The sequence below is a fragment of the Hakea prostrata genome, chromosome 9, assembly GCF_041222555.1.
Source record: "Hakea prostrata isolate BN-2017 chromosome 9, UWA_Hpros_2, whole genome shotgun sequence".
Taxonomy (NCBI): Eukaryota; Viridiplantae; Streptophyta; class Magnoliopsida; order Proteales; family Proteaceae; genus Hakea; species Hakea prostrata.
The window spans coordinates 26,564,664-26,708,842 of NC_142608.1; the positions used below are offsets into that span (position 1 = coordinate 26,564,664).

At 39.0% G+C, this 144,179-nt stretch overlaps 1 protein-coding gene and 1 non-coding gene across 5 annotated transcripts; both read right to left on the reverse strand.

Moving 5' to 3' along the window:
- Window positions 1-55,301: 55,301 nt before the first annotated feature.
- LOC149005069 (lipid droplet phospholipase 1-like) lies at window positions 55,302-118,924 on the reverse strand. 4 transcript variants are annotated; one of them, XM_089168100.1, is made up of 13 exons: window positions 118,741-118,924; window positions 118,013-118,483; window positions 106,410-106,554; window positions 95,066-95,133; window positions 93,546-93,616; window positions 93,173-93,430; window positions 58,905-58,937; window positions 58,626-58,789; window positions 57,696-57,751; window positions 57,470-57,522; window positions 56,649-56,817; window positions 56,459-56,556; window positions 55,303-56,368 (listed from the first exon to the last, which is right to left on the reverse strand). In XM_089168100.1, exons 2-13 carry the CDS (start codon window positions 118,203-118,205, stop codon window positions 56,264-56,266), a joined length of 1,413 nt encoding a protein of 470 aa, XP_089024226.1. In that variant the 5' UTR covers window positions 118,206-118,483; window positions 118,741-118,924; the 3' UTR covers window positions 55,303-56,263. The 4 variants fall into 4 exon arrangements, with proteins under 4 accessions (XP_089024228.1, XP_089024229.1, XP_089024226.1 ...); XM_089168102.1 differs by lacking the exon at window positions 118,013-118,483 and having other exon boundaries at window positions 55,302-56,368; window positions 118,741-118,923; XM_089168103.1 differs by lacking the exons at window positions 118,013-118,483; window positions 118,741-118,924 and adding an exon at window positions 106,971-107,185 and having other exon boundaries at window positions 55,302-56,368.
- On the reverse strand, window positions 88,795-88,901 carry LOC149005070 (small nucleolar RNA R71). Its single transcript, XR_016169985.1, has one exon. It is a non-coding gene; the product is annotated as a small nucleolar RNA R71 (small nucleolar RNA).
- Window positions 118,925-144,179: the final 25,255 nt, after the last annotated feature.

A 144,179-nucleotide genomic window follows, 5' to 3' on the forward strand; every position in this document is an offset into this window, starting at 1 on the left:
CTTGGATTCTCTCACGGATCATTTCACCGGTCTTGAGCAGCCGATTGGTAATGGGTCCTTCATCCCTCGGGACAAACCTTGGTAGGGGGTTAAGTCAACACACTCTCTCACAACCATTTGGTATAAGTACTGGCGCATGTCGGGGTAAAACCTAGCCAAATGCAAGTCTTCTACTTAGTTACATCAAGTCGGATCCGGATACTTCCATTCCTCGTCCCCGACGATCCTTTCCGGTATCCTTCACACTAGAGTCGGCGTATCCTATGGCACCGACCAACTCGGACTACGGACTCATCAACCCTATTGATCATCCACATATGGTAAACGGGAAGCTCTCACGTCCTCTCACGGGTTGGTTACCGGTCTTAAGCGCCCGTGAGCCCAAGTCTAACCATATGCAACCCTACCAATAAATGGCCCCCACAATGTGATTCCTGTCCTCTCACCGGGTTGGTTACCGGTCTTGAGCGCCCATGAATCCCCATTGCTACCACGGGTCGTTCGGTCTCAATACCCCTCCGATTAGGGTCGACATAACAGGACATCCTAGCCAAACACTACTAGACAATCCTAGATATGTCATCCAACAGTTTAGGAAGGTGTCCAGAGGGCATCTCCGGGAAACATCCCATAATATTCCCGTAGTAGTCCAAGGACAGAAGTGTCAAAAGGACACCTCTCCTTTCCAAACCATACTTTAGCATACACATGCATCAATTCATATCATCACATATATGGTAACTTCATATATATGGAAAGAAATCAATAATTACAATCATTTGTAATACATTGGTAAGTAAATCATACATGAATCAATTCAATATGAATAAGTAATGCTACTGTAATCAAAGTTATGCAACAGTAGTATATCATTGTAAGAATCTAATTTAGGAAACATATTCATGATATTCAAATATAGAAACTAGATTCATGCTATCTATGTAATTAAGGAAATAACCATCCTTACCTTTTATAACTCGCAAAAGGATCCCAAGAAATCAAGTAAGATCTTGGCAAACTTGAGAAGAAGGTCCTAAACAAGTATATACAACATATTAGGAAAGATCCCTAACGGAAAATATATCAAAACATCCGAAACAGGACCAATTCTGGAGTTGCTTGTACTCATTGGTCGAGTGGTCGATCGACCAATCAGTCGACCAATGCGACAGAGTAGCCTATAAAATCAGAGTTTTAAGATATGAAATCCGAATTTGGTGGTTCAAAAGGGTACTAATCAAGGGGTAGACTACATCAGTAGTATTCTAGCATATAGGGGACCTCAAAACACTAATCAAATCAAGGTATCAAGATCCAAATTAGGAAACAAAAAGTTACCATAATTAACTCAAACATGGATCTTGATGAATTTGAAATAGAAAACAAGGACAAGAACTATAGGAGGATGGATCATTGCTTTCGGTAATGAAAACATGAAAACATGCATAGGTCTTCATGGAATAAGGCTTAGAAGCATAAATCTAAATAAGGAAATAAAACCTACCATATATGTAACTATCATGCATCATGAAGAACACATAGTAAGGTAGAAGAGAACAACTAGAATTCTATGGATTATGGATCATGGAAAGAAAACACAACCATTAACCACTAACATGATCAATGAAAGAAGATCCAAAGAGATCAGAATTCAGATTAGAAGATTAACAGAGATTAAATCATGGTTTGATCATGAATCCTTCAAAAGCTTGCAATGATCATGGTTAAGATCATTGTTCTAGCCTTAAATCCTTAGGATGATCATGAGAACATGTTCGAGAGATGTTTGCAACAGAGGATGCAGCATCTCTTCTACTGTCTCAACTCAAAAAGGAAAGAAAAACAAAGATGGAGGAGAAGAAGAGAGAGTAGACATACCTTTTGATGCAAAAAGAAGAGTTCCGACGAAGATCCGTCAAGAAAACACCAAGGATGCAAGAGAGATGACTTGCAGAGGTCTTTGGTTCGTTCCAGAGGGTTTGGAGGCAGCAAATACGAAGTGGACTCGAGGTTGGACTTAAATAGAGCAAGAATCAACCTAATTGCCAAAGACAGCACTCATTGGTCGAGTGGATTGGTCGAGTGGCCCAGTCGACCAATCGGTCGACCAATCCGACAAAGCAAGGCCAAAACGAGGGAATTGAAGGTCCGGATCAAATCCAAACCTAAAGGGGTTTTGCACACAAGTCAAGTGACTTACCTAATAGGTAGAAATGCCTTCAAACCAAGATAGAGAGCACTCCAAGTCCATCAACTAATTAGATCTTCATCAGGATTCAGTTTCCATAAATAGAACCTCATCATCAACTTTCATGGATTCAAAGCCAGACACCAAGTCCTCTACTGGGATGGCCCAAAGCTGACTTCTTACTTTACTTCGGGTCATCGGACCTACAAACAACAAGGTTTCCGGGTCAAGGTTAGGGCTGGGTTTCACAGTAACCAGGGTGGGAACAAAAACAAGAGTGACCCCAAGCGTTCAAGGGGGACTAGAGCTGGCAAGAAGAAATCATCTTTGATTTGCTTCATGTGCTGAAAGCCTGGTCATTTTTCTCGTGATTGCACTGAGCAGGAGGTATAACTGTGTGTTATACCTCATATTGTTATGTAACAAGTTCTACTATGCTTGATGAACTAAATCCTTTGTGGATTGTTAATTCAGGTGCGACAGAACACATAACAAGGGAACGCTCAAGCTTTGTGGAATACTATCGTATTCCAAGAGGAAGCAGGAGAATAGCGATGGGGAACAGCTCAAGTGTGGAGGTTCATGGCATAGGAACATGCAGATTAGTTTTGCAAGGTGGCCGGATGTTGTTACTCCATGATGTGTTGTATGCTCTAGACAGTCGGCAGAATCTTGTTTCTGTTATTTATCTTTTAAGACATGGTTTTAGAGTTTTATTTGAAAACAATTATTTGGTTTGTATCTAGGTGTAACAGTTTATGGTTATGGTTTTCTTCATAATGGTTTTATTGTATTGGATACAATTGATAATTTATCTAATCCTAGTAATGCTTTTGTTTGCCAAAATATGGTGTATTGATTCTAATTTGTGGCATGCTAGACTAGGATATATTGGCTTAGATAGGATGAACAAGTTGGCAAGATAAGGTCTCTTAGGCCAAGGTTCACTATCTGATTTGCCAACCTATGAGTCATGTCTAGTAGGAAAAGCAACTAGAAAACCATTTTGAAAGGCTTTGAGAGCCTCTCTTCCTTTAGAACTTATCCATTCAGATATGTGTGGACCCATCAATGTGCATACTAGAAAAGGACAGGCTTATTTCATCACATTCATAGATGACTATACACAGTATGGTCACATTTATCTAATTTCTCATAAGTCAGAATCTTTAGAATGTTTTAAGAAATTCATGAGCTTAGTTGAGAATCAGTTAGATAAAAAGATTAAAACTCTTAGAACAGATAGAGGTAGAGAGTATCTCTCCGATGTGTTCAAAGCGTTGCATGATGAAAAGGGGATATCTAGACAACTTACTATTCTAGGGACTCCACAACAAAATGGGGTTGCTGAGAGGAGGAATAGAACCTTGCTAGACATGGTGAGATCCATGATCGCGCAGGAGAATCTACCCATCTCTTATTGGGGAGATGCTTTGCTGACTGCGGCCTATATCCTCAACAGAGTTCCAACCAAATCAATTCCTTCCACACCATATGAGTTGTGGACCGGAAGGAAGCCATATTTGAGTTACTTGCACACATGGGGATGTGCAGCATATGTTCACTCTACTTCTCACCAATATGGAAAGCTTGGACCTAGAAGAAGAAAGTGTATATTTGTAAGATATTCTGAACCCTCAAAGGGGCATGTCTTCATTGGACTAGATGAGAGTGAGAGGAGAACGGAACTTGAATCTAGGGATGCAACATTCTTCGTGAATGATTTTCCATCTCTTTCAAGAGTTAACAAAGAATCATCGGAATTCTTTGAAATACAAGATAGTGTGGTCTTGTCACTCCAGGGATTCAGATTCTGGATAATGAACTTGGGGTTCATCCAGAAGATCCTAGTGGGAGTGGGAGTGCAAATGTCACATCCACCTAGCCGGTACCCTACCTGGCATACCCGAGTGTGTGATCCATAGCCCCGAAGATCAAGTATCGAGGTAATCAACCTCCCACATTGACAATAACATAATCATGAACATAAATAATCAATGTGCAAAAGATAAAGAAAAGATCCAAATAAGGAAAGAGTAAATCATATATAATCAGAGTACGAAAGACAATCAGAATGTCTAAATCAATAAGTAAAGTGAGGCGGAATCCCACTCTACAACCAGCGGAAAGTAGTACTAAAAGAAAGGGAAAAGGAATGAAAACTAATCCCAATAGCAGGTACAATAAGTAACTAAATTGTTCTCAATCTTATAGACAACATCTCTATAAGTATAAATCTCAAAAATGGCGCAAGGGCGCTTCCACTCTATGGTCGGACTAAGCATCGTACGCAGCATAACCACCTGCGAAATCTTCAGTGTAATTGTCGTAACCGCAATCACCTTCCTGGAGATATGCCTCTTCTCCTTGCGCTTCTTCATACGAGTAGTCATGATACTCAGAACCTGTAGAGAAATCTAACAATACATTGTACAAAAGGAATGAGTTTCAAAGAAACTCAGTAAGGCAGTTAATCCATAACAACATAAATGGCAGGATTTCAAAGCAAAGTAAAATGCTATATGATATGAAACACATGATGCAATATGATTCTAACTCTATGTATGTTGGTCTCTATTGGCAGACATGCTTTAAGTCATAGCACCGTACTTCTTTAGGAAGGTCTAATCACACAACGCCTTTTGGTAGTGGGTCCGGCATCCCTGGGGACATTCCATGGCTGGGGGTTAAGTCACCACTCTCTCACATCACCATTGATCTAAGTACTGGCACATGTCAAGGTCAAAGCCTAGTCAAATGCAAGTCTCCTACTTAGTTACATCAAGTCAGATCCAGATACGTCCATTCCTCGCCCCTGGCGATCCTTTCCGGCATCCTTCACACTAGAGTCCTCATAGTCCCTAACTACGGACTCATCAACCCTATAGGTCATCCACATATGGTAAACGGGAAGCTCTCACGTCCCCTCACGGGTTGGTTACCGGTCTTGAGCGCCTGTGAGCCCAAGTCTATCCATATGCAACCCTATTGATAAATGGTCCCCACAATGTGATTCCTGTCCTCTCACTGATTGGTTACCGGTCTTGAGCGCCCATGAATCCCCATTGCTACCACAGGTCGTTCGGTCTCAATACCCCTCCGATTAGGGTCTGACATAACAGGACATCCTAGCCAAACACTACTAGACAACCCTAAATATGTCATCTAACAGTTTAGGAAGGTGTCCAAAGGGCATCTCTGGAAACATCCCATAATATTCCCGTAGTTGTCCAAGGATAGAAGTGTCAAAAGGACACCTCCCCTTTCCAAACCATACTTAATCATTCACAAACATAATTCCATCATGTCACATATATGGTAACTTCTTATATAGAAAGAAATCAATAATAACATCCAACTTGCAGATATTTGGTAAGTAAATCATACATGAATCAATTTAGTATAAACAAGTAATGCTACTGTAATCAAGGTAGTTGCATTAGTAATATATCATTGTAAGAATCTAATTAAGGAAACAAATCAATGATATTCAAATATAGAAACTAGAACATGCAATCTATGTAGTTAAGGAAATAACCATCCTTACCTTATATAACTCACAAAGGATCTTAGGGAATCAAGTGAGACCTTGACTAAACTTGGGAAGAAAGTCCTAAACAAGTGTATATAACATATTAGGAAAATTACTAAAAAGGAAAGATATCAAAACATCCAAAACAGACCAAATATGAGGTTGCTGTACTCATTGGTCGATTGGATTGGTCTCTTGCCTCAGTCGACCAACAGAGACAGTGGCCTTCAAAAATTAGAGTTTTTAGAATATAAAATCGAATTTGGTGGTTCAAAAGGGTACTAAACAAGGGGGAAACTACAATGGTAGTGTACTAGTATATAGAGGACTCCAAAACACTAATCAAATCAAGTCTTCAAGTTACAAATTAGGAAACAAAAAGTTACGATAATTAGATCGATCATGGTTCTTGAAGATTTCATAGTAAAAATCATGGACAAGAACAATAGGATGATGGATTACTATTATGACAAAGGATTCATGAATAGCATGCATAGATTCTCAAAAGAAATAGAGCTAAGGCTGAAGAACATCAATCTAAATAAGGAAAGAGAATGAATACAAGCTTTCCTTCAAAAGCAAGTGATGATCTTGATGAAGATCATCCCCCAAGCTTTAGAATCCTTAGGAAAAGAGAGGGAAAGAGTATAGAGATGGTTGCAACAGAGATACAACATCACTACTACTGTCCTCAATCAGAAAAGGAAAGAAAAGTAATGAAGAATCAAAGATGAAACATAGAAGAGGATGATCACATACCTTTTTGTGTAAAAGCATGAGTTTTGACGAAGATCCGTCAAGATAATCACCAAGGATGCAAGGGAGATGACTTGCAGAGGGCTCTGGTACATTCCAAAGAGTTTGGAGGCAGAAAATACGAAGTAGACTCGAGATTGGACTTAAATAGAGCAAGCAAAGACCTAATTAGCAAAATCAAATCTCATTGGTCGATTGGATTGGTCGACTGGTCCAATCGACCAATCAGGACAGCAAGTCCAAAACAGGGAAATGAAGGCTCAGATCAAATCCAAACATAAAGGGGTTTTGCACACACATTAAGTGACTTACCTAGTAGGTAGAAATGCCTTCGAACCATGACAGAGAGCACTCCATGTCACATCCACCCAGCCGGTACCCTATCTGGCACACCCGGGATGTGATCCATAGCTGTGAAACCCGACCCTAACCTTAACCCGGATACTCTTTGATTGTAGGTCCGAAGACCCGAAGTAGAAGTGAAAGTCAACTATGGGCCATATTGGTAGAAGATATAGTGTTCGACTCCGAACCTATGGAAATTGAAGATGATGCCCCATACTTGAAGTCAGTGTTAGATATAGAGAAGAGACTGCACCTTGATGAATAGAAGATTAGTTGATGACCTTAGAGCTTGGTGGGATATGATTTAAAGCCATTTTCCCCATGCTAGGTATGTTATAGAATATGTGTTTAAGGTTTCGTTTGATTCCGAGTAGTGAAAGACCCTCAAATCCCTATTTTTGGCTTTGCTGTCAGCCTGAGTCGAGTGCTTGGGTCGACTGGGCCATGCTACCCAGCCAATTGACCCAGAGTTGCTAAACTCGAACAAAATCTTCTGTTTTGAGAATCTTGCTATATATACCCCATGACTTCGTGATTTTAGTATCCCTAGCCTCCATAACACATAGAGAACGAAGGGAAACCATCTCCAAGCCTCCAAGAGTGAAGAAGAAGACCTAATCTTGCAATCTTGCAAACTCTCTCTCTTGTTCTTCAATTAAAGGTTAGTAATCTATCTTTTATGTTAATGATTTATTCTTTCTATGATCACTCTCATCTCTGAACTGAGATTATGATGAAGATGCTACAACCTTGTAGTCATATCTTTACAATCTCTTTTCATTCTCTTGTACTATGATCATCTCATTCATTCTTGACACGATTCTTATGATTTCTTCTTAACTATGATAATATTTCCTATTTTGATTCATTCTAGCATTATAGATGCTTCTCTATGATTATTCATACCTCTGATCTACTGTGTTCTTGTACTAGAATGAGATCTAATCATCTCTAGTTCATCTCTAGTTCATCTCTTTCATTCATAGCATGTTTCCAATGAAAACTATGATTTTTACCAAAATAGAAACTATGGTTCTAAATTAGTAAGTAATGTTTTAATGGTGGTTTGATGTCTAAATTATACTTTTTAGTCTTAGACTAATGTGTTAGACAATCCCTCCAAGTTTCGTCGCATTCCGGTTTGCGTAGCATAGGTTTCGGACCAAGATTCTATTTTTATTTTCGGATTTGCTCTTGGGCAGATTGCCTGGGTCGACTGGAGCACTCAACCCAGCCAATCAACCCGCAACAGCAGAATTTGTTTTCTTCATCCGATTTGATTCGATTCATGCTTATTCTTTTAGGACTACTTCCTAATGATTGTGTGATGCTATTCTATGGTTTATTTGCTAACTTTGGATTCATCCTCTTGTCCGTCCGGAATACTTTCGAATCTATTTAAGGTAAGGAAAGTTGTTACCATATTAACATAAATTTGCATAGATTTAGTTTCTAATTTGGGAACTACTTAGATTTGCTACTGTTATGTTAGTTTCTATTATGATATGAATGTTGCAAGTACATTAGAATCTTATTTCCTTATTTACTTTATGTACTTGATTATGTATGAATACTTACTCATGTATATTTTCTTATTTATTTAACTTGTCTTATTATACTCTTTCATATGCTGAGATATTTGTCGTGGATGATATGACTGAATTATGATTCTGATTGCTTAGGTATGATTTGGGATTGGGGAATGTCCTTTCGACATTTATGTCCTTGGACCTCATTGGGAGTAGTATGGGATATTTCCAATGTTGCCCTTTGACGCTTTCTCGAATTATTGGCTTTCATACCTAGGACTTGTCTAGCAGTGTTTGGCTAGGTTACACCCTTGTTATATCAGACCCGATTCGGAAGGGTATTGAGACCGAACGACCTGTGGTAGCAATGGGGATTCATGGGTGCTCAAGACCGGTGAGTTATATCCGTGAGGGGACATGAATCACATTGTGGGGACCATTTGTGGGTAGAGTTGCATATGGATAGACTTGGGCTCATGGACGTTCAAGACCGGTAACCAACCCGTGAGAAGACATGAGAGCTTCCCGTTTACTATATGTGGATGACCTATAGGGTTGATGAGTCCGTATTTGAGAGAGTCGAATACGCTGACTCTAGTGTGAAGGATACCGGAAAGGATCGCCAGGGGCGAGGAATGGACGTATCTGGATCTGAGTTGATATGACTAAGTAGAAGACTTGCATTGGGCTAGGCTTTTCCTTAACATGCGCCAATACTTAGACCAAACGGTGATGTGAGAGAGAGGTGACTTAACCCCTAACCATGGATTGTCCAAGATGGATGAAGGACCCACTACCAACCGGCGTTGTGTGATGAGACCTACCCAGAGAAGTATGGTGCTATGACTTAAAGCATGTCTGCCTATAGAGACCAGCATACATAGAGTTAGACTCATACATGCATTGTTGTCTCATATCATATCACTTATTGTTTTGTTTGTGATACTATGTTATTTATGCTATTATGGAATAACTTGCCTTGCTGAGTTTCTTTTGAAACTCACTCCTTTTTGTACAATATCTTTTGTTAGACTATTCTACAAGTTTTGATGGTTATGAAGCGCAATATGAGGAAGCGTAAGATGAAGAAGTGTACCTTACGCAAAGTGTTGGCAATTACAAAGATTACTGTGGGGATCCCTCGAGTGGTCTCTCTTATTACCAGGATTAGCCCTACTATGGAGTGGGAGCGTCTGAGCATCATCGATGAAGTCTACATTTATGAGGACATCCTTTATAAAGTAGCAAAGACTCTAGTTTAGTTAGATTATATCTTTCTTTCCTGTCTTTAGAATCGGTTGTAATCCCATTTGATTTTCGAACTACATTCCGCTGTACTCGTGGAGTGAGATTCCGCCTCACTCTACTTTTGATTTATATATCTATTGGTATCTTTTCCGCACTCTGATGATTATCTCGTTACTTATCTATGATTCATTTGAATAATATTATTGATTTAGTCTTGTTCTTGATTATATTGTTGTGAATGTGGGAGGATGATTTCACTAACTACTGGATCTTGTGGACTGTGGATCACACACTTGGGTATGCCAGATAGGGTACCGGCTGGGTGGATGTGACAACAGCCCCGAAGATCCATAGTCCAGGGACCAAACCATCCACATCGACGATAACACAATCATGAACAATCAATATTAAACTAAACAATCGATAATAATAGAATTCGGAAATGAGATACCAAAGATAATCAGAGTGCTGAAAGATAAAACAAGAAGGCAGTGGGCGAAATCCACTACTTCAATTAAGCGGAAAGTGAGGTCAAAAATAGATAATTACAAATCTCAAGTTACGAAGATAAATTAAAAGTTATTACAATTCTTCCAAGTTTAACTGACACAAAAGAAGGGGGGGTGGGCAGCTACGCATAAGTCTCCTCCACAATAAATAAGTTCTCTTCAAAAGTGAAGACCATAGAGATCCAACATGGCTGCTCCCAAACTATCCAAGGCTAACCCTGATACGCCGAAGGATCTTCTTCAGTACCGTAACCAAAGTCTTCATTGTAGCTAGCCTCCGGATAGTGGTATGGGGTATCCGGGTCCGCCTCGGGGAACATGCCATCAGAGTAATCACCTGTAGAGTAGTCTAGCAACATATTGCAACAAAAATGAATGAGTTCAAAAGAACTCAACAAGGTAGTTATTCCACAACACATAAGCCACATGATAACAATAATGAAATAGTGCAGATGATATGAGACATATGATGCAATATGATTCTACTCTAAGTATCCTGGTCATCTATGGTAGACATGCTTTAAGCCGTAGCACCATACTTCTTTAGGTAGTCTCAGTCAATCATCACTAGGGTGAATTGGGTCCTGCATCCCTCTCAGACAATTCCATGGTTGGGGTTTCAGTCACTGCTCTCTCACATCACCATTTGGTCTAAGTATTGGCGCATGTCAAGGTATAGCCTAGCCCAATGCAAGTCATCTACTTAATCATATCATGTCAATTCCAGATACGTCCCTTCCTCCCCTCTCGGGATCCTTTCCGGTATCCTTCACACTAGAGTCACGGATATTACTCACTGGACTCATCAACCCTATTGGTCATCCACAAATGGTAGACGGGAAGCTCTCACGTCCCCTCATGGATCATTTCACCGGTCTTGAGTGACTGTGAGCCCAAGTCTAGCCATTTGCAACCCTACCAACAAATGGCCCCTTTGGGGTATCCCCAATGCAATTTATGTCCTCTCACGGAGTGGTTACCAGTCTTGAGCGCCCACAAATCCACACTACTACCATGGGTTGTTCGGTCTCAATGCCCTTCCGAATCGGGTCTGATATGAGAGGGACATCCTAGCCAAACACCACTAGGCGAGTCCTATGTATGTCATCCAATAACCCGGGAAAGCATCGGTGGACATCTTCGGAGAACATCCCATATTATTCCCTTCGATGTCCAAGGACAGAAGTACCAGTAGGGTACTCCTCATTCCCAAGTTATACTTAAGCAATCACATGCCCAAATTCATTATATCAATTCACAAGATACAACATCATAGTAAACATTCTATTCATGACATTGACATAATTTATCATATATTGAAATTGATAATCATAATAAGACATTGAAACAAAACTAATGTAAACACGAAGCTACTATTAAAAGACATATGTAACAAGTCTAACATGATAAGAATATGAGATAGAGACTATGTTCTTAGGTTAGGAACACCAAGTCAAAATTTCACATCCTATGTAATTATAGCGATAACTATCCTTGCCGTAAGTTGGAGAAGAAGATGGTCCAAGATCCCAAGCAAGTGGCCCAATTAGTCTTAAAACCCTAAATAAACATATATGAAGGATTAGAGAAGAAATTAGAATAATCGGAGATCAAACGAATCAAAACTAGGCAAAAGTTGCTGACAGCAACTCTGTTGGTCGATACATTGGGTTGATGGCATTGACCAACAAGCATCGATCCAAAGATTTTCGGACAGCAAGCTTGGTTTTTGGGTTTTGGCCCAGATCTGGTCTTTCGGGTCTCGGATCGATACGAAACTTGAGGAACAATTCAACTACAATATAGGGACACTAATAAGGAATTAATATAATCCAATGATCCATTTAGAAATCCCCAAATTGGCATAATCAAGTTCAAGAGTTGGAAATCATGGCACTGGTTATTGCTTAATGCAAATTGGGGGAAAACATAATGGATTAGGTAGGGAATCACTTAGGAGCAATATTGAGATCATATGCAAGGTATAGATTAGGTTAATCATAGGCTTTATCTCAGTTTTGGTAAATAAAGCAAGTTGGTGAGTAACAAATCATGGAAATGCATAGTTAATGATCAAGAGGTAAGTGAATCATAGCAAGATTGGGGAAAACATTAATGTAATAGGTAAAGAAGACTTATGGCAAGGTGTTTGCAAGGTTGCAACACCTTGGTCTTGGTCCCAATAGTAAAATAAGAGTAAAGATGAGTGAGAAAGTGACTAGGAGAGAGAGTTATAGCTTGAGAGTAGAGCAAGAGAGTGGAAGTGAGTAGTTGACAATGATTAATGGGGAAGATGCTTCACCATTACCAAGGAGGAGTTCTTGAGAGGCTATTCCACGTTCTCAGGAGTTGAAATCATTGGAATAGGGCTCCGGCCTCGAGGAATGATTAAATAGAATGAAGAATATTCCAGAGAATCTTTAAACCTAGGTTCAGCAACACTGTTGGTCGATACATTGGGTCGATGGTATCGACCAATAGTATCAACCAATACATGTTTCTGCAGAATTTTTCAGCATAGTTCAACAACTTTAGGTGTGGACTTGGAGGGCTATAAAAGGTCAAATTGCCTGGGTTTTTCTCCTATAGTTCACTCAAGAAGTCTAGTTTCGGGGACTACCTTCGGATTTTGCATAGGAGTCCGTTTGATATCTCAACTGTCTCACTCTTCATCAGTGCGCAGATTCTAACTTAACACTGATAATGTGCTCAAGGAAGGAGCAACATCATCAATGTCCATAGATTGGAGTTCTGACACCACATCATCAACTAGTAGGGTCCATAAGTCCCTCCTACCACCACTTCGGGTCTTTGGACCTACAAACACAACAATTTCCGGGTCGGATCAAGGTTAGGTAAAAGCTGGATTTTACATTCTCCCCCCCTTAAAAGAAATTTCGTCCTCGAAATTGAAAGCGTACCTGTGCTTCCAAAAAGATGAGGAAACTTCTCCTTTATTTTGTCTTCCTTCTCCCATGAAGCTTCTTCCGGGGTATGATTCTTCCACCGAATCTTCACCAAAGGGATGGTGCAATTCCGCAGTTGCTTGTCCTTTTTATCTAGGATTTCGGCTGGTCCTTCATTGTAAGAAAGATCGGCACTAAGTCCTTCGGGTGCTTGCTGTAATATGTGTTCCGGGTTCTCTATGTACTTTCGAAGCATCGAAACATGGAACACATTGTGAACTCCAGCAAGAGATGGGGGCAAGGCCAAGCAATAAGCAACAGGTTCAACTTTCTCCAAGATTTCATAAGGTCCAATGAAGCGAGGGCTAAGCTTTCCTTTCACATTGAATCTCGTCACCCTTTTCATAGGTGACACTTTAAGGAAAACTTTCTCTCCAATTGGAAACTCCAAATCGGTCCTTCTCTTGTCGGCATAAGATTTCTATCTTGACTGGGCAGACTTAATCCTTTCTCTAATCATGTCAACCATCGCACTTGTAGCTTCAATCATTTCAGGACCTAAGACTTTTCTTTCACCTATCTCAGTCCAATACAAAGGTGTCCTACCAGTGTTACTGTATAAAGCTTTAAATGGAGCCATGCCTATTGTTGATTGATAACTGTTATTATAGGCAAACTCAACCAAAGCTAGGTGTTCACACCCCGCCCGCCGGGCCCCGGTTACCGCCCGACAACCCGTGGGTGCGAACCGTCACAGGATCCATGGTTTTAGTCTATCAATAATAATAAATACAAATACATGTAATCAAGAGCAAGAATAGGGCAATAATTAATAAAAAGGTTACAGGAGTCCAAATACTCCAATAAATATCCAAGAACGAACGAAAGAGGGAAAATCAAGAATCAAAAGTAATATCGAGTTCAACGGAAACAAAATAAATAACTAAATAATCTTCTCTTTGGTTTTCTTTTATAAATCTAAAAACTAGTTTTCTAAATTAGCAAATAAAGATGTCCTCCAATCTTTCTCCATACGATCATCAAAATCCTGGTAATCTACCTTTGTCGGCCATCAATGGGTGCTAAAGGTGCACACAAGCATCTTCAGAAGTCCTCATGCTCTGCAAGTTCATGTATCACTGTCTGTATCAACATCAGCTTCATACAAGAAAGTTCTTTCATACGAATCATCTCCAACGTTCGACGTTGTGCAACTATCTGTACAGTTTATATAATATATACAATGAAAGGAATGAGTTCCAACTAACTCAGTAAGGAACAAGCAATTCTCATATATATGTCAATACAATCCATGAATGCACAGATGAAATGATATGGATGGTATGCAGAAATATGAATGCTACTAAGATCTAACTATGCAAGTCTCTAATAGCTGACATGCTTTAAGATATACATCAGCCCTCCTCTGGGTAAGTCTCATCACTCTGATCCGGCAAGGACTGGTTACCTCTGTAGGGATCCTGGGCAAAGGGGTAAGTCCACACCTGGCTCTCAAAACCGTGGCTGGGGGTTAAGTCAACACTCTCTCACCACGACCATTGGCAATGAGTACTGGCGCATGTCGGGGTTTCTAATCCAATGCAAGGTCATAATGGTAACATACTATATGGAGTCCAGATACTTCCCCTATGGCACCGACCAACTCTGTTTAGTATCCTTCGCAACCTAGGAGTGAGAACCCTCACGGACTGGCTACCGCTGTTGGACTCCACTCCTTAACCCTATGGTCATCCACATATTATTGGGGCGGATGCTCTCATGACTCCTCACGACACCCGGTCCGTTCCTTGGACGTCCATGAGCCCAACCCTAACATATGCAACCCTACCATTGCATGACCAACAGTGGACCATTGAGTCTCCGCACGGACTGGTTACCGCTATAGGATGAAACAGAGTCACGTCACCATTGTCACGGGTCACTCGGCTTCAATTCCCCTGCCGAAAGGGTAATAGTATGTGGGGTACCTAGCCATGCAATTCTAGACTCCCTAAGTATGTCATCCAGTAATCATGATAGTGCTAGAGGCATCAATGAGCATGTGTCCCATACCACAGCCCTCTGATATCTCCAGCCAATATATCCCAATGGAATACCCCTTCCATCACAACTACACTACAACAATCTTTATCATACCATGAACAGTTGTGCAATATCATAAAAGATGAAGTACATTAAGGAACACCACAAAACAACAAGTATACAATAAGATTCACATGCTTTATACAATTACAGCAAGTTACATGATCAAAGAATAGTAAATAGAACAGCTGAATCATCATGTATATGTAATTGCATATAAATAAGAATGCATGTCCTTACCTGTAATTATGTAAAACTCCTCTAACTTGAATTCCAGAAACTATTATAAGACTTCTACTTGAAATAGAGAACACCTATATAGAGGGTTACAAGAATATAAAAGAGTCAAGAGTCAAAACAAATCCAAAATCAAACTTACACAGACACTGGAAACCGGCCGGTCGCTTGGGCCGGTCGCTTAGGTTGAGCGACCGCCACTAGTGACCGCCCCAAAAATAGAGAGTTTCAGATCCGAAACTCAAGGCTTCGATCATCCGTTTTCAATCCGGATTTTGAGTGATCATGGCCAAAGTCTCGAATCTAACATTCCAAGAGACAATAGGTGATAAGAAGCCTAACAAATACCATAAATGGATTACCCAGAAACTTTCCCCTTGACTAGATCCATCCATTAACAAATGCAGAGATTCGTTTCTGGATAGGATCTCATCAAGAACAAGAACGAAGAAAGAATAATTAGAAATCCTAATTAGGTTAAACATGGATCATGAAGAAAATATAGTGATCAAGTTTAGGTTAACACAAATATCACCCAAGGGAAAGAGAAACAAAGAATCAAGATTCACCCAAGGGAAAGAGAAACAAAGAATGCACAATCTGAAAAAGTGTTGGGAAGTTTCCAACAGATAAAAGAACATTAGGGTTTCAGATATGGTTACCTCTCATGAGAGTTGGTTACCTCCCATGAGAGTTACCCATAATTAACTCCCACAAAAACAACCCAAGATAGATAAGGGAACATCTCATTAATATTTCAAAATAAAGAATGGAATTAGGAAGGGTCTACCAATGAGAGAAAATAAGGTTCTCAATTAAAGTGAAGGGAAAGAAATTCAAATCATACAATTAGGGATTACTAACAAGAATCCATGTATCCACGGAAAGACTAAGGAGAATAAAGATTCACCCTTAGGACAAAGAATTTACAATCAAGAAAGGTTTTGGGGAGAGTCCAAAGAATTAATAGAAAATATAAGGGTCCCCAATTGGTTACCCTCTCATGAGAGTTACCCAAGAATTTCCCTTCAAAATCTCACCCTTTTGGTTTCCAATGGTCCAAGGAATAACAAGGATCAACCCCTCAATCATGAGGACACAAGGGAAGGTCATGGTAATAATATGAGACCTTCCCCACAATCATAAAGATAGGTAGAAAATTAGGGAAAGTATCATTAAGAGCTTTGGTGGAATCAAATTCAAGAATCATCGCCATATGGCTTTCAAGAACATAGAGTGAATTGTGGAATTCACTCTAGGGCTAAAAGAATCAGAGAATAGGTCATTACAGCAGTGTAATACCCTTCTCAAAATCAGAATATCAGAAGTAGAGAAGAAAGAATGAATTAAAGAAGAAACAAATTGAATACCAACATTTTAGAAGAGAAACCGATGAAAAAATATGAAGAGATGCTTGAGGATCTTCCTTGGCTTCGAAGGAGAGGATCTAGGGCTTTTCCACGTTCTCCAAAGGCTTAGAACAGAATGAGAGTGAAAAATATGGAGTTCCCCCTTTTAAATAGCACAAAGAGTTCAAGAATTACTAGAATTTCACCCAACTGACCAAATTGACCCTGTTGGTTGATTGGTCGCCAAAGAGGAAGTTCAAAGGTCGATCACATGCCATCAAGAGGTTTAGAAACATGGTGGGAATAGTTTACCACGAAATTAAAAGAAATAAAGCTTTTAAAAACCATCAAAACAGAAAATTACCAAAATGCCACTGCCTGGACAACTTATTCAAAACAAAGGATTTAATGGGCCTAACTTCAATATTTTTGGATGGGCTTCTTTCAACACATCATACTACTTACCTAGTATGGAGGGAAGTCTTCAAACCAGGTCCAACTAAGCTTTAGGTCCATCAACCAAGTTCTTCATTAGTTCAACACCAAATCAAAAAAGGTTTCCATAAGGAAACACCATCATCAATATCCATGGGTTTTGGGTCAAACACCATATCTTCTACTGAGATGGCCCACTAGGACATCTACCTTCATTTTGGGACATTGGATCAACTCTAAGGGAAATGTCTGACATGGCTTCCTAAGATTTTCAAAGATAGTAAAACTGAAATCACGGTCAAACTTCGAAGTCAACATTAAACAAAACTTACTTCACCAAAATAGATAGAGTTTCCGGGCTAGATTTGGGATGGGTGTTACAATACTGACCTACATGAGTAGCACTAGGACTCGGCCCAACACTCCGTGGCTAGAAGGTGGGAGTGGGGTACGATGCAAGCCTCGCAAAGCGACGGTCAGTACAATCAACAAATCTAGGAGGTCTATACTGGCCAAGGTCTCGTGCTTGCATGTTCTCCTTCTCGGTTTCCTCAATTTTCTTCGCATTCTCAAGGGCCTGAGCATAGTTCCCAAGAGGCAAGGCAGTGAGGTGAACTTTGATCGAAGGTCGCAGCCCTTTGAAGAATTTCTTCGCTTTGGCAACATCGGAACCTAAGGAATCAGGAGCGAAGAAAAAGAGTTCTTCAAACTTCGTTGGTACTCCCAGCACAGAAAGGGAACCTTGTACTAATACCATGAACTCTGCTTCCTTGGCATCTTTCACTGACTTAGGGAAATAGTTCCTACAGAACGCTTCTTTAAACAACTCCCAAGAAATCACACCGACATGGAGGTTCTCGAGAATAGGCCTGGTGGAGGTCCACCATGCATCAGCTTCATGTTGAAGCTTTTGCTCTGCAAACAACACCTTTTGAATATCTGAACACTGCAGGTGTCTGAATGCCTTCTCCAGTTCTCTCAACCATCTATTAGGAAAGAGGGCGTCCTTGGTCATGCCAGTAAAAGATGGTACTTGAAGCTTAAGAAAACTCTCCATCAGCTTGGTATGCGGGATCTCTGTGAACCTCTCCACATACGGAGCTGCACAGCCAGGGTTCCTTGAACCACTTGCTCGATTCTCTTCTCGCAACGCCATAAATCCGATCATCATTTTATTGAACTGTGCTGCCTGTTGCTGCATCATGTTGGTCATAACGCTAGCAATGTCTCTAAAGCTTCCGATTTCAGGGGCATCGGGAACTCCATTAGGGGCAGGGTTCTCCCTTTGTTCTTGCTGGCCTGGGACCCCAGCAAGCACATCGTCAACTCCAGAATTATCTGAACCAATCAAACGATTTCTTAGAAGCACCATTCTGCAAAAATTGAGGATTACAACATCGGAATTCAACTTCGTCAATAATCACTTGATCAAAAGATTAGAATGCTCACATCATACTTAAAATCATCAACATAGCAAGATTATAATCCAACATTGAAAAAAAAATCAAATCACAATTCAGATTTCCACAAAAACCCAAAAGCAGAAATTTTCCCCTATTGGTCGATACTTTGGGTCGATGGCATCGACCAATAGTATTGACCAAAACAATATCCGCACGAAAACAGAATATATGGCCAACTTGTTTCATTTCAAAACACATCCATTTCATTTTTGGCTCTAGGAAAAATTTCTTCTTAAGGTTTCTAAGGGTTTTAGGGGTGATTTGAGGCTTCCAACACTCTTGCAAACTTGTATTGATCATCTACACAAGTAAGTCTTATGTTCTTTTCTCTTTTCTTGCATTTTCATTCACCATGGTATGATTTTTCTTCAAAACTGCATAATGTTTGTTGCTAATGGATAGAATCATGCCTAGGAATGTTTAGAAGCATGTTCCCATTAGTCTATAAACAAAACCAAGCATAGAACACAAGATTACACACACTTTGGTTCCAAAATCACTATTCATATCAAAATTTTCCAACTTTGCAAATACTTGTCCCATTTCCAAACCAAATTGAATTTTGACATGAAACCAAGTCCCACATGACTAATTTACCATGTGGAAGGTGTTCCCACACTCGGTTCACTGAAAATCCAATTTTTGAAAAATCACAAGTCTAGTCAAAAGAGGGATTTTCCTCCTTACTTCTTGTTGAATTTTCACTTCCACATGGCCAAAATGTTAGGTTTTCACCAAACAAAACATCCCAGCATGTTTATCCAAGTCTTATGCACATGCTAGTATGTTCGAATCGCAGTTTTGCAAAAATTTTAATTTTTCAAAAATTTCGAAAATGCCCTTCATCTAACCAATGCACACGGGGACTAATCAAAATGAAATCTCTTTCTTGTCTCCACAGATTCATCATGCCCTGAGGAGTACGGAGGGCTGATAGAGGTTGAGGGCACGCTCCACGGTAGGAGGTTACCGAGGAGGACCTCTTCATATCACCTTAGGCAGAGTTCCTGTTTAAGCGCTACTTCTACGACATACCGATCGAGTACGGGCGGTTGGTAGTCTTGGATGAGCTAGAGACTTTCCGCATCCGGGAGAGATTAGAGATGATGGGTTGGCTACCTTTGTACACCACGCCATTTCCGGTCTATCCAGAGCTCGTCAAGTACTTCTATAGTAACCTAACCTACCGATTCGAGGATGAACCATGAGACGGTTCTCGGATTGTCATCTACTCCGTGGTCAGAGGCATCGAGATCACATTCACCACTAGTGAGCTGGCTATGATCTTGGGGGTGCCGTCCGTACCGGATTTCCGTTGGTGGATTCCTCCTAGCACGGACATCTTAGAGGCTCTTCTTCCATACGAGATAAACGAGGTATGCATGACTCTATGGGATGACGAGGACTGCTATATGCCCAGGAGCGGCACTTCTATGCGGCCATCGGCTCAAGTTATCGCTCGCTTCTTCGGGCGAAACATCCTTCCAAAGGCAGGGCATCACAGCAGGGTTACGATTATGGAGGCATTAGTCATCTATAGCATTTACACTGGAATGCAGATAGACTTGGCTCACATCATGTAGCATGTCACGATAGACCGAGTTGAGTCCCCCGAGGTCAGGAACTTAGCTTTTGGTCGAGTCCTGACACGCATCTTCCAGTACGTCCAGGTGGACTTAGAGGACACACTGATGATTCCTGATATAGAGATAAGTGAGGACCTCTGTGCATGGTCGATCAGGAAGATGGGGCTTCATGATGTAGTTAGATCAGATGATGAGGCCGACATCGCTGAGGGTGCTGAGAATGATGCCCCAGAGGGATGAGATGATGATGAGGGTGATGACGACGGAGATGAGCATGGAGACGATGATGGTCACGGTGATGTTCCAGCTCAGGATGTTGATCAAGGGCATGAGGAGATTCCTACTCCACGATTATTCGAGGTTGGGGGTTCATCTCACCAAACTTCTGAGACTCCAAGTGTGGCTTCTCACCAGTCTTCGATTCATTCCATACTCGAGAGGATCGAGGCTCGACAGATGAGGATGTAGTCATACATGCACACTCTAGGTGAGAGGTTTACATGACTCGAGGATGAGTTCAGATCGACGAGAGATCAAACAGATCATCGGAGTAGATCACCTAGATAGATAGTACTAGGAATTTCCTTTTATGTTTTCCAAATATACTTTCTTTCAGACTTGTAAAAATTTCTTATGTGATTAATGAGATCCAGTTGTTTTGCTTATATTATTGTGTCTTATTCCATAATCAGTTAAGTTTCATTCATTTAGTTACTAATCCCGGTTATCTATTATTCACCTCTAAGAATACTTGAGTTACCTTTTGATCTGTAACTCGGAATGTTCCGTCATCGTTTCTATGGTTAAGGTCTTACTGCACCTGGGCTCTGATACCACTCTGTCACATCCACCTAGCCAGTACCCTATTTGGCATACCCGGGATGTGATCCACAGCCCCGAAGATCCATAGTCCAGGGACCAAACCATCCACATCGACAATAACACAATCATGAACAATTAAACTAAACAATCGATAATAATATAATTCGGAAATGAGATACCAAAGATAATCAGAGTGCTGAAATATAAAACAAGAAGGCAGAGGGCGGAATCCACTTCTTCAAACAAGCAAAAAGTGAGGTCAAAAATAGATAATTACAAATCTCAAGTTATGAAGATAAATTAAAAGTTATTACAATTCTTCAAAGTTTAACTGACACAAAAGAAGGGGGGTGGGAAGCTATGCATAAGTCTCCTCCACAATAAATAAGTTCTCTTCAAAAGTGAAGACCATAGAGATCCAACATGGCTACTCCCAAACTATCCAAGGGCTAACCCTGGTACGCCGAAAGATCTTCTTCAGTACCGTAACAGAAGTCTTCATTGTAGCTAGCCTCCGGATAGTGGTATGGGGTATCCGGGTCTACCTCGGGGAACATGCCATCATAGTAATCCCCTGTAGAGTAGTCTAGCAACATATTGCAACAAAAAGGAATGAGTTCAAAAGAACTCAGCAAGGTAGTTATTCCACAACACATAAGCCACATGATAACAATAATGAAATAGTGCAGATGATATGAGACATATGATGCAATATGATTCTACTCTAAGTATGCTGGTCATCTATGGTAGACATGCTTTAAGCCGTAGCACCATACTTCTTTAGGTAGTCTCAGTCACTCATCACCGGGGTGAATTGGGTCATGCATCCCTCTCGGACAATTCAATGGTTGGGGTTTCGGTCACCGCTCTCTCACATCACCATTTGGTCTAAGTATTGGCGCATGTCAAGATATAGCCTAGCCCAATGCAAGTCATCTACTTAATCATATCATGTCAATTCCAGATACGTCCATTCCTCCCCTCTCGGGATCCTTTCTAGTATCCTTCACACTAGAGTCACGGATATTACTCATTGGACTCATCAACCCTATTGGTCATCCACAAATGGTAGACGGGAAGCTCTCACGTCCCCTCACAGATCATTTCACCGGTCTTGAGTGCCCATGAGCCCAAGTCTAGCCATTTGCAACCCTACCGAAAAATGGCCCCTTTCGGGTATCCGCAATGCAATTTATGTCCTCTCACGGAGTGGTTATTGGTCTTGAGCGCCCACAAATCCACACTACTACCATGGGTCGTTCTGTCTCAATGCCCTTCCGAATCAGGTCTGATATGATAGGGACATCCTAGCCAAACAACTCTAGACGAGTCCTATGTATGTCATCCAATAACCCAGGAAAGCATCGGTGGACATCTTCGGAGAACATCCCATACTATTCCCTCCGATGTCCAAGGACAGAAGTTCCAGTAGGGTACTCCTCAATCCCAAGTTATACTTAAGCAATCACATGCCCAAGTTCATCATATCAATTAACAAGATACAACATCATAGTAAACATTCTATTCATGACATTGACATAATTTATCATATATTGAAATAGATAATCATAATAGACATTGAAACAAAACTAATTTAAACACAAAGCTACTGTTAAAAGACATATGTAACAAGTCTAACATGATAAGAATATGAAATAGAGACTATGTTCATTAGGTTAGGAACACCAAGTCAAAATTTCACATCCTATGTCATTATAGCGATAACTATCCTTACCTTAAGTTGGAGAAGAAGATGGTCCAAGATCCCAAGCAAGTGGCCCAATTAGTCTTAAAACCCTAAATAAACATATATGAAGGATTAGAGAAGAAATTAGAATAATCGGAGATCGAACGAATCAAAACTAGGCAAAAGTTACTGACAGCAACTCTGTTGGTCGATACATTGGGTCGATGGCATAGCCAAAAAGCATCGACCCAAAGAGTTTTGGACAGCAAGCTGGGTTTTTGGGTTTTGGCCCAGATCTGGTCTTTCGGGTCTCGGATCGATACGAAACTTGGGGAACAGTTCAACTACAATATAGGGACACTAATTATCAAGGAATTAACATAATCCAATGGTCCATTTAGAAATCCCAAAATTGGCATATCAGGTTCAAGAGTTGGAAATCATGACATTGGTTATTGCTTAATGCAAATTGGGGGAAAACATAATGGATTAGGTAGGGAATCACTTAGGAGCAATATTGAGATCATATGCAAGGTATAGATTAGGTTAATCATAGGCTTTATCTCAGTTTTGGTAAATAAAGCAAGTTGGTGAGTAACAAATCATGGAAATGGATAGTTAATGATCAAGAGGTAAGTGAATCATAGCAAGATTGGGGAAAACATTAATGTAATAGGTAAAGAAGACTTATGGCAAGGTGTTTGCAAGGTTGCAGCACCTTGGCCATGGTCCCAACAGTAAAATAAGAGTAAAGATGAGTGAGAAAGTGACTAGGAGAGAATCATACCTTGAGAGTAGAACAAGAGAGTGGAAGTGAGTAGTTGACAATGATTTAATGGGGAAGATGCTTCACCATTACCAAGGAGGAGTTCTTGAGAGGCTTTTCCACGTTCTCAGGAGTTGCAATCATTGGAATAGGGCTCCTGTAATATCCAGCCCTATTCTAACCCTGGCCCTAACCTGGATCCACTGTTGTATTTAGGCCCGAAGACCCGAAGCGGTGGTAGAAGAGACTTGTGGACCCTTCTGATTGATAACTATGATGCGGAGACCGAGCCCATGGACATTGATGATGATACCCCTTGCTTCAATGCATTGTCAGTGTTTAAGGAAAGTCTGCACATCGGAGAAGATTGATTTAGTTGAAGTACTTAATGACCTCCCGTGCACAATCCAAAGGTATTCCCTGAAACTAGACTTCTTGATTGAATTGTGGAAGAAAACGTCACTCAATTTGACCTTGTATAGCCTTTCAAAACCCCACTGAAGTTGCTGAACTAAACTTGTTTTTCTGCTGAGAAATATTTTGGTCGATCCTCTTTGGTCGATGCCATCGACCAAAGTTTCCCAGTCAGCCAAGTTAATGATTCCATGGAATATTCTCTTTTCTAATTATTATAACCTCGAGCCTTGAGCCCTATTGCAATCATTTTCACTCCTGAAAACGTGGGGGGAGCTTCCCAAAGCAACTCCTAGGCATATGTGAAGGATACTCCACCAAAAACACATTGTTTACCATTGATTCTTGCCTCCATCTTCAACAACAACGTATGAATCATCATTCCACTCTCTATTCTACCTTTTTCTATTCTTTTTTATTCCTCTCTTGCTGTTGAGACATTGGAGATGGTGCTGCAACCTTGCAACCATCACTCCAAGTGTCCACTCATGCTTAACCTATGATTTCCTTAGCCATCTATTATGTTATGCCCCCATCTCAAGCCTCGCATATGTATTCCTTGATTTTCCTCTTAACATCATGCCATTTTGTACAAAACTGAGTTGTATGGTATGCTATGTTCATGTTTATCACTATCATATGATTCCAATCGAATTTATATAAGTTTTCCTAGCTATTGCATGCCATTTCTATGCCAATGCAATCAATTCCAATTCATGCCATGATGCTTGTCTCTTGAACTTGATAGCTCAAATTGGGGCTTTCTATTTAGACCATTGGATTATGTTATTTTCTTGAATTATAGTGTCCTCATACTGTTCTTAAGCATTCCTCCAAGTTTCAGATTGATCCGAACCCCGGAAAACCAATTTCGGATGAAAACCCCCAAAATCCACTATTCTGTCCCGAAAAGAATTTTGGTCGATCCTCTTTGGTTGATGCCATCGACCAAAGACCATCGACCAAAGTTGTTGCTGACAGCAACTTTAGCAGGTTTAGACCCATTTCACATCCAATCTTCCCGATTTCTTCTCTAACTTATTATTGATTTTGTTTAGGGTTTTAACAATTCTTTTGGACCATTTCTTGGTATTCTCAATTCATCATCAACTCAACCTAAGGTATCTCCATAAACATATAGGCCATCAACTTATGAATTGTGTTCTTACTTAAAGAATAGAATCTCTTGATTACTTTTAATTATCATAAGACTGTTATACATGTGTTAGGACAGTAGTATCGAAATTCTTATACTCTTGTCATGTTAAATTATTATTCTTGATTACTTATGTCTATGATGATTCATTTCAATATCATGATTTAACTTTTATTATGAAGATGTATTGGATGCATGAGAAATCATGAACTTGAATATGTGATTGCCTACATATAACTTGGGATTTGAGGAGTGTCCTATCGACACTTCTGTCCTTCAGAATTGGAGGGAATGGTTTGGGATGTTCTTCGATGGTGCCTATCGACACTTTCCCGGGTTATTGGATGACATACATAGGATTGTCTAGTTGGGTGGCTAGGATTGTCCTTGTCGTGTTAGACCCGAATCGGAAGGGCATTGAGACCGAACGACCCGTGGTAGTGTATGGTTTGATGGGCGCTCTAGGCCGGTAATCTGAGTCATAGATCCAGAAGTGACTCAAAAGAATTAGAATGAATTGTCACATCCTCCCAGCCGGTACCCTATCTAGCATACCCGAGAGTGTGATCCACAGCCCTAAAGATCAAGTTTAGGAACGATCATATCCATTTCGCACAATAACATAATCAAAAGCAAGAACAAATCATAATGTTCAAGTAACTTATAATAAAAGTCAAGAAAGGATCTCAGAAGGATCACTATAGAATATCAGAGTGCGGAATAACAAGATACCAAATCAAAAGACAACTGTAGAGTATAGCGGAATTATACCCTACAAATACATGCGGAAGGTAGATCGAAATCTAAATAAGGCTCTAAGCTAATACAAGTAAAGTAAAAGATAAGTCTAGAAGAAACAAAAGAAATCTAATCCACATCTTCAGTCAGCTCTTCTTGTTCTTCAGTCTTCATCTTCTTCACCTTGTGCTTCCTCATTCGTACCGTCAAAGAAATTCGAACCTATAGAGAAGTCTAACACAGATTGTACAAAAAAAGGAATGAGTTTCGAAAGAAACTCAGTAAGGCAAGTTAATCCATAACATCATAGGTAACATGTGGCAAACCATAACAAGATGCAATGCAATATGAAACAGATAATGTATGAATGCATCTAACTCTATGTATGCTGGTCTCTATGGCAGACATGCTTTAAGTCATAGCACCGTACTTCTTTGGGTAGGTCCGCTCACATCCTCAACCATTTAAGATATCTTGGATTCCCTCAGACATTTAAGGTATTCTTGGGCAGCCGGTTGGTAATGGGTCCGGCATCCCTCGGGACATTCCATGGCTGGGGGTTAAGTCACCTCTCTCTCACATCACCATTGGTCTAAGTACTGGCGCATGTCAGGGTAAAGCCTAGTCCAATGCAAGTCATCTAGTCAGTTATATCAACTCAGTTCCAGATACGTCCATTCCTCGTCCCTGACGATCCTTTCCGGTATCCTTCGCACTAGAGTCAGCGTATCCTATGGCACCGACCAACTTGGACTACGGGCTCATCAACCCTATTGGTTATCCACATATGGTAAACGGGAAGCTCTCATGTCCTCTCACGGGTTGGTTACCGGTCTTGAGCGCCCATGAGCCCAAGTCTAGCCATATGCAACCCTCCAATAAATGGCCCCCACAATGTGATTCCCTTCCTCTCACGGATATAACTCACCGGTCTTGAGTGCCCGTGAATCCCCATTGCTACCACGGGTCGTTCGGTCTCAATACCCTTCCGAATCGGGTCTGATATAACAGGGGTATATCCTAGCCAAACACTGCTAGACATCCCTAGGTATGACAATCATTGATTCGGGAAAGTGTCGATGGGCAACCCCGGAAACATCCCATACTATTTCCGATAATGTCCAAGGACAAAAGTGTCAAAAGGACACTTCCCAATCCCAAACCAAACTTAAGCAAACACATTCTCAGATCAGTCATGACATACACAACCAGTAGTTCATCATATAAAAGAGAATGTAAAAGCAACATCAGATTAAGCAGTAATAAGTAATTCATATAACATAAACAATGAAAAGATGATATAAATAAGTGCTACTGTTCCCACAGTAGGAGATCAGAATTAAAATACAATAACAGTAGGTAATCTCATAGTTTCATAAAGTAGAAACCAGAGAACAAGCAATCTATGTAGTTAAGGAATCAACTGTCCTTACCTGATTATCGCCGAAGATAATCCAAAGATCAAAGAGAGAGACACCAAACATGGCAAATAAACCCCTAACAAGCATAGATACAACATTAGGAAAGATACCTAAAAGATCGGAGAGCAAACGAATCAAACTGAGAGAAAATTGAAGCTACTGACTTCATTGGTCGATTGCCTTGGTCTACTGACCCAGTCGACCAATGAGTCGACCAATTGAGTCAGTACGGAATAGTGAAAACTGTTTTGGCCATAACTTCTTCGTTTGAAGTCGGATTGATCCGAAATTCGAAGGGGAACTTCTTAGGATGTATTAGAATCATATGGGAAGATAAAATCATCAAGTCATGGTAAAAATATGGGTTCTTGATTTAACCCAAGAAATTAGGGTTTCAACCTTTATGGCTCTCATGAAAAGGTTATGATCACAGGAAGAAAGGGAATGGTTGCAATCAAGAACATAATAAGAAAATCTTGTTTAGGTTAATAGAAACATTATGGGAAGATAATCATGGTCAAAAGATGGGTTCTTGATCTAACCCAAGAAATTAGGGTTTCACCCTTATGGCTCCCATAAAAAGGTTAATATCACAGGAGGGAGGGAATTGATGATTGGCCAATTACAACAAGAAGAATTAAAGAATATTGAATTTAGATCAACCTCCACATTACCCATGAGGTTTCCCTCACATGGGAGGTTACCAAAAAGGTTCTCGAGATAATCACCCGAGGTTAGGGTTTCAAAGGATTAGGGTTAGGGTTTTCAAAGATTCCATTGGTGGGGTTGAGATCATGATGATGATCATAGATCTCAAGGAACAAGATGAGATCATGGAGTGGATGGTTGCAAGAGTGCATCATCTTCTTCCTGATCTCAGCCAAGAACAGATTAAAGAAAGAAAATCAGAGATGGAGAAGAAAGAAAAGAGAGTAGACATACCTTTGATGCGAGAGGAAGAAGATTACTTCAAGTCTTGTGAGAGATCACCAAGGAATGCAAGGGAATTGATTAGATTAGGGTTCTAACTCATTCCAGAGGCTTAGGAGGCATAGGAGGCGAAGTAATCCCGAGATTTGACTTAAATAGAGGAGACAGGACCAAATTGGTAAATTTAGACACCATTGGTCGATTGGATTGGTCTACTGGTCCAGTCGACCAATGAGTCGACCAATCAGGACAGCAAGGTTCAAACAGGGATTCGGAGGGCTATACAAGGTCAAATTTAGTGAGGTTTTCTTCTACAAGTCCATCAAGAAGTCTAGTTTTGGAAAATATATTTAGATTGGGCACAGGAGTTCATTAGGTATTTCAACTAATTCACCCCTCTTCGGTGCGCAGATTCAAAACTAACACTGACAATGCTCTCAAGTGAGGGGCATCATCGACAATGTCCATGGGCTTGGGTTCCGACACCAAATCGTCAACCAAAAGGGTCTACAAGCAACAAGCTAAGATCAAATCAAGGTCCAACTTTAAGGTCAAACATTTAAACTAACCCTTCTTTACCCAAAACAGATAGGGTACCCTGGCTAGGTTTGGGCTGAATTTCACATTCTCCCCCCCCTTAAAATAATTTCGTCCTCAAAATTGGGAGAGTGCTTGGTTTCAAAAAGGCAGGGGTACTTTCCTATTATCTTTGCTTCCTTTTCCCAAAGTCCACGGAAAACAAATAACAATAAGTCTTTTTGTAAGAAAACAAGGAGTAAATCTGACATGCTTTGAAATCAATTGGAAAGTATGATCATGGCTTCATGAAGATTTCACAAGGATCATGGCGAAGATTAATATGAAGATCATAAAACTTTAAGAATGAAAGGAGATTGTAGAAGAGATGGTTGCAAGGATCAATATGTTGCAAGGATGCAACATCTACTTCATAATCTCAATCTCAAAGAATAAATCATAGCAAGAGTAGATCAATACAACACAAGAGAGATTACAATTCTTTGATTGAAGAATAGGGGATGAAAAGCTTGAAGTCTTGAAACAATTAGAAGGAATAACAAATCATGAAGATCACACTTGATTTCTCTTCGAAATCATCATGTGGAGAATTCACAAGGTTATAGAGTGTATGGAGATCCACTCTAGAACAGCAGGGATAGAATGATCAGTCATGGGAATGATTTACAATCATCCTCCTATCAAAGGGAATGTAAGGCACAAGAAGAAATCATGGAGAGAATAGATCAGCTTTGGGGTAAACTTCTACCAAACGAAACTAGGCAATTCATACAGCAGAGAATAAATTGAACAATGCATATGGTATATATGTATTTGGTACAACAGCATGGTTAGGAATAGGTGGGATCTCACAATTAGAATGAATAATAGAACATGAAGTGACTCAAAAGAATTAGAATGAATAATAGAACATCTTTCGTTAGAAACAAACTGAGAAAGTAAGTGAATTATCTTTTGCATAACTTACTATAAGTCAAGTGAAATACATTCTCACATTGTAATTATCAAGAAAATGCATAAGAGACAATAATACAAATGCAACAAACATAACTGTATTTCATTAATAAGATAAAGCTTTACATAATTTGGAGCGTACTCTACGCTTTACAAAATGGTAGGAAATGAACATGTGCTGAATAAAAACTACAATAAACATATCTAAACTCTAAGTCAGTACTGAATCAAAATGGATCAAAACCTAAGTCTATCTACTGATGTGGTGGTGGTGGTGGTGGAGCTAGTCTCATCTGGCGGAGTATGTCAAGGCACTCTGCTATTTGGCCCCTCACCTCTACCTGCCCCTGCTCGAACTGGTCTATTCGAGTGAACAGACCACTAGCCCAAGGTGGTGCGACCTCCAAAGTATCCTGAGTCCCGGATGTGCCTCCTGTCTCAAACTGGGAAGGTGGTGGCGAGTTTGCATGATCCTCATCATCAGCCTCTACATCCATGTCCTCCGGCTCGGCTGGCATCTCTGGTGAGTTTGGTCCGCCCAATAAGTGCATCTGAGCGACCAATCTATGACCTATAGTGCAGCCATGCCCAACCGGGACAGCCTCCTCTCCCTCTAGGTCGACCCCGAAGTACTCGAAGATCCGTGTCAGAAGTCGCCCGTATCCAAGGTTTGCTCCCCTCGGATAAGCCACTCGATAGATCATGGCATTTTGGATTATGTAAGCCAAGTCTATCTGGTAGTGGGTGTAGATAGAGAAGGTCATCATAGCCTGCATGAGTGAAATCTCACTCTGATGACCTACCTTTGGCAGCAAGTTTCTTGCTATGATCCGGGAGATGATCCTGCAAGAAGGAAGCAGCTCGGTCATTGACTCTACCCCGCTGCACTCCCGTGGGAAAATGCTCGAGAAGATGAGAGCTCTCTCCTCCCAGTGAATGACATCATCTGACTCAGCCCCCGACTCGAACCATCTCCTGTCGCTGTGGATGTATGGCACGTCGAGGATGTGAGCCAGCTCCTCTATGGTGAAGCGTATGTCTGTAGTCTTCACCCGGCTCTCTATCACCAGCCTAGTGTCGTGCTCTCCATCCATCTCTCTGTGGAAGGTCAGGTTGCTATAGAATAACCTGACTAGCTTTGGATAGGCATTCTCGTTCAAAAACAAGGTACCTCTCCAGCCACAGCCACAAATCTACTCTCGATCTGGAACTGTTCTACCCCTGCAGTCACTACTGGTCGACCATGCTTGATCGGACGCTGACTAAAATGGCCAAAGTACAGCTCTTATGCCTCCAGTGATCTAAAGTAGTCTGGATGGACTGGGTCATGTGCGTCACCTCTACCTCGACCATGACCTCGGCCGTGAATGGGTACTCTCCTACCTCCGCGGGCAGCCATCTAGTGAGAAAATCTATTTTTAGGCAAAAAAAGTTGCAAAGTGTGAGCCAGTGAGAACCATGAGATGTCCAGTAATTACCTATTAGTGTAAAAATGCATAGTGAACAGTAGATCTATGCCTAGACATGTTATGGGAAGTAAAAGAAACATTTTTGCACAAAAGAAAAACCTAAAAATAGTTGCACATTGTAGTTCTTACATGCAAACCATGGAAATGAAGGGTTTTGTGAGAAGAATACCTGTGTAGTGTGTAAGCGTCGCGTGGGAAGTAGATCCGAAGCCAACGGAGTCTCCAAAATACTTTCCTAACCCTTAGCACGAAATCCCCAGAGCCCAAAATGTGTTTGGAGCAAAGTAGAAGTGAAATGAGACCCAAAAACCGTATTTGAAAAATTGTTGTCGCGCATATTTTGGGGTGGTCGCTACTGGCGGACGATTGATTTGAGCGACCGGCTCAAGCGACCGGTCCAGTTACTGTTGCACAGATTTTTGGATTTTGGCTCTGTTTTGTTGATTTTTGGAATTTGTGCTTGTTGCTGCTTCTGTTTGTGAATGTTGGCCATGTTGTGGAGTTATTTTGACTTGTGGAATCTTTTCCGGACTGGATCATTTAGTGTTGCTAATTTCTGGAATTCTTTCGCAAAATGGTTCAATTAAGGAATCGTGTTGTTAATGATCAAGTTGGAGAAGAAGGTGGTGAGAATCAGAACCATGTTGAGATACCTGTAGTAAACACTGGAACTGAGCCTCCCCGAGTTGAAATTCCTTCTACTGGCGAAAATCCTCCGCGTGCACCGCAAGTAGTCTCTATTCAGGATGTGATGAACATTCTGGGAAACATGATGCATCAGCAGCAGAATCAATTTACTACTATGATGCAAGGTTTCGCGACTACTCAGTAGAATGCCCAGACAGCTCTTAATCCTAATGGAGCTGGTACTTCTGCAGCTGGTCCTTTTGTGGACGATTTTGCCCCTGGTCTGCATGCAAGGTTGATGGAGCATTTCTTGAAGCTTCAGATCCCTGCTTTTATTGGTATTTCGTCGGATACATTGTTCCCTAACAAGTGGATCTGAGAGATGGAAAAAGCTTTTCGCAACCTCTGTTGCAATGAAGCTCAGAAGATTCTATGTGCAGGACAGAGACTACAGCATGAAGCTGATGTGTGGTGGAATGCTACCAAACCCATTTTGGAAGCTTCGCAACTGGTTCTTACTTGGGAAATTTTCAAGGAAGCATTTTGCAAGAATTACTTTCCTGAGTCTATGACAGATGCTAAAGAACTGAGTTTATGGCACTCACGCAAGGACCTAGTACTATTCTGGAGTACTAGAAGAAGTTTGAAGAATTGTTCTACTTTGCCCCTGCTACTTTTAGAGGTGATCGTGAGAAGGCAAAGAAGTTCTTCAAAGGTTTGAGGCCGTCATTGAAGACTTACCTGGCAATTCATCCGATTGTGGATTATGCTGAGATGGTACAGAATGCGAAGAAGGTAGAAGATAATGAGAGAGAGAATTATCTGCTCCAGCATTCTGTTGCGAACAGGAATCATTTGGGTGATTGTAACTGGAGATTCTCTAGGCCTGCTCCTTATACTGCCCCTTCGTTTCAGCCTAGAGGAGCTAGTTCCAGTTTTAGCTCTGCTTCGAGCTATGGTTCTAGTGGTGCACCGGTGCGTCCTATTGCAGGTAGTCAGGGTACTGGACTGATCTATGCTAACCCTCGTCCAGTGGTTAATAACCAGAGACCTGCATATCCATCTTTAGTAGCTCCTGTGAGTGGTAGGGATTTGATCTGCTTTAACTGTGGAAAGCCGGGTCATTATTCTAGTAACTGCACTCAGAAGCCGAGTTCTCAGGTGTCAGCTTTGAAGCCTGCTTCGAGTGTTCCCACTGGAAAAGTATTCAGTGTTGTTGGTTCAGATTCGGAGACAGATCATGATGTTGTGACAGGTACCATTTCAGTATCATTTACCTCTGCTTTCGTATTATTTGATACTGGTGCATCGCATTCATTCATAGCATCTTCTTTTGTGAGTCGTATTCCTGTTACACATGCAAAGTTGGAAAGAGGACTAGTTATTAGTACTCCTACCAGATCTGTTGTTAGATTAGATGAAGTGGTTGAATCTTGCTTGGTTGTTATTGCTGGTAGAACCCTTGAAGCCCGTTTGATCAAGTTGGACATGTCTGATTTTGATGTGATACTTCGAATGGATTGGTTATCTAAGTATGGCGCAGTTATCCTTTGCTCGGAAAGGAAGGTACTATTTCATCCTAAGGATGATAGTCCGTTGAGTATCAAAGTATTCAAGAGAAGTTGAGCAAGAAGATAGTGGCTGCGACTGTGAAAATCAGGCAGTGGACTAAAGATGTCGGACTTCTTTCCTCTTATGTGGATGTCTCGGAAGGTGTGAAACAGTTGTCTGATATTGAAGTTGTTAGGGACTTTCCTGATGTTTTCCCTGATGATTTGTTTGGTTTGCCTCCAGAGAGGGAGTTAGAGTTTTCAATTGATCTAATTCCTTGACCAACTCCTGTGTCGAAAGCTCCGTATCGGATGGCTCCTACTGAGTTGAAGGAACTTCAGACTCAATTAAATGGTTTGTCAAGCAAGGGGTTTATTTAACCCAGTGTTTCGCCTTGGGGAGCCTCGGTGTTGTTTGTGAAGAAGGATGGTAGTATGCGAATGTGCATAGACTATCGGGAATTGAACAAGTTGACGATTAAAAATAAATATCCTCTCCCTAGGATCGACGACTTGTTTGATCGGTTGAAAGGTGCCTCTGTGTTCTCGAAGATCGACCTGAGATCTGGGTATCATCAATTAAGAGTGAAGTCCAGTGATGTCTGCAGGACTGCATTTAGGACTAGATATGGGCATTATGAATTCCGAGTTATGCCTTTTGGTCTTACTAATGCACCGGCAGCATTCATGGATCTGATGAACCGAGTATTTTAGGATGTCTTAGATAAGTTTATCATTGTATTTATTGATGACATTCTGATTTATTCAAAGAGCGAAGAAGAACATGTTGTGCATTTGAGTTTTGCTCTACAACGTTTGAGAGAGAATAAGTTGTTTGCCAAGTTCAGCAAATGTGACTTTTGGTTACCTAAAGTTATGTTCATAGGTCACATTGTTTCTGCTGACGGTATTAAGGTTGACCTGCAAAGGTTCAAGCTGTTGCTGATTGGGACCGAACTAAGTCAGTCACTGAGATTCGAAGTTTTCTTGGTATGGCGGGATATTATAGGCGCTTCATTGAGAATTTCTCTAGACTCTCAGCACCTATGACGAAGCTTACCAGAAAAGGAGTCAAGTTTGAGTGGAAGGAAGCTTGTGAAAAGAGTTTCCAAGAACTCAAGAAAAGGTTAACTAACGCTCTTGTGTTGACGAGACCAGAAGACTCGGAGGTTTGAACAGTCTATACCGATGCCTCTAAAGTTGGTTTGGGTTGCATTTTGATGCAGCATGGGAAGGTGGTAGCTTATGCTTCTAGGCAATTGAAGAACTACGAGCATAACTATCCTACTCATGATTTGGAATTGGCAGCTGTGGTTTTTGCTCTGAAGATCTTGTGTCACTATCTTTATGGTGAAAAGATATCGATTTTCACTAACCACAAGAGTCTCAAGTATTTCTTTACTCAGAAGGAGTTGAATATGAGAACAAGAAGATGGCTAGAACTGGTGAAGGACTATGATTGTGATATTCAGTATCATCCAGGAAAAGCTAATGTTGTTGCTGATGCCTTGAGTAGAAAGAATAATCGAGGAAGTGTGGTTCTGACGTGTCTCAATAAGCCCTTATTGTTCTCCGTTGTTAGATTTGGACTTGAGATTTTGTCAGAAGGTTCCGGTGCTATTTTAGCAGCTGTGTCAGTCCAACCGAGTTTGAGGGACCGAATTGTTGCTCTACAATCGACTGATCCGGAATTGAAGAAGAAGATTGACCTGATCACTTCAAAGACTAAGGATGTGGAAGATTTCTCCCTAGCCTTTGATGGTGCTCTTGTTTTTAAAGAAAGAGTTTGTGTTCCTGCGGTTGAAGACCTCAGAAACGAAATCTTGACTGATGCTCATCAGTCCATCTTTACTATTCATCCCGGAAGTGTGAAGATGTACCATGATATGAAAGGATATTTTTGGTGGTCTGGCATGAAGAATGATGTGGAAGATTTCATTGCTAAGTGTGGAACTTGTCAACGTGTGAAAGCTGTCCGGCAGCCTTCGTCTGGCCTTTTGCAACCTCTTCCAGTACCTAGTTGGAAGTGGGAAGACATTGCTATGGACTTTGTCACAGGTCTGCCCCGAACTGGAAAAGAGAATGACTCGGTATGGGTGGTAGTGGACCGATTAACCAAATCGGCACACTTCATTTCAATGAAGATCACCTATTCTATTGATAAGTTGGCCCGACTTTATGTTGATAATGTGGTGAGACTGTATGGTGTTCTTGTTAGCATTGTGTCAGATAGAGACCCGAGGTTTACGTCGCGTTTCTGGAATAGTTTGCAGAAAGCTCTAGGTACTCAGCTGAATTTGAGTACTGCTCATCATCCTCAGACCGATGGCCAATCGGAAAGGACCATACAGATTTTGGAAGATATGCTTAGAGCATGTGTCATAGATATGAGTGGTAACTGGGATGACCACCTAGCCTTGGTGGAGTTTGCTTATAATAACAGTTATCAGTCTACTATTTGAATGGCCCCGTTTAAAGCTCTGTATGGAAAGACTTGTAGAACTCCTCTGTATTGGGATGAAGTTGGGGAAAGGCATGTTCTTGGCCTTGATCTAATCGAAACCACCGGCACCATGGTGGATATGATTAGAGAAAGGATCAAAACTGCTCAGTCTCGACAGAAGTCTTATGCGGATAAAAGAAGGTCTAACCTTGAGTTTCAAGTTGGTGAGCGTGCGTTTTTGAAAGTTTCGCCGATGAAAGGAGTCATGCATTTTAATGTTAAAGGAACTCAGCCCTAGGTGTATTGGTCCCTTTGACATTATTGAAAAGGTTGGACCAGTAGCTTATCGGTTGGCTCTGCCTTCGTCTCTTGCTGGTGTGCATGATGTTTTCCATGTATCTATGCTAAGGCAATGCTTGGCAAGCGCAGAGCAGTTGCTCCAGCATGAACCAGAAGGTTTGAGTGCGGATTTGAAGTATGATGAAGAACCGGCTGAGATTTTGGATCGGAAGGACAAGCAGTTGAGAAATCAGACTATACCTTTGGTGAAGATCAGATGGAAGAATCACTCTTTTGAGGAAGCATCTTGGGAGAAAGAAGATGAGATGCGGTCCAAGTATCCTCACCTTTTTTGACCTCCGGGTACGTTGTAATTTCGGGGACGAAATTTCTTTTAAGGAGGGAGGAATGTAACAACCCCCATGTTTCTAACCCGAGATCCGTATTTTAGGTCTGAGAACCCGAAGGTCTAGTCAAGTGAATTTGTGGAGTGTCCAGATAGAAGTCCATGATCCATACCCTGAACCCATGGATCTGGATCCTTTGTCAGAAGAGCCTGCCTTGCTTGGTATTTGGAATTCTGGAAGTCAAGTGTTGTTCGGAGATGTCCGGAATGAAGGTAAGATCTCCCCCATCTCTTCTTTAGGGCTAGGTTGGCCTTGGGTATCAACCCTCTAGCAAAAGCACCCTTGTATGGAAAATTACATGGGGGCGTTTGCTAGTGGCGGTCGATTAAACCAAGCGACTGCCTGGAGCGACCTCCCGGTCTGTTTTCTGGGATTTTACCCTATTTTGCCCCCTGACTTCTATAAAAGGCAACCCTCATCTAAGTAATGAATATTTTATTCGTGGTTGCTAAATTTGGAGGTTAGAGGGCTGCGGGGAAGTTCCGAAAGAGACTCTGGAGTACTGGCAATGACTTGGAGATCAGTCCTTTCCTTTTTCTGGCTTTCTGATGTGAGGTAATGAATTAATCCTTTGTTCTTTACTCTCTTTGTCTGTTAATTTAGTGTTAACCAATCCCCTCGTCTTTGTGGTTACCCCCTTTGATCATTGTGACTCTCTTTCCAATCTACTTGAGATGAATTACCCGTAAACGAAACCCTGTTTTCGTGAGAAGGATAATCCAGTCAAGGGGAGAGTTCTGGGTAACCCAATGATGGTAATTACTAGGATTTCCTTCACCCTTTGGCTTAGGGAGTATTAGATTTGAGACTTAGGTCATGATTACTCGAAATCCGGATTGAAAACGAGTAATCAGAAGCCTAAGTTTTGGATTGAAACTCTCTGTTTTTGGGGCGGTCACTAGTGGCGGTCGCTCAACCTAAGCGACCGGCTGGTAAACAGAGACCAAATGACTTCTGGTTCTGATTCTCTTTGATTCATTTAACTTATATAATATTGTAACACTGTGTTTAGGTATACTCTGTTTGAAAAGAAAGACTTGTAATAGTTAACAGATATCTTTTTACGGACAGTCTTACTTATATGCAATTAAGGACAATTCATCCTATCTCTTGAATAGACTTGTAATATGTTAATCTAGTGTCTATTTGAAATTGTATTTCTTTATATATGCTGCTATATTCATGTCTTAAATATAAATCATGTTACTACTGTTTGTCTTACTTACATACATATTGTGTTGATTATGAATGTTATGTATTGATGATAGTTGGTATATGGTTCTGATGGATGAGGTATCTATTTTTGGGATATCTTAGCTAGGGATATCAGAAGGCTGTGGAATGGGACACATGCCTGCTGATGTCTCCAGCACTGTCTTTACTATTTGATGGCATTATTAGGTAGAGTCTAGAATTGCATGGCTAGGTACCCCACATGCTACTACCCTTTCGGTAGGGGGATTGAAACCGAGTGACCCGTGATGACAGTGAGGTGACATTGGTCCACTGTTAGTCATGTAAATGGTAGGGTTGCATATGTTAGGGTTGGGCTCATGGATGTCCAAGGATCGGACCGGGTGTCGTGAGGAATCATGAGAGCATTCGCCCCGATAATATGTGGATGACCATAGGGTTAAGGAGTGGAGTCCAACAGCGGTAGCCAGTCCGTGAGGATTCTCTCTCCTAGGTTGTGAAGGATACTAAACCAAGTTGGTTGGTGCCATAGGTGATGTATCTGGACTTCATGTAGACATGTAACCAGTATGACCTTGCATTGGATTAGAAACCCCGACATGCGCCAGTACTCATTACCAATGGTCGTGGTAAGAGAGTGTTGACTTAACCCCAGCCATGGAAATGAGAGCCAGGTGTGGACTTTCCCTTTTTCCCAGGATCCTTACAGAGGTAGCCAGTCCTTGCCGGATCAGAGTGATGAGACTTACCCAGAGGAGGGCTGGTGTGTAACTTAAAGCATGTCAACTATTAGAGACCTGCATAGTTAGAAATCATAGTATCATTCTTATTTTTTGTACATCTTGACATTTGTTGGATAATTTATGGGATTTGTGATTGTTTCTTACTGAGTTCTTTAGAACTCACGTCTTTATTTTGTATATGTTTATTAGCCTGCACAGAAGAAGGAATTATACAGCAAGATGGATTGGTTTCCTATGAAGGAACCATCTCGTATGAAGAAGATGTGGCACCGTCAGTGGGAGATGGAAATAGCATGTGCGGGAGCTCCTGCAGCTGCATGGAGTGCGCTTATCGCACCTATTGATGGTCAGAGACGGAAGGTGTCACATCCTCCCAGCCGGTACCCTAACTGGCATACCCGAGAGTGTGATCCACAGCCCTAAAGATCAAGTTTAGGAACGATCATATCCATTTCGCACAATAACATAATCAAAAGCAATAACAAATCATAATGTTCAAGTAATTTATAATAAAAGTCAAGAAAGGATCTCAGAAGGATCACTATAGAATATCAAAGTGCGGAATAACAAGATACCAAATCAAAAGACAACTGTAGAGTATAGCGGAAATATACCCTACAAACACATGCGGAAGGTAGATCGAAATCTAAATAAAGCTCTAAGCTAATACAAGTATAGTAAAAGATAAGTCTAGAATAAACAAAAGAAATCTAATCCACATCTTCAGTCAGCTCTTCTTCTCCTTCAATCTTATCTTCTTCACCTTGCGCTTCCTCATACAGACCGTCAAAGAAATCCGAACCTGTAGAGAAGTCTAACAACAGATTGTACAAAAAGGAATGAGTTTCGAAAGAAACTCAGTAAGGCAAGTTAATCCATAACAACATAAATAACATGGAAGCAAACCATAACAAGATGCAATGCAATATGAAACAAGTAATGTATGTATGCATCTAAACTCTATGTATGCTGGTCTCTATGGCAGACATGCTTTAAGTCATAGCATCGTACTTCTTTGGGTAGGTCACGCATACAGCTCCTGTTGGTAGTGGGTCCGGGCATCCCTCATGGACAAACCATGGTAGGGGGTTAAGTCAACACACTCTCTCACAACCATTTGGCATAAGTACCGGCGCATGTCAGGGAAAAGCCTAGCCCAATGCAAGTCATCTAGTCAGTTACATCAAGTCAATTCCAGATACTTCCATTCCTCCCCTCTCGGGATCCTTTCCGGTATCCTTCACACTAGAGTCACGGATATTACTCACCGGACTCATCAACCCTATTGGTTATCCACATATGGTAAACGGGAAGCTCTCATGTCCTCTCACGAATATAACTCACCGGTCTCGAGCGCCCATGAGCCCAAGTCTAGCCATATGCAACCCTCCAATAAATGGCCCCCACAATGTGATTCCCGTCCTCTCACGGATATAACTCACCGGTCTTGAGTGCCCGTGAATCCCCATTGCTACCACTGGTCGTTCGGTCTCAATACCCTTCCAAATCGGGTCTAATATAACGGGGACATCCTAGCCCAACACTGCTAGACAGTCCTAGTATGACATCCAATGATTCTAGAAAGCGTCGATGGGCATCTTCGGAGAACATCCCATACTATTCCCTCCGATGTCCAAGGACAGAAGCGTCAAAAGGACACTTCCCAATCCCAAACCAAACTTAAACAAACACAATCAGATCAGTCATGGCATACGTAGTCAACACTTCATCATATAAAAGAGAATATAAGATCATGCTCTAATCATTAAACAATATAGTAATAAGCAATTCATATAAGCTTGAATAATGGAAAAGAAAACATATGAGAAGTGCTACTGTACTTACAGTAGTACATCAGAAGTATAAAATACAATAATAGTAGGCAAACTCATAGTTTCATAAAGTAGAAACCAGAGAACAAGCAATCTTTGTAGTTAAGGAATTAACTGTCCTTACCTTGATTATCGCCGAAGATAATCAAAAGATCAAAGAGAGAGACACCAAACATGGCAAATAAACGCCTAACAAGCATGATACAACATTAGGAAAGATACCTAAAAGATCAGAGAGCAAATGAATCAAACTGAGCGAAAATTGAAGCCACTGTCTTCATTGGTCGATTGCCTTGGTCTACTGACCCAATCGACCAAGCAATCGACCAATCGAGTCAGTACGGAATAGTGAAAACTGTTTTGGCCATAACTTCTTCGTTTGAAGTCGGATTGATCCGAAATTCGAAGGGGAACTTCCTAGGATGTATTAAAATCATATGAGATAAAATCATCAAGTCATGGTAAAAATATGGGTTCATGATTTGACCCAAGAAATTAGGGTTTCAACCTTATGGTTCCCATAAAAAGGTTATGATCACGGAAAGAGAGGGAATGATTGCAATCAAGAACATAATAAGAAAATCATAGAAAATCTTGTTTAGGTTAATAAAAACATTGCCCATGAGGTTGATGACCAAGTACAACCTAACCCTAATGAAGACATGGGTGAGATCTTAGTCCGAAAATCAAACTCAAAAGGTCTATAACAAAGGGGTTAGGGTTTCATCATACATAACCGATGGCTCTCATGGAAAGGCTAGGGGTAATCAAGATTCACCCTAGGGAAAGAGAAACAAAGAATGCACAATCAGAAAAGGTGTTGGGAAGTTTCCAACAGATAAAAGAACATTAGGGTCTCAGATGTGGTTACTTCTCATAAGAGTTGGTTACCTCCCATGAGAGTTACCCATAATTAACTTTCACAAAAACAACCCAAGATAGATAAAGGAACATCTCATTAGTATTTCAAAATCAAGAATGGAATTAGGAAGGGTCTACCAATGAGAGAAAATAAGGTTCTCAATTAAAGTGAAAGGAAACAAATTCTAATCATACGATTAGGGATTTACTAACAAGGATCCGTGTATCCCACGGAAAGACTAGGGAGGATAAAAAAAGACTAGGGAGAATAAAGATTCACCCTAGGGCAAAGAATTTTCAATCAAGAAAAGTTTTGGGGAGGGTCCAATGAATTAACAGAAATAAAAGGGTTCCCAAATTGGTTAACCTCTCATGAGGGTTACCCAAGAATTTCCCCTCAAAATCTCTCCCTTTTGGCTAGGGTTGAGATCATGACGATGATCATAGATCTCAAAGGATGGAATGAGATCATTGAATGGATGGTTGCAAGATTGCAGCATCTTCTTCATGATCTCAATCAAGAACAAGAACGAAGAAAGAATAATTAGAAATCCTAATTAGGTTAAACATGGATCATGAAGAAAATATAGTATGGTTAAGGATAAATAACTAGGATATGAAAGGTTACAGATCTAGTAAGGAAAACACATTGATTGGAGGTTAACAAGATCAAACTAAGGGTTCTTGGTTTGATCCAAGAAGTTAGGGTTTCACCTTTTTTGGCTCGCAGGAAAAAGGTTGAGATCACAGGAGGGATGGAATTGATGATTGGCCAATTACAACAAGAAGAATTAAAGAATATTGAATTTAGACCAACCTCCACATTACCCATGAGGTTTCCCTTATATGGGGGTTACCAAAAAGGTTCTCATGATGACCACACAAAGTTAGGGTTTCAAGAATTCAACTGGCTGGGGTTGAGATCATGATGATGAATATAGATCTCAAGGAACAAGATGAGATCATGGAGTGGATGGTTGCAAGAGTGCATCATCTTCTTCCTGATCTCAACTAAGAACAGAATTAAAGAAAGAAAATCAGAGGTAGAAGAAAGAGTGAGTATACACATACCTTTGTTGCAGGAGGATGAAGATTTATTCAAGTCTTGTGAGAGATCACTAAGGAATGCAAGGGAATTGATTAGATTAGGGTTCTAACTCATTCCAGAGGCTTAGGAGGCATAGGAGGTGAAGTAATCCCGAGATTTTGACTTAAATAGAGGAGACAAGACCAAATTGGTAAATTCAGAACCAATTGGTCGATTGGATTGGTCTACTAGTCCAGTCGACCAATGAGTCGACCAATCAGGGAAGCAAGGTTCAAACAGGGATTCCGAGGTCTATACAGGGTCAAATTGAGTGAGGTTTTCTTCTACGAGTCAATCAAGAAGTATAATTTCCAGAAATACTTTAAGATCAAGAATTGGAGTTCATTAGATCCACCAACTAGGCTCACCTTCTTCGATGCGCAAGCAGGATTTTCCAGACATTGTTGAGGAACTTCGGACAGGGATTTGGAAGGTTATACGGGGTCAAATTGAGTGGGATTTTCTCCTAAAATTCCATAAAGAAGTCTAGTTTCTAGAAATACTTTCAGATCAATAATTGGAGTTCATTAGGTCCACGAACTAGGCTCACCTTCTTAGATGCGCAAGCAGGATTTGCCAGACATAGCTCAGCAACTTCGGACAGGGATTTGGAAGGTTATATGGGGTCAAATTGAGTGGGGTTTTCTCCTACAAGTCCATCAAGAAGTATAGTTTTTGTAAATACCTCTGGATTGGGCACAGGATTTCATTAGGTATTTCAACTAATTCACCCCTCTTCGGTGCGCAGATTCAAAACTGACACTGACAATGCTCTCAAGTGAGGGGCATCATCGACAATGTCCATGGGCTTGGGTTCTGACACCAATCATCAACCAAAAGGGTCTACAAGCAACAAGCTAAGATCAAATCAAGGTCCAACTTTAAGGTGTAACATTTAAACTAACCCTGCTTTACCCAAAACAGATAGGGTGTCCTGGCTAGGTTTGGGCTGGATTTCACATTCTCCCCCCCCCCCCCAATTAAAATAATTTTGTCCTCGAAATTGGGAGAGAACTTGGTTTCAAAAAGGCAGGGGTACTTTCCTATAATCTTGGCTTCCTTCACCCAAAGTCCACGGAAAAGAAATAACAATAAGTCTTATGTAAGTAAACAAGGAATATATCTGACATGCTTTGAAATCAAATCAAAAGTATGATCATGGCTTCATGAAGATTTCACAAGGATCATAGCGAAGATTAATATGAAGATCATAAAACTTTAAGAATGAAAGGAGATTGTAGAAGAGATGGTTGCAAGGATCAAAATGTTGCAAGGATGTAACATCTAATTCATAATCTCAATCTCAAAGAATAAATCATAGCAAGAGTAGATCAATACAACACAAGAGAGATTATTAATCTTTGATTGAAGAATAGGAGATGAAAAGCTTGAAGTCTTGAAGCAATTAGAATGAATAACAAATCATGAAGATCACACTTGATTTCTCTTCGAAATCATCATGTGGAGAATTCACAAGGTTGTATGGAGATCCACTCTAGAACAGCAGGGATAGAAGGATCAGTCATGGGAATGATTTAAGATCACCCTCCTATCAAAGGGAATGTAAGGCACAAGAAGAAATCGTGGAGAGAATAGATCATCTTTGGGATAAACTTCTACCAAACGAAACTAGGCAATTCGTACAGCAGAGAATAAATCGAACAATGCATATGGTATGTATGCATTAGGTACAATAGCAAGGTTAGGAATAGGTGGGATCTCACAGAAGGTGGTCAGAAAGTTCGCTCAGCGAATAGAGAAGAACTGGAGGACACCCTACCTTGAGATTCATGAAAAACACTTTTAAAACTTAGAAAAGAAAACTGGGAAGAAATTGATATAACTCTTTTGTTTACTTCCGCTGAACCCTTATTCATTTTATTCATTATTTCTTTCCTTTATTATTGTTATTGGAGTAATTGGACTCCTGTAATTCATTTAATTCAGTTATTGAATAGTCTTTGCTCTTAATTATCTTGATTTGTGTCTTAAATATTGTTGATAGACTAAAACCTTGGATCTTGTGACGGATCGCAACCATGGGTTGTCGGGCGGGTAACCGAGACCAACGGGTGGGGTGTGACAGACACTGTACGTAGATGATATACTTATGGCTAGCAATAGCAAGGAGCTATTGGAAACCATTAAGAAATGGTTGTCCTCCGTATTTGATATGTAGGACATGGGTGAAGCAAACTATGTGCTTGGTGTCAAGATTGTCAGAAATAGGCAAAAGAGATTACTGAGTTTATCTCAAGAGACCTATATTGACAATGTCTTGACGAGATACCAGATGCAAAACTGCAAACCAATTGATACTCCAGTGGAGAAGGGTTTGCATTTGAGCCTTGATATGGGTCCTAAGACTCTAGAGGAGAAAACCAAGATGGAAAGAGTTCCATATTCCAATGCAGTGGGAAGCCTTATGTACGCTATGATGTGTACTAGGCTAGATATTTGTTATGCAGTGGGTTTGGTTAGTCGGTACCAATCAAACTCAGGCATAGAGTGTGAAACCCAGCCCTAACCTTGACCCGGAAACCCTGTTGTTTGTAGGTCCGACAACCCGAAGTAAAGCAAGAAGTCAACTATGGGCCATCCCAGTGGAGGACTTGGTGTTTGGCTTAGAATCCATGAGTGTTGATGACAACGTTCCATTTATGAAAACTGCACCCTGATGAAGAAGGAATTAGTTGATGGACTTGGAGTAGTCTCTGACTTGGTTCGAAGGCATTTCTACCTACTAGGTAAGTCACTTGGTGTGTGTGCAAAACCCCTTCATGTTTGGATTTTATCTGAGCCTTCATTTCCCTGTTTTGGACTTGCTGTCCTGATTGGTCAACTCATTGGTCGACTAGGCCAGTCTACCAATCAATCGACCAATGAGATCTGATTTGCTGATTAGGTCTTTGCTTGCTCTATTTAAGTCCAATCTCGAGTTTACTTCGTATTTTCTGCCTCCAAACTCCTTGGAACAAACCAGAAGCCTCTGCAAGTCATCTCCTCTGCATCCTTGGTGATTTTCTTGACCGATCTTCATCAAATCTCTTGCATTTACACAAAAAGGTATGTGATCATCCTCTTCTATGTTTCGTCTTTGATTCTCCATTGTTTTTCTTTTCTTTTCTGATTGAGGACAGTAGAGATGATGTTGCATCTCTGTTGCAACCATCACTCTACTCATTCCCTCTCTTTTCCTAAGGATCTAAAGCTTGGTGGATGATCTTCATCAAGATCATCACTCGCTTTTGAAGGAAAACCATGTATTCAGTTTCTTTCCTTTGTTAGATTGATGTTCTTCAGTCTTAGATCTATTTTTCTAGAAGATCTATGCATGCTTTTCATGAATTCTTTATTGGATTAGTGATCCATCATCCTATAGTTTCTCGTCCATGATTTTGATATGAATTCTTCAAGAACCATGATTGATCTAATTATGGTAAGTTTTTGTTTCCAAATTTGTAACTTGAAGACTTGATATTATTAGGGTTTTGAAGTCCTCTATATACCAATACGCTACCCTTGCATATTCCCTCTTGTTTGGTACCCTTTTGAACCACCAAATTCAGATTGGTAATCATAAATCTCTGATTTTGTAAGTCATTGTCTCTGTTGGTCGACTGCTTGGTCGATTGAGGCAATGGACCAATCAATCGACCAATGAGGACAGCAACCTCATATTTGGTCTATTTTGGATGATTTGATTTCTTTCCTTCTAGGTATCTTTCCTAATATGTTATATATACTTGTTTAGGATTTTCTTTCCAAGTTTAGACAAGGTCTTACTTGATCCCCAAGATCCTTTGCGAGTTATATAAGGTAAGGATGGTTATTTCCTTAATTACATAGGTTGCATGATCTAGTTTCTATATTTGAATCTCTTTGATTTATTTTCTTAAGGGATAATTACTGTTGCCCCCTTGTACTATGATTTTATTACTACTTTATCCCCTGTACTTTTTAAAATTGCTAATCCAACCTTTAACTTTGTCTACAATTACTAATGCCCCCCTACCGTTAAACTCCGTTAGTTTACTGATGATGTGGCATCTATATATTTATTCAAAATCCCAAAAATAACCCTGCAATTATCTTTTTATTTATTTACTCTTTTGTCAAGTTATAATACTACCCTTAATTAACTATGGGAAAAAAATTAATTTTAAATTCACTTTTCTTTTTAAAAATAAACCACTGAATAAAGGAAATATGTGATTTTTCTTCTCTAAAAAGAAATCACCAAATAAAAGAATGTAATTAAATAGGAAACTAAAATATTAAGAAATATCAAATTTAATTCAAAGTTGGTAATTGAAAATCACCTAATATATGATGACCATAATATATATTACCTAATTTTCTATCAATTAGCATCTTATATGCTAATTTGTTTGTAAAATTTCCATCATGGTGATAATGAAAAATTTAAGTGGAATGTGAAAGTTTCAACAACCATAAGTATGTAGTCCCACCAAATCCAAAACTAATTCTAAAATATAAGATTTTAAGGATATAATTGACATTCAATATAGTTTTTATAAATGAGGGTAATGCAATATTTTTGACTTCTTAATTTTAAGGGCAAAATAGACATTTCATATTTGATGTTAACAGCCACTTAACACCGTTAGAAATGAGGGGGGCAATAGTAATTTCACAAAGAAGAGGGTTTGATTAGTAATAAAACCAAAGTATAAGGGGGCAATAGTAATTATCCCTTTTCTTAAATATATTCTTACACTGATATACTACTGATGCAACTACCTTGATTACAGTAGCATTACTTTTTTATGCTAATTAATTCATGTATGATTTACTTACCAATTATATACAAGTTGGATGTTGTTATTGATTTCTTTCCATATAAGAAGTTACCATATATGTGATATGATGGATTTATGTTTGTGAATGATTAAGTATGGTTTGGAAAGGGGAGGTGTCCTTTTGACACTTCTGTCCTTGGACAACTACGGGAATATTATGGGATGTTTCTGGAGATGCTCTTTGGACACCTTCCTAAACTGTTGGATGACATATTTAGAGTTGTCTAGTAGTGTTTGGCTAAGATGTCCTGTTATGTCAGACCCTAATCGGAGGGGTATTGAGACCGAACGACCCATGGTAGCAATGGGGATTCATGGGCGCTCAAGACAAGTAATCAACCCGTGAGAGGACATGAATCACATTGTGGATACTCGAAAGATGCCATTCATGGGTAGGGTTGCATATGGATAGACTTGGGCTCACGGGCGCTCAAGACCGGTAACCAACCCGTGAGGGGACGTGAGAGCTTCCTGTTTACCATATGTAGATAAACAATAGGGTTGATGAGTCCGTAGTCAGGGACTATGAGGACTCTGGTGTGAAGGATACCAGAAAGGATTGCCAGGGGCGAGGAATGGACGTATCTGGATCTGACTTGATGTAACTAAGTAGGAGACTTGCAATTGGCTAGGCTTTGACCCTGACATGCGCCAGTACTTAGACCAGGTGATGTGAGAGAGCGGTGACCTAAACCCCAGCCATGGAATGTCCCGAGGGATGCCGAACCCACTACCAAAAGGCGTTGTGTGATGAGACCTTCCTAAAGGAGTACGGTGCTATGACTTAAAGCATGTCTGCCAATAGAGACCAGCATACATAGAGTTAGAATCATAATGCATCATATGTTTCATATCATATTGCATCTTACTCTGCTTTGAAATCCTGCTATTTAATGTTATTATGGATTAACCGCCTTACTGGGTTTCTTTGAAACTAATTCCTTTTGTGCTATATATTGTTAGATTTCTCTACAGGTTCTGAGTATCATGACTGCTCGTATGAAGAAGCACAAGGAGAAGAGACATATCTCCAGGAAGGTGATTGTGGTTAGGACAATTACACTAAAGATTCCGCGGGTGGTTATGCTGCGTACGATGCTTAGTCCGACCATAGAGTGGAAGCGCCCTTACGCCATTTTTGAGATTTATACTTATAGAGATGTTGTCTATAAGATTGAGAACAATTTAGTTACTTATTGTACCTACTACTGGGATTAGTTTTCATTCCTTTTCTTTTTAGAACTACTTTTTCGCTAATTAGTAGAGTGAGATTTCCGCCTTACTTTACTTATGATTTTGACATTTTGATTGTCTTTCGTACTCTGATGATATATGATTTATTCTTCCCTTACTTGGATCTTTTGTTTATACTTTGTACACTGATTATTATGTTCATGATTATGTTATTGTCTATGTGAGAGGTTGATTACCTAAATACTTGATCTTCGGGGCTGTGGATCACACACTCGGGTATGCAGCATGTAGGGTACCGGCTGGGTGGATGTGACATAGAGCACTGGAAAGTAGTCAAGAGGATATTGAGATATCTCAGAGGAACGGGTAACTACATGCTGTGTTACCAAGGATCGGATTTGCGATTAGTTGGCTATAGCGATGCCGACTGAGGCTGGAAACATTGATGAGCGCAAATCAACCTCTGGGTATGCTTTTTTGCTGAATGGCGGGGCCATTTCGTGGTGTAGCAAGAAGCAAACTTATATATCCCTCTCGACCATGGAAGCAGAGTATGTGACATACTTAGCTACGGTTCAAGAGGCTATTTGGTTGAGGAGATTCCTTCGACATACTGGAATTGTGATGATATCCAAAGAGGCTGCCCTTGTCTACTGTGATAGTATGGCAGCTCTTAGCTATGTCAAGGACCCCAAGTATAATGGGAAGACCAAACATATATAGTTGAGATATCACTTTATTAAAGACATTATATCAAGGAAGAAAGTTGTACTTAAGCACATATCTACTAGTCAAATGGTAGCTGACCCTCTTACCAAACCTATAGCCAAGGATGTTCTTATTTCTCATGTAAAATCATTGAGCTTGCGTAGATTGTGACTTACTTTTGTATTGAAACTTTCTTATTATTGAGTAATATGAGTTCATTCCTGCATTAATTTTATTCACTTTCTGTGTGATTGTGTTCTTCTAGCATAAAACGAGATATGTCGATAGGCAAGAGAATGGCTCACTCACACGAGCATTCGCCTCTGGTGCCTTGGAGGCGAGCAGAGATGAGACGGATTGTGAATGACTTTGTGTAGGTCAATTCATAATCATGATGTCGCCTTGATTTGGAATCAAGATGAGTTTCTCTATTGTGAAGAGAATCGACATGAATGTTCCCACTATTCATGTTGCCTATAGGAGCCAAGTGTGAGTACTTTATGTGGCACTAAGGTGGCGACAATAAAGAAACTCGGGTTAGGCGCAAGAGGGTTGGGACTAGACTAAGACCTGTATGGTGTTGAGATGGACATACGTTTTATTGTATATAGAATGCTCCACCATAGCACGATATCATACTATGTGTGCTTAGCGATCATTAGAAATGAGAGGATGGATCCCTACTCCTCTCATTATGTGAGTCCTGGACTTTATGGTCTGTTAGTGTTCTTGGTGACTTTAGACGACATCGTTGATGTGGCTACTTTGGGGTGTTACCTATGGTCATGATTGATTTGACCTAAAGGGGCATTACTGGGAAAGGAGTCAATCCTAAGTGTAGTGATGGTCTAGGGAAAAAGGAAAGATTTGATTCAACTACACCCAAAAGGGGTTGCTGGCACCAATTGTATGTGTTACAGTAGTGAACATTTTAAGGACAAGAAGGTGATCTCTTAGAGGGATCGAGATACCTTTAGTCTGGTGAGTTTGAATAAACATAGGACATTGTGGTATACTAATGCTTATTTGATTTGTTTCTTTGAGTGATGTGCCATTCTGGCCTTCTAGGAAGGTTTCTAGTTTGGGGTTCACGCGTGCAAGTATATCACCGGTCGCACAACCCATTTTGCCAATATGACTTGTGGATGTGTCTGGGACACAAGTGCTATATATCTAGGATACATAGTGAAGAGATCAATATATATATGTATATCTGGGATATACATGTGTGTCTCAGACACAAGAGGTCTATGTATCTATGATATATAGTAGAGATTGAATGTGTATATTTGGGATATACATTTGTGTCTAGGACACACTGTGAAAGAGAGATTAATACTTGCCCTTGTGCAAGTGGGAGATGTTGGGATTTTATAATTATTAATTTAATTATATGCCCAAGGGCAATATTGAAAACTCACTATTAGGGCGGTTACAAAATATAGGGTTATATATTTTGGTAACCACAGCATAAGTGAGTGTGATTGCATTACGTAAGTTTTCCAGAAAAGAGGAGGCTCCCATCTCTCTCTCTCCCTCTGTCCTAGAAACGTAGGAAAGGAGTTCCTTGCTTTAGATCTCCTGACCATTCTTTCCACACGGCATTTGGGCTGTGGAACTTGTTTCCTTTCCTAGTGATTGTGGAATCACCCCGGTGGAGCTTTGGTGGAGGAACAAGGACTAGGATCCAATTTACTTCCGCTGCAGATACTCCATAATTTAGGAAAGCGAATCCATGTAAGGATCTTTCCCATCAATTAATCGAATTGAGATATATGGAGTTATTACCTTCATTATGTTTTCCGTTTATCACACCACCTCTCTCTCTTATTTCCCTCTTTGTTTCCTCTCCATTTCTTCACAATTTTCTCTATATTCCTCTCTTTTGCAAGTTCTATTTCTCTTTGCTTCTTTGTTTTCTATTTTTCCTTAACCAGTGGAAGTTTTCGGTTATCAGAAGAAAAAGAGAAGAAAAAAACGTAGGTAGATCCGAGTCGTGCATCCCACAAGTCTGAATGTTTTACGCCGGAGCTGGAAGTGCCTCCCGCAGATCTAGAAGCATTGCTACTACGAATGTCTCTTGTTGCTGGTCACTGTCAGTGTTTCTTCGCAGTGGTGGCTTTTGTCTCCTCCCTTGTGGCGTGTAATTCCGTCCTTGTGGAGTGTCTATCTCTGCCTTTGTGGCGTGTCGCCTCTTTGGGTGTCTATGATGGAGGATACGTATATCGTATCCCTGCGCTAAATTGTGGTTGTGGTTGTTACAGCCTTTATTCTAAGAGTTTATTGAGCTTGACCCATTCCTTAGCCTAGATGACCTTGTCTATTGCATGTACGACATTTGGTCAATTTTCACTCCTTGGTTCGGATCGAATCTTGTGTTTTCATGCATCTATCTTTTGTATTTCTTTCTTTTCTTTGGTGTGTTGTATTTCCTATCGAGTTCATGAATGAAGATTTTCAACTTCTTACCAAAAAAAAATGTTGTTCAAAGAAAAAATTGTTGCTATGGCAGGTGGATGTCATGAAAAGAACATATTCATGATGGTGCTACGTGCGATCCTTTTTGGTCTAACCGAGGCCGAAAAGCATTGTATCACAAAGGTGCACTTGTGATCTCACTCAAAATTGGCTTCCCAGATTTTCACTAGAACACTACAAATCCCTAGGCCTCTTAGAGCATTGTGGATGAAATCCTTATTATAAGGCAGAGATTTTCTAGGTGCGTGTTTGTCTATCATGTTCGTGAATCCAACTTTTGTGCAGACTTCCTGACTGGCTTTGCTAGATCCGTTAGGGAGATCCATTTGAGTTCGAGTAGCCTTCCCCATGGCCTTGCCGAACTCATACGCAAATAATGCATAGCATTGAGCTGTCTACGGTCAGGATTTAAAGTTGTGATCGAGATCACCCGTTTTGTATTTTTTTTGTTACAATTGATGTAGTTCAAAAAGTAAAAAAGAAAAACAAAACAAAATGAGGGGTCAAGATTGAAACTCAGCCACAAGCTTTGATCCTCACCATTCACAACTCAATGATGTGCATTAATTGTGCAACACTGAATCCAAACACTATATATGGTAGTTCCCACACACTAATATAAAGCAACGAGGTCCAAAAAATTAGCAAAAAAAAAAAAAAAATCGCATCAGGTCTTCTTTAGGTGAAAGTATTCCATGTAACACTCTACCGAAACGACTACATGAAATTCTCTTCCTTTTGGGCATCGATTCTTTTATTTTACAAATCACCTTTACCATGCAGCGTATAACCCAATGCTTAGCCATTTTCAAGTCTTAGAGGTCTTTATTTTTCTCTAAAGGTGTGAACAAGCCCATCAACATGTCTAGCCCAGGAAACATAAATCTCGTGAGTACATGGTTTTGAATCCAAGTCCATAAAGTTGGAGACTATGTTTCACACCTTCGGAGAAAAATAAAGACCTCTAAGACTTGAAAATGGCTAAGCATTGGGTTATAGGATGCATAGTAAAGGTGATTTGTAAAATAAAAGAATCGATGCCCAAAAGGAAGAGAATTGCATGTAATCGTTTCGGTAGTGTTACATGGAATACTTTCACCTAAAGAAGACCTGATGCGTTTCTTTGTTTTTTTTGCTAATTTTTTGGACCTCGTTGCTTTATATTAGTGTGTGGGAACTACCATATATAGTGTTTGGATTCAGTGCTGCACAATTAATGCACATCATTGAGTTGTAAATGGTGAGGATCAAAGCTTGTGGCTGAGTTTCAATCTTGACCCCTCATTTTGTTTTGTTTTGTTTTTCTTTTTTACTTTTTGAACTACATCGATTGTAACAAAAAAAAATACAAAACGGGTGATCTCGATCACAACTTTAAATCCTGACCGTAGACAGCTCAATGCTATGCATTATTTGTCAAGTTAATTTACACGTATTTTGACGAATCTAGACCATTTCTCTATTGGAGATAGTTGATTATTTTCCTATTTGAAGACTACATGTTTTTTCACACTTCTTTGCCTTACAATAAGAATAAACCTATATCACATAATGGATAAAATAGTTTTAAAATGGGACCTACAATAAATTTTACATAGACCCCACGACCTCTACTATGATGGAGAAATATATATGTTCTCCTAAGGATAATGTGAAATGGAGATCTTGAGTACATCTTTAAGAGATAGTTATTACATACACACTCGCATATAATTCAAGTATAGGGTGAGGCTTTGTTCTCTGGTTTTGATGGAACTCAAAACTCATCTCATTCTATAAGGCGCTGTTTTTTCTGGAGTAAGCAACCCCTTGAGGTTCAAGTGGGTTTTCGCTTATTTTAAATGTTAATTACCAATCATATCTAATTAAGTTTTCGCTTCAAGAAGCAAGAAAGTCAGCCATAAATCATTTTATTTTGTATATTTTTTGCATCATAAATTCAAATTTATGAATATTTTTATTTCAAAAAACATTTATAATTGTTGCGTTTGCTTCTTAAAAGCAAAAAATGGGTTTTTTGAGTGCATAATGATTTGTCATTTAATCATGTACACTATTAACTGATGCTTTAATTTTTTTTAATTTTTTTACTATCTATATCTGGATGTTATCTCTTATTTCTTTGGGATGAATAACTTATATTTATCTTTGGCAGTCTATGTTTTGAATTCTTGGGATTTGGGTTATGAATTTTTCAGTGTGGATTTTTAATATCTTAGGTTTCGGTAGAAAAAGTACCTGACAGAAAACTAGAATGGTGGTGCATGTTTTTAGTGTTATTTGGATGTTGTCGTATTTCGGTATAGAACCTTTCAACATGACTTTGATCTTCTCAATTTGAATGATTTGAATAAGCATTTAAATTAGAATCCGCTTGACTCTTGAAGCCCTAAATAGATTGAGTTGCAACCAATTTTGTACAGCAACAATTGAAAATTTGGAAGATTAAATAAATTAAAATGTTGTCCAACAAAATAGTTTCAGCATTCAAGGGAGCATAGTTTATAATAGCGCAACGATGTTTACTAATGGCTTAGAGCATGTTTAAAAACCCCATAGGTGATGTGACCTTGTTCTCTCTCCCCGTGTCATTGAGAGAGGATCAGTAAGTTTAATAGCCATTATCAACTTCACTACAACAGGAAAATATAGTTGTTGGTTCTAAAGTTTTCAACCAAGTATCTGTTGCTTTTAACCGATGTGGCACCTTAGAACTAGTAGATTACTTGGTAAGATTTACTAACCCATCAAATAGGGATCCATGGGATGAGTCCTTTGAGATAATTCATATTAGAGATAATTACTATTGCCCCCCTCACTTCTAAAGGTGTTAAGTGGCTGTTAACATCAAATATAAAATGTCTATTTTGCCTTTAAAATTAAGAAGTAAAAAATATAGCATTATTCTCATTTATAGAAATTATATTGTATGTCAATTATATCCTTAAAATCTTATATTTTAGAATTAATTTTGGATTTGATGGGCCCACATACTTATGATTGTTGAAACTTTAACATTCCACTTAAATTTTTCATAATCACCATGATAGAAGTTTAACAAACAAATTAGCATATAAGATCTAATTGATAGAAAATTTGGTAATATACATAATGATCAGCATATATTAGGTGATTTTTAATTTTCAGCTTTGAATTAAATTTGATATTTCTTAATATGTTAGTTTCTATTTAATTACATCTTTCCTTTATTTGGTAATTTATTTTTAGAGGAAAAAAAAATCACATCTTTCCTTTATTTGGTGATTTCTTTTTAAAAAAGAAATGTGAAATTAAAGTTAATTTTTTCCTATTAAGTGTAGTATTATAACTTGAAAAAAGAGAAAATAAGTAAAAAGATAATTGCAGGGTTATTTTTGAGATTTTGAAAAATATATAGATGCCACAGAGATCAGTAAACGACGGAGCTTAACGGTAGGGGGGCATTAGTAATTGTTGATAAAGTTAAAGGTTGGAATAGTAATTTTAAAAAGTACAGGGGATAAAATAGTAATAAAATCAAAGTACAAGGGGGCAACAGTAATTATCCCTTCATATTATTTCCATAGCGTCTCAATGATGTCTAATATAGGGGAGGGGGAACATCCAATTATCCAAATGAGCAATAGAAGTAGATTCATTCGGATCCCTTTCATTAGTTAATTCAAAATATGAAACATGCATTAATTTTATCCAACAGGAATATGCATAATCAGCGAGAGCCTTAGTGTTCCTGCTTCTCAAGATAGTGGTTCTTCCTATTGGGTTTGACGACCCCACTGGCGTCCTAATGCATAACTGGAAAAACAAATGGATTGAAATAGAATACTTTTCATGGAAGATGAAGACCTAATGAGCTTCAAGTGTTGCTCCTTCAGTTAATGGTACCAAGTCATACTAGGCTTCTTAAAGTTCCATGTATACAATTCCACCTTCTCAAACCAAAAACCTTAGGTTCACCACAAGAGGTGTTTCTAAGAAAATCACTGGAGAGAGGGGGGAAGCCACAAATCATAGGGTCGGGGTAAATTGCTTGGACAGTGAGTGAGCTTCTTCCTGACAGTATATCGCTGTTGACAAGACCTTACTAACAGAATTGTAGTCAACTTCCAAATACAGTGATTGTGTTTATTGTCAGCCTGGATGCAGAGCTTGAGAATATGGAAAATGCTCTGGAAGTTAGTTTTATGAAGAGTCTGAATGGGGTATCAGCTACAGATCCTTACTGCCTTCTTGCAAATGTGAAGATGAAACTTTGTGGCAACCGTTTCTCTCCTTTTCTGTTTATAAATATGTCTGGTTTGCTAGACCATAATGTCACTTTCTAGGCACCTCTCACTGCCGTTTTTTTATCAAGCTATTATAACCTTTAATGGTACTGTCACTGTATTAGCACCGAAAGCCAGAGGATCTTAAGAAGCTTGCAGTAGGCATTGATCAAAGGCTTCCACTGAGTGGAAGTTTGGACTCACGGTTTGGAGCTTGTGATTTGAACTTAAATAAATCTCAAGAGGGTTGGCATAGGATCAATCTCTTTTTGTTGAAACTAACGTTTTATCTAATGCATTGGATGTTTCCTGCAAACATCAAGGTGTTAATTGTAGATCTGTAGAAAGTTGGCTTGGAAATAAATCATGTGAGATAATTTATCCATATTAGCTCAGCTGTTGTATTGAATAGGATAATAAAATTAAGACAAATTTCCTATCACATAGATCTTAGAGAATCCTGGAATTCAGAAATGTCAAATACTGTCGATGCCATTAAAGTGGATGTGAATATAAACTCCCAGCTTCAATTGGGAGGAGGGAAAATGAACAACTTTCCAAGGGACAAAAAACCAACACTTGGAAGAGGAAGAAATTTTGAGACCAAATCAATAATAACATGTAAATATGTCACATAATTTGTGTTAATAATTGAAGCAAGAGCTGAAATGTAATAAAAATCAAATTCACTGCTATAAGCTAGCAGTGCTAAGTGTAGAAGACTCTTGTTGCTTTAAGGTGTCAGTAACATGAGCTACCACTCCAGCACCAGCATTATGAAGCCATTCATTTTTCACCTGAATCGACAATCACAATTTGATCAATAATTCAAGAAAACATCTGAGACAAAGAGCAGAACACAAATACCAAACAGAGTGGAGCAATACATGAATGTTGTTGTGGGCAAAGAAGGGCAAAAATGCTGAATGAAAGCTGACATCAACTTTCTTCCACCCTACTCTCTGTAGTCCATGGATCATTTCCTCTGTCAAAATATATCATCCTCAATACCACTGAAATAGGATCCAAAGATACAGAAATTTTCAATATAAAATTTCTACTAAGACAAGCGCTTACCTTCAATGATATCAAAGTATTCTTCTGTGCTTTGACTGTTCAGTCCACTTTGTGCTGCATCTTTGGCTTTCGCCGCTTCCCGTGGAAATTGGGCACCATCATATGATACAGGTGGACAGTATTCCACATCTACAACATGCTTGTAACCATCCAGTGAACGTTGAGGGGGCTGCCTTGTGGGGAAAGAAATGAAGTGGAGAGGGAAAATTAGACGTTTGTATGCTAGAGAGGAAGAAAAAAAAAAAAAATTTGTATTTAATTATTTTGGTTGGAACGTCATTCTTCCTAGCTCAAAGTTTGAAGAAGCATTACAACTCTTAGTACTCCAAAACTATCAGCAAAACATAACAGTTTCTGAAATTCTTGTATTCTTATATGTTCATGATAAAAAATTCTACAAGTCGAGGAAGACACTAATTCATTTTCAAAACAAGAACCAGAGAACTGGTCCTCGTTCTCAAGAGGGTAATATGCTACCTGATGCATCCAATCTAATAGGGAAAACCAATAAGCAATCAATCTTCTAACTCCATCATTAAGATGCTTTAATTTTGCTGGATATGCCCTCATTAACAAAAGTCATGCTTGACATATCTTACAACAGTTCCCAAGTGAGACACATCTGAGGGTAGAATAAGAGTTAGCAAAGTTCACATATGAAGCTCAAATTAAGAGATTCCCCAAAAAATTTCCCCACCCACACCACTGAAGAGATATCAAAGAGAGGAGAGTTATTTCACCCGCCGCATATGGTCAATGCATATGATTTCATCACTTCTGAAATTCCAAATCAAGCAATTCAAAAGCAAATCTATAATCACCTTAACAAGCTCTGCCTCCCTTCTGATAGAGGATGTGCGCCAACCAACCATATCTGAAGATATTTAAAGGAACAAATTTACAAATGATTGGAAGAAAGAACAACTCTACATTTGAACCAGGAGCTTTTTTCCCTCCTCTTTTTTGGTGTCTTGAAAGTAAACATTCAGTATTAACTCCCAAATATTATGTTGTAAATTAATTACAAACACATTCTGCAAAGGATACGGTCATAAGAGACATTGGCATAAACAATACGACATCTGAATGCAGCAAGAGAAGATCTGAAAAGCAACAAAAACAAATAATGAGCTCTTCAAATGTGAAACAAAACACACAGATGTTAAAGCATCAATTAGGAGACAAATTGGTTTTTTGAGGTACAAAGTGGTCGTACAGTTTTTATTTAGCCAAAAAATGTCCTCTTTTGTTAGTAAAGTGTTGTTCGAGTCCTAAGCAACACCTTGGTACACCCTAAACCAAAGGAGAACATTTTTTTCCAGTGGAAACTAATTTCTTAATTTATACATTCTTTTAATTATTTTCTTTTATTTCTATGTGTATTTCTATTTACTCACTTTTTATTGGTAAACTCATATGAACTTTGTACACTATGGAATAAGGGAACAAACCTATTATTCATTAAACACTTCAAAAATAATTGAATAAATTTGAGTTAAATGGATTGAATCAATAAAAAAAAAACAAGATTTGTTTTAAGTCTTTAACAGCATTTTCCTCTATATTTAACTCTGTTTTATATGTCATCATGTTGTCAATTGTAAATCAGTAATTCAAGTCTTTAAGAGCCCCTTTTCCTTTTATGTTTATAATTCTGTTTTATATGCCGTCATGTTGTGGATTGTAAATCAATGATTCAAGTCTTCAACATCCCATTTCTTCTTTATGTTTATATCTTATATGCCATCATGTTGTGAATTGTAAATCTGTGAATTAAGTCTTTAACAGCTTAGATTCATAATCTGTTTTATATATCTTTATATTGGATAATTACTAATGAATAAAATTCACTTGTACACCTTAAGCACCAATCAGGTGATCCTTAAGTGCTTAAGCAGGAGCTTGAATGCCTTGGACACCTAGCACCTTGACAACTATTCCAACAAGTATAAAATCAACTGGAATGCCTGGACTTACATAAACTTCCCATCCTCGCAGTCAGATGCCATTCTTAGAAGAAGAGGTTGTCTGCTGGGAACACCATCTGTAAGGAACAGCTGACAACCAGTTTGACCAACAAAAAAGTTGGCCAAGGACGGAGCAAGTTTCTCCAAGATGGGTACTCCCAAGAGAAATGGAAGCTGGAATATAAAGTATAAGTGTTAGAGCCCTGATGTATAGGCATTTCATGATGATTACAGTCATGAAATGCATATAGAGGTAATGTTCAACCATGACATTTCATTAACTACTGACTTGTGTGCCTTCAGTTCTACCTGAATAATCTCTCTGAAATGCAAGAAGCAAGAACAAATGCAAGGATATCAGTGGTAATAAGTTGCAGGACTTTGGCAAGCATGTAATACACAATCCTAAGTACAAAATATTGTCTATTTTAAAGAAAGAAAAAAAAACACAAACTCAAATTATATGCGAACATGCAATAGATCTAACCAAGTTTAACAAGATAAATGATTCCAAAAAACATAAAACATGCAAGAAATCCATAGCTTCTCTTTGGAAGGACTTTGTCCTAAGTATACTCATTCCTGTAGTACATTAATTCATTGACACAGAATACAATGTCACTGTGTTATACTGAATTTTGTGACAACTGCTCCTCCTTCCATCTCCCATGGTGAGAGATCTCGCTCTTGAGCGAGATCTCGTCACTCTAAAATAGCGAGATCTTGACCAAGATGGCGAGATCTCGGTCGAGATCTACCAAAATTCTGGCGAAATCTCAGTGGCCCATCTCGATGGGTTTTAGGTCCCCGGTTGGGCTGAAACTTGGTATTTAACCTATTTAAAGCTTTTTGAACACATTGGTGACCTTAGATTTGGGAGAAAATAACCCTAAGTATGTCTTCTAAGTCAACCCTATGCGTAAAACCAAAATGCTGTGAAACACAAGGTTAGACAACATGTAATGTAGAGATATCAAGTAATTCAAGTTATCAACTATCAAATATCAAGTATCAAATACATTAACATTACACATCAAACTATCAAATAACTTAAATGCCTTCAAAATTTTACAACCATAAGAAGTTTTAGACTTTTAGTAAGTTATAAATCATAATCCATAAGTTCACAATCACAAGAGTACAAGAGTAACAAGATTACAATTTACAACTTACAAAGTTACAACTTACAAGACTACAAGATAGCAAGAGTATCACTCAACATTCTGCATCAATTGATTCTGAACGGTGGCCACATATGACTCCCAAGTCAACTCATCACTTTAGTATGTCACATATCGGTTTATATGGAACCGATATGTCTCCACGTCAGAATACTAAAGGAATAGCACTCTGGGATAACCGTCAATCATGGGTGGGTGAAAGAGCCATTGCTATTGTTGTTGTTTATGTTGCTATTGAATATATGGGTACGGGTTAACAACCCACCTTCACTCCCATATGTGTACTCTCCAAGTGCAGGGTCTTAAGGAATAGCATGATCCTATAAGAATACCTAGTGTAATCTGACCCAGTTCTGGGATCCCCGTATAGGTACCCCGATGACTGTCAACTATCCAAACTTTGTTGTTATGAACCATTGTGACCATGATCTAGGTTCATGCTTCCCATGTTCAATTCAAGATCCTACATGCTCGCATCATCATTTGTTTGCCCCTGGTTTGATCTGCTCTTCCTACTCCTAGTATAAGTTCGAGGGATAAGGGAATTGTGGCTCGCATATGTCAGATGACTCGGACCTGGTGGAGGTGACTCCCTTTGTTGACCCTGACTTCCACCGTAACACCATCAGGCCTAACTGCCTCCATGACTTAATGGATAACTTGGGCCACTTGGCTCTCTGGTATCATCGGCATCATTTGAACTCCCATGACTAGACGTCACCGCAGTTGTTTCAAGTCGACCAGGTAGCTCCACAAATGGTACACTTCGTCCTACTGATGCTACTACAATAGCTTAACCCTCATCAGAAGACACGTGGTCAACCACAACATCTGGGCCCATAGCAACAACAATGGTAGGATCCAGCTACCCTCCTAGCCCATCCAACACTGGGCCACCTCAATCCCTAACCCACTGATATATGACATCATCTTCCTCATCCTCTACGGGGGGACTCATGGAATATATCAGTCAACTCAATCGGTTCTTGATTTTCGTCATCTGTATCATCTTGTATGTGCCCTACTCTCAATCTCTTGTTGTAATGCACATACACTAAGTCCTCGAGCCTCTTACTCCCTAATCTGTTCCATACCTTACTATGGATGAGCGAGAAGGTGCTCTAGTTCCTCTCGTAACCAAAGGATGAGCAAATCTGTGAGAGTACTTTAATTGCTATGTCCCTGAGATTTGGCGAACTAGTTCTATATGGCACCCACTAGCCAACTGCATAACCAAATATAAGAATGCATTAGGCAAGTAAATCTTAATACTTATATAACTTATCAGTTATCACTTATCACTTATAGAGTTATAGACTTATAGTAATGGACTATTTACCAGGATTTTATTTTATTTTTTTTTTTTTTTGCCTAGTTGCAACTGCAGAAGGCTTTCCAAAACTCCTAGAGGCATCCCTAAACTCCCTGATCTATACACCAATTCTTCAATTATTGTATTTTTACTACTGTATATGCACTAATGCAAGAAGTTAAAGAAACAATTGAATAAGTTCTCACCTTTCCATTAATTGTCCCTTACATGACGGGATTTGACACATGCTTCTCCACCACGTCTTGCACCGCATTCATCAACCTTACATTAAGCCTCAGATTATTCTTGTAATGGTACTTTGGGTTGAGATAGTAAGCTTGTATTGTGGAAATAAAAAATTTGGTTAGTCATTTGGTTGTTTACTCGTTTATAATTATAAGTTATAACTTATAACAAATTAACAATGTAAATTAAAGTATACAACAAAAACTTAAAGATTTAAAAGTGACTCGTCAGCCAAGTGCAAAGGATGCATTAAGTGCGTCTCCCATCTATCATCGATGATCCTCTCGTAGGATTAGAAGGAGCCAGGGGCAGCAGCTCTAACCAACTCTTTCATTTGTTGGAGGGTAGTATATATGTGGGACATTGTAGGCTTCTTCTCCAAGTCCACCATCCTTAAAACAAACACAATAGACTCTAAAATGCCCATTGTCCTATTCAACTGCCTCCAAAAAGAATCATCACCAATGGTTTGTTGGACTACTACTACATCAGGATGGCTAGATCCACGCCAATTAAACAACTCCTCACTTGCAAACATGTGCCGTAGACCCACCACTTTCTTTTAGAAGCTTTTCAGAGCTATATAGTTGGTGGCAAATCTAGTCAATCCAGGTCTGACTAGATCACCCTTACAGTGGTTCCTCATCATCTTCAACACATAACCATGGTTATAAATAAAATTACTTACCCTTCTAGCCCTGTCAACCACAACACTGATTGATTTTCTTTTCCCCAAGTCCTTCAACATAGATCAATTGAGTGTGCTGCACATGGTGTCCAAAAGAGACGGATCCTGTTGTTCTTCTTCATCAACCTTTCACCAACTTTTTTGAAGTTAGCACCGTTATCTGTGACAATTTGGACAATATTGTTTGGCCCTACCTCAAGGACCACCTACCTAAGAAGCTTGTAAAGGTAGTCAGCATCTTTGATTTTATCTAAGGTATCCACTAACTTAAGGAAGGATGTCTTTCCATTACAGCTCAACATAAAATTAATGAACGACTGTCTAGTAGGACCAGTACATCCATCAGCCATCACGGTAACACCATATGTAGTCCATCTTTCCTTCAATAAACCAATCTATTCCTCCACCTCCTGCTTCACCTTTGGTAAATATTTATTCATTACTTCTCAAGGTGTTGGGACTTGAACCCTTACACCTGCCCTAGCAACTGCATTGATCATCCCCTGATAGTATGGTGTTTTGGCTACATTGGCTGCAACGTTGTTGTAGAGCATGAATTTGCTAATTGCCAACCTAGTTTCCTCCTCCCAACTGCCTTCTTTACCTCCAGCAAACATATATGGAATGCTTCTTTAATAGGTGTCTTGATGCTTGAAGAGGGAGGGGTCTTGGTCAAATGTGGCATCATAATGTCTAGTCTTCCTCCTCCTTTCGGTCCTCTCATTTCCATGAAAACTATATCTAAGTGGCATGGATGCCCTTGACCCCGAACCACCTGCTCCTCTTGTCTGTTCATATTGCCTCACATTCTCAAAATTTAAGGACTGTCTGCTAGCTTCCATTGCAGCCTTTATCTGTCTCCACTCGGCCTGTGACTCAATACCCATAACCCTCCTCTCCTCATCGTCGTCTGACTCCTCATCAACATCAACAAAAGGTCAAGCCAGCACTGTATCCTCAAATTTCCTTTGCTTTTGTGCCATTTCCTCCTTTCTTTGTCTCCCTCCCTTTAAAGTTGTTGCAATTGCTTTTTGCACTTCACAAGGAACCTTGAGACACTTGGAAACATCTTTGTAGCCACCAGCCAAATGTTGCTTTAATCTGGTTGAATCACCAGAATTCAAGGTCTTGAGGTAATACTTGCATCGGGATTTTTTCTTGTCGACAGTTAGTGGTTCCCCATGTTGCCAAGCAATGTCCTGAGTCCCATTGCCAATGCCAATGCCACTACTCCCACTAGTTTCCATTTAAGATACAAGTCTACAACACTGAAATACATACATGAATGTTCCCAAATAATCATTAGAATAATTTTTAGATAAATAAAAACATTTAAAAACAATTTATAAAACAACAAAACACACACTTTGTTCTAAGATAACATATATACAATGCTCAAACAAACATGTTTGTATTTTTAAAATAAACTACATAATATAAGCATCATTTAAAAAAAATAATAAGAATTTTTTTTTAATAAAAATAAATACAGCAAGCATGATAATCAAAATATGAATACACGGGATTGTAGCCCTCTCAACATAAGTGATAATCACATTCATATCATAAGTATTATTTTATAATTTTTTTATTTTAATTTTTTAGATAATATATTTTTTAAATACAAAAATTCAAAAAATAAATTAATAACAGAAAATTAAATTTGTTTTCATGAAAGTATAGATCAAAGCTAGTAAACCAACATATATTTATACTACACTCACACACCCATTGTAGAGCATTCTATTTGAAAGATTTCAAATTTGGGAGAAAATCTTACCTTTGTTGATGATCTAGTTGAAATAGACTTGAATGATAATAATCTGCTATTGCAAATTAGAAGTTGAATCCCTAATAAATTCCGGCAAAAAATCACTTTTTCTGCCAATTTGAAGGTTGCAGCAAGAGAGAGGCGATATATGCCTCTCTTGAGCTAGATAAGGGGTTTTAAAACCCCCTAAACTGGTGGTTGGACCACCTCTTGGCGAGATCTCGCAAGATGGCTAGATTTCGTGTCGACATCTCTCTCCTCTCGACTCTCATCTCGTGTCACTATCTCTCCCACCATGCCATCTCCTACCAACCCTTGCCCCCCCCCCCTCCGCAAAAAAAAAAAAGAATCCCACACGAGAAAAAGAAAAATCCTAGCCCAAACACAGATAAAGAGAAAGGTAAGGTCTTCAATATGAGTCTACAATCAGGTAGGGATCAGTAAGAAGCTAACATATGATATTGAGCCAACATAAAGTATCTGGGAGAAAACACTTCATTTGAAGGCAAAATCCAAATGCATGAATCATATTTAGAGATTGATACAACCTCAAGCTATTTATTTAGCCATATCTCATTCCTTCAAGTTCAAACCTCTGAAGCACGTCCCGAGCCCAAAGTACCACCATCTCTCTCACTCTCTCCGAGCTGAGGTGAGAGATGCAATGTTTTAGTGAGTTGGCTCCTTTTCTTTATAAGCTAAGACTGGTTTAATCTTTGTGCTGAATTTACCAACGCCAACTAAATTAGGTAGAGAGAAGCAAGTTCTGAATTTGTTCATATTGGAGAATCGCTATTTGATGGTAATTGTGCTGATATGCCATGTCACATGACAATTGGCAACAGACTCCTGACCACTATAATACCTCTTAAAAGCAAGGTTTAAAGTATCTGTATCAGGTATCGTATTGATCAGCTGATATTAAGAGACTTGGTATTGAGTGTATTGTATTGTATTGTACCATAATGTACCAAAGATACATATCATTCTGTATAGAATTCCAAGATACACAGAAATGGTCAATAGCAACAACTAATATATAGTCACTCTACCATGCATAAACACCAAAAGAAATAGTATATAAGAATGAATGTCATTGATCAGATGTAGATGTGGTGCACACTTTTTCCCACAAGTACTGGAGTTGATTTTGGGAAGACAAAAGGGGGGACATAGCTTGACAAATGAATTTTTCTTTTATTTTTTTCTTCTCTTTATTTTTTGTGTGGGGGAAAAAGGGGAGGGGAAGAAGCGTGGGGTTGAACTCAATATCTTGCAAAAGTTCAACATCGATGCATCTACATGCTTAGTGTCACCTAAATGCACGAAGTAATAGCAAAAACCTGGACTAAAACAAGATTTCAAGGAAAAAAAAGGTTTTTAATCTTCTTCCCAAAAGCCACTTAGAAGATTAGGTGACTTGAATGATACAAATGATGAAGCTTCACCACTATTTCAACCATTTTTAAATTTAACATCAAAGTCCTAACAAGATTTGTGGAAAAGACTAGCTAGAAGCGGACATTTGATGCTTTTCCTAGGGTGAGCAGTCTGCTTTTTGTTCCTACAAAGGCTAGTTGCTTCATTTTCCATGGAAAAGAAGGGCTCAATATGCTTAAATGTATTGAGCATATTGAGGTACATTGGCACATAATGTATTGAGTTGTATTGGCCAACACATCTCAATACGTAACAAGTGTATTGTTTCGGAAAGTATTAGCGTTACATACCAACTGAATCGAATTTTGTATTAGCAATATTAAAGCATAAAAAAAATGCTTGTAATTGTTTGTTTGACTATTGTATATCGTACCATATTGGATGTCGGTATTGTATTGGTATTATACAATAGAGACTGATACTTTACTGCCCCCACTTACAAAGCCATGGAGCTGCGAAACTAAAACAATGAACATTTCTTGAAATGCGAGAGAAACCTACAAGAAGTCAGGGCTATTCCCAAGTCCCAACCAGCACTAATATGATCAGTCTTTTACACTTCATGGTTTTGTCCATCTCATATCCTCATCTCCAATTCACTTAGCTTATCTATATAGCACTTCTTAGCTGCCCAACACTGTGTACCATACACAGTAGCTGGACTTACAACTGTCGTGTAAAATTTTCCTATAAGCTTTAAAAGAATCTATCTATCACAAAACACTCCGAGTGGACCTCCATACTTCATCCGTCCTAATTTAAATATCTATGAAACATCATTTCTATATCACCTTTTTTTTTTTTTATAATAAATTGATCATTGATGTTAGACATACTTAAAAGAATCAATGTTAAGATATGCATGATTGACCACTTCAGTAGTAACCACATTATGTGGGGTCCACCATAGATTGGATTAGATTTTACTTTATTTCCTTACCTATTTATTAGATTAGGATATTATTTTCTAATTTTGCACTTTCTATTTTTATGTAGCTTAGTTAGCAAACAATACTTAGTGAAATTTGTTTCCTTTCCTTCTCGTTACTTGGGTATCAAGTCTATTTTGGGATGGAAATATTTGAAGATCTTGTAACCAGATTTAGGGATATATTGAAGATCTCTCTAATTTGGAATATTTTCAATAATAAATAAACTGTTGAGGGGGAGAGCTGCATATTGCACAATTCTCCATTCCCTCCATCTCTTCTTCTCCTCTAACACTTCCTCTCTCTTACTTTAGCTCTCTATTATTATATGTTTTAATTTAATTCTATTACATTATATCAGAGCGATATCAGCAGATCCTATTTTGAAATTATAAACAATGCCGGTTTGAGAGTTGTTTCAAGGTTTTCTTGTTGGTGGGGAAACCCTAGCTCATATAGAAGAACTAGGGTTTTGATTTAGATTGATGAATTTAAGTGATGAATCGCAACTGATGAATTCTGATCTGCAATGCCGAAGACCCCTGCACAGTTGTTTTTCCTGGTAACCTTATGTGAATTTTCTGCAATCACTAATACACTATCGTTGAGGTATTCTAGAGTTTCTGATTATTTTGTGAGTACCATTTCTGCCATTGCCTAGATTGCTGCTGCCACTGCTTCATTGAGTCTATATGGTCTAAAAAAAATTCTGCTGGTGTCGTATCAGATTCTGCTGCAAGATAATACTACTGACCTGTTTTATTGAATTTTTCTGCTCTGAAAAATTCTGTTGATGCAGTATTCCTTCCTATTGCTTCAAATTCTAGTCTCTAGTACTACAAATGTTTGGAAAAAATTCTTAATGGTACAGTTACTTTGTCTACAAGAATCAACTTCAATTGTGTGATTCTTCTGGTAAATAGGGTTGCTTTGTGATTGTCATTACTTAGAGCTGATTCTGAACAATAAGCGCTACTACTGTGTAGGTTACTTGCTGTCCTATATCAACAAAATAAGACCTTCTCTTACTGCTACTACAACATTGTTGTTGCTGGTTCAATAAGTTTCTCTGATTTAATTTGCCGTTCTTTGGATCTTCGGGATATGCTACTGGCTATTGACTCTCTGTCTGATGCATTTGCTAACTTAAAATTGGTTGGTGGTCCCTTACTGCTACATGTTTTACTGTTGTTATGTTATCAGTACTACTTTTTCTATTGCCCAGTTTGAGTTGATGCTGGAGGTTCAAACTTTTCTACTATAATAACTGGGAGGCTCTTGGATTTGGTTTCAAGTAACATGGTTCCTTCAAGTACCCAACCAATTCCTTGGTAGACTTTGGGATGTTGGTAATTGGTTGTTATTATTTCTTCATGTGTAATGAATGCTACACATGAGGGAGAGATTGAAAGACTTAACCTATCTACTCAAGGCTTTTATTTGAATATGGCATTCTACAGCAACAATATCTACCCATACTATCATTTTACCTACTACTTGGTCCGTAGTAACCTATAATGCCTTTTACCTACCTAATTGGTTCATAGTAACTCATACTACCTTTTATCTACCTACTTGCTCCACAGTAACCCATACTGCCTTTTATCTACCTACTTGGTCCATAGTAACTATATTGTCCTTTTACCAACCTACTTGGTCCGCAGTAACCCATAATGCCTTTTATCTACCTACTTACTCCATAGTAACATATACTACCTTTTACCTACCTACTTAGTCTACAATAACTCATACTACTTTTTACCTACCTCCTTGGTCCACAGTAACCCATACTGCTTTTACCTACCTACTCAATGATGTAACCCAGAGTCTGGATTAGTTCTTCCAGGACCCTCTTCAATAAGAACCAGCACAAGTTTGGACTAATAATAAGGTTGTGTTTGTTCATGGGATGGTTTGGGTATACCGTGGGATACCTAAAACTTATTGGAAACCCTATGGAACGGCTTAAGTGGGTGAAAAGGGTAATAGATGAGGTTTCTTTGGTTGTGGGAATGCCTAAAGATCCTAGGGAATGGATTAGGGAAATTTTGGATTAATAAAGGTAGGGTGGGATATGCCCAAAGGGAATGGGAAGGGGGAGAAGTTTAGTCAAGTATTCAGAGATAAATGGAAGGAAAGAACTTGAGGATTTTAATAAAGGGTCCAAATTCAAATGGAATGGGGATGCAAAAAGGGTAAGGAAATTTAACTGAATCTCGAAGAATCTTGGATCTTTCCAAGATCCTCTTTCTTCTTTCTCTTCTTCTTTTTCATTTTTATTTCCTCCTTTTCTTTTTTCTTTCTTTTCTTCCTTGGATTTTTTTTTTCCTCTTCTTTTATTTCTTTTTTCTTTTTTTTCTTTTCTGTTTTTGTTGTCGCAAGAAGGGGGGAGAACAGAAACTGGGGAAAGGGGTGTCACAAGAAAAAGGAAAAAGGGGGAAGGGAATTTTGAGGCCGCAAGGGGAAAGGAGAAGAGGGGAAGGAGGGGTTGCTGTCGCAGGTGGGAATGGGGGACTGGGGAGGGGCTGTGGGGGTAGGGGATAGGGCTGCGATGGATCTTGGGGGGCTGGGAAGACTTGAGGATGGAGTATTTCTTGGTCATTCGCAGGTTCAGGAAGGGGAGGAGAGGGGCTGGGATTGCACTTACTTGGCAGGGGTTGCTGCTGTATGTACTGGAGTTGAAGGAGATAACCATCAAGGTAAGAGACAATGCTGGAATCTGTAGAAGACTTAATGGAGGCTGCCGCAAGGAAGGGAAAATGAAGAAGCTTGCTGAAATTTGCTGAACTTGCACAAAGAACACTCTCAGCTCAGGCCACAAGGGTTTCCTTCCCCACCGTCCAAGCCTCTAATTTATTCTATAATTCCAACCTGTTTCATTTAATACCGAGAGGGCTAGTTATAGCCTTACAAATTAAAACTGTTTCATTTAATACCGAGAGGGCTAGTTATAGCCTTACAAATTAAAACTTACTTAAGAATCAATTTGGACTCTAGTTAAGAAACTAATTAAGTAGACTTGGACTCTAACTAGGGAATCCATTCCCTTTACAACTCAATACCAATTAAAAGGAATCTCCTAATGCTATTGTAAAATTAAATAGGTAACTATCCGTAAGGAATCTTTTTAAATCAGATTCCAACTTGGACTCTTGACTAGACTAGGACTCTATCACAACTCACCAAATAATAATCTAAATAAAACAATAACGATAGATCCATGACCTTTGGATTGAGGGGATTCTAACCAGAGCCCTATTCAACCCTAAAAGGTAAAGGATATTGAGCCCTGGGGTGTTCGGACAGCTTTAAGATGGGCCTTTTGTGTCTGGTTTTTGGGATCTAAATCCAGGGGGCCCGACCCTAGTTACATCACTTGGTCTATAGTAACCAAGGTATTGCAATTTGGTGAAACTAGGTGAGATTTCGCCATCTCAGTACTAGACGAAACAAAATTTCCACAGAAATAAAAAAGTTTCAGATTCCGGTGAAATTTCGGTAATTTTTCTGAAATTTCGGTCAAATTTTAGAAATTACACTGAAATTTTGAAAATTCCAAAGGGTTGTACCATACAAGGCTTATGGCTATGGATATGGATATGGTGGAGCATAGGTGGCTTATTTGCTGATTGTAGTAGCATGCCTACATATGGGTATAAAGATGGATCAGGTGTGTACTCTATCTTTGGATATCCATTAGACCAGCACAACCAGTTATGCTAGTGACGAACTATATGGACAACTTCATCTATACCTCATGGCTTGCTTGTGTCAGGTATTCAGAGTACTTTTCAATGACCCAAGGGATGGATCAACTAGATATACTTGGGTAGTGAATTCGATTACTTGTATTAGCTGTTGCATTTTAATGAAATTCTTAGTATTGTTTTCCATAATATCCATATTTACATTGATTTTTTTTTAATTCATGTTCCAGGCTTTCGGTTCGCCCTGCATATAGCTGAGAATTTTCCAGGCTAATAACACTCCTAGTGTGTTTATTAGCCTTAAATTACGCTTAATGGCCACAACCAAGCCAGACTAACCCAAAAAAAAAACCCCAATGAAATTAAGGGTCAAAATTTAAAAGAAGATTCCGAAATTTGATGAAATTTCAGTATTTCAACCATCTCAGTGTGTACCGAGATTACCAAAACTAGTGAAATTTCACACCTTGACAATAACCAGTATTGCCTTTTACCTACTACTAGCCTTCTTGCAAGAGCTTATGTCTGGACACTGGAGCTACAATATTTATCTTTAGTGTGGAGATTCTTCTCTACTGCTAGCATTATGTGCCTTTGATGCCATTATACTTATGGACTCTGTTCATCTTCAATAACGCCAATTGTTCTCTTTATTGGATGAGTCGTTCAACATGAAGAATTAAATGTTGATTTTTTAAGTTGTTGTTGATCATCTCCTAGGTGAAGTTCGCTCGATGTTATCGATGTATGCTATTGCCACTTGTGTTCAAGATGATGGAGCCTTTAATATATTTTCTTGTAATTCCAAGCTGTAGCCTTTGAATATGTATATTCCAGCTTAAGGGGGAGTGTTAAGATATGCATGATTTACCACTTCAGTGGTAACAACATTATGTGGGGTCCCCCATATATTGAATTAGATAATATTTTATTTCCTTACCTCCTATTTATTAAATTATGATATCACTTTCTATTTTTTGCACCTTCTATTTTTATGTAGCTTGATTAGCAAGCAATAGGTACGGAGAACCAATTTGGGTTTATGCCGGGAAGATCTACAACGGAGGCTATTTACTTAATTAGGAGACTTATGGAAAGGTAAAGAGAATGTAGGAAAGATCTTCATATGGTATTTATTGACCTAGAAAAAGCTTATGATAGAGTCCCTAGAGCATTAATTTGGCAAGTACTAGAGAAAAGAAGTGTTGCAAGTAAATATATAGATATAGTTAAGGATATGTATGATGGTTCGGTGACTAGTGTTAACACAGTGGGGGGACAAAGTAATGAATTCCCGATAACATTTGAGCTACATCAAGGGTCAACTTTAAGCCCATATCTATTTGCACTGGTAATGGATGAATTAACCAAAGACATTCAAGATGAGGTCCCCTGGTGTATGCTTTTTGCGGATGATATTGTGTTGATTGATGAGACCCAAGTGGGGATTAATACCAAATTAAAATCATGGAGAGTGGCTTTGGAATCAAAAGGCTTTAAACTTAGTAGATCGAAGACAGAATATTTAGTTTGTAACTTTAGTCATGATCGGGCAGATGATGAGGTGGTGATACTTGACGATAAAGAGATTCCTCAGAGTGATTGTTTTAGGTACCTAGGTTCAATCATAAGTAAAAGAGGTGATTTAGAAGATGAGGTTTCCCAAAGAATTAAAATAGGGTGGATGAAGTGGAGAGGTGCGTCCGGGGTCTTATGTGATCGGCGTATTCCATTAAAGCTTAAAGGAAAATTTTATAGGACCGTTGTTCGACCAGCTATGATGTACGGTGCAGAGTGTTGGGTTGTTAAAAAGAATCATATAGATAAACTCAGTGTAGCAGAAATGAGGATGCTAAGATGGATGAGTGGCAAAACTAGGATAGATAAGATAAGAAACGATCATATTAGAGTTGCTCCCGTAAGTGATAAGCTTAGAGAAAGTCGTTTGAGGTGGCACGGCCACGTTCAACGGAGACCTATAAATGCTCCTGTATGGAGAAGTGATATAATCCATATTGAAGGAACTAGAAGAGCTAGGGTAGACCTAAGATAACCTTAGGAGAAGTGGTAAGAAAGGATATGTATAGCTTAGGCCTTGTATCTAGCATGGCCTCGAACAGAACTGATTGGAGGGCAAGAATCCATGTAGCCGACCCCATTTAGTTGGGACAAGGCTTATTGTTGTTGTTGTTGTTGTTGATTAGCAAGCAATACTTAAGCAGATTTGTTTCCTTCCCCTCTTGTTACTTGGGTATCAAATAAATTATCAAATAAATCTATTTTAGCATAGTAATATTTGAAGATCTAATAACCAGATTTAGGAATCTGTTGAAGATGTCTCTAATTTGGAAACTTTTCAATAATAAATACATTGTTAAAGGGGAGAGCTGCATCTTGCCAACTCTCTCTTCCCTCCTCCATCTCTTCTTCTCCACCACTTCTTCCCTCTTCCTTCAACTCTCTATTATTTATAGTTAATTAATTTAATTTAATTCTGTTACAATCATTGTGAAATCTCAATCTCATCAACTTTCACCTCCTCATTATCTGTCCTAGACTCCTTAAGGGCCTGTTTGGTTACGTGAATCCAGAGATTTGAAATCTCTGGATTCATGAATCTGAGAATTATACCCGTTTGGTTGTAAAAATCTCTAGATTCATGAAATCTAGAGATTCACCTTTTTACACTAAAAACGTGAATCTGTAGATTTATGGGTAAGGGGTGAAATCCAGAGATTTCAAAAAAGCTATACATTTGCACATTCACAAAAATCACGTCGATCAAATAGTATTTTAGGATGAATCCACAGATTTTATTCTACAACCAAACATCTAATTTTATAAATTATAACTCCATAGATTTGAAATCTATAGATTTGAAATCTCTAGATATTTGAAATCTCAAGACTCATGTAACCAAACAGGCCCTAAAGTCACATAACATATACTCCATCTTTATTCTTCTAATCTTAAAACTTTTTAATTCCAAAGTTGATCTCCATAAATCTAACTAGACATCAAGGTCGTGTCATCTGCCAAGAAAAAATGTCACCATATGGAGATCATCATGCTATCTAAATATGTCCAGAAGTCTTCTAAGTAGGTAGAAAGCATCTATTATATATCTTCTTGACATAAAACCATAGTGGTTCTTCGAATTAGTGATCTCTTTTCTAAAGTCTATTTTAATAACCCTAGCCCATAATTTCATAATATGACTCATTCTTTATGTCTACATAGCTGTTGCAAATTTGCATACTGCCTTCATTTATGTAGAATTGAACCAAAAAGTTTCTCTTCCATTCAGTTGGCATCTTCTCAATGCACATTACCTTATTAAACACCTTAGTTAACCAAGATAAGCCAGTGATCCCTAAGCTTTTGGCTAGTTCATCTTTCTAGGTTATGTTTTACCTAAGAAGCCATAATTTTTTGTATATACCTCTAACAAGTGATTCAATGTGTAGTGCCTTCTTCTAATTCATTATATCTTTGATTTGTTTCATTAAGTAAGCTGTAGAAATCATGATTTCATCTCTCCTTGATCTCCTCTTTGCTTACAATGATTCTTCCATTATCACTCTTTTAAGTTTTAATGCACATTTCACATGGACAGAGTCTCCACTCCCTTCACTCATTCTACTTATCTTATAGATGGCTCTTTCCCACTTTTTGGTGTTCATGTCGTTAAAAAGTTATCCATGTTTCCTCACTCTTGCATTCATCACGATCTTCTTAGCTCAATTTCTCTCAGATTTAAACCTTTTGAGACCTTTCACATCCTTAGTCCATTATCAACCCTTGAAAGTATCTCTTTGAACCTTGATGGCTCCTTGGAATCATCGCCCCACCACTAGGTCTCCTTAGGAGAATGATGCTTTCTTTCAATTCTCCTAGGACCTCATTCATCCCCTACTAGTCTCATTTTGCATAAAATTGGTATCTCCGTCCATGTTTTACTTTCCTTGTTTGACCAATTTGTTATGTATGCCTTGAATTCTTGTACCTGGTTTCAAAGGGACCTACTCCGACATACTTTGGTGGCAACCCAAGTGACCCATTTTCTGAGATATGTGATGGACGCAAAGGGCTTGAACCAACCCGACAGATCAACCTGTCTCCCTGGTTAGAGTATTATTTATATATCTCACATTCTATTGTAAAGCCCATGTGAGAGTTTGGGGATTTTCAGCTTATGGTTTTAGGAGAGAGTTTTTAACACCATGTTGGGTGTTTTGAGAGTCCCTAGAGTAACCCTCTTCCATACATAGTGAAAGTTCTTGAGCTTTACCATGGACATAGCCCATCATGTTGGTATGTGAACCACAGTAAATCTTTGTGTTGTCTTTGTTTGTTTCTCATTTTATTCTTATTTGTTGATGTTTGTTATAACAGTTCGTACTAAAGAGTTTCCTACCAATTTCACCCCTTACATTATGGGCAAGGATGCTCAGTTATCATATGAGCTTGCAGGATAAGACACATATCCATGAAACCAATCTATGTGGAATTGTTTGTGTCTCCCTCAGGATAACTTTACAGCTCTTACAAAAAATCTATCAGATATTCTAGTTAAGATGTGTTCTGTTTGGCTCTTCCGATGTCCACTTCTTTTAGGTGAATAGACACTCCACTCCCTTCAATGTAGGTGTTTAAAATGGACAGATCATAAACAATAAATATTACCCCTATATTCCTCTCATGAAATCCATAACCTCCATGTACAATTTCATATCCTCCAGAATTTATCCCTCCATGACCATTTAACAATAACCTTTGCTCCTTGACTAATATTTTGCACTAATCTCTCCCAAGTGTTCCCAGAATTGCAACTTACTACTTTGTCCAATCATACCTGGGGAGTGTAAGCACTGAAAATTTGACTACCTCTTTTCTCTAACACAAGTTTGGAAAAATATAATCCTAGCTTCAAGTCTACTAACATTCACCACATCATTCTTAAGATATTTATCCACTACCACGTCCAGTACAGTTCAATTACTCTGCCCTCTCCTATACCACAATTTAAAGGCATCCAATTCCTTAGCTTTTTAACCCTTAGATCTAGTCTCTTGAATTATCCAACAATACTAATTCTTTTTCTCCTCATCACATCAATTAATTCTAGACTTTCTTATCCATTAGGGAACCAAGGTTCAAATGTGCTAATCTAATTCTGTACTTTTAGGTAGTTTCTTAACCTACACATAACCATGAAATGGAAGCCTTTGATAACATATCACTGAAGAGAGGCTCCATTCCAATGAGGCACAGTAACTGACATATAATCAAAACTATAGATAATAGGCACACTCAATAAAGGATATAACCAGAAGAGGATTGGCTAGATAAAATACAACACCAGCTGCCTACTAGATGCACCAAATATATAGCTATAGGAAAAACATAAAAAAAAAAAAATGAAGATATGTCTTAGAACCCAGAAATCAGTAACCATGGTTTGAGATCTCACAAGATATGTCGCTTTTTTAAGAAGGTGAGAAGAGATGAAGGGCGAGACATATAGCTCAATTGAGATCTATATCTCATCTTCTTAACAACAGTGAGATGAGATATAGAGCGAGATTCCCACATCTCACTTGAGATCTTGCCTATCTCTCCATATCTCACTAGAACTCTCAATTTTTGCCCCATTTTTTGTGGATTTCAGCTGGATTTTCACTGGCAATTACTCTTAACACATCTACAACACCAAAGGAAGACCAACCATTCTATGCTTGTCTTATGAACTTATGAGTTATGACTTGCATAGAACTTCCAATGGTTGTATAATTTTATTATTCTATTCTCGAGAGTCAAGATTGTGATACTCATATGGATGGAATTTTGATGACATTTAAGTTCTTTGATGTATTTTATATACTTACTTTTCATTTATAAGTCTTAAAGGTTTTACATTACATGTTGTATAACCTTGCATTCCTCAATCTTGCAATATTTTGATTTCACACCTAGGGTCCACTTAGAACTCATATTTAGGTTTGTTTTCTCACAAATCCAATGCCATCAGTATGTTCAGAAGGCCTAAATTAGCCTAACTACCAAGTTTGAGCCCAACCTGAACCCTAAAACCCACCAAGATGGGCCATCAAGTTGGCCCAAAAAAAGACCATAGCTTGACCAAGATCTCACCAGCTTGGTCAAGATCTCGGTTTTTGGAAGCGGCAAGTCTTGAATCATGTCTGTAACTAACCTGATTGTTAAGAAGAGAGAAGAATATTGTCGCAAGCAAGAAGAGGCCTGAGATTAGAGATTGATTTTTCTCCTAATCGCAGGCCCTTTTCTATTATCTTCTTAAATTAAAAAAGGAAATAAAGATTATTACAGATCTGGCCCTACACTAATACAGCAGACTAGCAACTCTAAATACTCCAAATAAACCCTACTAGTTACCTAAATCAAAAAGACCAAAATACCCATGCTACTGCTACTAGGATCTTTTACAGCCCCCCCCCCCCAAGCTGGAGCATACAAATCACCCATGCCTAGCTTGGTACAATTAGTGCGAAAGCTAGGGGTAAATAGCCCTTTGGTAAGCATATCTGCTAACTAATTAGAGGAGGACACAAAGGAAGTGACAATCAACTTCTTCATCACTGCATCTCAGATGAAGTGACAATCCACTCCTATATGCATGGTTCACTCATGGAACACATGATTACTTGCAATGTAAATAGCAGTTTGATTGGCAAAGAGCATCTTCATTGGAAAGTTAAATAAGAAACCCAACTCAAGAAGTAGTAACCTAAGTCACATGAGTTCAGCAGCAGTGTGGGCCATAGCTTTGTATTCGGCTTCAGCACTAGACCTTGCAATGGTACTCTGTTTTTTACTCCGCCATGCAACTAGGTTACCTCCAAGAAAAGTATAATATTCAATAGTAGAATGTCGATCACTGGCAGATCCTACCCAATCTACATCAGAAAAGGCTACTAAACCCATATGCCTGTTGGGGTGATAAATTAGCCCCTTGCCGGGAGAACCCTTAAGATATCGAAGCACTCGAGCAACAGCATTCCAATGAGCCTTCCTAGAAGATTGCATAAATTGACTCAGAACTCCAACAACAAAGGTGATATTAGGTCTCCTAACAATGAGATAAATTAGCTTCCCAACTAGGCTCCTGTAACTATGGACATCATCAAATAACTCCCCATCATTGACTCCAAACTTCCGGTGAGGATCAAATGGGATGTCCACTAGTTTTGAAGCAAGCATTCTAGTGTCAGTAAGAAGTTCTGATACATACTTATGTTGGGATAGGCTAATCCCTTTCTTGCTGTGAATCATCTCAATCCCAAGAAAGTAGTGAAGGTCCCCAAGGTCCTTGGTTTTAAAATGAGTTTGTAGTTGAGCCTTCACCTCTTTAATGCCAGCCTTGTCATTTCCAGAGATAATTATGTCATCTACACATACAACCATAACAACCACTTTGTCATCTTTATGGTGGACAAATATAAAGTGATTTGAAAAACATTGATGAAATCCATAGGTGGTGACCATACTACTAAACTTCTCAAACCATGCCTTCGGTGATTGTTTGAACCCATAGAAAGCTTAATGCAGTTTGCACCCCGGTTCCGATTCCCCCTAAGCAACGTCAACCAAGAGGTTGCTCCATGTACACTCTTCATAAAGATCACCATATAGGAAAGCATTTTTTATATCCAAATGTAGGAGTCGCTAATCAAAATTAACTGCCAGAGATACAATGAGACAAACAAAATTCAATCTAGCCACAAGAAAGAAAGTCTCAAAATAAACAACACTTTAAGTTTGAGTGCACCCTTTGGCAACCAAACAAGCTTTGAGCCACTCAATGGTGCCGTTAGAAATTAGAATGATACTTGACTGTAAACACCCTACAACACTTAACCACATCCTTATCAGGAGGCAAGTTGACTAAGGTCCACGTTTGTCAAGAAGTTAAAGCATCCATTTACCTACCCATAGCAACTTTCCAATAAGGGTTTTGGAGAGCCACAGAGTGGTGAGGAGCAATAGTAATAGTGGAAAGAGAAATAAGGTTATACATATTAGGGCGTAAATAAGATATGGAAACAAAGCGATCAACTGGGTAAACGACATTAGAACACAAGGTGCAAGAAAGTTTACATTTACGGAGAGCAACAGGTAAGTCATCCGATGACAAGACAACAAGAGCTTCATTCGAGGAGGACGGTGGAGCAAAGGATGGTGGAGGACCAGTTGTAGTTGGTGGACTAGTGATGCCCCTTGCTTGTTGCCAGTAATATACCTATAGGGGGGGCATAGGAACAAAAGACGGGATGGAGAGAGGGGGTTGGGAAAAGCGATTGTCTTAAGGGCCACTAGAGCGGACAAAATAAGATGTGTCCTCAAAGAAAGTCACATTGGCACTGACAAACTATCGGCAGGTGATAGGGTTATAGCACCAATAACCCTTCTGGGTAGGAGAGTATCCTAGAAACACACATTTGGTTGACGGGGGAAAGTTTGTCAGTGACCAAATGATTATTAACAAAATAGAAACACCCAAATACACTAGGTTGAACAGGAAATAGGGATAAAGTTGGAAACACAATTGAAAAAAGGGGATTCATTTTAGAGTACAGAGGGCATCCTATTAATTAGATGACAAGCAGTCAAAACCCCATCACACCAATATTGTTTAGGGACATGCATATGGAACATGAGGGCATGAGTGACCTAAAGAAGATGATGGTTTTTTAGCTCAGCAACGCTATTTTGTTATGGGATGTAGAAACAACTAGTTTGGTGAATGATCACATTATTCTCACAAAATAGAAATATCATGTTGAACATATTCCAAAGCATTGTCAAACCAAAATATCCTAATAGGTAAGGAGAATTAAGTTTTAATCTTATTGACAAGTTATAAAAAATAGGCAAAAAATTTGTTATATCCTTTAATAGTACAGCCATATCAATCGGGAATAATCATCAACAAAAGTAACAAAATATTGAAAACCGTGGCAATTAAAAAATACATCATGGGACCCCAAATTTCAAAATGTACTAAATCAAACAATCAACTACTATGGTTATCAAACCAAGTCGGGTAGGAAACACGGTGGTGTTTTCCTAAATCATATGCTTCACAATTCAGCGTAGACAATATTTAAAAGAAGGAAATAATAGTTGTAAATGGGAAAGGAATAGGTGTCCTAGTCTACAAAGCCACTAAAAAGCAAAGACTTCTCTAGTTGAAATAGCAGCAGTGGAACAAGCAGGAGCGGTGTAGTCTAGGTAGTACAAACCGTCCTTCTCATACCCTCCACCAATAGTCATCTTTGTTTAAAGGCCCTGAAAAATTAGGATGTAGGAGTAAAGGTCACAACACAGTTTAAGGACTTAGTTGACTAACAAATAGAAGATTAAATGGAAATTGGTCAACATGTAAAACAGATGATAAAGTAAAAGAAAATGTGAGTGATACATTACTAGTTTCTAAAATTCGAGTGGAAGGTCCGTTGGCTATAATGACAAATGAGGGATGGGTAGATGCAGAAAAGGAAGTAAATAATTATGACTTACTATTGATAAACACAATATTGGTAGAATGGCTTAGTGATCAATGATCTCAAACCCTTTATTTATAATTAAGTGGAAAGTACACTATTACATAAATACCCTTACTTGGGTAACAAGAAATAGAAATTTACATGAATACAAACTCTAATTGAACTCCTAATAGAATCCAACACTCCCCCTCAAGTTGAGGCATAGATATTAGTCATGCCCAACTTGCCTACAATAGGAAGGAAATCTCTTTTTTTCAAACCATTAGTGAAAACATCTACTACTTGGTCTCCAGACCTCACAAAATGCATGCAGATAAGCCCTTGCTCCGCTTTCCTTTGACAAAAAACCTGTCAATTTCAATGTGCTTAGTTTGATCATGTTGCACCGGATTATTAACAATACTAATAGCAGCCTTATTGTCACAATATAACATCATTGGGTTTGGAACTTGGACTCCAATATCTTGCAGCAAGTCTTTCAACCATAGTAGCTCACAAACTCCATGAACCATAGCTCTATATTCAGCTTCAGTACTGGATAAAGCTACCACATTCTGTTTCTTACTTCTCCAAGCAATTAAATTACCTCCAACAAAGGTATAGTAACTTATAATTGACTTCCTGTTTGGAGATCCAACCCAATCTACATCAGTGTATGCTTCTGCTTTTAAATTATCAGTGGGAGACAAAAGTATTCCTTTTCCAAGAGTTCCCTTCAAATACTGTAGTATTCTGGTAATAGCCTTCATATAAGCTAAATATGGATCATGCATGAATTGGCTCACTATCCCCACGGCATAAGCGATGTCTAGCCTGGTGTATGACAAGTAAATAAGCTTCCCTACCAGCCTTTGATATCTTCCTTTGTCCACTGGTTCTCCCTCTTTTTCTTTAAGTTTAGCTCCAGCTTCAATAGGGGTATCAACTACTTTACACCCCAACATTCCACTTCTGATAATAAATCTAGGACATACTTTCTTTGGGATAGAAATATACCCTTCTTTGATCGAGCCACCTCAATCCCTAAGAAATACTGTAACTTCCCTAGATTTTTAATCACAAACTCTCTGCCAAGAAAGTCCTTCAACCTTTACATTTCTTCACCATCATTCCCTCTGATCACAATATCGTCTACATAAACAATGAGAAGTGTGATGTTAGTACCTGACTTCTTGACAAATAGTGTATGATCAGCATTGCTTTGCTTGTACCCAATAAAAGTCATTGCCTTCAGGAGGCGTCCAAACCAGCATCTAGGAGACTGTTTTAACCCATAAATTGACCTCTTCAATAAACAAACTTTCCCTGCAGTATTGTCATCGGAGAAACCATGTGGGATTTCCATATAGACTTCTTCCGCTAACTCCCCATGTAAGAAGGCATTCTTTACGTCTAGTTGGTGCAAATTCCAATATTTGTTCACAGCTACAAACAACAGAACTCTGATAGTGTTTAGTTTAGCAACAGGGGCAAAAGTCTCCTGATAATCAATCCCATAGGTCTGGGTAAACCCCTTTGCAACTAATCTAGCTTTCAACTTGTTGACTGATCCATCGATATTTTGTTTAACCACAAACACCCATTTGCAACCCACTTGTTTTTTTCCTTGAGGAAGTGTAACCAGCTCCCAAGTGTCATTTTTCTTCATTGCCTGCATTTCCTCTACCATAGCTGCCTTCCATCTCTTATTGGCATAGGCTTCTTGCCAACTTTTAGGAACAGGTATAGATGATAAAGAGGATATAAAAGCACGGTATGAGTCAAACAAAGAGTCATAAGAGACATATTTAGCTATGGGATGCTGAGTGCAAGGTCTGACTCCTTTTCTCATAGCAATAGGAAGATCAGAAGAAGATACCTCAAGGGGAACAGTAGAATCTGATTTTGGAGCAGGAGACTGAAGTGGTAATGTGTCACATTTCTCCACCTGCTTTAGCTGGTTGTAATTCTTCCTCTAATAAGTCTGCACCTCCTTATTCTGGTCAATCCGGTTTTGAAAAACTTCAACAGTGTGCCTCACAAAAGTGGTCTCCCCCTGGCTAGGTTCTTCACATGGTTCAGAAAATGAATGGGGAGGATTAGAGTCCTCAGGTATACTGACCGAAGTCTCCCCCTGGTCAGGAAACTCTTCTTGAACTCTTAAGTTGTGTTGGTGTGTGATAGGAAGATCTAGAGTTGGAAAGAACACCTCTCCTTTAGGACTCTCCCCCTGGAGAGGTGTATAATAAGGGCAAGACTCATTAAAAATTACATCCATGGATAAAATGTTTTTCCTGGAAGGAGGATAACATTTGTATCCTTTCTGAGTAGCAGAATAACCCAAAAATATGCAACGTAGGCCGCGGGGAGCCAATTTACTCTGGTGGGCTATGATTCTGGCATAACACACACATCCAAAAATCTTTGGGGTAATAATAAAAGAAGAGACTCCCTGGAGAATCTCATTAGGATATTTAAAACTAAGTATCCTACTAGGCATCCTATTTATAAGGTAAGAAGCAGTGAGTATAGCATCACTCCAGTATTGGTTAGGTACATTCATAGCAATCATAATTGAATGAGCTATTTCTGAAAGATGCCGATTCTTCCTTTTGGCAACCCCATTTTGGGTGGCCATATCCACCCAACTGGTATGGTGTATTATGCCAGAGTCAGAGAGTATCTCTGAAATTCACCATCAATATACTATGTGCCATTGTCACTGTGAAGGATCTTCATAGTGGCATTGAAGTGAGTTTTAATCATATTATGAAAATCACGAAAACATCGGAAAACCTCAATTTTTTTTGTTTCAAAAGATAAATCCATGTAAAACAAGAGTGACAATCAATAAAAGTAACAAAGTACCTATGGCTAGTAATAGACACACGTTGGCAGGGACCCTACACATCGATATAAATGAGCATAAAAGGAATAGATTTTCTATTATAAAAAGAAGGTAAATAAGTAAAACGAGTATGCTTCGCAAAAATGCAGGCTTCACAAAAAAAAAATTATCCTTATTACAATAAGAAACCAAATTAAGAAATATTTTCTTAAGAGTTCCTAGAGGGGGGTGACCTAGCCTACTATGCCACTGATGAAGGTCTGATATTACCGAATGGACTGGATTAGAAGATGTAGTCAGAGCAGAAGCAGATCCTCCAATCGGCTCGAGCAAATAAAGTCCATTGTCTAGTTTACCACATCCAATTTCCTTCCCCGTGACCAGATCCTAGAAGACACAGTAAAATGGGGGGAAAATCACTTTACAATTCAAGTTATGTGTAAGACTACTGATAGAGAGCAAGTTAGTAAAGAAAGAGGGAATATGTAAAACTTTAGACAAAGAAAGTGATGGAGAATGCTAAATGGTCCCTTTTCCAACAATGGAAGAATAGGAGCCATCAGCAATTCGAACTTTATCCTTTCCAGAAGTTGAAGAATATTGTAAGAAAAAGGAAGATAAACCTGTCATATGATCTATGGCTCCTGTATCAATGATCCAAAGAGTAGAAACTGAAGAAACTTGGAAGCATGTAAAAGTTTTACCTGAAGTAGCAAGGTAGGAGTTAGTATGGGTAGTAGAGGAAGCAGTGGTAGAGGCTGTACTGGAAGTACAAGACTGCAGAATACGTCGCAGACTAGCTAACTCCTCCTGTGAAAAACCAACGTCTGCAGAGGGTGTGGTGGAAACTGTCTCAGAAATATTAGCCTTTGGTTTTCCCTTTCTTTGAGCTCTTTTATGCTCAAAATCAGCAGGCTTCCCATGCAATTTCCAACAATTGGCCTTGGTATGATATGGTTTGTGACAATGCTCACACTTGACAATCTCTTTAGCTGGATCAAATTTAGTGCGAACAGACTGTAAGGCTGATTTCTCCATAATAGGAGTATGAAGCATGGCTAATCAACGACTTTCCTCACACTGAACAAGAGCATAAGACTGTTCTAGTGTAGGAAAGGGAGAACGACTTAATACTTGCACTCTGATCTGATCGTACTCCACATTCAAACCTGCCAAGAAGTCATATACCCCAATCTTATCAATGTGCTTCTTATAAGTAGTCACATCATCTGGGATAGTGGGATAGTAATTCCCATAATGATCCAACTCCTGCCAAAGAGATTGCAACGCAGCATAATATTGGGCCACAGTCAGTTCCTTTTGGGTAGTCTCATGAAGCTTCTTTCATAGCTCATAAACCTGTGCATCATTCCCCAACTGTCCATATGTTTCAATAGTAGCCTTCCAGATTTGGGCTGCAGTATCAAGTAATAGATATCCACGGGCAATATTTGGAATCATGGAATTCAAAAGAAATGACATAATAAGAGAGTCATTCGAGATCCATTTATCCTGTGAAATGCCTGTGGTAGTAGGTTTGACAGTGGTGCCCGTAATGTGTCCAACAAGTCCTCTTCTGGCAATAGTTAGGTAAGCAGATCGGGACCAAATCAAATAATTTGTTCCATCAAATGTTACCGAAAGAGAATGAAGAGTGGGGTAATGTTCGGAGACAGTGGGAGCAAGAGTACCATCAATAGTTGTCATGTTGACAAAATTATCTGCAGTTCTTCAGTCTTCACCCTTTCGAAGTAACAGAAATGTCGCAGAATGCAATAGCTGAACAAAATCTCCTCCCTTTTTCTTTTTTTTATTTATTTTTGCTAAAACAAATAAACTCTGAAAAATATGAACCTCTGAAACATCAATAATATTATATATATATATATATATATATAAAAACAAAATAGGATTTTGAACCATAAAATTGGAGGACCAAATATGGTTCAGAAATAAGGTCTGGTTTGGTCCAGGTGATGGGCTTAATGGGATTTCAGAAGGGCCTGGCTTAAATCGATGGGATTTCAGAAGGGTTTACCTGGGTTTAGGACGATGGCGGAGACAATGGTAGAGGCGATGGCGGCGGTGATGGCGAAGGACGATGCCGATGGCGATGGTGCTGGAAGCAGAGTCAATGGTCAATGGCGAAAGACGCAGGTTTAGGTGTGATGGGGAAGTTGCAGAAGAAGAGTCGATGGCGGAAGCAGGTTTAGGCGATGGCTTCTAGAGCAGCCGATGTGATGTTTCTAGTCGATGGTTTACCCTGCTGTCGACGGCAAGATGTATCAATGGTTTACCCTGCTGTCGACTTCAAGATGTATACAGCGGCGATAGTTTGGGTGGGAAGCAGAGGCGATGACTTTCTGGAGAGATTGGGTTGATAGCGAAAGCAAGAGGTGATGGCTTCGGAGAGACGTCTCGGCAATTGAGGTAGGTTTTCCTCAGCGATATTTTTTTCCTCCTCTTCCCTAATCGAACTTAGGCCCTGATACCATGTTGATAAACACGATATTAGTAGAATGGCTTAGTGATCAATGATCTCAAGCCCTCTATTTATAATTAAGTGGAAAGTACACTATTACATAAATACCCTTACATGGGTAACAAGAAATAGAAATTTACATGAATACAAACTCTAATTGAACTCCTAGTAGAATCCAACACTTACCTATCATGTGAGTGGAAGCACCGGAATCAATGATCCAAGGTGAAGATGTAGAGGGTAAGAAAGTAGGAGTACCTGCATGGGATAATGTACCAGTGGATGTAGAAGCCCCATGGGAAGTGGAAGTAGATGCCTGAAGGTTTTGTAGGCGATGCATAAACTGGCTCACATCATCATGTAGACTTTCAGATTGATCTCCTGAAGTAGTGGTGGTAGTATTGGTAGGACGAACTGTGTCAAAAGACCCCGAACCTCCATCAAACACCACATGATTGGCTAATTGTTGAGCCCATTCTGGATTACCATTCTTAGCCCAACAAGTATCCACCAAATGTCCTGAATTACCAAAAAATACATTGATGGGAATCCCGATCCATAGGTGACCACCATAACCACTAGATGAACGACCTCGCCTTGAACCACGACCACAACCACGACCATGACCATGACCATGGCCACGAGAAGAAGCAAACACAGAACTACTACCCCTAGAATCAGCTGATGGAATGGAGGCACTAGAAGAAGCAAAGCGCTAAAGATGAGAAAATACTTCACTCAGAGTGGGCAAACTTTCCCCAACTAATAAATGGCCTTTTATCTGCTTAAGGTCAGGAACCAGTCCAGCAAGAAAATTTTAGGCAAAAAACTCATTGTGTTGGGTTTGAAGTCTCTCAAGGTTTGTAGCGATAGCCTGAAGCATGTTCAGTTCTTCCATCATTCCTTGAAAAGAACTATAATAGTCCTGCAGAGAGTTCTCAGTTTGTTGGAAGTTGGAACTGGAAAAGTTCTTCATAGAGATTGTAGACACGACTCATATTTTTCTCCTAGCAGTCGTGTCACCTATTCCCTTAGCAGTCGAATGAAACATAACATCAGCCACAATACTAGGTTCCATACTATTCCATAACCAAATCATAATGATTGCATTATCGTTTGACCAACTATCATAATCCTTGTCCTTAGCAGAGGGTGCAGGATTCTCAATAACTAATAATTTTCCTTTTATCAGTACGTAAACATGGAGAGCTTGGGCCCACAAAAGATAATTTGAACTACCCAGAAGTTTAATGGAGGTAATCGGAATATACAAATGGTCTGAAGAAGGGGTAGTAAGAGGGTTTTCTGAAGAGGCAACAGCAATTTCAGTGGCCATAACGATGAATTCAACAAACAGCAACCAGAACCAAGGCAAAGGAATATTATTACAGCAGGCAGCAACCAAAACGAAAAAAAATCCTACTTGTTGGAGTCAATTCTGATAATTAGGCTACAGTATCATTCAAAAAAAATATTCCAAGAATCTTATAGCACTCAAAAAATTACTGAAGGCAGCAAGGATAGAATACGGTTCCTAAAAAAAATTCAGGAATAAATCATACCAAAACAGGGCAGCAGCAGTTCAGCCCCCCACAAACAGCCAAACCATGTATATCACACACATATAGCAAAGAATAAAGGGAACATCATCCCAGGATTTTCACAATAGGAAGATAGAACCTTAAACCAGATCCAAAAATTGGATAGAACACCATTGCAGGAAGAGAGTTCAATCAGAAGGGGAATAAAAAAAAAAGAGAGCAAAAGAAAAGAAAAGAAAAACCAACCTATATCAACTTGATCCTGGGTTAATATAGCATCATTTTAGGTCCTTTTGAGTTGTTAAAGAAGGAATGAAATTGCATACATGCAGCAGCAGGTGGCTGCACACCAGAAACGAGAGCTCCAAGTCATGAAATCAGCAGAGAAAAAGCAGAAAAACCTGTGTTAGTTACCGTGGCTCTGATACCCTGTCAGAACCCCAGAAATCTGTAACTAACCCAGTTGCTGAGAAGAGAGGAGGAGAAGAAGATTGTTGCAAGCAAGAAAAGGCCTGCGATTAGATATTGATTTTTCTCCTAATCATAGGCCCTTTTTTATTATCTACTTGATAAGCATGCATTTACCATTATTTATTTGATTTAATTCCCCATACTTATTTAATTAAAGAGATCTAATTGAGTATGTTTGTGTATTTTTCAGGAATAAGGAGATTTTGGATATTAGAGATAATATGGAGTAAAGTTGGCAAATATATTAGATATTGGTGGATTTTAAATCATGGCATTCAATCTTGCTGCTCAAGAAATCATGAAAAGTGAGATCTTAGCCAAATTGGAAATAGGTGGAGGTCTAAGGAACAAAATTGGTAATAAATCTGAAAATCGGGTAAACAGACTACCTTCAGTATTTTGGGCATATCTCTCTCGTATGAGCTTGGATTTCGATGATTCAAGATGCTATGGAACGATATTGAAAATATCTACAACTTTCCAATTTTGCGTTTTCCCAAATTCCGAAAGAATAAAGGTCGGATCTACGGGTAAAGAGAGGGGATTCATTGTGTGCGGGAGACATAAAAGAGAAGCTAACCACAGAAAGGAAGACGGCGAATGCGGCTCTCATCTCTCTCATTGCTGAAGAAGAAGACCACATCTCTCTCTCTCTCCCTATGTTTCATCTTTATTTTTCTTATGAACTTTGTAATAATGAGTAGCTAGTTCCTTTGCTTTGGGATGTAGATGAACCATGCTTATTTCATTAAGTTGATTGTTCTATATCTTCTAGTTGATTGTGTTTGAGTTTGGCCAAAGATGTTCTATAACTCAGCGAACTAAGCGTGCCAAGCTTCCGCAAAGGACGATAGTCTTGCGAAGATAGGGCATATCTAGGAAGACCATCCCTAATTTACTTTGAAGTGTAGAGTTATATCGGTTAGGGAAAAGCATTGGGGATTCGAAATCCCAAAGATCTTCACATATTCACAGTTAACGTTTTACATTAGTTAATAGATTTAGTTTAAATTTAGTTTTGTTAAATTCAATCTTAGTAACTTAGCCTTTTAGTTCCCCATAGTTCGACCCCGTACTTTCTGCTTGCTAGATTAGTATAGGATTTTATTTTTGATTGGTTAGCGACACGATCAAATTTTGGCGCCGTTGCCGGGGAACCAAAGCACGGTTGCTAGGATTGATTTTTGTCAATTAGGCATAATTTTTAGAGTAATTTTAGTGTTTTTTATTTTTTATTTTTCTTTGCTTATTTAACTAATCTCTTTTTCTTTTGTTTTGTAGGTAACTGCAAGAGTAGCGATTCGATAATTAGTTTAGGTTGTTATCTTTTCATTCTTAGATATAATTGTATCTAGGACTTTTCAATTGTAATATTTGCATTAGTTGGGTTGTTTAGGTTAATTTTTAAAAATCCCCATCCCTCAGATCCCACATGTGTAACTTTTGTTCGAAAGATCACGTGGATTGCGCTTTAGGTACGTCCTAAACTCTCCCTTTTGCTATAGTTATTTTCTTCTAATTTTACTTATTTAGCTTCTTTTTTTTTTTTTTTTAATTCTTCTGTGTGTATGCATGGTCGTCGGTCCCTAAACCCTGAGTTGACTCCACTTGACTTAGAGTTAGAAGAGACTTTGGCCAACCTTAGAAGGCAAAGAACCATGGCAAACTATGAGCCTCCAATGAGGCCCTTGAGTGAGCATTTCATTCCAACGATATATACTCCGGTTTCTTGTATTAAGTTGCCTAACATAGAGGCGGCTCAATATGAGATCAAATCTAGTGTCATTCAAATGCTACCATCATTTTATGGACTCGCCAATGAAGAGCCTTATAAGCACTTAGATGAGTTTTTAGAGGTGTCCTCCACGGTTAAAATTCAAAACCTCTCAGTTGATGGTTTAAGGTTACTTCTTTTCCCATTCTCTCTTAAAGATAAAGCTAAGCATTGGCTTCATTTTTTGGACAATGTTAAAATTTCCACTTGGGTAGAAATGCAACAGGAGTTCCTTAAAAAGTTCTTCCCCATTGGCCGTACCAATAGCATTAGGAGAGCGATAACGAGTTTCTCCCAACAAGAAGGAGAACAATTTCATGAGGCTTGGGAAAGACTAAAAGAATTACTTAGAAAGTGCCCCCACCATGCTATTCCTAAATGGCAATTGGTTCAATGTTTTTATGATGGCCTTAGAGACCGACATAGGCAAATGGTTAATTCTTCTTGTGGTGGAACTTTCATGCACAAGAATGAGAATGAGGCATGGGAACTTTTTGAGATCCTTAGTGAAAACTCCCAACACCATGCTTCAGCAGCTAGGATTAAGATTCCATCCATTGGGCAACCAAAGAGGAGCGATCTCTATGAGATCAATCCTACCGTTGAGATGAGTGCCAAAGTTGACTTGTTATCTAAGAAATTGGATTATCTCTTGTCATTAGGACAACAAACCCCATCTCCACTTCCTACAAGTTCTTCTCCACCTAATCAGATTGAAGCATGTGCTTTATATTCTAGCCTATCCCATCATGTCACTGACTGCTATTTGGCTACACAATACCCTAAGTTTGTTAAGGAGCATGCACATTTGGCCCAAGGAGTCTCTAAATTGGGTAATGATCCATATTCCAATGCCTACAACCCAGGATGGCGAAACCACCCCAATTTTTCATGGCGAAACTCAATGCCCAATCCCTCTAATCAAATACCTTATAGGCCACCTCCATTTAATATGCACCAAAATGCCTATAGGAATGAGCAACCATCATCTTCACAACCCTCACATAATTCATCATTTGAGGATAAGGTACTAAAAGCACTTAGTGGCTTAGAGCAAAACACTCAATTGTTGCATTCCCATTCTCAATCCATTAACAAATTGGAAACTCAACTTGGTCAACTAGCTGATGCCATCAGTAGAAGGGAGGTTGGTCAGTTACCTAGTCAACCAATAGGTAACCCTAATCATCAAATTGGGTCTAGGAAAGAACAAGTCCAAGCAGTCTCGGTTATGACACGCAGTGGGAAGGAATATTATGCACCATTGCCTACTCCTAAGCCATTGCCCATTGATCTTGAGAGTCGAGAAGAGGTTGATTTGACCCATGAGACTGGCAATGATGCACACACGCCTAGTAAAGAAACACCCCATGTGAGTATTTCCCATCAATTTCCTTGTAAGGGGTTGCACATTCCGATTGTAGAGGGTCCTACTCCTGAATCTTACACTCCCAAAGCCCCCTTCCCTGCAACTCTTGAGTCCTCAATTCCAGATTCTATAAAGAATGTATCTTTAAGCCCAAATAGAGATGAAGAGTGCTTTGCGATTAACTTTATTAATGAGGTAGTGGTTGATTATATTCTAAACATTCTTATTGATGATCCCCTACAACATTACTTGCCATTTGGGGAATCTAACCTAAATATTAAAGAAGTCAACACATTGTTGGACTCTTCCACTTCTTTGGAGCAGTCATCATTCACATTTAGACTTGAGCCTCCACCTCCATTGGCTGCTTCTTACTGAGTCTGGCTGAAGACTCTAAACTTAGCGCTTTATGGGAGGCAACCCATATGTTTAGATATTATTTCTTGTTCTTTTTCCTTTATTTTCTTTGTTTGTTGTTAGGTTTTACTGTTGCGTGCTCTATCATGAGTTCAAACATCGGGTACACTCTTTCCTCTATTTGCTTCTATTATTTTTTTTTGCATGCACTGAGGTCATCGCATAATTTAAGTGTGGGGGGTGTCAACTCAAGTAAAACTTGTTGATAATTGGTAGAGCATTGTCACAAAGATAAAAAGTGCCCAATTTTTTCTGGCTTTGGTAAGATAAATGTTTTAATTCCTTGCTTAGATACAAAATGAGAGTTTAAGTGTTTTAGAAATCCCATCTGATGCAATGAACACCCTCTTGAGAGAATAGTAATGGGTTTTACATTTTGAGACCGACGTTGAATCGGAAAATAGGAATTCCAGGTAGTCCAAAAGGTTTGACCATCTAGTTATCTTGTATTGCCTTGTGCTTATGGTGACAAGTTGAGACCGATTTTAGACTATTAAATGTGAAGTAAATTGAAGTATAATGTGAAAAAAGAAAAAGAAAAAAAAAATGCTGAAGTTTAAAGGTTAGACCTCCTTCTTAGTAACGGGGTCTCGGTGTCACCAACATCGTGCTTCGCGTCAAACAGTTGGGGTGTCTTTGGTCCAGTCTTGGCCTGTAGCCTAGTTGGCTTGAATAAGTAAGTTCGAGGGGTATTCTACACCTAGTCCCTTAAGGCCGTCTGGCTTGAGAGCGGCTGACCCAACACTCGTTACATAGGCCATCTAGAAAGCTTAAGAGGCAAGACATTGCACGGACTAGAACTGTGACCATTAAAGAAATAAGTGAATTAATGTGCTTATAAAGGTGAAATGTCTAAGAAGGTCAATATTGCTTAGATCTTGAGTTCTTGGTATTATTTAGTACATAGTTTAGTCTTATCTGAGGGTGAACTGGTAGACTGAAGATAAGAAGAGACTTCTCAATTGAATTGTTTGCCTAAAGCTAGACTCAAGAGAGGGTGTAAGAGCTTAAGTGTGGGGGTGCCTATATTCCCTTTAATCTTTAGTGGAGTGTCTTTGTCTTGGAATCTATCTTTCTACTCTTACTATGGCCAGAATAATTAGAAGAGCACTTAAGAATTTTGTGTGTATATTCTCTGCAAACACTCACGAGACACAACTCGTCCACTAGGGTAACCTAGGGGTTTAAAGGCTTGTTGCACATGCTAAGTGCAACCGTGATTCCTACGAAAGTGAGTTAGGTTTTTCTTTCTTTATTTTCTGTATTACTTTTATTGTCTTGTTTTGCTCGAGGACTAGCAAACACTCAAGTGTGGGGGTATTTGATAAGCATGCATTTACCATTATTTATTTGATTTAGTTCCCTATACTTATTTAATTAAAGAGATCTAATTGAGTATTTTTGTGTATTTTTCAGGAATAAGGAGATTTTGGATATTAGAGATAATATGGAGTAAAGTTGGCAAATATATTAGATATTGGTGGATTTTAAATCATGGCATTCAATCTTGCTGCTCAAGAAATCATGAAAAGTGAGATCTTAGCCAAATTGGAAATAGGTGGAGGTCTAAGGAACAAAATTGGTAATAAATCTGAAAATCGGGTAAACAGACTACCTTCAGTATTTTGGGCATATCTCTCTCGTATGAGCTTGGATTTCGATGATTCAAGATGCTATGGAACGATATTGAAAATATCTACAACTTTCCAATTTTGCGTTTTCCCAAATTCCGAAAGAATAAAGGTCGGATCTACGGGTAAAGAGAGGGGATTCATTGTGTGCGGGAGACATAAAAGAGAAGCTAACCACAGAAAGGAAGACGGCGAATGCGGCTCTCATCTCTCTCATTGCTGAAGAAGAAGACCACATCTCTCTCTCTCTCCCTATGTTTCATCTTTATTTTTCTTATGAACTTTGTAATAATGAGTAGCTAGTTCCTTTGCTTTGGGATGTAGATGAACCATGCTTATTTCATTAAGTTGATTGTTCTATATCTTCTAGTTGATTGTGTTTGAGTTTGGCCAAAGATGTTCTATAACTCAGCGAACTAAGCGTGCCAAGCTTCCGCGAAGGACGATAGTCTTGCGAAGATAGGGCATATCTAGGAAGACCATCCCTAATTTACTTTGAAGTGTAGAGTTATATCGGTTAGGGAAAAGCATTGGGGATTCGAAATCCCAAAGATCTTCACATATTCACAGTTAACGTTTTACATTAGTTAATAGATTTAGTTTAAATTTAGTTTTGTTAAATTCAATCTTAGTAACTTAGCCTTTTAGTTCCCCATAGTTCGACCCCGTACTTTCTGCTTGCTAGATTAGTATAGGATTTTATTTTTGATTGGTTAGCAACACGATCACTACTGAAATTAATTAATTAAAAAAGGAAATAGAGATTATTACAGATATGCCCCTACCACTAATATGCAGACTAAAAACACTAACTATTCCAAATAAACCCTACTAGTTACCTAAATCAAAAAAACCTAATACCCATGCTACTGCTACTAGGAGCTTTAACAATATGTAAAATGTGAGACAAACCTATATATCACATTTGGGATTGAAATATTCAGGTTTTTCCAAGCACAAGTTTCTACTTCGAACTTCCAGCTAGATAAAATTTGATACTACAAATACTAGACATATCTGCATGCTTCATTGATAAGGACCTCTAAGCAACTCCAGAAATAAAATATACATCATAAACACAACTGAAGGGAATTAAAAATGTGAAGTGACCACGTTCAACATTATCAGAGTTAGAAGAGACAAAATGATGCATCAATGAAAACCAAAGAGTCATCCCATCAATAGAACAAACTCACATGAGAATGCTATACCCATCAGAAACAAACCTGTTTTCTCCCTTTGACCCCTAGATGTGGAGTTGCCAAGGTAATGAAATTTATTGGTTCCAATCCAGCAACTGTCCCTCGTTTTGAAGAGCATGCTAGATTTTCATTTATAGAATCAGCAAGACCAGGCTGATCACTGATTGAGAGGTCTGAGGAATAAAGAACTGAAATTGCATATCTTGCAAACAAGCCACCGAGAGAATGGGCCAAAAAGGAGATTCTTTTCAGGCTTTCTGTCTTCCTGACAACTTGCACAACCTGCTCCAATTAATGCAACCATGACTTCAATATTAAGATCCAATTATAACGAACATGACCTCCAAGGAGAATCAACATCAAAAATATAAATTGAACAAACACAAGAAAGGCTCACTTCATCTGCTAACCGTTTCCCAGCTCCATCAATTCCCTCAAAGGTTTTAGCATAGGTATTCGATGAACTTGCTGCATCATAACACAGATTAGAATGGTGCAATTTTTAACATTTATTGAGTGTACTGACAAAAATAAAAAATGATAGAACCTATTATTGCTCTCACAATGAAAATAAGACAATAGGTTGGCATATGATCTATCCACCAAGGATGGCTGGATAGCGCACCAAGTTGTGCTATGTGGAAGGACTAACCACTGCATAACCAATTTTAAATCATTTAATATCATTTAAGTTTGGATCTCGTTTGCTACAACTAGTGGCTCAACCATGGCCTTGGTACAAGAGGAGTTTCATATCATGTTCTTCTAGAATACAGGACACATGGGAAGCAGTCACGATTCCAATTTATAGCTTGTAGCTCCTATTTTCCAGAATTTCTGATTTTCTGGAATATCATCACCAAGTCAAGTCATGGGCCTAAATTTAGGATTTATTTGTTTGTTAATAAATACTAGTTGGCTGGATTAACTTTACGAGCCCAACCTCAATTGGTTAACTATTCAGATACCAAACAAGGCGCTTAGGCAAGAAGGTGACACTTGGGCACCAAGGTAGAGTCTAGGCAACACCTTGACAACACCAAACAGAATTTGTGCAAGAAAGCTAATCTTTATGCCTTCACTGTAATGGGTTTTTTTTTTACTTTTTCAAAAATTTGCATTCACTAAGCAGGAATTCCAAAAACAGCAAATGCATGGGAGATTCTTAGTTTGATTTTTTTCAACGTATTTCCTTTTTAAATAAGTTTTTATTCTTCTATATGTATCGCAGCTACCTATGATTTGATTGGATGGAATAAAATTAAATTAGTGAGTTGAGATTTTTGTCTCTTCTATCTCCTAACATTTTTTTCTCTTTCATGGTTCATCTTCTTCTCTTCTTCCTTGAACCCTAGTACCCTCTCCTTTTCCTTTAATCAATGGCATTTTGTCCCCTACCTATGCTGGTTGCATAAGAACTGATAGAGATATTCTGTTTCTGGTCTTCTCTGTCTCTCCAATCTAAATCGATGATATGGGGGTCCTGTCAGTTTGGCTGTCTACTGAATGGCCTGGATTGGGCAAGCATCAAATTTCAGACAAGAATTCAATCATATGCCCACCTATTATATTCCGAGTATAGTATTCATTTTTGGTCGTTGGTAGTCCTATAGATTATTTCAGCATCTCATCCTACCACTTCGCCAACCCTGTTTCACATGTATCCCAACATGAGCTAACTATGGCTTCTACCCATCAACTACATTTCATCCACAAAACCTGCCTTGTAGCAAAACTAAGTTGACATCCACCAACCTAGGTGGACAAGCAATCAAGCCAACATTTCCAATAGATAACTGCCTCACGTCAGACTGTTGTAAGGGGGAAAACATAGAGCAATATAGATTTAAAAAAGAAAAAAGAAAAATGGGTTGCTTGAGGAAGAAAAGTCAAAATATATACTGCAGAAGGTCATACCATAGATTAAAAATTTGTTTCCCAAGCTCTTTTTCAACTCTGCTTCTATGTATGTCCAGTCACTAGGGCTGCATTGGTTATGGGGTCATCAATTGAATTTGAATGCCACAAATATGGAACCAGTATGACTATAAATGTAAAGAGTGCTAACATAGTTCTAGAAAAAAATATTAGGATGTTTCTAGTGATAAACACATCTCACATGCAGTAAAACCAATAAGTGGTTTGTTCCAGGAATGACAAGTTACATCAACAGGCAATACGGTAATCTAATTGACAATATTTAAGTAGAAAAGTATACAAGTGGAATGTTCTCAAAGGTGACATGCATTAAGAAATTGAATTTTCTTGTTTGGGAATTTATGTGCCTAGATGTGTTTGTTGTGGAAGATGTAAACTAAAGGTTTAGATAATCTATTTAATACTGATATCTGGGCAGCAAACGCATGAGAACCTTGTCAAGAAACAATGACACTCCTGATATCATGCACCTTTTTTCTGGTGATGGGATGGTTTAAGCAAGGTCCGAAATTTGGTTGAAATACTGAAATTTGATGGTTTACCTTTAGTTTCTAACCTTGGACAAAGACAAAACCACCCAAGCAAGTTGAATTGGGAGGTTTTGGCCAAAATTTTGCAAGATTAACTGAAAAGATCAATTTCACTTGAAATGGCAGAAATGGCAGAAGTTATGTATTGCGTCCCAAATTTATGGTTCTATATTCCTATTGCATAATTCAGTTAATACTGAGTACCTTATGTTATAAGACTAAATTATGTGAGAATAAGGGGGGGGGTTGTATATATTTTAGAGAAACAGCCTTGGCTCAACGGACAGGTGGGACTATAGTTGTAGCCTGAACTCAAGGCATCAAAATAGCCTCTCAACAAAAATTGCTTGGTAGGCTGCAAAGGAGAATCGCCCCCTGTTTGTGAAATATAAAAGTAACCGCAAGCGCACGGTATCGTGTAGCTAACGGGTCGATCTCAAGGAGATATGCCACTTATAATTCAACTTCTTAATAGTAATGCGAGAGTGGAATGACTTTGATGCATAAATAAAAGACAGGAAAAAAAATGCGAACAATAAAAATAAAAAGGAAAAGGGAAGTGATCCGAGTGTCAGCTCTGGATCAAGGGAAGGGGAGTATAATAATAATGACTTTGACCGTGGACCCTTTGCCGTAGCTTACAGTCCACCGATCGGGGGAATGGATTAAAGAGAAAAAAACAGTGCAGAAAGTAAATAACAGAATGTAAATAACAAAGCAATAAACAAAGCAATAAAAGGAAAATGAAGCCTTAACCAAAGAGAGGCACGACTGTAGGCATCTCTGATCAAGGATCCAGGGGAAGGGAAAGCAATAAATAAATGCTAAAAGTAAATTGTAGAAAGTAAATAACAGAAAGTAAATTGCAAAAAGTAAAAAGGAAGCCTTAACCAAAGAGAGGCACGACTGTAAGCATCTCTGATCAAGGATACAGGGGATGGGAGAACAATAAGTAAATGCTGAAAGTAAATCCTAAATTAAGAATATGGAGGGGCAGATAGAAGCGGGAATGGAGGGAGGAGAGAAGATTAATAAAGAAGGTTACTTACTTGCGAATTGAACAAACGATTCGAATCTCAACCAACCCTAACAACCAGATCTAGATCTAGAATGATCTAAATCTGCAATTGCTAGACCCAGAGAAAAACAAATCTAAAAACTTGAAACTTGAAACTTGAACTTGAATTGCATTACATAAAAAAATTATACCTAAACATTCAATCTAGAAATTTAAATCTCACAATGCAAGCAAAGAAAACTAGAGAAAGCCTAAATAAACTGAAGAGAGAAGAAAGAATGCTTCTACTAAGCTCTAGAACACCTTCCCTTTGATGGAGTATGCTCTCCTTTTATAGAGTTTACATGAGATATGAGGCACGGCTGAATTTGAATAAAACTTAGGGTTCCTATCTGACTCATCCAATTAGGGTTTTAACGTACTAATCGCGCCGACTTAGAGAGATCAGATGCATAATTCCACCGTTGGATTTGAGGTTTAAGTAGTCGTGAAGCTCTCCTCCAAAAATCAGCACGATCGGACATCGGATGACCATTCGATGAAGGGCTTGATCGAAACTGAACAGAGACATTCAAAAACGGGATTTTTGCTTCATCCTTATCTGAATAAAATTATTTTTCCTCTTTTTCTTTCTTTAATCAAATCCCAAATAGAAAATAAGATATTGAAGTATGCAAGGACTCTTTTCTGCATGTGGACTCTCTCAATAATATCTCTGTAGATTTGATTGATAATTTATAATCTCAGTCGTAGATCAAATTTGCCTTCTTTATCTCTTCAATATTTCGGAGTTGGCCCATAATCACACATCTCTAGCCCATCATGCTCCAGATCAGGCCCATTTTCGCATTTGAGAATTTGAATGGACTTCTTGACGTGTAAAATTGCATGATTCAAGCCCAAAACTCCAAATATTTGCTTAAATCTTGAAAAGTCCTAAAATCTGCAAAAACAACATAAAACCCAAGGTTAACTCCACTCCAAGTGTATAAAATGCATGCTTTATGCCCTAAGATTTCACACATAAATGTGCTCATCACCCCCCTATGGTCGATGGACAATAGTTGTAGCCTGAGGTCGAGGCATCAATACAACCTCTCTCAGTAAAAGCTGCAGGGATAAGGCTGACTATTAAAATCCCCCTCTGGACTCCATCTCCATTGAAATAGGATCAAATGTGCTCCTCCAGGGTAAGGGGTGTCTATTGATGGCCTCTCCCACGGCGTGATCTCTCCTCTGTATCAAGTCTATTGTAGATAGGATTGTCATCCCTTGACTCTCGAACTTGACCATTCCTATCTTTGTCTTCTCTGTAATCTTCAACTGGTGCATCATCCCTGTATGTGGATCACTAGTTTCTCCTCAATGGGGCATTACAATTTGGGATTGGACTCGTGGGGGTGGGAGAGGAGTGTGCTCTTCTTCTCCACGTGGCTGTTCTAGATGAGACACTCTGTTGTTTAAACCCTGTACTTGTGTTGCAAGGCTCTGTAGTTGTGCTAGCATCTCTGTCTAGGTCTTTTCTATAGTCTCAAGTTGCCTGGCTACTGCTGATTCATCCATAGGTCTCATACCAAACTGATGTGAACCAGGAACTACGGTTGAATTGTTTGAATGTTGCACTAGAACCAAGCTCACTCCAGGATCCTCTTCCTGAGAATTGTTTAAAGTTTGCCTAATCTGTTGCTCTACTTTATAATAAATAAAGCATCTATTGTATGCTGCAATACATGTGGTCCAGCAGAAGATGAGTGCTGAGAAGAAGATGAATGAACAAGATGCTAGCAATACGGCTTTTCTGAAATTGATGGAGTGTATCGAAAGTCTTGAGAAGAGAATCCCAATTTCAGCAACAGTTTCTGATGATAAAAAAAGTGAGTTCGTCATCAAACCAGCTCTGGCAAACATCTCTGAAACGGATAAGGTTCAGGATGGTGTTGCTTCCCCTGCTTTCGGTGAGACTAATGGAGTTGGATTGGGATCGTTTCCATTAAGTTCTGATCATGGCATCAGTCCGCGCAAAAGAAGAAGATTAACTGAGCTTACACCAACCCAAAATGCAAAAGCCTCCCTCTGTTTTAACCTTGACCAAACACTCCATAACTGTGTTGAGCCGTTAACTGCATTCTACCAATTCAAGAGTGAGATGGATGCCCGACATCAAATCTTTGAGCACCTCAACATGAACAACATGAACAATCCAAAGCATATGGGAGGTGAACAGAGCTATGAGAGCCACACCGACACTCAGCCAGCCACAAACCAAGCAGAGGTTATGACTCCAGTTACCATTGCCCCCCAAGTATTTCCATATCACCTTTACGCTGAATTCTTTGACCAGTGCATTGTTTATTTCATGTTATTGCTTGCCATTCTATATAGTTGGTTTAAAAATTGCTTTCCCTATTCTAATGACCGGAACAGTAAACCTGCTTAAACATGCAGTTTCATTACATTGAAGTAATGGTCTCTCTATAACCAGTTGAATGAGGATGTCTTGAACTGTTCATGGTTTGATTCTGTTGTACCTCCGTTATCTTCAACCAGCTCTAATTTTCCTTTTTTTGTGCTGTCACGCTTTTTCTTAAAAACACTGGTTCTCCTTACCCATTAATTATTATCATTGTTTACTCTCTTTGTACTCTTGTTCTGTGGAGAATTATTTTTGAAACCACTGGTTGTTCTAAAGTTGAAGGCGGTGGAAGCAAACAAATCTTTTAGTTATTTCTCTTCTTAAGAAAAATGAAAATCTTGTCATGGAATGTGAGGGGTCTCAATGGGAGTTTTACAACTCAATGTTTATCTAAACTTCTAAACAAGCACAACCCCAATCTGGTCTTTTTGTGTGAAACAAAATACGTGGATCATAAGACCCTCTCTCAGAAAAGGGGTAAAATTTTGAAGAATTATTCATCCATTGGTTTCATCGACAGCCAGGGTGTGAAAGGTATGAAAGGTGGCATTTGGACTTTGCAAAAGATTGGAGCTGGGTGCACTCTCTTAAAAAAAGAAAATTCTTTTATGGCTATCAATTGTTCGTTCGAAGGAAAAGAATGGATTACAATTTTCATTTATGCCCCTCCTACCTATGCCACTAGAAAAATCTTTTGGACACATCTTCATTCTTTCATCCACTCTGTGACCAAACCATTTATCATTATAGGAGATTTCAATGAAGTCATGACCCAGGAAGATAAATTGGGAAAATTGTTCAAACCATCTCCAGCTCATCCTGCTCTTCAAAATTTAGTATACAGTCTGGATTTGCGAGAAATCCTCATTCCAAGTTTGTCATTCACTTAGTCAAATAGACAAAGACCTCCCAACCTAACCAAAGAAAAATTAGATAGAAGTTGGGCTTCCCCTTCCTGGATTGCCCTCTTTCCCGATGCCAGCCTAAAGAAACTATTGGCTACTGGTTCTGACCATAACCCTATATTTCTTTGCTTGGCTAACTTCAAACCCCAAGGAATGAAATTATTTCATTACCAAATTGCTTGGCACTGTCACTCTCTTTGCGCCAGCAATCGAAAAAGCTTGGGTAAGTGAAGGTAATATTTATTCTAAACTGTAAACTTGCCAATCTGTCTCGATTCTTAATTCACTGGAATAAATCTATTTTTGGGAACATTTATAACATTTTCCACAAGATCTCTAAGGAAATTGAGGCAATAGAGAATCTAACCAGCCCAAACTGGGATAGAATCACGGAAAAAAAATAGGCTCTCCCAACGGCGCTTGCAGCTGAGGAACAATTATGGTTTCAAAAATCAAGAGGTAAATACATCACAGATGGAGATAGAAACACCAGGTATTATCATCTATCCTCTAAGCTCCATCATCATAAGGGAAAAATCGAGAACATTGAACACAATGGTAGAATAGTAAGTACCCCTTTCGAAATTGAATGCTTTTTCAAGTTACATGCAAAAGTTGTTCACCTCATCAAAACCTTTGGATCCTTCTTTCATTGAATGCTTATTCCCGAATATGTCTAGTTGTGTCAATCTAGAGGGGATATCAAGGCATCCATCGCTGGAGGAAATCAAAAAGACTGTTTTCTCCTTGGATCCCCATAAAGCACCAGGAATGGACGGCTTTAATGCTTTTTTTATCAGAAACATTGGGACTTAATTAGTATAGATCTTCGTGATTTTGTCCAAACATTCTTTAATCATTCTACACTCCCCTTTGGTGCAAATCACACACTCCTGTGCTTCATTCCCAAAAAGGAGCAAGCAAGATCGGTTGCTGACTTTAGACTTATCAATCTCCGTAATGTGAGCTCCAAAATTGTGGCAAAGGTTATGGCTTGTAGACTAAAACCTCTTTTGAATAAATTCATTTCCCCGTGTCAAGGAGCGTTTGAGGAAAATAGACAAATCTTGGATAACATTATGTTAGCCCAAGAAATTTTCCACTTCATGAGTAAGACAAGAGGAAAGAAGGGGGTTTGTGGCTCTCAATCTTGACATGTCAAAAGCTTATGATAGGGTGGAATGGAAAGTGTTAACAAATTTTTTTTATTTCTTGGGTTGATTAGAGTAATGTACATTGATTGATTCATTAATTTCTAGTGCTTCCTTTTCAATTAAACATAACGGTAATCCGTATCTCTGGTTCTCATGAACCTGAGGATTGCGACAAGGCAGCCCCCTGAGTCTGTATCTCTTTTTGTTCATCATGGAAATTTTATTTAGGATTTTGAATAAATATAGAACACTTAATCTCGTTAAGGATATTAAGTTTGCAAGAAGAGCTCCTAAGATATCTCATCTCTTCTTCGCTGATGATACTTTTCTATTCTACCGGGCAGATAAGGAAGATGCTTTGGCCCTCAAAGCGGTGTTAGAACTTTTTTTCTGACATCATGGACCAAGAAATTAATTTTGAAAAAAGTGGGGCCTTTTTTAGTAGAAATGTTCCTTCTTGTGAAAAGAATGTGATCTTATCAACCTTGGGAATCAATGAAATGAGAAAATACTCAATTTATCTAGGCACTCAGCTGATACATGGTCGATCCAAAATAAAGAATCTTCAGTTTGTAACCAACCAAATGAAGCAAAAAATGGCCATGTGGAAAGCGTCAAGTTATATCTTTTGCAGGGAGAGGAGTATTGCTACAATCTGTTCTTCAAACACAATTGTTATACCACATACAGTGCTTCAAATTCCCAAGTACACTGTGCAAAAAAATTGATTCACTATGTCAAAAATTCTGGCTGGGGAGCCCGACAAGGGAAAAGCAACTTACACATATCTTGTGGGATCGATGCTACCAACATAAAGAAAATGGAAGTTTGGGTTTTAGGAAAATGGAGGACATCAACAAGGCTCTATTACTCAAGCAAGGATGGAGAATGCTTAATAACCAGAAGCTTTGTGGGTATAGATTTTAAAGGCAAAATACTTTCCAAACACTACACCGTTTCGATCCAAAGGTCATGAAACGAAAGGGGTCATGGACTTGGAATAGCATTTATGGCATGCTACCCAATCTTGAAAGAATGGTATGGAGAAAGGTAGGAAATGGGAGGAGTACATCATATTGGTTTGATCCATGGATCAGAAATCCAGCATATTGAACATATTTACCACCCGATACCGAGCTATGGGCAAGAAATTCAACAGTTGCACAAGTGACAAACTCCATCAATCATCTCAACAGGGAGTTACCTCTTCCTCAAACTTCTCAATTTTATGGCATTTCCAACATAAATCTTTCTAATGAAACAATTGTTTGGATGTCTCTTATTTCAAGTAATGGAGAGTTCTCTGTCAAACTGACAAGGAAAGCCCTATCACAAATAAGAGAGATATCCAGATCTAACACACTTAATATAAGGTGGAAGTTTTTTTGGTAATTATCCCTTCACCCCAAATTTAAGATGTTCTTTTGGCGTCTTATAAATGCAGGGTTACCAGTTAAAGAAACACTCGCTCAATGGATGCCATTGACTCCAATATGCGAGTTTTGTGGAAAAAGTGTGGAATCTATGTGCCATGTCTTTATTTCATGTGATTGGACGAAACGAATTTGGGCGGCGGGTCCCCTAGGAATCAGAACAAAAAGGCTGATACACACATCAATCAGTGATATGTGCAGCTCTTTCATTCTAGATCTTGGGCTTGACAAAGCAACTAAAAAATGGATGGTGTCAGTTTTCATAATCACTTGCTACTTTGTTTGGAAAGAACGGAACAACACAATCTCAACAAAGTGTTACATAATATCTCAAATTGGATCCAAGATCTAAAACTCAACACAAATGAAATTTCTGAAACCACACATAGTGAGACACATGTAATGAGTTATAAACCAAATATTTGCTTTTGTAAAAGTGTGACTAACTTGAGTCAATTATCAACCTTGATGTGTGCAGAGGTACATAACTCAGTACTAAATAGCGTCGGATGGAGTGTTGGACCATTTTGGAAAGGACAACTAAAGTATGTCAGTACATGAGGAATTGGGAAGGAAAGTATAATTGAGGCTCTATTAGTTGGGATAAAGGATGGAATAGATCAAGCACAACAACACCACATTCAACTGGATAAAATATGGTGCAATGAGAAGGATGTGCTAGACCTACTTTCACCACGGAATCACAACAAGTGGCCAATAGCTTATGTCTCGCTTTTGGTAAATATAACCTGTAATATTAAGGATACTAATTTAAGGGTTTTAGTCAGACCACAATCCAACAATGGCTCACTTATATAGCATCTGTATCCTCCATAGAATATCAAAAGACATTAGTTGTAATAGACACTACTACTCTTTGTAATTGCTGCCCTAAGTAATAGCAAATTTTATTCAGCATAAAAATAAAAATAAAAAATTTTTAAAAATCATGTATTGTACGGAAAGTGTACTATGTGTGGTTTAATTTAACTGTGTGATTGCCTTGCATGTTTCTTCGCTTTAATCATATCCTGCATTTTAGAGGAGCCCCTTGCAGAAGCCTTTGGCACCGGGTTCGCCCTTTTTTAGAGTTGTATTGCAGTTGCATCTCCCGTTACTAAGCTGGCATTGAAAAGCTTACCCCTCGAGGTATGTTTCTTTTAGATATTGTCCAACACTGGAAGAATACACTTCGATTGGCGTAAGAGATAAGAGACACATGACAATTGTGTGTGTGACAATTGCGTTTATGAACATTAGAACTTTTATTCAGGATAATTAGTTTTTAACTTATTTTATTAAACTAACAACACTTTGGATGTAATAAGACAAGTATATAGCTAAATAGTTTCATGAGAATCTAAATCACTTGAATTAATATAGTTCAATCTTCTTCCGCTGCTAATGATTAATAGATTCTCTTTATGCCATTAACATTGAGATCTATGATGTGGATGTGAGAAGGGGCCTTTAAATTATGGGATCCTGGATCGTGTGTTGTGCCGATGTAGCATATTGTTCCATGAAAAGATGTAGCTCAGGTGGGGTTAGACAAATCCAAAATTTTATTATGAACTTTGTATTTATGCGGGATAAAAATGAGAAACAAAAAGAAGAGATATTTTTTGATGAACTTGGGCGTTCTTTTACTAATTTATTGCTTGACAAATCAGGGGCTAAGGATGGAAATGAATATTTGTCAATTGTTTCTTGAAGCGTATTTTGAAAGGCTTAGATAGTTTTGTGAAAACCAAAGGAATATGTCTTTTCCCACAAATTGCAATCAGTTGCAATAATTATCACTACAAAGAATCAATATTGATATTGTTCAAGACACAAGGTGAGTGAAATATGGTAAAACCAAAACATGGTGTCTTAAAGGTATCTCAACAAAATATCCACATTTAACCGAGTATTGTGGATATTAGAGATTGCATACATCAATTCCGCAGGGTGGCAATATGTTGGATGTGATAGCTGGCTTGGTGAGATTTGAAATACTAACCAACGAAAAGTCTTACCAAAAAGAAAAGGACATGAGTTAAGTCAAACCAGATAATGATTCGAAGTTTGACTAGATACTATTTCAGGATGGTTAATTAGGCATTGGTAGGGGTGCAAGTTTGGCCCTAACGGCCCTAACCCGCCTTAAGCCCGCCCTGAGCCCGAATAGGGCTTGGGCTCAAGATTTTGGCCCTGAGGGCGGGTTAGGGCCAAAATATTCTAGCCTTGACTAGGGCCAAGGGCAAGCCTAGGATTATTCTTTGGCCCACCGTGCCTGTCCCGACCCGTCCCTGATTTTTTGCCCTAACCCTGGCCCTGATTTTGGCCCTGATCTTGGCCCTGATTCTAGCCCTAATCCTGGCCCTAATTTTGTCCCTGATGCTCGATCTCAATAAATTAGTAACATGGACAAGGAAAGGGCCAATCAATGCTAGGGCCAGGGATAGGGCCAATCAGGGCTAGGGACAGGGCAAATCAAGGCCAGGGCCAAAGACAAGGCCAATCAGGGCTAAAGATAGGGCCAATCAGGGCGGGAATAGGTTTGGCTTGGCCTTATAGGGCTTAGGGTCAGGGACAATAATCCTTGACCTTGAATTAGGGTTAGGGCAGGAATGGGCTTAGATTAGAATGTATAGGGCTGGGCTTGGGATTGCATAAGCCTGACCCAGCCCGACCCTGTTGTAGCCCTAGGCATTGGTGGACAGAACTAAGACCAAATGTAGAAACCCCTGGGTAAAATTCTGAAAAGTATAGAGGGAGAACACAGCATTTGATTTATTAGTGAACTTGTCTGGTGAGTTGCAGGAAAACAGGGAGTCTTAAATAAATCTGCATAGAGGTATGAAAAAATTGTCTTCTTTGAGAACTTACCAGTTACCAAATAATAACTTGAGGATACATTTGTATATGATAGCGGGAGGTTTTCTTTTGACTTAAAATTTGTTAACTACTCTGCCCACCCTTCTTTTTTTTACATGATTTTGACTCAATAAAAGAGAGAGAGAGAGAGAAGGGAACAATGTTAGGGCATTGCAATGTCCTCAGCTTAAACAAATGGGTTTGTTACTTTCTTCTGAACAATTCATGCGTAGAGGTCTTAGAAATGCTTTTAATCCTTCACCTTTATGACATTGTCAGATGTTGTTGAGCTATCAAAACCTACCTCTTTGGATTGAAACTTAAGATTGAAGTGCTCAGTGAAAGGCTGACAGCTGGAAGAAGTAAATGCAAAGATTAGAAGAGGAAATGGGGGAATTCATTTATCCTATAGAGGAATTCACCCCAAAACACACCCCCAAATCCATAAGGTTTTTGCAACTGGCAGAAGCTCGTAATTTGTGCTACCGTAGGTATTCACCTATGTTTATAGAGCAGAGTTCCATCTTTAAGCTCATCATAAAGAAATAAAAATTTCTAACTTTAGATTAGAAATTACAATCTTCCAAAAAAAGACACAAGGTTAGAGCCCACAATATCAGCTCGGTCTTTAGCAGCTGTCTGGGACTAAGTCTTCTGTAAACTAAGGAAGAGAGACTCAATAAAATAAATTATTTTATTATAAAGTGAACAATAACAAACATGGCTCATGCTGCTGCTGAAACTAAACTGTTAAAATTATTGAACAGAAAAGATGTCTAGAACATAGCCTACACCTAGGGTTTCTAAAACAGTAACCTTTGGCTACAGGTAAGAAACCTACAAGGAAAGAGTGGTTTTCAGCATTCATTGATGATAATTAAAAGTACCATCTCAATGACAATAGCCACAATATAAACTGACAAAACAAAGCGTCAGGTTTACTTATTGTCTTTACAGATTCTATGTAGTTATATAACGTGAGAAGGCAATCTTTGGAATAGCACGTACCTAGCTAAGATGCCATGAACTAGGACAAGAAGATGATCAGGTTCATTGTTTAACTCTGCAACTCCCTTAGATGTGGTAACATTTCCCTGAGCAGTACTCATAGCTTGAAATCTAAACGTTGAATGTTCTAAAGAAATCCTCAATCCTGAACACAGTTTAGCCAACATAGTTGAGACAAGAAACATAAAACAAAATAAACTTGGTGTGGATTTATTTCTGGCAAAAATGGTAATGTTATGACATATCCAAAGCAAATGGATTATAAAGATCACACATTGAATCTAGTCTTCAACTAACAAGACTACAGGTTCTCAACTGTTACATCTTGTTTTAAATATTAGAAAACTAGAATATATAAAACGAGTGAATAACTGCAGAAAAATTACAGTGAGACAACATTAAAGCAAAAAAGATTCTAGAAGATTATGATGACAATGTCAGAGTTTCAATATAACTACTAGAGAGATTAAGGGCAAATAAATTAAATGGGGAAAAAAGCAAAACATATAAAAAATAATTAAAGAATTAAAAATAAAAAATAAAAAAGGAAGCTAGTCCCACCAAATCCAGAAATGATTGAAGAAAAACCTCCTTTTAATTGTCTCTGATAGAAATTCTATACTTCTTCTCAACAAAATGTCATGCAATCAAGACACCATATAGTTGTCAAAGTCTAGGCGACCCAAGGTATCTCATGGGACCGAACAATAGGCGACACCGACATGTGACCTAGGTGTCCATCTAGGCAGCCACATCTAACACAATTGTTAAGGTACCTGGTGATGCAAATATATCATTAGTAGTTTTCAAACTGGGCTAGAATCAACCCATATGGTATGGTCTTATAGGCTATGCCTAAGCTTAAGTCTTGTCCATGAATGAACGAGAACTTGAGAAATATCTCAAAGTCAATAAAAAGGGCTGTTGTGTGAAGATAAGAAACTCCAATTGTCAAAGAAGTTTTACTTTATCAAGAGTTGAGTAGTGGTTGAACCAATGTTAGGTTTGAGTAAATACTCTTGTTGCTGAGTCTTAACTAGTGGTTGATTAACTTATTTAATATCTATATCTTTAGACTGGCTATATAAAGGGACTTACGCAAGCGGGTTGATCACCTCACTCATGAATTGAAATCATCAATTGCTTTTGCAAGTCATTCTTCTCAACAGAGAAACCTTATGTTTGGTCAAGGTATGTTGGTGTTATCCAATCGAACCACCTTGCAGTGTGAAATCCCTTCACTTTCATTTATTAAGAGGTCAATTTTAGTGATTAACCTTCTGTTTTCATTACTAATCAGATCTGCCCATCTGCTTGATATCTTATTTTCAGGGTCTTTTCCTCATCTCGTTTTGGTAATCTATACTTCAGCCAAGCTCAATTCCGATCTACAGTTCTACCCCTACTATGAATTACAATTCTATCCCTGCATAAAGTTGTACTAGAGTTACCATTATGATATCACTCTAGGTTTCAGTTTTCTGTCACATCTGATTTTGTACTACAAATAACCTATCAAATACGGAATTCATTCTCTGTGAAAAGATCTTGATTGGTTACTGTGTTGATTACTCAATACAGTACTACATTACCTGGACACTTGGCGATGCCTTGAAAACTATGCAAGAGGCAACTAACTTTGGTTGAAAAGAGGCAACTATTTCCTTAGAACATGCACGCTCACATTGGAGCATAGGCAGATTAAAATAGAAAAGAATGAGTCCTTGAGAATTATTGGAAGGAAAGAAGCAGCAAGTGAATTGAGATGTTTATGTCAAATGCAAATAAGACCAATGACAATTAAAGAACAATGGACGTCCAAAACATTTAGCGGAAATTGATCAAGGTAGCGTGAAAAGAAAAAAGGAGGTTTGGTAGCCCCCCATTGAGCAAAATAAAATACTAGATTTCACATATCATATTGCCATTAGTGCTCTATTTTTAGGCTTTGCTTTTACATGTCATACTCCCAGTCCTTTATAAAACCACTAAGTTTCAACTCAAATTGCTTTTAACATATTCAATTCAATTGGATCATCTTGGTAACATATAACACAAAATGCTTGAGAAATAGTAGACCTGTAAGGGACAAAAAGAAGAACTTAACTGGGAAGAAATTGATGCAGATATGAAGACTTAATGACAGAAGAAGAAATCCAAGAGAGTAGGCCAATCCACGGCCAACTAGTTCCTGTTATGCGGACAGGTTATCCAAGATAACTTTAGGGCCCAGAGAACTTGAATCTTTTTTCAATAAACACAGGTATCAACAAACCTTATAGCCTCCCTCTTTGAATTAGGTCCGTCACAGCACCAGGTAACTTAACAGGAATCAGGCCAGCTATTTTGACCCTCTATAACACATAAATCTAACCTAGGAGCTCTATGCTGAAACATTTCATTTCTTTTTTCTTTTCTTTTTTTAATTCAAGTAAACTATGAATATAAGTTGAAAAGAAAGAGGGATAAATAATACATAAACTTAATTATTTAAGTGATAGAAACATTAAACACTAATGTTATTCAGAACTGATTTACATGATTGAACTTCTCCAGTGCTCTTTCCAAACATCACCACTCCCCCAACCAACCCCAAAAAAATGTATCATTTTCAGGTTTCCTTCACCAGGAGGATTGTTTTTCATCAGAGAAAAATAATGTCCTAGAAGTATAATTTCCCAACCCCTTTCTCAAAACAAAAATGTTCTCTGTATTGCAACAAAATTTCTCCTTAGGAACTTTGGATAATTTCCAATAACAAACTGTTGACAGCAAATCAGTGAATATGCCAAAGTCTAACTGCCTTTCGCAAAGTGAGATCGGAAAGAAGAAGGGGGGAGGGACACTTGAACAAGATTTTGTAGTTCTATACAGTACTAGCTTTTGGGAGTAGCTCTGATACATGATAAACTACGAGAAAGTCATTTGAGGTGGCATGGCCATGTTCAAAGAGGTCTTTAAAAGCCCCAATATCGAGAATTGATTAACTCTAGATTGAAGGAACTACAAGAGCTAGGGACAGACCTAAAATAACCTTGGGAGAATTGGGGAGTAAAGATATGCATGGGTTAGACCTTGTATCCGGTATGATCTCAAGTAGAGCTGATTGGAAGGCAAGGATCTGTTAAGGGAATTTCATAGTATGCCAAATGGCACTTGTAAATGGTTTATTCTTTTCCTATGTAACAGTTTATATCCATAAATAAAATGAGACACTTCAGATTTAATTAATCTGAAGATTCCTTACATGGTATCGAGCACTAGTTCAATCCTTTTGGGACTGTTGGGGTGACCTTTTTGGTCTTTTCACCTTTCTTTCTTTCTTTTTTTTGTTTAGGGTTTTCCAATCGTTAACTTCTTGATTTGTTCTTTTTTGTTTCTTGCGTTCATTTCTTGCCGATGGTGCTTCCATGGCGTCTGGATCTCCTCTCTTTGTTTCCTCCTTCCCTAGTTATGCTGTTCCTCTCTCAAATATTCACCATTTTCTCCCGATTAAGCTTTCTTCTACCAATTACCTTGTATGGCGATCTCAGTTTTTGCATGTCTTACGAAGTTTTGGTTTACTTCGGTTGATTGATGGTTCTTCTGATTGTCCGACAGAGTTTCTTCCTGATTCCTTTATTAATCAGGCATTTTTGGCTTGGCATAATCAGGATCAAACATTGTTGAGTTGGATTCTTTCCTCTCTTACTGAGGATGTGCATGCCCAGATTGTCGGCCTTTCTTCTACATCTGAGGTGTGGTTGTTTCTTGAGGCTGCCTATGCTTCTCACTCTCAAGCACGTGTGATGCAACTTTGCTTGTCTCTGCACAATTTAAAAAAGGGATCTGATTCAATGGAGGCTTATTTACTTCGGTTGAAGAGGATTTTTTTATCAGTTACCTCTTGCTGGTAAGCCTATTTATGAGGATGAAATGGTTCTTTTTACTCTTGGAGGTCTTGGATCAGAGTTTTCTTCTTTTGTTACTTCGATTACCACTTGCGAATATGCTGTTCAAATGCGTGATTTACATGGCCTTATGCTTAGTGAGGAGATTCGTACTTCTTCTGTTCTTCAAGAAATCACTAATGTCATGGCTAATGTTGGAGTGAATGATTATGCTTTTGCTTCCAGTTCTTTCTCTGTCTCTACTGCTTCTTCACGGCCTCAGTCTGTTAACAAATCTTCCCGTGGAGGTCATTTTCGAGGTTCTTTTCGAGGGAATCATCGTGGTGGTTATTTAAACAATCGTGGTGGTTATCAAAATTTTCGTGGTGGTTCTTTTGGCACTTTATGTCAGATTTGTGGTCGTGGAGGACATTTTGCTCATCATTGTTTTCAGAGGCCACCTGCTCCTATTCCGGTAGCTCCACAAGCATATTATTCAGCTACTGACTCAAGGCCACCTGTTTTTGCACATTCTTGGTATCCTGATACTGGTGCTACTCACCATATGACACCGGATTTTGCTGCCATTCAAAGACCTACTAGTTATGCTGGGGATTCTAATGTTCGAATTGGCAATGGTACAGGTTTGCACATTGCTCACTCTGGTTCATCTGTTGTTTCCAGTTCTATTGACAATTTTTCTCTCAACAAAATCCTTCATGTGCCTTCTTTACAATTTAATCTTCTTTCAATTCGCCAATTTGCTGAGGATAATTCTGTTTTCTTTGAATTTCATGGTGATTGTTTTCATATCAAGGATCCGTGCTCGGGGAATATCCTGCACACCGGTCCTATTGATGGTGGTTTGTACAAGCTGGATTTTTCTTCTTCTGCTGCTACTTCATGTTTCGCTTTATCTGCTGTTCGTGTTTCTTCTTCCCTTTGGCATGAGCGTCTTAGTCATGCCTCTGCTGATATAATAGGGCGTGTTATTGGTCGAGCAAAACTTCCTGTGGTTAATAATAAATCATTTGTTTCTGCTTCTACAATTTGTCATTCTTGTAAAATGGGTAAGGCACATCAATTGCCATTTACTGTTTCTACTTCTTTGACTTCAGCCCCATTAGAGCTTATTCATTCGGACTTGTGGGGTCCTGCTCCTGTTTTGTCCACTACTGGTCAAAGGTATTATGTCATTTTTGTAGATGATTTTACACGGTATACTTGGATGTATAGTTTGGCTAAGAAATCTGATGTTCTTACTGCTTTTCAATTGTTCAAAGCATTAGTTGAAAATCAATTTAGTTCTATTAAAGATTTTCAATCAGATTGGGGTGGTGAGTACTGTAGTCTTTCTTCTTTTCTTTCTTCTTGTGGTATTCATCATCGATTATCTTGCCCTCATACCTCAACTCAAAATGAAGTGGCTGAGAGGAAACATTGCCATGTAACTGATATGGGTCTTAATTTGTTAGCTCATAGTCATTTGCCTTTTGAATTCTGGGCTGATGCTTTTATGATAGCAGTCTATATCAGTAATAGATTACCTACTAGTGTGCTTCAATATCGTTCTCCCTTTGAATGTGTTTTTGGTATTTTACCTGACTATCCATGTTCAAAGTCTTTGGGTGTGTTTGCTATCCTCTCCATCGTTCTTTCAATTCTCATAAATTCAGTTTTCGCTCATCTAAATGTTTATTTCTTGGCTATGGTCCTAATCACAAGGGTTTTCATTGTTATGATATTGCATCCAAGAAATTTATTATTTCTCGACATGTGACATTTGATGAGTTTCAATATCCTGAACATCTTCTTCTGTTTCTGCTTCAGATTTTTGGCCTGCTTTTCCACCTTGTGTACCCTGTTTTTCTTCTTCTTCTGGCACATCTAGTATTTTGTTTGAGAATGTAGTAGTTTCTGATGTTTCTGCAAATGTTGTCCCTCGGTCACATGGCGTTAATGGTGTTAATGGCTCTTGTGAGAATGCTACTGTACAATCTGTTAGTGAGTCTCATTTTAAATCAGTTGAGTAGAATTTACCTGTACTACATTCAGTTGAGCAGAATTTTCCTGTACAGCATTTGGGAAAGCAGAATTTTTCTGTACAGAATTTAGTTGAGCAGAATTTTCCCGTGCAGAATTTTCCTGTACAGAATTTAGTTGACTAGAATTTTCTTGTACAGAATTGGTTGAGCAGAATTTACCTATACAGCCTTTGGTTGAGCAGAATTTATCTGTAAAGCCTTCGGTTGAGCAGCATTTACCTGTACAGAATGTGGCTGAACAGCCTTCTCCATCTGGGTCTTTGTCTTCTTCAGCTGGGCCTTTACAGATTTCTTATTCTCCAAATGTTGTTCCTCTCCGTACTCATTCCATGGTAACCCGTAGTATGGATAGATCTTGCATTCCTCGTTTGCCTTATAGCATGATTTCTACTAAATATCCTATCCCCAAGGCTTTGTTAGCTTCTCTAGATACTGAACCGAGTTGTTATTCTCAAGCTGTCAAATATTCTGAGTGGTGTGCTGCAATGCACTTAGAATTAAATGCCCTTCTTACTAATGGAACATGGACTTTAACTCCTCTTCCTCCTGGGCGTACTCCTATTGGGTGTAAATGGGTATATCGAGTTAAACGAAAATCAGATGGTCATATTGAGCGTTATAAAGCGAGACTTGTGGCTAAGGGATTTGCTCAAGAATATGGGTCGATTACTTTGAAACTTTTAGTCCAGTCGTTAAGACCACCACAATCAGGCTATTGCTTTCTTTGGCTATATCCCATAATTGGCTTATTCATCAACTTGATGTAACCAATGCTTTTCTACATGGTACTATCTCTGAAGACATTTATATGGTTCAGCCCATAGGTTACCTTCATGCTCAATATCCTGATTATGTATGTAAACTACGCAAATCTTTGTATGGCTTGAAGCAAGCAACACGGGCCTGGTTTCATAGGCTCAATACCTACTTGGAGACGCTAGGCTTTACTGGGTCCAATAATGACTCATCATTGTTTTACAGAGTTGATTCGTTGGGCCCTGTATATGCTCTTATATACGTAGATGATATATTGGTTACGGGCCCGTCTGCTGTTTCTATTAAGACTTTATTGGATTCTCTTGCTAAGGAATTTGCTACTAAAGATTTAGGCCCAGCTCATTATTTTCTTGGTATAGATCTTACTCCAAATGCTAATGGGCTTCTCTTATCTCAACGTAAATACTTGCTTAGTCTTCTTCAGCGTACAAATATGGTTGATTGTAAACCGATTGGTTCTCCAATGGCCTCTTCCTCCTATTTGTCTCGTTGTGATGGCCTACCCTTGTCTGATCCATCTGAATATCGAAGTGTGGTAGGGGCACTTCATATGCCACATTAACAAGGCCTGATCTTGCCTATTCCGTGAATAAACTCTGCCAGTTATATCTTGTCCAAGTGATGTTCATTGGATGGCTGCCAAGCGTGTTCTTCGTTATATTAAAGGAACTCTTTGTTATGGTTTACAGCTTTATCAGCACTCTAGTATGGATCTACATGCTTATTCCGACTCAGATTGGGCTGGCTGTGTGGATGACCACAAGTCCATGGGTGCATATCTCATTTACTTAGGGTCCAACCTTATTTCATGGCAGTCTTGTAAACAAACTATGGTTGCTCGTTCAAGCATTGAATCAGAATTTCGTGCTCTTGCTTTAGCTACAACCGAATTAACTTGGATCCAATCTCTTTTGCGGGAGTTACATATTTTGCTACCTAGTTCTCCTACATTATGGTGTGGTAATGTTGGTGCTGCTTATTTGTCTGCTAATCCTGTTTTTCACGCCCGCATGAAGCATGTAGAAATTGACTTCCATTTTGTTAGGGAAAAGTCTCATGGGGTCTTGTGCATTTTATTTCTACTTCGGAGCAATTGGCTGATATGCTTACTAAGCCTCTTCCCACTCCTCATTTTCATTCTCTTAGTACCAAACTTAATCTCTTTGATGGGAGCTTAAGTTTGCAGGGGGGTGTTAAGGGAATTTCAAGTATGCCAGATGGCACTTTGTAAATGGTTTATTCTTTTCCTATGTAACAATTTATATCTATAAATAAAATGAAACACTTCAGATTCAATTAATCTGAAGATTCCTTACAGGATCAATGTTGCCGACCCAATTTAGTTGGGATACGGCTAGATAAGGCTATGTTATTATTGTTGTTGTTGTTGTTGTTTGTGGTCATCAGGTGCTAAAAGCTAGTAGTGGTTTGGGATTATTCTATTTCATGCATCATTAAGGAAATCAAATTAAATTATGTATTACAGCAATAGTTAGGTGAGAAACTCAACAGTATTGATGCAAATTTGCTTCTAGAATTTCTCTTAATCAAGATGGTTGGGAATCTATGGAGGCTATAAACCTCAGTTTTGGGAGTTGCCTCAATCACTGAGAAGCCTAAGAATCTGCAACAAAAGCTTGCGGTGCCCCCATTAAAGAGCTCCAGGCAAACCTAGGATGACCACAATTGAGGTCATGAAAACTGACATGCATAATTTAGGTATTATGCCAAGTAAGACTTCAGATAAAGCCTGTTGAAGGGCAAGGATCCATGCTGTCAACACCATGTAGCAGAGATTTTCCTGATTTCCAAGGCTATATGCTCTTCCCTCTTTCTTCAAATTTCATTTCCATCTCTCACCTTTCATATCTTATTTCTTCATTTGTTATTCTCCATTCCTCTTGCTTTCATTTTCCCTTTTTATGCTACTTTGTTTTGAAAGGATCCATGCAGCAGATCCCAATTGGCTGGAAAAAGGCTAAGCTGTTTTTCTTGTTGACAAAGTTCTGTTTTAGATTGACAAACAGAGTGGTGGTAAGTCATGCGTTATCAAAGAAGATAACTCAGGTGCATTTCAGAAAGTTCTACACGAATTGGCCTGCAGCACGGTTTATCGTAATCATGTAGTCCGGACCTGGATTCCCTGTTATACAGGAGACTTATATGGTTATTGTCTTGTGAAAAGGCCCTTAAGTGTATGGTAGAGTTGATAATGTAAATTCCAAACACCCCGCTCACCAGAAGCCACAAGAAACCATAGCCACCACCAAGCTTTTGCACAACCCTTAGGGGTATTTTGGTCTTTTCCTAAAATCTAACTTCTTTAGTCTTATCTAGTTGGCTTCTTTCTAATTAAAAGTCCTAACTGAATTATTAGTAGTCTTTTAATATTTTGAGATTGCAATTTGCAATTAGGAGTTAAGTTCAAGTCTAAGTCTTAGATCTTTCTAGAGGTGGAACTCCCTAGCATCAAGTTCCACTTGGAGTCTTTTTGTTGCCTTTTTGGCTATAAATTCAAGGTCCAGAGATGCAACAGATTAGTTCTGAATGAATAAAATAGCTGAGTTTCTAGTCAATGAGGTATTGAGTAGGGTCCCACTGAGGAGAATCCTGTGGAATTTTTAGAGAGCCCTCTTCTTGAATGATTCTTGACCAGCAACTGCAGTAGCAATTCATCTTCCCTTTTTCCTTCAAGAACAGCAAGTAAGTGCCAAATCCCCACTCCCATATCTAGCCCTAACCCTTCCCCTAGCTCTCATCTTCTTACCCTAACCCTGTGGCAATCTTCTAGAATTTTCTTTTGCTGAAATTTCAAGTAACACCAGTCCCTTCATTCTAAGACCTAACTCTCTTTAGGATCAGCCTCCCCCTTACTCCTATACCCTTCAGTTGTGAAAAACAGCCCCATCCCACACCTGGCGACCCTAGAATTGATCCCTAAACCCTGTGCAACACTAATCCTAAGATGGAGGATCCAAGATCAGTCAAGATTGAAAGAAAATAAATAAAAGAAAGAAGGGATAATTACTGTTGCCCCCCTGTAGTTTGATTTTATTACTAATAAAACCCTGTTCTTTACGAAATTACTGTTGTCCCCCTTCCTTATAACGGTGTAAAGTAGCCGTTAAGTTTGAATATGTAATGTCTAATTTGCCCTTCATTAAAATTAAGAAATCAAAAGACAATGCTACCCCATTTATAAAAATCAAATGTCAATTTTATCCTAAACTTCATTTATTTTGAATTAATGAAATGGGCAAAATCCAAATCCGATTTGGTTTCCCACCTTCACTAAACTTCATTTATTTTGAATTAAAGAAATGAGCAAAATCCAAATCCGATTTGGTTTCCCCCCTTCACCAAGCTTCATTTATTTTGAATTAAGGAAATGGGCAAAATCCAAATCCGATTTGGTTTCTTGCCTTCACTAAGCTTCATTTATTTTGAATTAAAGAAATGGGCAAAATCCAAATCCGATTTGGTTTCCCGCCTTCACTAAGCTTCATTTATTTTGAATTAAAGAAATGGGCAAAATCCAAATCCGATTTGGTTTCCCACCTTCACTAAACTTCATTTATTTTGAATTAAAGAAATGAGCAAAATCCAAATCCAATTTGGTTTCCCACCTTCACTAAACTTCATTTATTTTGAAAATATTTTAGTTGATATTCAGTTTCCAATTTGAGTTGAATTCGATTTTCTCTCCCTTTCGATTTTTATTTGAGTTTTATTCAATCATTCTTTCTTTATTTGGTGATTTTTTTTTTTTAGAATAAAACAGATTATAGTTACTTTTTTCTCCATAGTTAATTAAGGGTACTCCTGTAACTTGACAAAAGAGTAAATAAGTAAAGAGATAAGTATAAGGGTATTGTGGGATTTTTGAGAAAATATAAAGATGTCACATCATCAGTAAACTAACGGAACTTAACGGTAGGGGGGCAATAGTAATTGTAAACAAAATTAAAGGTTGGATTAGTAATTTTGAAAAGTACAAGGGATACAGTAGTAATAAAATCAAAGTACAGGGGACCAATAGTAATTATCCCAAGAAAGAAAGGTTCAAGCAGTAAACACCTGGACAGCAGTTTTCCTTTAATCCCCTTCAACCCTAGGCCTAACCGGATATCCTAACCCTAGCCACAAGCCTAGAACCCTAATTACAGGAGAAAATATATTCTAGATTCACTTTCTTCTCTAGGATGGGACTGCAGCAGAAGAGCACATTCAAACAATTGAATTTCAAGGGTGCAAGGAAATTAAAACTAGTAAATGTCATCCATGCAAAAATATTTGGGAGAAACTTGGACACTTAGTCCACTACTGCCTGCTGTATGATATATGGTTTCAGTGAATGCAAACCTTCAATGCTAATGGTTCGTTACCTGGGTAAAGAAAAGGATCGCATCAGTTCGGACCCATGTTCCAGAGGGTTGAATAGAAAAGTGAGACATTTTGACATCATAACTTCATGCAATACAATGGACTCCAAAGATGGAATGCTTCAGAAAGCATGATAGTAGTTTTTTCAAACTCCAAAGAATACTAGTTGGCAGCAGTTCAGGTATCAATCTTGAGGACAATTTCTTCTAGAAAATTCAAATTAGGGCTCTTTAGAGCAGAAAAGACGTATTAGAATTAGATTTTGATCTCAAGGATGTCTCAGTTATGGACGGTAGAACTATTTATGGGTCAACGATGACTCAACAGAAAGTGAATGCCTCTTTATGCACTAATCCTAGACCCAATTCTCAGTGTTGCTGGGTTCATTTTACACTGCTCCATACACGTAAGCAAACAAGCCCTAAAATTCAAACAACACAATAGAATTTTAAATCCTGAACTGTACCCGAAATTTCCTCCATTAGGAATAATTTACCAAAAAAGAATAAAAATGGGTAATCAAGATTACCAGGAAAGTTGCAGAAATTGGAAGAGAAACCTCGACGATGATCAAAGCATGGACAACAAGGCGAAGAAGATGATGAAGAAGGATGAAATGAGGAACCGCAATGCCCATGGCCACCATCTCTGAGCTTGAACCTTGGCGTCCTCGGAGAACAATCATAAGGTGCTTGAACGAAAGTCCCAGAAGCTGAAGCCATAAATAAGACAGCTCAGCACGAACAGAGAAGTGGAACCGTGGAAGAGAGATCTTTGTTAGCGTATTCCGTTCTGTTAGCGTCTTTGTCATCATCATCAGCAACTATCTATCTTCATTACGATTCGTGCCTTCTTCATTTCCAATTCAAGCTTTCCACTTACTCGTTAAATATAATAAAGTCACCGCACCGTCACCAACTACCACGTAATCTCTCCTATTTCAGGAAACTTCGCATAACTATCTTCTCCCTATATAAGATTTCCTTGTGAAGAACGGAGCCTGAAACTCAAGTAATACAACTTTCACGAAATTTTACAATTCCAACAAAATGGGGAAATCAGTGGAACGACTTATCAAACTTCAGAGTGGTTAGAACAGCTGAGCGACGACATCCGATAGGGTTAGAAAGCAGAAGAAGAAAAAAAAAACTGCAATAACGAACTAATTACAAATTGTTATCGTTAACGGATGCCTCAGAAAATTAGATCTGTCCATAAATCTGCAAATTTGAGGTAGATTGGCCAATCATTTCTCACCTTTAGATCTCTAAACCACAGCTTGAAACTCGGGGTAAAATATATCAAGAACCTTTCCCGCCAATTAATCAATTTTCCATAAGACGCTCTCACCCATGAGCCATGGTTTCGAAGGAAATTCCTCTGCTCCTTAAAGCATTTCCTTAAAGCTTTTCACGGCTTTTCTATTAATTTTAAATTTTTCTAGAAGATTTTAACAGCCGTTTGTTAAACTAGCAGAACAGGTAATCATAATCCGCAGCAAATAGGTGGAAATAGTTTGTTTTTTTTTTTGGTAAACAATAGCTGGAATTAGTTAGGTTAGTGTGTTTAATTTTTTAAAAGGCATGTATTGAATTGTACCTGAATATATAATCAATATAAAAAAGTATTGAGAGCCGAAATGATACGCCTCTTAAAAGGCATGTATTGAATTGTACCAAAATATATTAATCAATATAACATAGTATTAGGACCCGAAATGATACTTCTCTTAAAATCACCTAACTATTTCATACCAATACTTCAAAACTTCGTTAGATTTATTTGAAAGATGTCTCTTTTCTTCTTTAATTTTTTCTAAAATACCCACTCATAAAAGTGCGGGTCGAACTATATGTTGATTATATTTTCTTATTAAAAACATAAAAGATACACAAGATTGATGTTAGATCATCATAGATAGTCTTAATATATTGTTTTAGAATTTTCTTGTTAATTTCAGAGTGTTCCTATGTGTTTTAGAGAGTTTCCGACCAAAGTTGGAAGTTTTTGTTTGTACACAGTATGCTTGGTTGATACCATTGACCAAGGGACCATTGAACAAGCATGTTGCTAACAGCAATTTTGCTCCATTTGTTTCCATTTTGTCTCCGTTCTTTAGAGTTGGTTCCTTATGATCTATACATGTTTGTTTTAGGTTGTTTAGGTGATTTTGGACTTGCTGATTGACCTCTTAATTGAAGGTTACAAAGTCAGATACAAGGTGAGTACTTCACTCACAATTTACATACTTGCATTCTAAAATTTGGTAGATTGCATTTACTTATGATAGATACTGTTTAGTACTCTTTTCTATATTGTTTCAGTTCTGTATTACAGTAGGTTATTCAAGTTATGATTTTGATACGGGAAAAAATATTGTTGAATCGGGTCTGTCCTTGGTTCAACCCTCAACCCCGGTCGGGGACGAACCGACCGATTTAGGTTCAAGCGAACCGGGTTCAAAGATGGTGTGTTCAGGAAGAAACCTAAAACAGTCAGCAGGGAAGCACAAATCCGAGAATCTCGGGATGAATAACTCGTCAAAGAGACGGTTATCAGTACTCGCGGGAGCGGACGATCGTGCCAACTCGGATAACTGCCACACCCTAGCATCAAGATCGTGCAATCAAGGGAAGTTGTCTATTACCCCACTAACGGGTCTAACCGTCAAGATCCGACGGTCACCAGAAGAAGGCATGTACGAGTTCAACGAACGGGATTAAGAGGTAAACTCTATATAAGTCAAAACCCACATACGAAGAAGGTATCTAAATCGTATTCCTAGTTATCATATTCAAACTTTAGCTCTACAACTAGTCAGAGCCTTTGTCACATCCCCCAAGCCGGTACCCTAACTGGCATATCCGGGTGTGTGATCCACAGTCCCAAGGAACAAGTATCGAGGAAATCATCCTCACACGTAAGCAATAACATAATCATGAACATAAATAATCAATGTGACAATATAAATGAGAGATCCAAGAAAAGATCATATAACATCAGAGTGCGAAAAGATAATAGATAATGTCAAGTCAAGGAGTAAAGTGAGGCGGAAACTCACTCTACCAAAACAACGGAAAAGTAGCTCAAAAAGGAAAGAAAGGAGATTACAACTAATCCCAAAAAGAAGTAACTGAAGTAACTAAATTGTTTTCAACTTTGAAAAGAATGTCCTTGTAGGTGTAGACTTCTGAAATAAGGCAAGGATGCTTCCACTCCACATATGGACTAATCATGGTACGAAGCATAGGAATCTTCACAGTAATCGTCGTAACAGCTATCACCTTGCAGGAAATATGCCTCTTCAACCTGCGCTTCCTCGTACGTACTATCATAGTATTATGAACCTGTAAAGAAGTGTAACAAAAGATATGGTACAAAAGGAGTGAGTTTCGAAAGAAACCCAGTAAGGCAGGTTAAATCCACAATAACATAAATGGCTGGATTATAAAGAAAAGCATAATGCAATATGATATAAGGTAGACAATGTAAACATGAATCTAACTCTAAGGATGCTGGTCTCTATTGGCAGACATGCTTTAAGTCATAGCACCATACTTCTTTGGGTAGGTCTCAATCACTCATCCTCAGTTGGCAAAAGGGTCCTACATCAATCTCGGACAATCCATGGCTGGGGTATAGGTCACCACTCTCTCCCATCACTGTTTGGTTTAAGTATTGGCGCATATCAGAGTTAAGCCTAGCCAAATGCAAGTCTTCTACTTAGTCATATCAAGTCAAATCCAAATACGTCCATTCCTCCTCTCTCGGGATCCTTTTCGGTATCCTTCACACTAGAGTCCTCATAGTCCCAGACTACGAACTCATCAACCCTATTGGTCATCCACAAATGGTAAACGGGAAGCTCTCACATCCTCTCACGGGTTGGTTACCGGTCTTGAGCGCCTGTGAGCCCAAGTCTAGCCATTTGTGTCACATCCACCCAGCCGGTACCCTATTTAGCATACCCGAGTATGTGATCCACAGTCCAAGGATCAAGCATCGAGGGACCATGCCTCCCACATAAGCGATAACACAATCATGAACAATGATAATCAAGGTAAAAGCAATAAATAACAGATATCATGAATAAGATAAGAATAGATAATCAGAGTGCGGAAATAAATGATACCAAGTATATAAGATTGATTATAAGAAAGAGAAAATGAGCGGAAGTCACTCTCTCAATGGCAGCGGAAAAGTAGTAAAATCAAGTTAAGTTACAATCCCATATCTAAAGAGTAACTCAATGAAAGTTAATTACATATCCCAAATGTTTAACAATAATCCAGGGAAATGGGGCACTAAGCAAGGGTTTCTTCTATCTTAATGATTATGTCTTCATAAGTATGGATGAAGAAAGCCCAGCACGGCCGCTCCCTCACCACAGTGGGGCTAACCCTGGTACGTAGTGTAATCCTCCTCAGCACCATAACCCTGATCTTCACTGTAGCTACCACCCGGAGGGTAGTATGTGGGATCATAGTCCGTCTCATAGAGTGTGCCATTGAAGTCTTCAACACATGCGGGAAAATCTAACAACATTTGCACAAAAGGAATGACTTCAAAAGAACTCAGCAAGGCAGTTATTCCATAATTCATAATCATATAAATACAAATCATTACATAATGCAATATGATATGAAACATGTAATGCAAGTATGATTCTAACTCTATGAATGCCAGTCTCTATGGTAGACATGCTTTAAGTCATAGCACCATACTTCTTTAGGTAAGTCTCAGTCACTCAATACCGGGGGGAATTGGGTCCTGCATCCCTCTCGGACAAATCCATGGTTGGGGTTTCGGTCACCGCTCTCTCACGTCACCATTTTGTCTAAGTATTGGCACATGTTAAGGTAAGGCCTAGCCCAATGCAAGTCATCTACTCAGTCGTATCAAGTCAGATCCAGATACTTCCATTCTTCCCATCCAGGGATCCTTTTCGGTATCCTTCACACTAGAGTCACGGATATTACCCACCGGACTCATCAACCCTATTGGTCATCCACAAATAGTAGACGGGAAGCCCTCACGTCCTCTCACGGATATGACTCATCGATCTTCGAGCGCCCGTGAGCCCAAGTCTAGCTATTTGCAACCCTATCAATAAATGGCCCCTTTCGGGTATCCGTAGCATGGTTTATGTTCTCCCCCGGATTGGTTACTGGTCTTGAGCGCCCATCAAACCATACACTACCACAGGTCGTTCGGTCTCAATGACCTTCCGATTCGGGTCTAACACAACAAAGACAATCCTAGCCACACAACTAGACAATCCTATGTATGTCATCCAATAACCCGGGAAAGTGTCGATAGGCACCTTCGGAGAACATCCCATACTATTCCCTCCAATGCCCAAGGACAGAAGCGTCAATATGACACTCCCCAATCCCAAGTTATACCTAGGCAATCACATACTCAAGTCCATCATATCGCATTCATTTGATACATCATCATGATAAAAGTTAAATCATAACATCGAAATGATCCATCATATATACAAGTAGCAAGAATAATAAATCATTATAACAAGAGTATATGATCACAATACTACTGTTCTAAAACATGTATAGCAGTCCTATGATATTCAAAAGCAATTAAGAGACTATGTTCACTAAGTTATAAGCATCAAAACATAAGTACATAGCCTATGTGTTTATGGTGATAACCATCCTTACCTTAAGTTGAGTTGATGACAATTCAAGAGTTACCAAGGAATGATCCAATAATAGTGTTAAGACCCTAAACAAACATAAATAAGAGATTAGAGAAGAAATTGGGAAGATCGGATGTGGAACGGGTCAAAACTGGTTGAAGTTGCTGTCAACAACAAGTTTGGTTGATGCTCTTGGTCGATGGCATCGACCAAGGATGATCAACCAAAATAGTCTCGGGGCTTGTGAAATCTAGCCCAAACCTAGCCAGGGCTCCCTATCTGTTTTGGGTAAAGAAGGGTTAGTTTAAATGTTGACTTTGAAGTTGGACCGTGATTTCAGTTTTGTTTAAATGTTGACTTTGAAGTTGGACCGTGATTTCAGTTTTGTTTAAATGTTGATTTGAAGTTTGACCGTGATTAGTTTTACTATCTTTGAAAATCTTAGGAAGCCATGTCAGATCTTTCTCTTAGGGTTGATCCAATGTCCCAAAATGAGGGATGATGTCTTCGTGGGCCATCTCAGTAGAAGATATGGTGTTTGACCCAAAACCCATGGATATTGATGATGGTGTTTCCTTATGGAAACTTTAATTGATTTGGTGTTGAACTACTCACTAGTGAAGAAGAACTTGGTTGATGGACCTAAAGCTTAGTTGGACCTGGTTTGAAGACATCCCTCCATACTAGGTAAGTATTATGATGTGTTGAAAGAAGCCCATCCAAAAATATTGAAGTTAGGCCCATTAAATCCCTATTTTTGAACAAGCTGTCCAGGCAGTGGCATTTTGGTAATTTCTGTTTTTAAGGTTTTTAAAAGCTTTATTTCTTTTAATTTCGTGGTAAACATTCCCACTAGGTTTCTAACTCTCTATGGAACGTGGAAAGGACCTTAGATCTTCCTTTTTGGCAACCAATCAATCAGCAGGGTCAGTTTGGTCAGTTTGGTGAAATCCTAGTAATTCTTGGACTCTGTGTGCTATTTAAAGAGGGGGAACTCCATGTTTTTCAATCCCAATCTGTTCTAAACCTTTGGAGAACGTGGGAAGAGCCCTAGATCCTCTCCTTCGAAGCCAAGAAAGACCCTCAAGCATCTGTTCAGATTTCTTCATCGGTTTCTCTTCTAAAAGGTTAATATTCAATTCGCTTCTTCTTTAATTCATTCTTTCTTCTCTACTTCTGATATTCTGATTATGAGAAGCGTATTACACTGCTGTAATGACATCTTCTCTAATTCTTTTAGCCCTAGAGTGAATCCCCCCAATCCACTCTATGTTCTTGAAGCCATATGGCGATGATTCTTGAATTTGACTCCACCAAAATCTTGATGATACTTTCCCTGAATTTTCTACCTATCTTTATGATTGTGGGGAAGGTCTCATACTATTACCATAACCTTCCCTTGTGTCCTCATGATTGAGGAGTTGATCCTTGTTTTTCCTTGGAACAATTGGCAACCCTTCTATTTTCTATTAATTCATTGGATCCTCCCCAAGACTTTCTTTATTATGATTTCTTTATCTTTATTCCCTAGGGTGAATCTTTATTCTCCCTAGTCTTCCCATGGGATATTAGGATTTCTTTCCTTTGAATTTATTTACATTCTTTTCTCTCATTGGTAGACCCTTCCTAATTCCATTCTTGATTTTGAAATACTAATGAGATGTTCCTTTATCTATCTTGGGTTGTTTTTGTGAGAGTTAATTATGGGTAACTCTCATGAGAGGTAACCATATATGAAACCCTAATATTCTTTTATCTTTTGGAAACTCCCCAACACCCTTTTAGATTGTGCATTCTTTGTTTCTCTTTTCCTAGGGTGAATCTTGATTACCCCTAGCCTTTCCATGAGAGCCATCAGTTTTGTTTTGAATCTGCGCACCGAAGAGGGGTGAATTAGTTGAAATACCTAATGAACTCCTGTGCTCAATCCGATTATATTTCCCAAAACTAAACTTCTTAATGGACTTCCAGGAGAAAACCCCACTCAATTTGACCCCATATAACCTTCCAAATCCCTGTCCGAAGTTGCTGAACTATGTCTGACAAATCCTGCTTGCGCATCAAAGAAGATGAGCTTAGTTGGTGGACCTAATGAACTCCAATTCTTGATCTGAAAGTATTTATGGAAACTAGACTTCTTGATTGACTCGTAGAAGAAAACCTCACTCAATTTGACCCTGTATAGCCCTCCAAATCCCTTTTTGAACCTTGCTGTCCTGATTGGTTGATTCATTGGTCGATTGGACCAACAGACCAATCAATCGACCAATGGTGTCTGAATTTACCAATTTGGTCCTGTCTCTTCTATTTAAGTGTAATCTCGGGAATACTCCGCCTCATCTGCCTCCTAAGCCTCTGGAACGAGTTAGAACCCTAATCTAATCAATTCCCTTGCATTCCTTGGTGATCTCTCTCAAGACTTGAAGAAATCTTCATCCTCCTGCAGCAAAGGTATGTCTACTCTCTTTTCTTTCTTCTCCATCTCTGATTTTCTTTCTTTAATCTGTTCTTGGATGAGATCAGGAAGAAGATGATGCACTCTTGCAACCATCCACTCCATGATCTCATCTTGTTCCTTGAGATCTATGATCATCATCATGATCTCAACCCCAGCCTAGTTGAATTCTTGAAACCCTAATCTTGAAACCCTAACCTGTGTGATTGTCTGGAGAACTTTTGGTAACCTACCTTGTGAAAGGGAAATCCTTTTTGGGTGACCTTGTGTTAATCTAAAACTTAATCATCTATACTTTCCTGTTTTGATTTGTCTTTGTTCATTCAGATCTCACAATTATTTGTCCAGGGAGCCAAAAGGGTGAAACCCTAATTCTCTTGGATTAAACCCAGGAATCCCCTAGTTGATCATGTTAACCCAATTATTATGTTTTCTTTACTAGATCTGAATTATTTCATATCCTAGTTCATTATCTTTAATCTTTCTATTTTTTTTCCCCTCCTAACCTATGTTCAACCTAATTAGGTTAACCTCATGATTTCTAAGTTGTAACTTGAGAACTTGTTTTGAGTTATGATTTGATATCCTCTATACCCTAGAATACTACCATGATAATTCCCCTCTTAATTGTACCCTTTTGAACCATCGAATTCGGTTCTAGATTCTCAAAATTCGGATTCTTGCAGGCCACTGTCTGCATTGGTCGACTCATTGGTCGACTGGTCCAGCAGACCAATCAATCGACCAATGAGTACAGCAACCTCAAGCTTGGTCTGTTTCGATTGATTTATGATCTTTTCCTTTATGCATCTTTCCTAACATGTTGTGTGCACTTGTTTAGGACTGTTTTCTCAGGTTTAGTCAAGATCATACTTGATTCCTTAAGATCCCATCCAAGTTAGAAGGTAAGGATAGTTAATTCCTTAACTACATAGATTGCTTGTTCTCTGGTTTCTACTTTGTGAAACTATGAGATTACTTACTGTTATTGTAATTTAATTCTGATCTCTTACTGTGAGATTAGTAGCACTTGTTTATATTATCTTTTTCATTTTTATGTTATATGAATTACCTATTATTGCCTAACCTGATTTTGCTTTTACATTCTCTTGTATATGATGAACTGTTGGTTGTATATGTTATGACTGATCTGAGAATGTGTTTGCTTAAGTTTGGTTTGGGATTGGGGAGTGTCCTTTTGACACTTCTGTCCTTGGACATTATCGGAAATAGTATGGGATGTTTTCGGGGTTGCCCATTGACGCTTTCCCGAATCATTGGTTGTCATACCTAGGGATGTCTAGCAATGTTTGGCTAGGTTTTACACTTGTTATATCAGACCCGATTCGGAAGGGCATTGAGACCGAACGACCCGTGGTAGCAATGGGGATTCACGGGCGCTCAAGACCGGTGAAATGATCCGTGAGGGGACGGGAATCACATTGTGGGGGCCATTTATTGGAGGGTTGCATATGGCTAGACTTGGGCTCATGGGCGCTCAAGACCGGTGAAATGATTCGTGAGGGGACATGAGAGCTTCCCGTTTACCATATGTGGATAACCAATAGGGTTGATGAGTCCGTATTTGAGAGAGTCGGATACGCTGACTCTAGTGGAAAGGATACCGGAAAGGATCCCGAGAGGGGAGGAATGGAAGTATCTGGACCTGACTTGATGTAACTGACTAGATGACTTGCATTGGGCTAGGCTTTTCCTTGACATGCGCCGGTACTTATGCCAAATGGTTGTGAGAGAGTGTGTTGACTTAACCCCTTACCATGGTTTGTCCGAGAGGGATGCAGGACCCATTACCAACCGGCTGCCCAAGATATCTTAAATGGTTGAGGGAATCCAAGATATCTTAAATGGTTGAGGATGTGAGTGGACTTTCCCAGAGAAGTACGGTGCTATGACTTAAAGCATGTCTACCATAGAGACCAGCACACATAGAGTTTAGATGCATTCATACATTGTTTGTTTCATATTGCATTGCATCTTGTTATGGTTTGCTTCCATGTTATTTAGGTTGTTATGGATTAACTTGCCTTACTGAGTTTCTTTCGAAACTCATTCCTTTTTTTTGTACAATTTGTTGTTAGACTTCTCTACAGGTTTGGATTTCTTTGATGGCCCGTATGAGGAAGCGCAAGGTGAAGAAGATGAAGATTGAAGAACAAGAAGAGCTGACTGAAGATGTGGATTAGATATCTTTTGTTTCTTCTAGACTTATCTTTTAGTTTACTTGTATTAGCTTAGAGCTTTACTTAGATTTCGATCTACCTTCCGCATATGTTTGTGGAGTATAATTCCGCTATACTCTACAGTTGTCTTTTGATTTGGTATCTTGTTATTCCGCACTCTGATATTTTTTTAGTGATCCTTCTGAGATCCTTTCTTGACTTTTATTATAAATTACTTGAACATTATGATTTGTTCTTGCTTTTGATTATGTTATTGTGCGAAATGGATATGATCGTTCCTAAACTTGATCTTTTGGGCTGTGGATCACTCCCTCGGGTATGCCAGTTAGGGTACCGGCTGGGCAGATGTGACAGGGCTGCATAATGGATTTTGGTCCGAAATTGGCCTTCCGGGGCTCGAATCGATCTGGAACTTGGAGGGATGCTTAAGAACAGTATGAGAATACTACAAATCAAGAAATTAACACAATCTAATGGTCTAAATAGAAAGCCCCAAATTGAGTTACTAAGTTCAATAGACAAGAATCATAGCATGGATTGAAATCGATTGCATTTGCATTGGAAAGGCATGCATTAGTTAAGGGAACTTATAGGAATTTGATTAGGATCATATGCTAGTGGTAACATAGACATAGCACACTATATACCTCAGTTTTAGACAAGAAAGCATGAAGTTAAGAAGAAAATCAAGGAATGCAGAGCATAGCATCAATGGACAAGGGAGAGAATCATAGGTTAAGCAAGAGTGAACACTTGGAGTGATGGTTGCAAGGTTGCAACATCAACTCCAAGGTTTCAACAGCAATAAAAGGAGTAGAAAAGAGTAGAAAAGAATAGAATAGAGAGTGAGAGTGATAAATCATACTTTGTAGTTGTTGATGGAGACAAGGAACAATGATTGACAATGATTTGGGTGGAATCTTCCTCACCAATGCCAAGGAGGTGCTTTGGGAAGCTCTCCCCACATTCTCAGGAGTGATAATTATTAGAATAGGGCTCAAAACATGAGGCTAGTATAAATAGAATAGGGAATATTCCAAAGAATCATTAACTTCGAGTCTAGGAAACTTTGGTCGATGGTCTTGGTCGATGGCATCGACCAAGGAGGATCGACCAAAACAGGTTTCAACAGAAAATCCAAAATTAGTTCAGCAAATTCGGACAGGGATTTGGAGGGCTATACAGGGTCAAATTGAGTGGGGTTTTCTTCTACAATTCAATCAAGAAGTCTAGTTTCAGGAAATACCTTCAGATTGTGTACGGGAGTCCATTAGGTACTTCAACTAAATCACTTTTCTTTGATGCGCAGATTCTTACTGCACACCGACAATGTACTCAAGTAAGGGGTAACATCGTCAATGTCTATGGGGACTCCAACTCAAAATTATCAATCAAAAGGGTCCACAAGTCTCTTCTACCACCGCTTCGGGTCTTCGAACCTATAAACAACAATGGATCCAGGTCAGGGTCAGGGTTAGGATAGGGCTGGATTTACAATTTGCAACCCTACCAATAAATGGCCCCAAAAAGGGTAACCGCAATGTGATTCATGTCCTCTCAAGGATTGGTTATCGGTCTTGAGCGCCCACAAATCCCCATTACTACCACGGGTTGGTCGGTCTCAATACCCTTCCGATTAGGGTCTGATACAACGGGGACATCCTAGCCGAACACTGCTAGACAGCCCTAGGTATGACAACCAGCAATTTAGGAAGGTGTCAATGGGCACCCCCGGAAACATCCCATAATATTTCCGTTGATTTCCAAGGACAGAAATGTCAAAAGGACACCTCTCCATCCTGAACCATACCTAATCAGTCACAATCACCAGTCAACCATATCATACACAATTCTAGTAATTCCTCATATAGAAAGTATACAATAACATGATCTATCTCATATACAATTGACAATAAAAGACATTTATAAACTAAAGAATGCAAGTAAGTAATGCTACTGTAATTGAAGTAAGTGCATTAGTAGTGTATCCATAAAAGAATCTATTTATGGTAACAAATCCGAATGATTCTAATATAGAAACTAAGATCACACAATCTATGTAATTATAGAAGTAACCATCCTTACCTTATATAACTTTGAAGAGAATCCCAAGAATCAAGGAGGATCTTTCTAAACTTGGCAAGAAGATCCTAAACAAGTATACATACCTTATCAGGAAAGAAGTCTAAAAGGCAAAAGATCAAACGAATCAGAACAGACCAAGAAAAGACCTACTATCTTCATTGTTTGATTGATTGGTCTACTAACCCAGTCGACCAATCAGTCGACCAACTGAGTCAGTAACAGACAAAAAAGAGGTTTTTGATCCGAAAACAAAATTTTGTGATCCGAAACACCACCATACAAAAAGGGAATTAAAATGACAGTGTACCAGTACTAAAGAACAAGTCTAACACTATCATTGATCAAAGCCTAAAGGTACAAATAAGGAAACAAAACTTACCATAAAGGTAACAGTCAGGGTTTTTGAAGAAAACATGGTATGATCATGAAGGGAAAACCAAAGATTGATAGATTACTAATCTAGGAAAGAAAACATAGAGATTGTACACTAATCTAATCAAGAAAACAGATCTAAGAATATAAGAATTCGAATCAGAAGATGAATCAAAGAAGAAGATCATGGTTCCTTCAAAAGCTTGCAATGATCATGATTAAGATCATTATATTAGCCATCAATCCTTAGGAAACCATGAGAGATGAGTGGAGAGATGTTTGCAATAGAGGATGCAACACCTACTCTACTGTCTCAATCCAAAAAGAAAAGAAAAACAAAGATGGGGAAGAAGAAGAGAGTGTAGACATACCCTTTGATGCAAGAAAAATAGAAATGTAAGAGTTCTTGCAAGAATCCAACCTAGGGTGCAAAGAAATTGATTAGGATGGAGGTCTGACTTGTTCCAGAGGCTTAGGAGGCAGAGGAGACAAAATAACCTCGAGGATGCACTTAAATAGAGCAACCAAGACCTAAATAGTCAAAACAGATCTCATTGGTTGATTGGCCCAATCGACCAAGCATGACAGCACGACCAAAGTTGGGATTTGGAGGATCAAATGAACACCAAACCTAAAGAGCTTCAACACACACCTCAAATGACTTACCTAGGGTGTAGAAATGCCTACGAACCAAGTCAAATGATACTCCAAGTCTTTCAACTAATCTCATCTTCAATCAAGTGCAATTTCCGTTTTAGTTCTGAGCAAGTTTCCATAATTGGAACACCAACATCAACATCCATGGGTTCAGGGTCAAACTTCATATCTTCCACTGAGATAGCCCACAGTTGACTTCTTCCTTTACTCCGGGTCATCGGACCTACAGACAACAGGGTTTCCGGGTCAAGGTTAGGGCTGGGTTTCACATTCTCCCCCCCTTAAAAGAAATTTCGTCCTCGAAATTGAAAGCGTACCTGAACTTCCAAAAAGGTGAGGAAACTTCTCCTTCATATCTTCTTCCTTCTCCCAAGAATCTTCTTCGGGGGTATGGTTCTTCCACCAAATCTTCACCAAAGGGATGGTACGATTCCGCAACTGCTTGTCCTTCTCATCTAGGATTTCGGCTGGCTCTTCATCATAGGTAAGATCAGCACTAAGTCCTTCGAGTGCTTGCTGTAGTATGTGTTCCGGATTCTCTATATATTTCTGAAGCATCGAAACATGAAACACATTATGAACTCCAGCAAGAGATGGAGGCAAGGCCAAACGATACGCAACAGGTCCAACCTTTTCAAGAATCTCAAAGGGTCCAATGTAACGAGGACTAAGCTTTCCCTTGACATTGAATCTCATCTCTCCCTTCTTAGGTGAAACCTTCAAGAGAACTTTCTCCCCAATTTGGAATTCCAAATCGGTCCTTCTCTTATCAGCGGAGGATTTCTGTCTTGATTGAGCATACTTAATCCTTTCTCTAATCATATCAACCATCGCGCTTGTAGCTTCAATCATTTACGGACCTAAGACTTTTCTTTCACCAGTCTCAGTCCAATACAAGGGTGTCCTCCAAGTGTTACCATACAAAGCCTTGAATGGAGCCATGCCTATTGTTGCTTGATAATTGTTGTTATAGGCAAATTCAACCAAAGCTAAGTGTTCATCCCAATTTCCACCCATATCCACTACACAAGATCTAAGCATATCTTCCAAGGTTTGAATTGTCCGCTCAGATTGTCCATCAGACTATGGATGATGAGCTATACTCAAATTCAATTGGGTTCCCAAGGCCTTTTGCAAATTGTTCCAAAACCTTGAGGTGAACCTAGGATCACGATCAGAAACTGTCACATCCCCCCAGCCGGTACCCTATCTGAATTACCCGGGGAAGTGATCCACAGCCCAAAAGATCAAGTTTCGGAATGATCAATATCCATTTAGCACAATAACATAATCAAAAGCAAGAACAAATCATTGTATTCTAATAAGTTAATAATAAAATTCAAGAAAAGATCTTAGAAGGATCACTAAGAATATCAAAGTGCGGAAAACATGATACCAAATAAAAAGGCAACTGTAGAGTATAGCGGAAATATACTCCACAAACATATGCGGAAGGTAGATCGAAATCTAAGTAAAGCTCTAAGCTAATACAAGTAAAGTAAAAGATAAGTCTAGAAGAAACAAGAGAAATCTAATCCACATCTTCAGTCGGCTCTTTTTCATCTTCAGTCTTCATCTTCTTCACCTTGACAAAGGAGTGACTTTCAAAAGAAACCTAGTAAGGCAGTTAAATCCATAATAACATAAATGGCAGGATTTCAAAGCAAAACATGAATGCAATATGGTATGAGACAAACAATGAATGTATGAATCTAACTCTAGGTATGCTGGTCTCTATTGGTAGACATGCTTTAAGTCATAGCACCATACTTCTTTGGGAAGGTCTCATCACACAACGCCGTTTGGTAATGGGTCCGGCATCCCTCGGGACATTCCATGTGTAATATCCAGTCCTATTCTAACCCTGACCCTAACCCGGATCCACTGTTGTTTTTAGGTCCGAAGACCCGAAGTGGTGGTAGAAGAGACTTATGGACCCTTTTGATTGATAACTATGAGTCAGAGACCGAGCCCATGGACATTGACGATGATACCCCTTGCTTGAGTACATTATCGGTGTTTCATGAAAGTCTGCGCATCGGAGAAGATTGATTTAGTTGAAGTACCTAATGACCTCCCATGCACAATTTGAAGGTATTCCCCGAAACTAGACTTCTTGATTGAATTGTAGAAAAAAACCCCATTCAATTTTACCTTGTATTGCTCTCCAAATCCCTGCTTGAAGTTGCTGAACTATACCTGTTTTTCTGTTGAGAAATATTTTGGTCGATCCTCTTTGGTCGATGCCATCAACCAAGGACCATCGACCAAAGTTTCCCAGTCAGCCAAGTTAATGATTCTTTGGAATATTCCCTAATCTATTTATACTAGCCTCGTGTTTTGAGCCCTATTGCAATCATTTTCACTCCTGAGAATGTGGGGGGGAGCCTCCCAAAGCAACTCCTAGGCATATGTGAAGGATACTCCACCAAAACTCATTGTTAATCATTGTTTCTTGTCTCCATCTACAACCACAAGGTATGATTCATCATTCCACTCTCTACTCTATCTTTTTCTATTCTTTTCTTTCCCTCTTTTGCTGTTGAGACCTTGGAGATGGTGCTGCAACCTTGCAACCATCACTCCAAGTGTCCACTCTTGCTTAACCTATGATCCTCTTAGCTATCTATGATGCTATGCCCCCATCTCAAGCCTAGCATATGCATTCTTTGATTTTCCTCTTAACATCATGCCATTTTGTACAAAACTGAGTTGTATGGTATGCTATGTACATGTTTATCACTAGCATATGATTCTAATCGAATTTCTATAAGTTCCCCTAGCTAATGCATGCCTTTTCAATGCCAATGTAATCAATTCCAATTCATGCTATGATGCTTGTCTCTTGAACTTGATAGCTCAATTTGGGGCTTTCTATTTAGACCATTGGATTATGTTAATTTCTTGTTTTATAGTGTCCTCATATTGTTATTAAGCATTCCTCCAAGTTCCGGATCGATTCGAACCCCGGAAAACCAATTTCGGATCAAAACCCCCAAAATCCACTATTTTGTCCCGAAGAAGTTTTGGTCGATCCTCTTTGGTCGATGCCATCGACCAAAGTTGTTGCTGACAGCAACCTTAGCCAGTTTTGACCCGTTTAACATCCGATCTTCCCGATTTCTTCTAACTTATTATTGATGTTTGTTTAGGGTCTTAACATTTCTTGGTAATTCTCAATTCATCATCAACTCAATCTAAGGTAAGGATGGTTATCTCCATAAACATATAGGTCATAACTTATGATTTGTGCTTATACTTAAAGAACATAGTCTCTTGATTCCTTTTATTTATTATAAGACTGTTATACATGTGTTAGGACAGTAGTATAGCGATTTATATACTCTTGTCATATTAATTTATTATTCTTGATTACTTGTGTCTATGATGAATCATTTCAATATCATGAATTTACTTTATAATGAGATGTATTGAATGTGTGAGAAATGATGAACTTGAATATTTGATTGCCTACGTATAACTTGGGATTGGGGAGTGTCCTATTGACACTTCTGCCCTTGGGCATCGGAGGGAATAGTATGGGATGTTCTCCGAAGGTGCCTATCGACACTTTCCCGAGTTATTGGATGACATACATAGGATTGTCTAGTTGTGTGGCTAGGATTGTCCTTGTCGTGTCAGACTCGAATCGGAAGGGCATTGAGACTGAATGACCTGTGGTAGTGTATGGTTTGATGGGCGCTCTAGGCCGGTAACCAATCCAGTAGGGGACATAAACCATGCTACGGATACCCGAAAGGGGCCATTTATTGGTAGGGTTGCAAATAGCTAGACTTGGGCTCACGAGCGCTCAAGACCGGTAACCAATCCATGAGGACGTGAGAGCTTCCAGTTTACTATTTGTGGATGACCAATAGGGTTGATGAGTCCGTAATCTGGATTACACTGACTCTAGTGTGAAGGATACCGGAAAGGATCACCAGGGGCGAGGAATGGTCGTATCTGGATCTGACTTGATACGACTGAGTAGATGACTTGCATTGGGCTAGGCTTTACTGTGACATGCGCCAGTACTTATACCAAATGGTGAGGTGAGAGAGTGGTGACCGATTCCCCTACCATGATTGAGATGACTTTACCCAATTACCACGGCATTCCCAAGATACGAAATAGGTTGAGGGAGAGTGACTGACAACCCAAAGAAGTACGGTGCTATGACTTAAAGCATGTCTACCATAGAGACTAGCATTCATAGAGTTAGAATCATAATTGCATCATATGCTTCATATCACACTGCATTTATGTTATGTCTTGTATATGTATGATTTCAAACTATGGAATAACTACCTTGCTGAGTTCTTCGAACTCATTCCTTTTGTACAATGTTTTTAGACTATCCTACAGGTACAGAAGATTTTGATGGCGCCTCCTTCAAGACGGACTTTGATCCCGCATACTACCCTCCGGGTGGTAGCTTCAGTGAAGATCAGAGTTTTGGTGCCGAAGAGGATTACTCTTCGTACTAGGGTTAGCCCCACGATAGTGCGGGAGTGGCAGAGCTGAGCTTTCTTCATCCACACCTATGAGGAGACGATCATTAGGATAGAAGAAACCCTAGTCTAGTGCCCCATTTCCCTGGTTTATTATGGAACAATTGGTTATGTAATTAAATTCCTTTGAATTATCTTTTGAAACATGGGATTGTAATTAACTTAATTATACTTCTTTTCCGTTGCTTCGAGAGAGTGATTTTCACTTATTCTCTCATATTTATGATCACACTTACATATTGACATTATCCATTTTCCGCACTTTGATTTTTTGAATCTTATCTTATTCATGATATCTATTATTAATTGCTTTTACCTTGATTATTATTGTTCATGATTGTGTTATCGCGTGTGTGGGAGGTATGGTCCCTCGATTCTTGATCCTTGGACTGTGGATCACATTCCCAGGTATGCCAGATAGGGTACCGGCTGGGTGGATATGACACCATGGCTGGGGGTTAAGTCACCACTCTCTCACATCACCATTGGTCTAAGTACTGGCGCATGTCAGGGTAAAGCCTAGCCAATGCAAGTCTCCTACTTAGTTACATCAAGTCAGATCTAGATACGCCCATTCCTCGCCCCTGGCGATCCTTTCCGGTATCCTTCACACTAGAGTCCTCATAGTCCCTGACTACGGACTCATCAACCCTATTGGTCATCCACATATGGTAAACGGGAAGCTCTCACGTCCTCTCACGGGTTGGTTACCGGTCTTGAGCGCCCGTGAGCCCAAGTCTATCCATATGCAACCCTACCAATAAATGGCCCCCACAATGTGATTCATGTCCTCTCATAGGTTGGTTACCGGTCTTGAGCGCCCATGAATTCCCATTGTTGCCACGGGTCATTCAGTCTCAATACCCTTCTGAATCGGGTCTGATATAGTGGGGCATTCTTAGCCAAACACTGCTAGACAGCCCTAAGTATGACAACCAACAATTCAGGAAGGTGTCAATGGGCATCTTCGTAGAATATCCCATACTATTCCCTCCGATGTCCAAGGACAGAAGTGTCAAAAGGACACCTCTCCTTCCCGAACCATACTTAATCAGTCACAATCACAAATCAATCATATCATATACATTTACAGTATATAGAAAATATACCATAATAAGATCCATCTCATATACAATTAACAAATAAAGACATTCATAAATCTAATTAAGGAAATAAACTAACAAGATTCAAATATAGAAACTATGATATGCAATCTATGTAGTTAAGGAAATAGCCATCCTTACCTTATATAACTTGAAGAGAATCTCCAAGGATCAAGGAGAATCTTCCCAAACTTGGCAAGAAGGTTCTAAACAAGTATATATATCATATTAGGAAAGAAACCTAGAAGGTAAGAGATCAAATCATCCAAAACAGACCAAATATGAGGTTGCTGTCCTCATTGGTCGATTGATTGGTCTACTGACCCAGTCGACCAATTAGTTGACCAACAGGGTCAGTGACAGACAAAAACAGGGATTTCTGGTCCGAAATCCAAAACTTGTGATTCGAATCGCCACCAAACAAGCAAGGAATCATCATGATAGTATTCTAGTGCTAAGGAACAAACCTAACACTATCATTGATCAAAAATCTAAAGACACAAATAAGGAAACAAAACTTACCATAAATGTATCAGTCATGGTTTTCGAAGAAAGCATGGTATGATCAAGAAGAAAGAACTAGAGATTGATAGGTTACAACTCTTGTAATGAAAACACAGTGATTGATTACTAATATGATCAATAAAACAAATCTAAGAATCGTACACAGCATAACCACCCACGGAATCTTTAGTGTAATTGTCGTAACCGCAATCACCTTCCTGGAGATATGCCTCTTCTCCTTGCGCTTCTTCATACGAGCAGTCATGATACTCAGAACCTGTAGAGAAATCTAACAATACATTGCACAAAAGGAATGAGTGTCAAAGAAACCCAGTAAGGCAGTTAATCCATAACAACATAAATGGTAGGATTTCAAAGCAAAGTAAAATGCTATATGATATGAAACACATGATGCAATATGATTCTAAATCTATGTATGCTGGTCTCTATTGGCAGACATGCTTTAAGTCATAGCACCGTACTTCTTTAGGAAGGTCTCATCACACAACGCCTTTTGGTAGTGGGTCCGACATCCCTCGGGACATTCCATGGCTGGGGGTTAAGTCACCACTCTCTCACATCACCATTGGTCTAAGTACTGACGCATGTCAGGGTCAAAGCCTAGCCAAATGCAAGTCTCCTACTCAGTTACATCAAGTCAGATCCAGATACGTCCATTTCTCGCCCCTGGCGATCCTTTCCGGTATCCTTCACACTAGAGTCCTCATAGTCCCTGACTACGGACTCATCAACCCTATAGGTCATCCACATATGGTAAACGGGAAGCTCCCACATCCCCTCACGGGTTGGTTACCAGTCTTGAGCGCTCGTGAGCCCAAGTCTATCCATATGCTACCCTACCGATAAATGGCTCCCACATTGTGATTCCTATCCTCTCACGGGTTGGTTACTGGTCTTGAGCGCCCATGAATCCCCATACCATGGGTTGTTCGGTCTCAATACCCTTCTGATTAGGGTTTGACATAATGGGACATCCTAGCCAAACACTACTAGACAGTCCTAAATATGTCATCTAACAGTTTAGGAAGGTGTCCAAAGGGCATCTCCGGAAACATCCCATAATATTCCCGTAGTTGTCGAAGGACAAAAGTGTCAAAAGGACACCTCTCCTTTCCAAACCATACTTAATCATTCACAAACATAAATCCATAACATCACATATATGGCAACTTCTTATATGGAAAGAAATCAATAATAACATCCAACTTGCATATATTTGGTAAGTAAATCATACATGAATCAATTTAGTATAAACGAGTAATGCTACTATAATCAAGGTAGTTGCATCAGTAGTATATCAGTGTAAGAATCTAATTAAGGAAATAAATCAAAGAGATTCAAATATAGAAACTAGATCATGCAATATATGTAATTAAGGAAATAACCATCCTTACGTTATATAACTCGCAAAGGATCTTGGGGAATCAAGTAAGAATTTGACTAAACTTGGGAAGAAAGTCCTAAACAAGTGTATATAACATATTAGGAAAGATACCTAGAAGGAAAGATATCAAAACATCCAAAACAGACCAAATATGAGGTTGCTGTACTCATTGGTCAATTGGATTGGTCTACTGCCTCAGTCGACCAATGAGTCGACTAACAGAGACAGTGGCCTTAAAAAATCAGAGTTTTAGAATATGAAACAGAACTTGGTGGTTCAAAAGGGTACTAAACAAGGGGGAAAGTACAATGGCAGTATACTAGTATATAGAGGACTCCAAAACACTAATCAAATCAAGTCTTCAAGTTACAAATTAGGAAACAAAAAGTTACCATAATTAGATCAATCATGGTTCTTGAAGAATTCTTAGTAAAAATCATGGACAAGAACAATAGGATGATGGATCACTAATTGTGATAAAGAAATGATGAAAAGCATGCTTAGATCTTTAAGAAAAATAGATCTAAGACTGAAGAACATCAATCTAAATAAGGAAAGTGAATGAATACATGTTTTCCTTCAAAAGCGAGTGATGATCTTGATGAAGATCATCCACCAAGCTTTAGATCCTTAGGAAAAGAGAGGGAAAGAGTATAGTGATGGTTGCAACAGAGATACAACATCACTACTACTATCCTCAATCAAAAAAGGAAATAAAAATAATGGAGAATCAAAGATGAAACATAGAAGAGGATGATCACATACCTTTTTGTGTAAAAGCACGAGTTTTGACGAAGGTCCGTCAAGATAATCACCAAGGATGCAAGGGAGATGACTTGCAGAGGGCTCTGGTACGTTCCAAAGAGTTTGGAGGCAGAAAATACGAAGTAGACTCGAGATTGGACTTAAATAGAGCAAGCAAAGACCTAATTAGAAAAATCAGATCCCATTGGTCGATTGGATTGGTCGACTGGTCCAGTCGACCAATGAGTCGACCAATCAGAACAACAAATCCAAATCAGGGAATTGAAGGCTCAGATCAAATCCAAACATAAAGGGGTTTTGCACACACACCATGTGATTTACCTAGTAGGTAGAAATGCCTTCGAACCATGACAGAGAGCACTCCAAGTCCATCAACTAATTCCATCTTCATCAGGGTGCAGTTTCCATAAATGGAACACTGACATCAACACTCATGGATTCTAAGCCAGCCACCAAGTCTTCCAATGGGATGGCCCATAACTGACTTCTTGCTTTACTTCGGGTTGTCAGACCTACAAACAACAGGGTTTCCGGGTCAAGGTTAGGGCTGGGTTTCACAACTTCAACCAGTTTTGACCCATTCGACATCCGATCTTCTCAATTTCTTCTCTAATCTCTTATTTATGTTTGTTTAGGGTCTTAACACTACTTTTGGAACATTCCTTGGTAACTCTTGAATCGTCATCAACTCAACCTAAGGTAAGGATGGTTATCACCATAAACACATAGGCTATGTACATGTTTTGATGCTTATAACTTAGTGAACATAGTCTCTTAATTGCTTTTGAATATTATAGGATTGCTATACATGTTTTAGAACAGTAGTCATGTGATTTCATATTCTCTTGTTATAATGATTTATTATTCTTGCTACTTGTACTTATGATGGATCACTTCGATGTTATGATTTAACTTTTATCATGATGATGTATCAAATGTATGAGATATGATGGACTTGAGTATGTGATTGCCTAGGTATAACTTGGGATTGGGGAGTGTCCTATTGATGCTTCTGTCCTTGGGCATCGGAGGGAATAGTATGGGATGTTCTCCGAAGGTGCCTATCGACACTTTCCCGGGTTATTGGATGATATACATAGGATTGTCTAGTTGTGTGGCTAGGATTGTCCTTGTCGTGTCAGACCTGAATCGGAAGGGCATTGAGATTGAATGACCCGTGGTAGTGTATGGTTTGATGGGCGCTCAAGACAGGTAACCAACCTGGGGGAGGACATAAACCATGCTACCCGAAAGGGGCCTTTTATTGGTAGGGTTGCAAATAGCTAGACTTGGGCTCACGGGCTCTCGAAGATCAGTGAGTCATATCTGTGAGAGGACGTGAGAGCTTCCCGTCTACTATTTGTGGATGACCAATAGGGTTGATGAGTCCGGTGGGTAATATTCGTGACTCTAGTGTGAAGGATACCAGAAAGGATCGCCCGGGGCGAGGAGTGGATGTATCCGGATCTTACTTGATACGACTGAGTAGATGACTTGCATTGGGCTAGGCTTTACCTTGACATGCACCAATACTTAGACCAAATGGTGATGTGAGAGAGTGGTGACCGAAACCCCAACCATGGATTTGTCCGAGAGGGATGTAGGACCCAATTCCCCCCGGTATTGTGTGACTGAATCTTACCTAAAGAAGTATGGTGCTATGGCTTAAAGCATGTTTACCATAGAGACTAGCATTCATAGAGTTAGAATCATACTTGCATCATATGTTTCATATCACATTGCATTATGTTATGATTTGTACTTATATGATTATAAATTATGGAATAACTGCCTTGCTGAGTTCTTTTGAACTCATTCCTTTTGTGCAAATGTTGTTAGATTTTCCCGCAGGTGCTGAAGAATCTGATGGCACACTCTCCAAGACGGACTTTGATCGCTCATGCTATCCTCCGGGTGGTAGCTACGGTGAAGATCAGAGTTATGGTGCCAAAGAGGATTACTCTACGCACCAGGGTTAGTGTCACATCTCGCCCAAATACACCCAGCCTATACCCTATCTAGGTTACCCGGGGGAGTGATGCATAGCCCAAAAGATCAAGTTTAGGAATGATCATATCCATTTAGCACAAAAACATAATCGAAAGCAAAAACACATTATTGTATTCTAATAAGTTAATAATTAAATTCAAGAAAGGATCTCAGAAGGATCACTAAGAATATCAGAGTGCAGAATAACAAGATACCAAATCAAAAGACAACTGTGTAGTATAGCGGAAATATACTCCACAAACATATGCGGAAGGTAGATCAAAATCTAAGTAAAGCTCTAAGCTGTTATAAGCAAAATAAAAGTCTGGAAGAAATGAGAGAATCTAATCCACATCTTTGGTCAGCTCTTATTCTTCTTCAGTCTTCATCTTCTTCACCTTTGGGTTATGCTCTTGAAGCTTCAAATCAGTATCTAGCGCACAATCCCATTGGCGAATAAGACGATGCCAGCTGCCGTCAATAGGAGCCGTCAGTGCAGTCCAAATCCGGGTGTTGGCTGCCTTGCTGTTCATTACCTTGTCCAAGGACATCCGGAGCTGTACCATGTGTCACATCCACCCAGCCGGTATCCTATCTGGCATACCCGGGATGTGATCCACAGCCCGAAGATCAAGATCGAGTGGCCATGCCTCCCACATACATGATAACATAATCATGAACAATATAATCAATGTTTAAAGTAAGTACTAAATAGATCAAATGAATAAGAAAAGATAATCAATCAGAGTGCGGAAATTATCAAAGATCAATTACATATCAATAAAGTTTCAAAAGAGAAAGAAAGTGATCAGAAGTCACTCTTCCTAAAAAACAGCGGAAAGATGGTTGATTCACTTTAGTTACAAATCCCAATATCAAGAGTAAATTTAAAGAGTTAAAGATAACATAACCAAGTGTTTAACAATAATCCAGGGAAATGGGGCACTACGCAAAGGTTTCTTCTATCCTAATGATTGTTTCTTCATAAGTGTGGATGAAGCGAACCTAGCACGGCCGCTCCCTCACCATGGTGGGGCTAACCCTGGTACGAACCATAATCCTCCTCGGCACAATAATCCTGACTCTCATCGTAGCCATCACCCGAAGGGTAGTATGCGGGATCATAGCTCGGGTCGTAGAGTGCGCCATCAGAGTCTTCTACACCTGCAGGATAATCTAACGAATTGCACGGAAGGAATGAGTTCATAAGAACTCAACAAGGCAAGTCGTTTCATAATACACAATTCATTCGATACAAGTCATGATATGATGCAAGATGATATATGATTCTAACCCTAAGTATGCTAGTTTCTAAGGTAGACATGCTTTAAGCCATAGCACCATACTTCTTTAGGTCGTCTGTCACTCCCCCTCAATCATACATGATATCTTGGGTCTGCCGGGGTAATTGGGTAAAGTCCTCATCAAACCATGGTTGGGGGTTAAGTCACCACTCTCTCACATCACCATTGGTATAAGTATTGGCGCATGTCATGGCGAAGCCTAGCCCAATGCAAGTCATCTACTTAGTCGTATCATGTCAGATCCTGATACTTCCCCTATGGCACTGACCAACTCGGTTCTGTATCCTTCACACTAGAGTCAGCGTATCCTATGGCACCGACCAACTCGGACTACGGACTCATCAACCCTATTGGTCATCCACAAATGGTAAATGGGAAGCTCTCACGTCCTCTCACGGGTTGGTTACCGGTCTTGAGCGCCTGTGAGCCCAGGTCTATCCATTTGCAACCCTACTGATAAATGGCCCCTTTCGGGTATCCGCAGTATGGTTTAAGTCCTCTCACGGAGTGGTTACCGGTCTTGAGCGCCCATCAACCATACTCTACCACGGGTCGTTCAGTCTCAATACCCTTCCGATTTGGGTCTGATACAACAAGGAATATCCTAACCATACACCTAGACAATCCTATGTAGGTCATCCAATAACACGGGAAAGTGTTGATGGACACCTTCAGAGAATATCCCATACTATTCCCTCCGATGTCCAAGGACAGATTCTCAATCCCAAGTCATATGTAGTCATTCACAAGCTCAATCTCATCATATCATATCAAATCAATAATTCATCATATAATTAAAGGCATGTCATAACATGATTAATCATATACATGATCATAAAGGATAATTAAACATGATATTCCGAATGACATATAACATACAATTACTGATAAAAATGCATATAATAGTCATGCATGGTTAAGGAGTACACATAGGAAATATATCTACTGAGTTCTCAAAGCATAAGCATGTTTACATAATCAATGTACTTGAGTTAACGACCGTCCTTACCTTAATCGAGTCGTAAATAAAATCAATGATCACCAAGAATAGTCCCAAAAGTCAGTGTTGGTACCCTAGACAACATACAAGTAACACTAGAGAAGAAAACAATCGAATTGGAGGTCAAACGAGGCAATTCGGCCAAGTAAAGGGATGTTACCATCTTTTGGTTGACTAGCTCGGTTGACTGTCAGTCGACCAAAGTAGTCGACCAAGACGTGTTAACAATGGGTAGAATTGAAGATTTAGCCCGAAATTGACCTTCCGATGCTCCGATCGACATGAAATTTGGAGGGCATGATTATAACAATATGAGGACACTACACACTAAATTTCATGACGATCCAACGGTCCAATTATAAATACCCAAATTGAAGCCTTATGTTCTATATGATAAATTTCAAGAATCGAATTGGAATTGATTGAAATTGTAAAGAATGATGGGAATTAATCAAGTGAATGTTAAGAATTAAGTTAGAATCATGAATTCATAGTAATCTAGACCTAACATGCATTTACATATCAGTTTTGAATCAAGACAAGGTTGAAATGAAAGGAATCAAAGCAATGAAATGTAAGCAATCCTAATGGAAGCATAACATAGCAAGAGTGGGGTGATAATCATGGAATTGAATGGGGAAAACTCATGGTTAAGTGTTTGCAAGGTTGCAGCACTTCAACCATGG

What these genes read in the sequence shown, in the direction of transcription:
- LOC149005069 (XM_089168100.1), bottom strand. Translation starts at nt 118,205, where the DNA reads ATGGCTTCAGCTTCTGGGACTTTCGTTCAAGCACCTTATGATTGTTCT. An exon ending in CAATTTCTGCAACTTTCCTG is followed by an intron (nt 106,555 to 118,012) that starts GTAATCTTGATT and finishes AACTGTGTTCAG; the next exon opens with GATTGAGGATTTCTTTAGAA. An exon ending in GGGTCAAAGGGAGAAAACAG is followed by an intron (nt 58,938 to 93,172) that starts GTTTGTTTCTGA and finishes CTTGCATTTCAG; the next exon opens with AGAGATTATTCAGGTAGAAC.